The sequence below is a fragment of the Schistosoma haematobium genome, chromosome 1 (genome assembly GCF_000699445.3).
Source record: "Schistosoma haematobium chromosome 1, whole genome shotgun sequence".
In the NCBI taxonomy this organism is placed as follows: domain Eukaryota; kingdom Metazoa; phylum Platyhelminthes; class Trematoda; order Strigeidida; family Schistosomatidae; genus Schistosoma; species Schistosoma haematobium.
In genome coordinates, this window is record NC_067196.1 from 18,032,028 (window position 1) to 18,163,198 (window position 131,171).

Consider the following 131,171-nt stretch of genomic DNA (forward strand, 5'->3'; position numbering starts at 1 on the left):
ACAAATCACAAGCAGTCTTCAGCTTCCTTTTTGTTGCTTGCAAAATAATATTGAACTACCGGGAACTCAATGGATAGAAATGCTAACTGAGAGATTGCTTTCATAACGAAATTAAAAATGAAATATTTGGATGCTAACAGCACAGTATCACATGAATGAAGCGTCTGAAACATGAAGAAAAATACATTACTGCTACTAAAGCTTAGAAAGACAACTACGCCGAACGTACCGACGGCAGATGCAGCTAGTGGAAATAGAGGCCTGTTAGTAATCATATACGTGACTAAGATTCTGGCCTAGCTGCCGATACTAGAGTGAAAATTAGACCACTTGCCGCAACTTGAAATGACCGTCAAAAGATGTCTTCAGTTACTGGGTAACTAAACATTGTGCATGATGACCTGTGGGCCATTCCATGGCAACTTTACGTAGAGCGACACACTGGATTTTCGTCAGGCGGTACATCGCTTCATTCATCCTAGAAAAGGATATACTCAGATAAAGACTAATTAAGAATCTGAAAATTAGTATGGTAAATAGTCTTCACTGCTCAATGTATCAAATGTCAAAAAAGTTCGAACATTTTTGTACACTTAGAGAGTACTGAATATAGAATCATCATTCTCACTGAAGGTATCGTTTTAAGCTTAAAATCTGGTCTTGTTTGATTTCTTAATACGGTTAAAGGGGATCACCTAAAGGGTCATATTTGCAGATAATTGTAGATATCTACATATAACTGAGGGAAATCCCCAAAAATGCCCATTAGCCAAGTGAAAGGAAGAGGCGCAAAAACGCCGGATAATGTACATTAGTTGAGAAACAAAAATGGATGTTTAGACACACACCTGGGACATCACAACCTACTTGGGGAAATTTTCATTCTGGTTGCAATATACGTTCAATCGAGCTTAAACATACAGTTGAATAATACGTTTGTGCGAAACTTAACAAATATTGTGAGATCAGCTAGTCATTATCCAAGATGTTATTTATGAGAATTCAGAAATTTAACACATCACACTGCACCAAGATGTCAGTCTATGTTTACTAAATGTAGCTAACTACCGTTTGAAAAACTATGAGTAGTAAAAAAATTAAAGCGGTTAGTAAACTTCCGAAGTAAACAGTATTGTAGGTCATCCACTCTGAACCTGACCTCACTAGTTTTGCTAAACTTACCCCTAGGTGAGGGCGTTCGGTCAAGCGTACTTATCAAGTCGCGTATATGTACACTGGGCAGTGCACCTCTTATGATGACTGGTAAACTTAGATTCCATAGATATAGAGAGTTAACCATTTCCGACTGATCCACCCAATGATGCAGAAGTCCGCAAGGAACTCCAACTCTTGAAGCGTTACAAGTCACCTGGCCCAGATGACTTACCTCCGGCCCTGTTTAAAGATGGTGGCGACTTTTTGACTAAGGAACTGACGACGTCGTTTACAAAAACCTGGGAACTAGAGAGTGTACCAACGTCATGGAATGAGTCGATAGTTGTCCCTATCTTTAAAAAGGGTTCACGTCGTTCCTGTAACAACTATCGGGGGATAAGTCTACTTCCGATTGCGTACAAAATATTGCCTTCCATCATGCTTCGTAGGTTGTTCAAAACCAGAGAAAGATTGACTCGCGAGCAGCTGGTTGGTTTTCGTTCTGGTCGAGGATGTATTGATCATATCTTCACCCTCCGCCAAATGTTAGAACACCGCCATACTTATCAAAGGCCAACAATCGTAGTGTTTCTGGACATCAGGGCTGCCTTCGATTCGTTGGACAGGACTGTTCTCTGGGATTGTCTATTGAAGAAGGGTGTGCCTGAGAAGTTTGTTAACATCCTAAAAGCCCTATATACAAACACCTCAGGCAGAGTGAGGGCATACAACCACCTCTCTCCATTGTTCCATCCAAGCAGTCGGGTTAGACAGGGTTGCCCAATCTCACCATTCCTCTTCAACTTTGCCATCGATGACATTCTGGAAACAGCTCTGATTGATGTAAGTAATGGCGGTGTGGATCTGTTGCCTGGAGAAAGACTTCTCGACCTTGAGTATGCGGATGATATCGTCTTACTGTGCGATAATGCCCAAGGCATCCAATCCGCACTTAGTCAGTTGGCAATCAGTGTCCGTAGGTATGGTATGTGCTTTGCACCTTCGAAGTGCAAAGTACTTCTACAAGACTGGCAGGATTCCAATCCTGTACTCACCCTGGATGGTAAGCAGATAAAAGCAGTCGAGAAGTTCGTGTATCTGGGTAGCTGCATAAGTGCTGGTGGGGGTGTGAGTGATGAGATCAATGCACGAATAGTGAAAGCCAGAGCGGCTTATGCCAATCTGGGCCATCTTTGGCGCCTTCGTGATGTCAGTCTGGCTGTAAAAGGTCGGATCTACAACGCGTCGGTCGGAGCAGTTCTGCTCTATGTTTGTGAAGCCTGGCCTTTCGGAGTTCAGGACGTTAGACAACTCCCTGTGTTCGATCATCGTTGTCTCCGGAGGATTGCTGACATCCAGTGGCAACACCATGTCAGTAATGCAGAGGTTCGGCATCGTGTGTTCGGGCACAGAGACGATAATCCAATTGGTGTCACCATCTTGAAACACCAACTTCGGTGGCTTGGACATGTTCTACGAATGTTGTCCCAGGGAATTCCACATCGTGCATTATTCGCCAACTCTGGGACTGGTTGGAGAAAGCGAAGAGGTGGTCAGTGTATGGCATGGTGTCGTGGTACGAAAGGAAGTTGCAAAGTACTGGCTTTTGTTGTTTCTTCACGACTTCCTGGTTGGGGTCCGAGAGATGGTGCGACACAGTGGGTAGAGACATTATAAGATATGGCTCAGAATAAAAGCCAGTGGCGATCCTGCTGTAACCTTCTTTTGCTTTCTTCATAAAAAATGGTTGTGTCTTCCTTAACTGAAAGATTTCTTCTGACTGTGCCTTTCCGTTCCTCCATTTTTACCATTATTACTACACCACCTTACATCAATCTCTTCCTTATTATTCTCTTTTTTCCTTAAGCCGACCGGGGACTTTAGACACGCGCCCCTTCCCGTCGAAATCAAAACAAGTAATCGGGTAAATAGCGCGTGTCTAAAGTCCCCGGTCGGCTATTCTTCTATCCAAACCGTAGTTTGGATTCTACAGTTCTAAACAAATATTACCACCCGGCTATTCAACCAATAATTGTTCAATCAATCGAATCAGTCACAACAGATGAACGTTATTCTATCCTGACTGGATAGAACGCACACAAAAGGAGGAGCAAATCAATATGGCTACCGCCAAGAACAAGTGTCAAGTAAAACAACACAGATGCAGTTCAGGAAGAAACACAAACTTAGTGAGGGCGTAAAAAAAACAAAAACCATAATAAAAAATACAAGTATTAACAATTCAAATGTAATCAAAAGACAACAGTGTACAACTAAGGGGATCAATAGGAACAAAGTACAAGTATATACATGGAGGGATTTTCACCAACACACAAAACATTCAAAATGGATCTTACAGTATCAAACGACTGCAATTCTTTTCATTACGAAGTCACTAATATGGAGCTCCGAAGAGCACCTGGATTATTTATAACCACAGGAATCATAATAGTGAAGTTAGTTTATAGTGGGTTAAAGGCATAGACCATATAGCTAGTTACCATTGCATCCCCTAATTTTAAATTGAAAATATGCTAAACGGTATCCCACAAAGAGACAGCAAATCTGACAACACACTATGTTCAGCCTTTTATGGAACCCACAGTTAAGCTGCAATTAGGATGGGTTGCTTAACATTAAGATAAATGTTTTGCCTTTGTTAGTGAATTATTTATTAGTGAAAAGCGATTTTACGAAACTTAAAGAATGAAACGGTTTGTTAGAATTGATATGCAAACGGAAATGTTAAATGCTGAAACTGCCTTCGTCTTACAAATTGTATAAATACGTGTGTAGGATCATCGTTTCAGGTTACAAATAAAGATCGCAAGCAGAAACAGCATATAGAAACAAAAGCTTTCAAATACGTTTCAAACGTATGTATTTACATACAATCAAAATCTCATAATGTGAGCAAACACATAACTAAATCTGGGTTTCGTCAATTAGTACATATTGATCGCATTATTGGAACGAGGCATTTTTATACGATCCAGATTTTTTATTATTATATCATGCAAGGTGGCCTGCAAATTTTAAAACAGTAGAAAAAATAGGCTATTATATATTGATGCATGATATATTAAAATAAATCTACGTCATCACTCTTGAATGAAAAACTTTCTCATGTCGTAAGCAACCTTCAATTGATAATCATTAATTTGGTTATAAATCTCTAATAAATTAAATAATATTAAGCAATTATTGAATTTACTATCAACTCTCGAGTTTAACACATTTTACAAGTCCGGTTTATACCTGAATACATATGTTAATAAAAGAAGATTCTACCTTGATTTTGTAACTTTTGAATTCACAATAAACATATTCGTCAATCTTAGCTACAGGGTGTTTAGATGTTTTCTAATTGAAAAAAATTAGATGAAGGTATATGTTTTTCATACTTTACAAAAACATCTAATCACTGGATAATACTGAAAGTTAGACACTGAATAAAAGGTACATCTTCGACAAAGTATTTTACAAAAATGAATCGACCGAATGACAAATACATGTTATATACGAAACAACTATTCACTTAGAAATATATTGGAAGAACAATTAATTGTCAATGTTAGACATTTACTTTGTGATTAGTTAACTTGTACCTTTAAGAAACCAGATTAAAACTCCGTTTTTTTTGGAGGCACTGACAAATAACTGTAAACAAGTTCTTAGACGCAAACAAATTAAATTAGATAGACGGAACACAGTCTAACAACATTTATACAGAGTGACAACATTGAAGTCTGAAATAAAAACAGATTTTACTCCACAGTAAGAAAATAGCCGTACTATTCACCCATATCTAACGAATGATATTTTTCTTTGGTACAAACCACTAGCACGACGCAAATTTAGTCCTTTTTAATGAATAACCAGAAGAGACATTTATGAGACTGACGTGAAAAGAAAGTTCCACTAAAGTTAGAGATAATCAATATGTAAATCGATTTAGTCGTCCTTGAAAATTGCGTGAACTGTTATTGCCGATTTGATTTGAAGTCTATCCAGTTCTACGGGATTATTAGGTGGTTTGTCCAGACCTATCTTTTGATTGATCGCACATAAAATTCTCGTGTTGTTCCTTTGTACTGTTTAAACTTGGATTAACTTCGACTTGGTTATTTATTCTCTGAAGAAGTGGCTTACACTGAGTCACGAAACGTCACAAAATATAGTTTTTCTACTTATTGGGATATTACAAATATATTAATTTATTTATAACAATCTAACCAATGTTCAGTTTATTCAAAATTATCAAATCAAACCTTGGTAATGATACCCATAATCATTATGTATTAAATAAATCGCAAGTAGTTTGCAATAATGAATCTTGATATCTTCTAAATTATTTGAAGTAATAGTATTAATGAGTAAAAATGAAAATGATTTTAGTTGCATGATGAATAAATAGACATTAACGCTTACATAGTGATTACGAATTTCCATGATAATATATCGCATTGTTATTGCTTGTTTCTCATCCATATCACGGATACATTCACGATAGTCTTCAATATGAGGATATTTTGCTACTTTACCCACTAATTTCCCTCTTGAGGCATAATATCTGTGTATAAGGAATAAAACAGAGGAAATAAAATTCAAGTATCAATAAGCACAGAAGTAAATACAATTTGAAAAAAAACTACCTGAATAAGAAAACAATTCTGTATCCTGTGTTAGAATGATATGATTGAAACAAAGCATAAATATCAACTGAATACTGTTATGGCTTGAGTACGTTGATTGGTACCCTATGTCAAAATCACTGATCACAATTCTAACAATAGTTTTTACTATCCTGTATCCAATACTTATTCTATAGCCTGCACCGTTAACCTTAGCTCCCATTGGTTCATTGTTCTCAGGCCATTTTCCAGCACATAGTAACAGTTTATGCATTAGCAGAAAGCTTACAAGCAGAAAAACATAAAAATGCAATAATTTAAGCATTTAATAACTAAAGAGCAAAAATAAAAGCAATAGCTTCAGATGAGACATCTCCGAAAGTTCAGATTTTCTAATAATCACCCCGTTATATAAAGGATTATTATTCATAAGAAAGTTAACTAATGCCTGATAAATGTAATAAACTCATTAATCAGGTATATATTTATATATAACACGAGGCTTTGAGTCGCACCTTTAATATATGAGAGTAAATAAAACTACTCCGTCATCCAGTTATCAACATATAAATATGCTTTAAAACTAGATCATAGAAGAAGCGTCAATTTTCATGAGATATTAAACGCTTATTTCGAACAAGGCAAGGATAAAATGGAATTTCTAAAGGAAAACAATGATTTTAAAGAAGAGACTTTTCTAAGATTTTTAATGAGTGGGTTAGTTTGTTATTGCCTCTTATATCAGCATCATTAAAATATTTCCAACAACCAAAAGCAAAAAGTCTATAAACGAGGAAGGAAACCCAATTTCATATTCTCAACCTGTAATGAATAAATATAATCTATAAATCGAGTGTATAAATATACAGCCTGATCAGCTGAGGAGATTTGCTTTATCACGGAGTGAAGGGTTGGATCGCAAGTGTGCACTACTGTGGGGTACTAGTAATCAGGATGAAACAGCTATTCACCACTACCTTGTTTAGAATACCTTTACTGCCGAAACCACTCCATGACAATCACTCACACTACATATATGTATATATTTGCAGATAGCAATGATAACAAACCGATCTAGACAATGCTAATCTGAGGATTGATCTTTTGTGTAGTCATGAGTGAGCACTACCTCAAACCGGGACGAAAATTTTGTTCAATCCTCCCTAGCCTTCAGAAGTACCCAAAATCAGATCAATCTGTGACCAATACTACCTACAAATTTAACTGATCTCCACAAATCCACTTTGAACAAACTATAACAGTCAGCTCACCAGTGACTTACTTCAAAACATTCCCGGAGTTTAATGAGAATTTGTGAGTAGTGGGGTTCAAACATATCTGGAATGACGGTGTTACCAACAGCATTAGACAATCGTCATGCTATATGATATATTGACCGAGGCTAGAAATGTACCACTGGATGTTGACCCAGTGGTCCTAATGGTTGAACGTTCGCCACAAAGCCTGAAGGTCCTGAGTTTGATTCTCGGGGGGTTGTGAGTGCACACGGCTGAGGGGCCCATACTAGGACGAAACAGCTGTCTTGTATCCCAACTGTACTCAATCTGTAACAAATACTACCTACAAATTAAACCAATCTCCAGAAAACCCCTTTACATATATATGGGAGGATTGAAAAAGTAGAGAATATAAACAAACCTTGTGACTTGATCCAAGAAAGTACATGCATCCCTCTCGATACCCGATGCTTCACCTAAAATCTCTTCTTGTATTCCTACACCAAAATTATTTCCATCTTCAATTCGTGGTATATTAAATTGAACCCATAAACGAACAAGTTGAGCTTCAATCATAAGTTGAGTTAAACATGGTTTGGTTTTCTTAGAAAGTAGAAGTATGATAAAAACTGGTTAGTTAGATTAAATATTAAATTCATTTCATGAGCTTTGAATCTCTGATGTTAGCCTAAAGCATAAGTGTTTTACAGACTTATTAGTTGAAAGATATATTGATCATTAAATTAACTTTTTCTTCCTACATACTTAAAAAAACAAAAAAATATCTAACAAATCTGAGTATGAAACCATTGGCATAAAACTCTTACGTCACTCATGACTAAAGGTCTTACTTGTAGGTAGAAAAATAAGAACTAAGAACGATACAATCACTGAAATGTGAAGGAATTAAATAAAGAATTATAGTGGGATGCCATAAAAGTTTCATGTCACTATAAATCACAGTCCACAGTTGAACCGCTAGAAACTTACGATTTTTTAAAAATCAAAACGTAAATGTCTCAATTGTGTAAAGAATAATATCCATGACACTGTTGGGTAATGATGGATCTCCGAAATAACTTGTAAACTTTACCCTCCTGTAGTTTAGTTAATGTGAATTTGAATTCATCGCCTTTCTCGTTTGTCTCACTTAAAAGGAAGATGTTACCCTAGTTGGTTTGTTTATGATGTAGGATGCAATTTTGTTACACTAGCTCTATAGGGTTGCAGATAAATATATACACTCAAGTTGTCTGCTATATAATCTTTCTTTTAGTTGATAGAATAAATTTTCTGAACAAAACTTGGATTTTGTCACTACCTAGCAGATAAGAAGTCTCACTCATTGACAATTAAGTTGAAGTTGAGCTTTTTTAGCTTAGTAAATAAATGTATATAGAATTAGAAGTAACTACTGAAAATGGGGGTAAGTTTACCCGTCATTATCGTTCAGGTGAACAATTTGAAAACATACAGATACAAAACACGTGCTTTAATCTGCTCTTGAGTCATTTGAATGCATGCAGTAATAGATATTTTTTAATGAACTTGTATCTTACATTTTACAGAGTAGCTGGTATTTTCCATTGAAATAAACAACTGGCAAAGTAGTTTAAAATCCGTAATGGATAGGTGCAGATTGATAAAATACGGTTTTTTTTAAAACTGAATACAATGTTTATTTACTGATAAAGCGATCAAATGCCCTGACACTAGGTCCTGTACAAGGAAATGAAGTTCAAATATGAATTATAAGCCAACTTTTTCAAGTTATAAAATACAGTTCTACCGGTATCGATTTCAGATGGAAAATTAACTTTTAAATTAACAATATTTGTTTAGCATCCTTGTGACAGAAGTCCTTTTCAAAAAACCAAACCATTCCATATTTACTTTTATTCCGGCGGTAGTATTTCTCATAAGATGATTATTAATATTAAATAGTTTTATACACCTTTATCCATTATTAGTTTCAAAATGAAATTTTCCCTTTATATTGGAAATCATGTAAATTTATTGTCAGTGTAAAAGAAATTAAAAATGTGTTGAAAAAGAGTAGGACCCCATTATGGGTTGATAAATTTAATTGAACGTCTAAAATTTTGGAAAGTTGACCTAGAAAACCAAATGAACTTTAAATAAAAATATTATTTTAATAAACGCTGACAATGGAAAAATGATATTGTCGATATTCTTACAGCTTCTACTACTTTATTCATCAATTTTAATGATGATAATATGTAATTAAATTCTTCACAAAATAAATTAATTAATCATTTGTCAAAGTCCATAAATTAATGTAATGAAAATGTATTGAAATTTAACCTTGAATTCACCTCCAAACGATATTGAATTGGTTTCTCATAAGTTTTGTTTAGAGATCCCATTCATATTTAACACAACGAGATAAATGTAATCTGTAGCAAAGGATTTTTGCCGATATTCAGCGAAATCGGACATATTGATGAAAATTTAACCACGTTTCATTTCTTCGAATCTTCAGATCGATGTATTTTATCACTTAGTTTTTGTGTTTTTAAACTTTAACGGCTACTGACCCCATGATTCTTTTTACGTCATTGTTTTCATTTACTATTACGGTGATGATGTAAAGTGATATTCAACTTAACTAAACCCTATATGCGTACCTGATGATATTGACTAGGTTTATCTCCTTCTTAATTATATCAAGCAGATATACATGAGATATAACAAATAGCGACAGAGTGTAGTTTGTCAAAAAGAAACAACTGTCTGAAATATTACCAGGGAGTATCATATTTTAAACGTTAAATTCATCAAAATAGACACTGACCTCTATCATAGCTTTGATATGTTTATTATATGACACAGAGCCATTTGGTAAGGCGTAGACAAAAGAACCTTTACTAGGAAACTGTTGTTTATCATTGGTCAGTTTATCTGTAGCATTGGTTAAACCAGAATCCATATCATCACCAGGAGGCAACGAATTATGTGGATTAATAGGATAAGGTATATTCACATCAGAATGGACATACTTTCCCTCTAAACAAATGATGAATAATTTAATAATGACAAAAAATCTAAATAAAAAACTAATGACACTTGAGATTAAAAATACAATAAAACTATGGTCATATGCACTGCTGAGCATCCCCATACTAGAACGAAACGGCCATCTAGTGCTTTCAGGCTTTTAATAGTCTAAATTGGAATCGGTTTGTGATTTCAGTGAAATCCAACAATCTCCACAAACCCATACCGAATATAATCATCACGCTCAAGTAAAATTTGTAACGTCACCTATGCATATTTGTGTCAGATTGTAGCATTGCTTATAACAGGCTATCTTCATACGTTATGTTAACATGAAGTAATGTGTAATGGCTATTGAAACTACCCGGTCGTTCAAACTAAAGTTAGTTGAAGCGGGATCTAAACCCTCTATATGTTGCTTGGAACTGGAGTGCTTTAACCACTAATTCACTGCTTCCGTACTTTAATGTAAAAATTCAGTATATCAAACTGACTATCAGACTGATCGATCTCTCACAACATATAAAGCACATATTTCAGGTAGAAAACAAAAGCATACATTGTAATTGTGCAATCGATAGAACAAACTGATAATTATTTAGTGACAACAGTAGAAATTAAGATGAATCCAAAAATAGGTACAATCGTTGAAATAAACTAAAAGGAAGTACTCTTATGTGTCCACAAGTAATTAAACGACGTTTACTAAACTCCATCAACATCGATCATAATAATGTGTCATTTAGAATCGTGAATATTATGAGTTAATGAATAGAGTTACTAAGTATTGTCGTTGATAACAGATAATTAGTTAATCAATCTAATATTGTAGCTAATCACGAAACGTGACATAAAAGTCACTATTCTGAGGGAAAATATTGACATTAAGAGGTCAATATACAATCAGAATGATAAAAAGTCAGTGACTATGGAACTAATCTGCATTACCTAAAATGGTACATGGAGCGTTTACCTTCAAGGTTTCAGTCAGTCAGTCACAATGTAGAACCCAGTTCGTATGTACACCGGTTCAAGTTGCAACAAACCGTTAGCTCAAACATGAAATTGTCAGGTCAGAATAACGGAGTTAGTAACAACAGTACGAGTGGTGATTGTAAAGACTAGGCTTTAAAGATAAGATTTAGAGTCTCAGAAGAAATTATTTAAAGCCCAACACACACAAAAGCAATACGCACAAGTAAATTAAGAATATCTCTTCACATCTGGGGATAAGTGTTTATGAATATCTTTAAGAGATCTTATGTCTAAACATTGCTGATTTATCTGAGGAAAAATTATTCACAAGACTTACCTAGAAAAAACATATCCGACGCTAATATGTCTTCCATTTCAAATACACGTTTTGGAAAGACATTGAGTACTAGCTCTTCACCATCAACTTTAGTTTTTTCTTTGTACGCATTTAATCTACCCACTTCCGTGTTCATAACGTATATCAAGTAATTCAGTAAAGTTGCTGAAGTGAAAGCAAATTTAACAAGTTAACAGTATTAATGAATATATTGAACATAAAAAGAATGAAGAACAGTACAAATACGTACCGCTTCCTTAGGTTTCATACACAAATAGAGTAACCGGAGTTTAATTTTTACATCAAAAATCAACTGAATGATAGAAGTCTTCAAACATAAAAGGACGCTTATATCTACAGCATAAATATGTAATTAAATGGTAGAGACTTACGATCAGTGTTTTGGAAAATATAATAAGCTTACATGGATTTATATTCTAAATAAACAAAGATTATTTATGATGAATACTTGGAAATCACAGAAGGGTTAAAGTCAACATTTTTAGTTATATAACATTAAAATTTTAATGTGAATATTCCTATCATGATAATTCGAAAACAAAAAATTGTCCCATATACGTATTTCTGGGTAATTACACATCAGATTTTACAAGTAGAACCGTTTGTTTTGAACAATAAGACCGCTTCGGTTGGTAGGATTACAATAAACGTAAATGAACAAGAGTGAAATAATTGCATGAAATCTACCCAGGTGGTCAAGCACTTTGTTAGAAATTTGTGGGTATGGAGAAGAGGTGTTTAGAAAATAAGTTTTAAAAAATGCATGAATAATGTATAAAAAAGGACTGAAAATAATAGGAAAGAGAATAAAATAACGAGCGTATACATGGATATAAAGAAATATAAAATAAACACTAAAACCTAGCAACATATATGACCTATGTAAACTACTCAGATATTAATTAAGAACAAGTCAGCTGATAAACGTTCAATGGACCAAAAATATCATGTGTTACCCTAAATGAAAAAAATTATCTTATGTGGTATGCATCTTTCCAAGTCAATTTAAAGTTCAGAACTGGGCTTTCCATCAACCAGGTGGATAATCAGTAAGTCAACCGGGCATTCCACAAATATCTTTCAGTTGTTTGAAATAGATAAAATTATCCTAGTTCTAACAATAAAATAAATGGATGAGCACCCGCAAAGTAAAATCGGCACTGACAAAGAGATTTACAAAACAGTAATAGTTTAGAAACTGAAAGCACTATCGACACTGAGAAAATGGGTTATCTGTATTCTGAATAGTACATGTTTTGCAATGAGAAAAAAGTTGTACTATCTACAAACATTAGGTCCACGGAATATTTTGATTCTACTTATAAATGACTGAATGGCTTAAATACTTTAATATTAACTGTTTTCCAAAACGGTCAGATTTATCTAGGTTATATCTCTAAGTTGATTATGACTGGCTACAACTCATTTTTAACAGCACATATGACGCTATTGTCTTGTCATTTTCGTAATGCCTATGGTATCGAGCAAATTTAAAGTAAGGGTTATCATAGAGGCAACATATTAAAGCTGAAAGGAATGGACTAGTTAGTATGGTTTTGAACAGGGAAAACACGAAGTAGCCAATAATAGTTTAAAATTTGTCAGGTGTGAATAAGTAACCTGGTTAGAGGAAAATGACTTTAGGACAACGTAGTAATTTATTCAGATACCTCACTGGTTGTGAAATTTGGGGTTTATGCAGAAAATATTAAATTTCATGTGCTGGACTAATAGATAACCAATCAACAACGGCAGTAATATGATTTCCATTGTTAAAGCTTTCAAAAGACCACAGAACTGTCGCGCGTCTGATATAACTGAATTAATTTTTGAGGAAGTCAATATACAATGTTTTTGAAGGTAAATAGTGATTGCCATCACAAATGAATACACCTATATCTAGGATATACAGTAGGTTCTGTGATCTTAAGCTTACGTTAACTAACGTTACCCTGTCACTTAATACAACACAGTTTCGTCAATCCTATTCGGTATCTTATGGCATAAGTTTGGCATAAATTATTGGAAACGCTAGCTAGTTTCGTACATTGCTTTAAGCGTCGGTTAAAACCAATTACATATGCATTAAATAACAGGCAAACACGAGACGTATAATATAACAGGTATCGGATTTCGGCGCGAAATTCACCCAACCATTTGGCCAAATAGACTCTTGGCATTGTAGCTTATGTGAATTTGTGGTGAAAACCCTAAATCTAATTCCTAACATTAACCACCAACTGTAAATCATAAGTTGAATTCCTCACACACACATAACACTTTGTTTCTAATCTCAGCCACTGAATCAAGATTTCAGATTATGATCGTTCAACACTACATTCTGAGTTAAACCCTGGGAAGGTAAAAGACCAACTAACCAAAAATTTACGACTAGTCACATCTCCAAATCTCTATATTTTAGTGAAAATTGGCACAAAAACCCAAAGATTTCCCAAGGTCTGGAAAATTCCCCGAGATGGGGGACTGAGCTGTACCCACGCTGTCACACAAAACCCTTACCCTATATCTTACTAAAAAGATAAAGTCATGTCGCTGAATACACACGTTGTTGCTAAAGCTGAAATATCACTCAAATTGGGCGTAGCTATATTGTAGATCAAATTTAAAAAATAATTACTTCATCGAAATATAAACGTGGCGGGAATCGCAAAATAATCATACGTCGTTAACAAGTGAGTTGTGAACACTTTGCTAAAGATATCTTTTATATTCGACTGGCTGAAAGGATTGCAACCTATATCTGAAACCCACCACGTGTAGCACAGTCCTCAAATAAACCGCTTCAAAATTTCCTCAGTCTTAAGTAATAAGAGTAGTACGTTGGCAAACCTATGTTAATGTTAACAGGTTGTTTTTCACAAAAGGTCCAGCTTCTACTTGAAAATGTTCACTGATGCGGCTGATAACACTTGTTTAGGCAAGGCGTTCCAGTTTTATCCACTCGAAAAAACGGAACCCCGCTCATGGAAGATTTTCTGTCTATATCATATTGGTAACTAGTACTGTGTCCGATGTGTCTGAGCACACTCCTTCTAGAGTTAATTTCTAAGCCTCGACCTCGAGACCATCCAACTACTTCGTTTAGGTCAGCTTGAAGATCAAAATTATCAGCCTTAATTCTTAGTGTTCTCCAGATTTTGACATCATCCAGAAACAGTAATGACGACAACTTAAGCAATAATGGTAATTCGCTGGTGAAGAGAAGGATTCAGGCATCTAAGATGTTACCTTTGGGTATACCAGACTTCTATTTAAATAGAGTTCTATTAGCCGTCACTCTCTGTATATATAACGTTCAAGTTTTAGTGCTCGTTCCCGTTACTGAAGTACAGTATATTGATCTATTTGCAATTTACCAACCCAAATTAACAAGCTCCAATTTAGGTGCCAAAGTTTATTGACAATTTATAAATAGTCTATCCAAATGTCGTTCTTCAATTTTTTGTGTTCCCGGGGCAAAGACTCCCGAATACCAAACCAAAGACAGAGAAACCAAAAAGTCCAAAAATAATGATATAAACAAATATGTTCAGAACTCGAACAAAACCAATACATCCCAAAACAGTGAAATTATTAATATCCAATATAAAGTTTTTAATCAGCCAAATGTCTTCAGTTCTCCCGTAACACTTTCTGTGGTCACATAAGATGTTTCCTATTCATTCCTGTACAGCACCTGTTATTCCGAAGCTCGAGGATTTCTGCATAAGACATAAGTGTGAAATCTTGTCAAAAGCTTTCATTGAGCCTATGAATACTACATAAATACACAGGGCCGCTGTCCATCCCCTCTTGCAATAAGTAAGTTGGTCATGCATGGATTTTTGTTTCAAAACCCGTATTGCTCAGGAGTTAACAGATTGCACGATTCTATGTGACTTAGTAACTTAACGATTATGCTGGTTAGACTGACAGGTCGGTAGTTAGGTACGATATATCTCTGATCGTCTCGAATTATTAGGCGGACTATAGCATCTTTTCAATCTCTAGGGAGTTAAGTGTGGGGAAGGGACATGTTGAGAAGCATCTCGAGTAGTCTTGAAATAATGTCCTCGAGGAATGACAGCAATCGTGGATGTAGTCGATCAAGGCATGGTGTCTCACAAGGTTTAAGGTTAGCGATCAATTGAAGAAAAGTTTCCTCATTCATATATACAGGTCCTATAGCTGGTATATCAGTGGTATGAGTTGGACAAATATTTTAAACAATACACATAGAGCAGACTTCGCTGAAATAGATCGTAAATTGCATGGCATCTTGCTATAGCCTTTTTACATATATCCTGTCGTGTCCCGTTGACACGAATAAGTCCCAAAAGTGTTGCCTACGCTTCAAAAGATTTTAGGTTACTTTATTAATCCATGGAGGACAATGTGGCAGTTTACTTGTTGATTGTGGGATAAACGGTGATGTTACGGACTCTAATGTAGCCTTAAATGTATTCCATTCATCTTCGATTAATCCATCCGCATCGACGGACCACTCAGTCGAGATAGCACGGTCTCTGATTGCCAGAACATTAGCCCTCCAAATATTGGAACGAGGTGGAGTGGATACACATTGTATACCATATGTCCGAAACGTAAAGTAAAGTACGACGTGATCACTATTCGCTAGTGAGGGGAATTGCTGAACGTCGATGATATTCTCATAGTGGTGTGTCAGGACAAGGTCTAACAATAACAGATCATGTTCCAAATCAATATATGTCGGTTTCGCAATACATTGTGCAAGTGCACACCTAATAATGGTTAATAAAAAGTCGCTATCGAAACCCTCACCAAAGCTGCGAGCTTTATCCGACTGATATATATATATATATACAATTATGAAACAACACTCGGCCTTACTCCAAGAACAGATGTATATTAATATAAAGTCGTAACCAAAACGGCACGAACTACGTTATGCTCGTCGTACAGTCACTAACCCGTGTCTAGACTTATTTGTACAAAATTCAGCCTCGCATGTAACTAACTTGCGCCTCCGTTACGATCGATTGTACACGAAATTGATCCCTGACATAAGGCATCACGCATTCTCCCTTGCGATTCATAACTCTATCACTTTTAATATTGATGCAGCCTGCGATGATGGGAGAACAGTCTATATCTACGGTGAGACGAAGTGCCATGACAACAGTTATATCGGGACTTTATCCGTCCAACATCAAACATAGCCCGGACGTTTTATTCCGAAGTCTATGAGTATTCGTGTAGGTGACGGAAAACTCCATCATTCGAAAGGGATGGTAGGTTGAATAGAATAACAATTTATACGAGGCTCAGAAGACATTTAGAAACTAAGGCCATGGGCAACGAACCTTCTGCTAGTCCGACGCAGTTAGACGAACTACTAAACTCAGAAAGTACCGGTCAGTGTTTCAGTCCGTAACTTTCATGAGGCGTTAAAACCCACACTACATGAAGACGTAACTGAAACATGCATAACTGTTGCGATTATTTCATACATAACAAGTTCATACGAGTGTATAATCTATTGAACTACATGAGATCAGATCAGTCACATGATTGTTAATAAACAGGAATACATATATACCTTTACATATGCCACCGCATGTTCATCTCATAAAGAGATTTTTCTGGGCCCTATTAACTTGAGATTCACTTTCACAGTGATCCACACCACGGTTCAATTAATTTTATTTTAATTGAATTCAGATAGTACACGTCCGTGGCAATCGAGGTTCAATCCAATTCGATCCAATTAATTGTTATTATGAGAACAAGATTTCTACAACTAAAATACAATTACTGGCAGATCTAGTGGTGAAATTTTCTCACTATTACCTTAGCTACAGCCTCATAGATCAGACTTTCAGATAAATGTTGCACGATTATACATCTCAATTCCCTTAAACGACCAATAAATCTATACTTCCTTGTTTCCTAAATCATGCCATTCTCTTTGCGCGATAAACTAAGCCTCATCCCGGTGAAGCACCAACTGTTGAACCTGTCAATCCTGCTGTGTAGTGAAAGTAAGCGAAAAAGAGAATCGAAAATGAAATAGCGAGAGATGAGAACACTAAAACCTTGGGGGAATCTGGCGAGACGTTCTTTCACGTAAGAAACATCATCGTGCAAGATGTCCTAGAAAACACGGGCCTAGGTTATGCAGATTATGACGCCCTAAATTAGAAGATCATATACCAAACCCTAAAGCTTAAGATCATGTTCACCAAACAAGTAGTACAATAAGCTAAGATGAAAAGGGATTCCGGACCTCGGCTAATGAACATATCTTTCACATAATCTCAAATGGTGGCTTCCACTTTCGAAGCACTCCGAGCCAACAGACGTTAGCAACCAACTGGATTTTATATGCAACCGGATGAGCTACATAATAGAAGGATTAAGCGCAAAAACAATTTAGAGCTGGGCGTTCCACATAAGGACTGTTAAGATCAAAGAAAATCGTAGAAGGGACAGGAACTACACACTAAGAAAGCCCTGTATGGGTACCTTGTCTATCCATTCACAACAGGATTATTTGGACAAACAAGAAGAGATGGCTCACGCATTTCAAATCAAAAACACTATCTGCCTAAATACAAATGGTGCGAGTTTACCGAACAAAACGGACGAGCTGCATGAATGAAGCACCACTAATAATACTCATCTACTAGGAATATCTGGAACGTAGGCTTCTTCTCAAATTACGGATCAGTAACGGATGAAACCATCAATGTCTTAGTTCCGTGGTACAAGAAAGCCGGAAGGAGGACGGTAACGTAAAGAGAACGATGAAAATCCCTTCGCAGCTTTTTTGTTGGACAGTAATGTCATTTATCTGTTTCTTCTCCTTGTCGTGTATCTTAACCTTTGTTCACATCTCGTTAAACCACACCTTTTGTTCCTCAGTCTTCCTCGTCTGAGCCTTCATTATATGATTTTGATTAAAGACTTATCTTTTGTCACCTAATTTCCTATTTCATGTTGCCGGACTATTGACATTAAGGTCATGTTTGACTAAGCTCAAGGTCACGGCGTGATTCATTGTGTGGCTGTTAACCTTCTGACCGTCTGTTTGGGAGGATTGCTGGAATCCCTGAATATAGATATTTGACCCCATCTTGTTGAAAATCTTTTATTAATTCTCATGTATCGTACCCTTTAGTATTAACTGTTTCCGTTATCGCTTAGCATGCTACTTTGCGTTAGAGAAACTTCCTACAGTATAGCACAGGCTGTACCGTTCGAGGTATTTTGTATTTCTGATCTTATTTGTTCTGCTTCCAAAATTAGTACCGTTTAGATTGAGCACGGAGTTTGTGTTTTGATATAATTTAATACGAGTGTCTCAAAACACTTTGTAAGCTAAAGAGAAGAACGTAGTCTGGCCTAGTCGAATAAATTTTGGTTCGTCAGTCCTGCGTTCAAACCGAATACTGGCAGTTCGGTCGTTACAGAGATATTGCAGTCTTGTACATACGATACTGATTGCTATCATATTAAGTGTACACACATGAGTTTGTCAACCTCGATTAATCTGTATGGTGCTCAGTGAGATTATCTAACTTCTCCAGATGTCTCGTTGAAGTCATTTACTGAAAGACCTTTTTTGACACCGAATGCAACAGTCGTATGCTGGTGGGATTATACAGCTACATTTATCTCGAATACTCTCGTATGCTGTTCTGGTAGACTTCCTAATGTCAATTTCGCTGAACTTACGGACATTAGAGGTGATAACTCCACTGAACCTCAGTTCTTAAACCTCATCGTGTGTTTGAGTTTATTCGAAAATGTGAAATAAACAACTCATGGGAGGAGCAGTTAGACACCATCATGCTTAGACTACATATTTGCACACGAAAAATTTTGAATTGACAACCTCTCAATACTGACCCTTATTGGAAAAAGTGATCATGCCACAATAGCCTTCAATCTTACCAGCAAAGCTGAACGGAAACATCCTACCGACAACAGACTTTGAAATTTCAAACGTTTGGGTGTGTCAGCTTTACAGTACACCCGTAACGTGACGTAGACGTTTAATGGAATTTCATACGGCACACAATCTTACATTCTACTCACAACCACAGACAACATACAGTCATGAAGTGTCACACTCTTAAAATGATAGGACACGAAAGCCACTAATAAACGAACATAGACAAACTAGTGGCGGCAGCACATATGGAGAGTTGTAACATGCAATGACCTGGTGAATAGATGTCATAAGAGAAGATAGGGTTCAGTATAAAATGATGCTCTTAGACTACATTTCTCCTATCCGAAAATTTCGCCACGTTATGCATCTTCTCTTCGACAAGACAAAAACCGGAGTTCCCCAGCTGTTTGGTCTGATTGTCCAAACAACAACGACAGTATGTCGCCGAGCCTCGGAAAGAATGTCATTTCCAAACATTTCAACCGTCCCATTCAAACTGCATCGATAAGAGCTTCACTCGCAAATTAACAGGAGTCTCAGAAGTGAGTCTATATGCTTAGTGTATTAGAAACTGCAATAACTAAACACGGACACCCAGCTCGGATGTGGTTCACTATGATATACTGCTAGTAGAGACATAAACCTTAGAAACACCTCTTAGTGTTCCCACATCCGCTAAGCCGAGGCACAGTCCATCATAATTAGGAGCTTACACCAATTACACCAATCTTTAAAGTAGCTTGACGCAGGGATCTTTAGGCCACTGACCATTAGCACTTCTCTCAAAACACTCGAATGTTATGTGGTCCTTGTTATATGACGGTTTATTTGATTACGTATTATCCATAACCTTCTTTTCACCCCAACAACACGGTCTAAGTAGTCAGCCTTGAACAACCAATCTACTAAGTGTGGTGGATAGATGAACAAACAGCCCTGGTCACATGAAAAATGTTAAAGTTATACATCTTGAATTCTCAAGGACTTTAAATAAGGCCAGTCACATATGTCTCATCAATAACCTCAAACTGTTAGGTATCAAGTCACTGTTAGTTAATCGGCTTAATTCATATTTAAGTGATAGAATCTCTAGAGCCATTGTAAAATTCACTTCTTCTCAGGCTGCAGAACGTCCTATTGGGTCCCCCAAAGTTCAGCACTGGGACCTTCATCTTTAGTTCATATGAAAGACCTTCCCAAGCGAATCTCATCTGATTTACAACTCTTCACTGATGATGTGAAACTTCAGAGAGACATTTGCAGCCAAGATGACAAACTAGCACTTCAGGAGAATTCAACTCGATTTCAAAGGTAGGCATATAACAACGAACTTACTTTTACCCTTCCAAGGTATAAACTAGTCCATCCGAGACAAGTTGCAGACTACGCATGCAACTTAGGTAACTGCCATTTAGAGGCATTTCTGGTCAGTTTGACGATATTAAATTCAATTTAATTTCTAACAGTTCTATTCGATCCTAATTGGGGTATGAGAATATACTGTTTACTCTCTCATTCCAAAGGGATAACAATACACTGGAATGTACCGAACGGTGAGCAACGAAATCATTTCGGGGACTCAAAGTCAAACCATATAAAGAGGGCCCCAAGTCGTTGAAATTTTGCCCATTAGAGTGTATGCTTCTGAATGAAGACCTTCTAATGACCTATAACATCCTGAACACTCCTGAGCACCCCCTTAAACACCTACCTGAGGGTAACACCCAGAAATTATAGACACAACATGAATTGCCAACTTTTGGGATGTTCGTCCGCCTGAGGTGCTTTAAGCGACTATCCAGGTGTTCCACAAGGGGAAACTTGACATTTGCCTAAGGATTCAGGACAAAGTCTTACGATGATTTGCTAATATTTTCTTTATAATCACTAAATATACATATGTTCCTACCTTGAGGCATCGCTGGTCCACTGCTGCTAGATATGGAAGCCCGTTAAGCAAACGATTCTCTTACTTCATCATGAAAAAAGCGAACCACTTCAGTAAATAGGAAAATTTAAAAAAAACAATGGTAAATAAATTCATTATCGAGGTACTTTTCGCTACAAATGCTATATTCGAGCGGATAGAAAAACTTAACCAGAGGCTCGAAAAATGAGAGCATTACTTAGGAGTCAAAAGTGAGCAACGAGAAGTCAGCCGGGTTATTCTAGATAGTCACGAAGATATTGCATATTATTGAGGCTCTGTATAATGGAGGGCACTACAAGTTCCACATTTTCGGCGGAAATTTGAAGGGTTTCGTGAACAACTCTGTTGTTTGTAACATGCTCGTTTAGCTAACTTTCTTTAAGATTCGACCACATGAAAATGATCTTTATCGGGTTTTAAAACCCCAGTAAAACAATTCACTTATATGGGTGTCATTAAAAACCCAGAATTATCTTGGAAACCATCTTATCGGTCATAGCATGTTTTACAACTCTTTTCGGTCATTACTAAGTGTACTTATCTTTAAAAAATGTGACCAGAAAAACAGAAGCTAGATTTGTTGGCTCAGTTTGGGGTTGCGTTCTTTTTTACTTTTGTACGTTTATTCATGAGTATTGGACGCATCGAATATATATATATATATATATATATATATATATATATGATGAAGAGCGAAAGAAAATCATATCTAGGGTAACCAAAAGTATAGGGACCAACCGTGAGCATTTGTGGGGAACGAAATCAAAAGAGATGAAAAAGGCAGCGGCTGTAGGCAAAACAAGACAGCTCTTCAGACTAATAAACAAAAAAAATGGAACCAAGAAGTCAAGTGTTATTGAGACGACACTCTTATCTGTTCTTAGTCCAAACGTTTAGAACGATGGGCGGAACAGTTTATCTGGACTACAGCTAATCTACAACTACCCTCAATTCCCAAACAGCCTGAATGGAGTATTGAGGTTGGTCCTCCGACTCGAGTTGAGTTTCAAAAGCTATAGCTAATCTGAAACCAGGAATAGCAGCTGGTCCAGATGGATTAGCTTCAGAGGTCTTAAGTACAGTAGTCGAATTTTAACGATTAGGTTAGTGTAGGCCAAACCGAAACGTGGATTCAGTGCTTGAAGTCGCTAACTTCTAGTCTGGACCATGTTGGTAGATGCAAACTATTTGGTTGTGGTCCGCGTGACTATCGTAACCAATGATTGGAGACTGTGTGACATGGCTCAGAATCTATCACATTGGCGTAGGTGTATGCACTCTCTATCTTCCCTTAATCTATGAGATTTACATTGCTTTATATCTTTATTTCTACCAACTAATTCTTTCTTTTTGTACTATATCCTTATATGTTATCTTTTTCTTATATATGACCACCATTGAAGTAACTACCTCTGAATTTAATGTCCATCTTGTGCTAATGAGGTATGGCAACTTGGACCGATGCATATGTGTGCCTGGTCCTACGTTGTAGCTGAGTGACTGATCCAGTACATCATAGTAATTAATGTACTTGGATTGAATATTAAAGTACGGCCATGGTCAATGTCAATCTTGGGCCTAGAAAACAAGCAACTTTTAGATATCTTCATGTATGGCGTTGTCTGTCGTCAGATTTGTTGAGCTTATTCACGCTATGTTCCTTTGATTCTCATTACACCATGTCTTCAGCCTCATAATACGTGAAATAAGTCATATGTTCTCGTCTATATAATGTACATAAGTTACTTGATGCGTCAGCTGGCTTTTATTAACGGTAACAAGTATTGTTTAATTCCCAGATTCATTTTCCACTTATCAATCTATTTAAACTTCACTGATCTGGACATTTCGCTAACTGCCGGTTACCAGAGAAAAATACACTACCCCATCGTGGTATATGACCAAGAATTCCACATTTCAGTCGGCTTCCCTATGTACGAAATTCTTAATTGTATATTTTATTCCTTCCTGTTCATATCCGGTCTATATTTCGCCGGTGGAAAGTTTCCAAGGTAGGTACGCTTGAATAAATTCACTGGTCAATTTTAGAGACCATCCGGAAACAATCAAGAGAAGAGTTGTCTCCGTGTTCGTGACAGGAACTATTTCCATGATTCATATACTGACGTACATACGTTCCTATGATCGTCCTCCGGTTAGTGCGATCTTATTAATAACTTCTTCTAGTTTCAGTTATCTTCATATGAATTTGGGAAACTGTTTATTAGGCTGGATGGCTTATTAGAAGCAGTTATTATATCTGTCATACTTACTTTGGTTTGTTGTTATTGTCTCTGATATTCATACAAAATCAGGTCATGTACTTTGGCGTTGTATTGGATGATATATGTAGTGGAGATATGTTAGTCATATTTGGTAATGACCACTATCATTGCTTTTGTGTTTTAGGTTTTCTATATTTTTTCTATATTCTAACTCGGTGAACACAATATTTCGTACAACGAAATTAGTATATAAACCAAACTCAGATTGATGTAAAAATGCGGTTTAAAATTAAACCGATCCAATAACGGCGAAATGTATATATATATTGAACTCATTGGTTGGCATATATGTGTTTGGATGTAAATGTTTTTTTCATCACGATTTCGCCCAAACATTTTGCGTTGTTTCATACAAAATTACCAGTTTTGTTTTCATATTATCCTTGCCCAAAGATTAGGCCAAACAGCCAGATGTTAATTGGTTGAAAAGTGAGTGGCGTACAAGCCAATTTCCTCCGATCACCTGTGACAATTTATGTTTATTTTGTGTCCTCAAGTGCCCTGGTACGGCCGAGAGTGGGGAGAGTCAGCTCTCCCTCTCGAAATGCTCTCAAATGGCCACGCGTATATAGCCTCTGCTATTGTGTTGTCTACGAAATTGAGAGGACAAAAAGCAAATGTCCGGCTCTTTAACCGAATTAGTGGACACGGAGAGTCCACCTAGGAGAGTTGTAAAACCCTGATTCCAAATCAATGGTGCACCTGGGCTCCAGTATCCTGAAAGAACAAATGTCGTATGAACCAATCGTTGGCCACGGGCTACCATGGGACTGCATCTCCTTATATTGTTCCAGTGCCTTGTGGATCAGACCTTTAGGTCGAAGGCTCGAGGTGTGGCCTCTTAAGAAAACGACCTGCTTCGGTTTGGGCACCCGGTCAGTATCACAGCCCTCACATATATCAAATGAGATTTGTGTGGCGCATATGTATCTGGTGCCTGCCTGTACCAATATCTATGTGTTAAAATAAATAAATAAAATCATATTTTGTATAGACATGCTACTTTACTACATGAAAAATCGTTCATCTGGCTAGTTATAATGTCTCTGATTTCCAATCATTCGGGGGCCTAAGTCAATTATACGGTCTTATGAGTCGCCATCACTCGGTCAAATTATATCATTACGTTTATCTATCGATTCTAACCGAAATTTCGTCTCACGTCATAACAATAATATGAGAGTACATCCACATATTTTTAAATAATGTAAATTTGTTCAAATCTCCATATACAAAATTGCATACACAATTTTGACAACACTAAGAGCTCTAAATAAGTTTGTCCTCGTATATGTCTCAATTCGGTGAAAACTTTCAAAACTGTCTCAATGTATTATCTGTAATGATACCGCATTTCAGTTTATACATGTCCCAGTTTTAAACTGTTTGATCAATAAGTTAGAATTAGTGAAACATAGACAGTGGGATTAATAACTAAGAAATGTGGATTTCAAGTCCACTAAAGCATTAGCCTTCCCTTAATACTAACAATCATACCTAAAACAACAAACTTCATGATCAAAAACTTGTGTAACCTTTAAATTGTAAAAACAGACTGAATCTACGGTTTCGATATTTTCCTGTTGATTTATCTGTTTACTTCGTGTATATATCGAATAAAACAGATCGATTTACTTTGGATTTATTACTTATAGATGTTCAATACTGGAAAGATCGTATATTTAACTGGATAAGTTTAAGAAATTTTGTAATAGCTCCTTTGGCTGAAGAACTCATCTTCCGTGCATGTGTTACATTTCATCTACTTCCTTTGTTCTCATCATGTGTTATGCTTTGTTTCGTTAGTTCATTATTTTTCTCTTTAGGTAAGTATTGTTTTGAAACTCGTACATAACTAGGACTTTTTCTGATTTTACTTATTACTTGATAATATTCATTAGTTATTGGTTTACTTTGATGCGGATTTTATAACTGTTTCTTCTTTATACTCCTGACCACCTCTCTACCTATTGAGTTAGAATTTTCACTGGAGTAATTTTTTGAAAGTTATTTCAACCAAAGTTTATTCAATTCGCCTGCTAAAAGCGTGATGACTTAGTGACTGAAGCGGTTAACTTTCATCCATTTATTCACAGGCTGTAATCCTGCTATATCTATTTTAGATTAGTAAGCTACTTAGTTTCATTCGTTTTATCACATAGAGTGGGATGTACTTCAATGATAACCGCATAAAAATGTACCAGTTTAAATTCAAAGTCTGCTTGCTTTCAACAAAATCGTTATAAGTGGCATCTTATTCCCCCAAAAACGCAAACAAAGCAACACCGGATCACTTTATGGAGAACCAGATCGATCACATTTTCATCAATAAAGAGTTCGTAAGGTCAATGAGATACGTGAGAACACAGAGAGGAACTAATATAGATTCACATAACCGCCTTATGGTGGCCAAGATGAAACTGAAGCTAAAGAAGCACTGGGAAACAGAGAAACGGGATTACTAAGTTTAGTATAGCCCTCCTTCAAGATACTGACAAACTCAACGAATTCAAGATAACTCTTGAGAACAGGTCCCAAGCCTTACAAGACCTTTTCAGAGAAGCGGAAACTACTCTGAATGAAAACTTGAAAGGTATTAAAAAGGCAGTAACTTTGACATACCAGGAGGTCCTGGGCCACAAGAAGCACTATCGCAGAGAAGGGATCTCCATAGATACCTGAACAAGATTCAATAAAGGAAAAACAAGATGACAATCACTAACAGACAAACAAGACTAGAGAAAGCACAAAGCAAATACACAGAAGCAAACAGGCGAGTGAAGAGGATCATTAGAGTTGGTGAGCGGAAATATGTGGAAGACCCGGCAATGACAATGTAAAAAGCTGCGAGAAAAAGAAATAAGAGACAACTGTAAGACAGCAAAAGAGCTCGCTGGAAAATATTGTAAATCCGAGCGACCAGTCAAGAACAAAAAAATCAAACCAATCACCAGAATTCAAAAACAGAGGAACAGGTAGTTAGAACACTTAAAACCTATTTGTCGAAGGCATATTGATTTGCAAAACTCTCTCCATTTTCGTTCCTTTCGCCTAGTCCGTATCTCCATATGGAATCATTATTCTCGGTGTTGTTCATTCCGACCCTCGCGTTTAGGTCTCATATTAAGTTGGTCTTTCTTCTGGTCAGTCTTTTTCTTATCAGGGTTGTTTTCTATGGGATCCGGTTGCTGACTCCATGCCAAACCCTCCTGCTTTATCCTCCAAACGCTCTGGTACGGCCGAGCGAGGGAAAATTCAGCTGTCCCTCTCGAAATCGAATAATTTATGTGGTGCATATTTGTTGCCTCCTTGTACCAATGTTTATGTGTTTAAATAAATAATCCGGGCTTGGGACTAGCAGTAATCCTAGAAGTGCTCATGATGGTTTACCGTACTTAAACTCTACAAAGTTTTAGAAAATTTGTTTTGTACCAAATCTCTTAGTAAAATTGCGCAATTCATGAAAGTGAAAAATAACTTAAAATATTATAAATCTTATAGGTTTAATTAAAATAATTACTTTGCTCCCATTTTTTACAATGGTTGCCTTGTACTTTGGTATCCCAAGCTGAATCATCCGTCCAGCTGCCTTAGTCATTTGTTCATTATTAGTTCCAGCTGAATGTGTATACAACTACATGTAGTTCCACTGATAAATAGCTAAATGCATGCACCTATGTGTGCTTATAAACTGTTTACAATATTAAATAGAAATTCCTCTTTCATTAAATCAAGTACTTTGTAGGTTTATACCAATTATTTTTTTGTTGTTATTGTCGTTACATGTAGCCCATTTTCATCATGTTTTTGAATCAGTGAAAAGTGGTCAAGATCTGCAATCTGCATTTAAAACTTCACGTGAGTCCATTTATATTTCACTAACTTTTTTTCATGAACTTGTATAATATATTGAATAAAGTAGCTATATTAAATCAACAAATCTCATAGTTATACACGTCGTTTATGCTGTGTTTTACTGTTCATGTTAAACAATAACTAAAGACATATGAAGGAATTTGTTAAAGACAGTAAAAAGATTGTCATCTTACGAATAAAAGTGCCTAAATCAAGAAATATCGTTTTTTTCGTTTCTCTCGCATATAGCAGAGCTAACGTGTGATTAATGCTAACGTCAAGGATAAGTAAAAATTATTTCATTTGATCAATCTGTGAACCGTTATCGACTGAGGTAGCCGAAACATGTGGTACACATGTCTCGTAGATGAAATGCTTGTTATCGCAAGTTGAAGAAGGAGAGAGTCGGCCAAAGTAATTCACAACATCATTTCATTACAGTATTCGGCTGTTTTTCTAAGCCATATAAGAAAACACATACCCCATAAGTGTTTAAATTCGTTCATTTAAGTGCCTGTTTGTTGAAAATGATGACTATATGTATTCTTTTATTCGTCTTAAACAATAATGCAAATGTGTCTGGGCTACGTTCTTCTCCCTCTGAATGTAAAACGTTACTTTAGGACTCACTGTTCTACGTTCCTGACAAGATTGTTTGCATTTATTCATTCATTTCTTTAAACATGTAAACATTGGTACAAGGAGACAACAAATATGTATGCGTCACACTTCATTATTCGATTTGTATGATGGATGCGGGGCCGCTCGGACGCCCAAACCGAGGAAGGCTCAGAGAAAAAACCACCAAGAAATGGAATTAGTTTTCATTCTATTTCATGCATACTAGACCATTTGACTTCAAATGTCATTCAATTTTTATTGACATTGTTAACACACTTCTGAACACTTGAATAGCTTGCTTTTTGTATTCATTTTAAAACTTTACAATCTATATATAACACTCAATAATCTTTTAGTTACTGTTTTGAAAGTTTGGTTATCTTTAAAATTTAACATCCTTTACTAATTTCCGAATATATACACAGTCAGACAGGAAAGTTTCTTCTAAACTATTCGCTCTGATATTCCCATTCTTAGTAGATGATTTCGAAGTATACTGAGAATTCCTCCGTAAATAGACGTTTCGCACTATTATTACCAGTTGGAGCTGCAATAATCATTTCAGATTTTTTTCTGACTCCTTGCGATGTGGTGAAGAGCTTCCAGGATCATCTAGGGTATTGTAGAATTGCATTATTGGTTTTTTATTTCTTTTCACAGACTGTCCGAATAACCCAACAATACAAACATGCTTAATAATCTTATTTCTTTTAATCACAAATGTATTTTCATACACAAGAAAATTATCTTACCACGAAACGCATTTGATAACTCGATGTTTTAATCGAAACAAATGACAACTATTTCAAGTCTTATTGCATAAATAATAGTCTCATGCAATAAGTGTGGCTCACAAATCAAATTTACCTGTGTGTAGTCACAGACCCTCGTCTCTTTATATGTGTGTTAGATACAAGATGGATAATTGTCATAATCACCAAACCATTTCTTTTACTATGTTCTTATAGTGACCTGCATTTTATTACAAATAAATTGTAAAGCCTTATTTTTTTACCTAGTTTATTCAGATTGATAAATAGTATAGTAAATTAGGATCTACCTGCAAACACTCCCATTGTAAATCATAACTTCTTCACAAATGCAAAACTTGAATCCTTGTTTATAATAGTTAGTAGGTACTAAGACTGACATTCCTTCAGGCCCCAATTATCAAAGAATTAACATAAAAATTGTCACAAATCTATATATGTATGTTAATTTTGTTCAGTGTATCAACGCCATTATTCTGTATGAGTTCTTTTATTTTTCGTGCTTATTATGGCTCGCATAATTTATTAAGTCGTATGTTTTCTACTATAAGGTCACTATTAAATAAAGTAAATACACAATAGATTATATTAAATTAACACACTACTTTTTATGCATATATTGTTTATCAAGTTAGTGTACACAACTTCTCTGTTTACATATTTCATTGCCTTGTAATTTGAATATTCTGCATAAATTCGTTTAAATGTAAACGCCTTCTTTCGAAGAAAATTCATTTGCATACATTTATTATTAGCCCCCAAATGCCCTGGTATGGCCGAGAGTGGGGAGAGTCCGCTCCTTCTCTCGAAGTGCTCTCAAATGGTCACGCGTATATAGCCTCTGCTATTGTGTTGTCTACGAAATTGAGAGGACAAAAAGCAAATGTCCGGCTCTTTAACCGAATTAGTGGACACGGAGAGTCCACCTAGGAGAGTTGTAAAACCCTGATTCCAAATCAATGGTGCACCTGGGCTCCAGTATCCTGAAAGAACAAATGTCGTATGAACCAATCGTTGGCCACGGGCTACCATGGGACTGCATCTCCTTATATTGTTCCAGTGCCTTGTGGATCAGACCTTTAGGTCGAAGGCTCGAGGTGTGGCCTCTTAAGAAAACGACCTGCTTCGGTTTGGGCACCCGGTCAGTATCACAGCCCTCACATAAATCGAATAATTCATTTGGCGTATATTTGTTGCCTCATTGTACCAATGTTTGTGTGTTTAAATAAATAATAAATAAACAAATAACTCTAAAATATAAAAATACACTATGAGTTTATGTGGCAAACTTATTTAATAATCCAATCGCTTGAAAATTATATGTTAGATCGCTTTAAAAATATTCAGACAATTCGACTATTATGTGTCTTTTAATATAACTGACAAAGGATGATTATATCCGTAATCAACTATAAATGGGATTATCCAACTCACTGCCTTCTCGTGGCGGGGGTGTTGTTTACGAAAATGAGAGGACGAAAAGCGAATGTCCGGCGCTTTAACCGGATTCCAAACCAATGGTGCACATGGGCACCAGTATCCTGAAAGAACAAATGTCGTATGAACCAATCGTTGGCCACGGGCTACCATGGGACTGCATCTCCTTATATTGTTCCAGTGCCTTGTGGATCAGACCTTTAGGTCGAAGGCTCGAGGTGTGGCCTCTTAAGAAAACGACCTGCTTCGGTTTGGGCACCCGGTCAGTATCACAGCCCTCACATAAATCGAATAATTCATTTGGCGTATATTTGTTGCCTCATTGTACCAATGTTTGTGTGTTTAAATAAATAATAAATAAACAAATAACTCTAAAATATAAAAATACACTATGAGTTTATGTGGCAAACTTATTTAATAATCCAATCGCTTGAAAATTATATGTTAGATCGCTTTAAAAATATTCAGACAATTCGACTATTATGTGTCTTTTAATATAACTGACAAAGGATGATTATATCCGTAATCAACTATAAATGGGATTATCCAACTCACTGCCTTCTCGTGGCGGGGGTGTTGTTTACGAAAATGAGAGGACGAAAAGCGAATGTCCGGCGCTTTAACCGGATTCCAAACCAATGGTGCACATGGGCACCAGTATCCTGCGGGAACAAATGGCGTATGAACCAATTTTCGGTCACCGGCTACCATGGGACTGCATCTCCTTACGATGCTCCACTGCCTTGTGGGTTAGACCTTTAGGTCAAAGGCTCGGGGTGTGGCCCCTAAGAAAACCACCTGCTTCGGTCTGGGCACTCGGGCAGTATCGCAGCCCACACGCAATTAATGAACTGGAATTGTGTGGCGCATATATATTTGGCGCACTCCTGTACCAATAAATATGTGTTCAAATAAAATAAAATAAAATATCCAACAGAAATAAACTAATTTAAGCAAAATAAAATATTAAAAGTAATGACGCCAACGTGAGTACAATACTGAATAAAGAACGTATCAAAATGGAGGACGATGGGGATAGGGTTACGATTTATTGAACTCTCTAAGGAGTATAAAAAACAGACACATTTACATAAACATGGCATATCACCGTTAGTTTTCAACCAACTACAACGCCTACCTCTCCAAAGTGACTCAAATCGACAGTTTTTAATTTGATAGACTAATACCACAAATAGATCTACTGTTGTCTTTTCCTAACCTACTTCTGCTACTGGCCAGCAAAATATTTCACTGTAGGTTTCGATTAGACATTCTGACACATGTGCCAAGTAATGAGTGTTCATTATCTCGTCAACCGGTTTTCCAATATCCCTATACTCTAGGTACGATAACATTTGTCACTTCGTAACTCACGCTCGACTTGTGCTTAAAAACTTTTGTAATTAAACACTTCTGAAAAATGTTTGTGTTTTTTATAGAGTACGTTTCATACTCATCTATGAATATTAAGCGGATATCTCGGTTAATTCAATGTTTGGATAAGTTGGCAATACAAAATGAAGCTTCTTATAATTATTCATCTAAACTAGTAAGACTATTATGATAAGCAAGATGATCACTGTAACCATTTCCATATTTTCCTCATACTGAGCTACAAAGATTTAGGTAAAGATACCAAATACCTTAATACTTGGCTGCTGTTTATAGTCTACACTTTACTTACTTTCTCTTTGTCAGTTATATAGTATTAGTAGGCCTCATATCAAATGTGTTTCAAGCGTATTGCGTGACATTAGCACAGTAGATCATGTCTAATATTGTTTATTTTTGTTCACTAATAAACCATAAACATCATTGTGATGATATTTGTCACCTTGTTATTTGTGACTTTATTTTAAGTTAGCTGGTGGCTTTTAGTTAATTGGAATTTACTTCTCACAAGTAATTTGTAATTTTGGTTATTAGAATTATAACCATGGAATCTAAACACATTCTAATTATTATATTTATCTTCTGAGTTTCCATAAAGTTTCTGTCGTTTCTTATTACTGACTTCATTGTGATCATTTAAAACGTTATTTATTTTTAAAGTTTTCCAAGTGTTTTACACAACTCTATTTGGAACGTATTCTGGATTTTTAATGCTAAGAACTGGTAAGTTTATGTATTTCTAGTTGTACAGCATACACTTTTTATATTCGTGAAGTTATTTTTAAAATTGAAAACTGCAATATCAATAGTAGGCCTAGATATTACGTCACTGTAGGCAATCTGTAATTAACGAAAAATACAGTCGATGATAAAGCTGAGATGTATATTGGTAAAATATAATCCCTTAATAACTTTGCTTTTCTATGCAATAGGATGGTATTTCATTGTTTGTACGTTATTGCGTGATTTCACCATTCAGTAACGTTACTAACGTATGTTTGCGGCTCTTGGAACAGTTTTTTAAAGCTGCGCTACATGTCAAGGTTATGGTAGTGTGTATTAAGGAAGATAAGTGTGAAAATTGTGTTTAGTAGACGCTTGGTTAATCCGTTTCCTATGTTAAAATTCGAAATCACAATGAAATAACAAAATTGTAAAAATTAACCAGTAAGCATCGTCAGTTTTTGAAGAATCCTCTCATACAGTTTATTAGTCTCACTGAAGTTATAGTGATCTAGCATTGTGAGTGACATTTGGAAGCTTAATAATAAATATACACAAAACATCCTTCCATTTGTTTCAATAGATTAATTCAACGTAAAATTTGAGCTAAAAACTATTAATATTTTCTTCTCATGGTCATTTCTATGTCTATTAGAATTTTATGATATTTGAAATAAATCTAGATCTATTCAGTTTTACGAAATTTTTTAATGAAGCGTTATGGTACTTTAAGCAATTATTGTAAGTTATACAATACATTTTTACACATTCTGTATCTGAATTGGTTAAAAAAATTATTCAGTCAAGTGCAAAACTTATATAAAGCTGACAAGACTGAACTGGTATTAATCGTTGCTCAAGGTTGTCTGTCGGATAATGGTTATTAAATAAAGTTTGAATGGAATTTGTTGTGTTTACAAAAATCTGTCTTTGTACTACATGATTTTAAAAGTAGTGAGACGGTTGATAAGGTTGATTCCGGTCTGTGCGCTGCATTAAGAAGGATTTATCCAGTCTCTGAACTGGTATCATTGAGACATTCGAAAATTGTGAAATACTCACTTAACGTTACTTCCGATTTCTCTTACCAGTTTAAAGTGCGTGGCGAATCCCATATATTAGATGAACAGAAATGAGAGTTCTCGATGTCATCTTCAGTCATGTTCTTCACAAATTAGGACTAAGAGGTCAACATTACTTTCAACTGTGTAATCACCCGTCATCTACTTGATAGCGAACATGACTTTGGAACTTTACGATCGTTCTGAAATGTTAGTAACCTTATGACTTCGGACTTATTACGTTTTAATCAAGCCATCACTTTCAAACGACTCAACTCGGATTTATGCTTTCAAAAATTTACTGTTCTCAGTCTTACAATATCCTAGTGTATTCAGTTCCCAATACTTAGTTGCGTGACGTAACCCTTTATGTTTGCAATTATAAATTAATTTTCTTTACCCCTTCTTGTATCTTACACGAGCTTTACTCATTGTAATCCCATAATCAATTCATGTTTGTAGTTTTTATTATGTAACTTTGAAATTTTCAGTAGCTTGTCTTCAGGAGTTTTAAAATTTTCGCTTTGATTTCACACTTTATCTAACATAGAAATTTTCAACCACATGAACGTCTCTTATAATTTTTTCATACTTATTGCTACTTTCACTAATTACTGTTGATGGAAACTTTACTAAAATCATGATATAAAGTATATACAACGTTTTCTAAATACTTAATACTATCTTTTCTAGGTTCTAAGCAATAGAAGAGAATTCTCGAAATAAATCAGTTCATGTTATTCCACTATGATCTTTGTTCTGGCTTTATTCAAATTTAGAAATAGGAAATATTTTATGAAATAGCACTTTTACTACCAACTGTGCTGACATCGGCTCTAAATCCAGATTCATTCTGAATATGTCTTGAGCATTTCCAGTCTTAGTAACAATTGTATGTTTAGTCACCTCGCGATCTATTATTTAGTGTAATTATTGTTGACATAAATACGATGTACGACAATCCGTTTGGGTTTGAACTAGTGACTTAGGCACTCAACATTTGACTAATAGATTTCAAGACTCCAACCACAATTCATCTAGTTGTGTTTGATCAACTGATTAGTCCACATTAAATGCGGTTTGCAGTAAAAGGCATAGAATTATGTTTGTTATTTGAATTGTATTAGGATCAAATTTAATCGGAAACTTCAGTCAAATATTTTATCACGCTACAGAACAAGGGTTATGTTGAGTAATAAGATCACTATCATTATTAGGATTTGTGTATTAACAGTTGAATTCACAAGTCAATCTATGACAGACCGCCATTGAAAACCTGGATGCGTGCGGGACTGTGAATGTGCACTACTGAGGAGTCACATACTAGGACGAAACGGACATCGAGTACTTCCAAGTTTTAAATGGTGTTCTAGCTTAGATTGATCCGTGAATTTAACTGCTAAAATTAGATCGCTGTGTTATGAATGCAGAATAATATACTAATCATCATCATGTTAAGTCTAATGATGTCCTTGGACCTTAGATGGACATTCCCTATTGGCCATTATTTCTTTCACTCGTTAAATATTGTACAGATGTTGTTTTCTATTTTTATGGTACGATGTGGTCTGTTTGGTTAGTATATAAACAGAGTATGTTTGAAATATAACGATTCATAACTCAGAGGCTGTGACTTGCGTTCTAGACTCAACTGGCTGGGCTAGACAGGGGAGCGGAACCAATCGGGACTCTAGGTCGTCCTTACGTGTTTTACGTGTCACTGGATCGATCGATAATACGCTACGCATTTAACCTGCAGTCCACCCGTAACAACAGCTGTTTGTTTTTATGGTTACACACACCATATGATCTGACTTACGTTGAAAATTGATCTAATCACACATATGTGTATCGGATTTGAAATTCTAAATGGTTTACACTAAACAGCATTTGGTTTCATAATTCTTCAACTGTGATTCTTACAGAAATATTTAACATGGTTACTGTTTAAATACAGCTTACAAATTTCGATTTCGTTTTGTTATATAAATGTATGATTGAATTGTGCATCCAATAAATTTCTAACTGCATAAGATAGTATAACATCGTAAAAATTGACTATTTTATGTCTAGTGGAGATCAGTCGCGAACTAAATTAGTAGTGTAACTACGGGTGACTTATTTTGTTCATAATTGGTCTGTAGATATAGCGCTATTGATTTTGTTTATGTTATGTTATTTTGTCCTGTAATACCGATTTCAACAACAATATTGGTCAACTCTAAGCAGATGGTAAGACATCTATATTCAAAAAACCAACAAATTGGTCATAACATTGTATATGAATCTTTTCTTGCTGATATCTGTTTTTGTACACTGTTCTATAAAATATTTGTTTTCGTTTAAGCACTTAATTCCTGTGTACTTTGTATACATTGTAAAGATTATTACAAAATAAGCCAAATATGTAACCTTTTTAAATCAGTTATAAATGTGTTTTGAACTTAACCACATTACGTGAATATTATTTGATGAAAGGAATTAGAATAATTTTATTTTATTTATTTGGGTACGTCTTTAGAGTCTTATAAATGGTATGTTTTTTTTCTTCTGATATTGTTACCTGCATCTGTCTACTGGGTCATTTAACTCCAAAACTTTAACTAGTGTTCTGTACCTTAGGAACATTTGCACCATCAGAAGCGTCCGACTGAACAACAAATCTTTCTCATGAATTCAGTATTTCCTTTAGTAATTTTTCCATCTATTTTATTAAGAAAAATGAATTGCGATATACGTTGTACTTTCCAAATAATGAGGTTTCTTTTGTTGATTAATTCATTATAATTTGTCATTCGACCTGATAGTAGATCGTTACATGTAGTTTTGCTACTTCCTTTCTGTTGATTTTTTTAAAAGATGCATTCTACAATAATTCATCATTTAGGACGTTGGTATAAATCTTAATATGATTCGCATAAGAACTACACTGTTTTTTAAGCAGTCAGGAATTGTCGAGTATGTATCTTATGTAGCAGTTTACTTACCAGCTTGTTTTTCCATAGTAACACTATTAAAATGAACAGAAATGTTTTAATAAATGTATTCTCTGGAAACTTGTAGATCATTACTTGACATATTCTAGTGTATACATATAATGCGCTCAGTTGTAAAAGATAATATACTCTAGTGAAAACTCAGATGTAACTGATAAGTTTGTTACAATGTTCTGAATGAGTGTTAGTTTTGTATATGTTATGTCTATATTTAAATATAAAATTGTTTGTTCCACTTGTAGAAAAATTTCCTTAATGTCTTGTAGCTATGTCGCAAGTATATGTGATAGCATAAAATACCTACCTATCTATGTTTTGTCAATCTTAGTAAAAATTTAATTTACTAGCAACTTTTTCAATACACATTTCATCATATTTTGCTTACTGTATAGGTAATATTGCTTCAAGTATTGTTACACACTCCTTGTGCAACTTCTTCGGCTTACCAGATTTAATAGGTGCCATCGAAAGAGCTAAGTATCGTTGGGGTGTCTCTGGTCAAATTTTCGCTATTGGATCTCATCTTTTGGGGTTACTTTTATGGGCATATTTGTTATATCAAATAACTGAAACAAAATGGTCCTCATCAAACAACTGTCATTGTGATTGGTATTGAGAGTTTTCATGCCCATATGAATTATAGATTTTTGGTGTTAATAGGACTGTTAAAATGTTTAGATCTTCGTTTCAATTAGACTGAAAATTCTTATCTGATATACAAATATTAAACATTTCTATAATCCCGGTAAACAGCAAATTTCAGTTCATCGAAGGTACAAAAGTGGTAGGAATTAAAACAGATTTCACACGAATTTCAAGGCTTCACCTCATATTCGGAATTGTAATTAGATTTTGTGCTGTTAAGTATGTACTTGTACGTCATTAGTTTGTCTGTTTTTTTTACATTGTAAATGTGTACCCTTCTAAAATCTGTCATAATTATCAAAGTTTTCTGGTTTTCCTGTTTTTCGGTAGACGATCTATTACGTATATTTTAACAATATGTAGATTAATTACTCGTATATTAATTACTGTTTGTGTCTTATCGACCACTTAGCTGGATTCTTCAGGTGCTACATAGACATATGCTCAGCGGAGTGAATTTCAGTAATTTCATGCTGTCATTGAGATACCACCTTACTAATTAAGTCCTCCGTTGTTCGACCGCATGCAATGGAGAGCTGGGAGGCTTTCGTATCATACGACTTTCATGTATGTGGAAAATGAGTACTTATTTATGCTCGTATATCCTGGGACCATCGAGTAAGTAATACAGTTGTTAGGAAATGGGTACTACGTAAGGATGGCAAATCAATTGATGACGTAGTGAAATTTCATCAGTTGAGATGGCTGGGACATGTGTTACGTATGCCCAACTACCGACTGCCTCGATGCGCGATGCTTTGTTGTATAGGAGTAGATTGGAAGAAAGCTAGGGGCGGCTAGATCAAAATATGGCACAAAACCATGGAGTCCCTGACAAGTAGACTGAATCATATTGGTAGGTGTAGACTACCCGGTTGGTGGGGACCGCGAGATGATAGCAACCGATGGTTAGAGACCCTGAATGACATGGCTCAAAATCGTTTGCAATGGCGCAGGTGCATCCACTCTGTGTCCTTCCAAATTCGAACCTGAATTCTTCATGTCCCTTTCTTTTTTCTCTCCAAATTTATTTCACTGGATTATACTCCTTGAATAACATCTTCAAACCCCAATTTTTCTGATTACAGCTTATAGTTTTACTACATCTAGCACTACGGGATTTGAATCGACCACTGCATCTCTGTGCTAATGTGGTGTGGCAACTCGAACTGATGTACGTACGTACGAAGTTCTACGTTGTTACTGACTGACTGACTTTATGGACACATTCAGTTCAATTCATTTTTCATAAACATCAGGTTCCTTTAGTTTTTACGCTTATTCGAGGGTTCCTTTTAGTTTGGTCTCTCTGTTTCTGGAAAAATCATGTGGTTGGAACAAGTAAGGATGCTTGAACACTTCATTCCTCTGATCAATAATCTGAACCCACAATTTTGTATTTTAACGGTTTTGTTGTCACCAAATGCTACTGCTAGTTTCGCTGTTGAATTTCAGATAATTCTGGGTGTTTACATCAGATTTGATGCAGGTGTATGTATTTCTAGAGTCTCCATAACCAATCTTGATCTTTATGTTATACTTTCTGCATTTTCTCCGCAAAATGTTTCCGTACATGATGTGCATCATGTGAGTTAGTAATAATCCACTTGATCTGAAGTGACTACAAACGTTTGTGGCTGTATATAATTTAAAATTATTAGTTAATGATTAATTTCGGAAACCCGCATACTGGTTTTTCCACAAATGCAACTCAGATTAATCAGCTTACTTGTAAGTTAGAGAGCTCTGCATCACAATTGCGTCTATCTACTTACAGAAACTATTAAGAACGAGTTCCTATCAGGTTTGCTAGGTTCATATTGAGAGTCGTGACAATGTGAGTTTTGACCATTTATATTCTCCGCTCTTATAAAACTACTAGGTTGAATGTATCTGTTATGCTCGTTAAGATTGAGTGGTACTACTGATTCATCTTACTCGGAGCGGAACGAAGAATCAAGCAACTAGAGACTCGATAGGCTATACTGGTCAGTTGTTCCCGACTCCGCTTACTCGGTCCAGAAGTCTTGGTAAGATGTAGAAAGTGTATTCTACAGGCAACCACAAAATACTGGGTCCATCAAGCACACAAATCAAGCGTATTTAAACAAAATATATATAATCGGTATTGCCATGGAAGTTTTTAAACATTTGATCGATAAGTTCGTCGATCGACTATGTTCATGGGTGGTAAGAAATACCCAAGCATACTCCTGCGTACATGCTCCACAAAGATAAAACTACAAAGTATGAGTTTTTGGGGTCTAACGTCCCCAACAGTACTGCAGTCCCTTGATGCATCAACGTTTTTGCTTTTGTAATCTTCATATTGTTAGCCGAAACTGCATATTTTGAATAAGTTTTCGAACATAACAGCGGGTAAATTTACATTTAGTATAGTCGGATTTCAACGCTTTGAGATGTCGCACCAGATTCCAAATCGATCCTTTCAAAGCCGTGTGATCACGTCATCTAACAAGGTGGGCTTGTGTGTAACTGCGACTGTTGTAATCCACATAGTTAAGATGTCTAGAAGCAGTATGTTTTCCGGTATCAAAAAGCCAATTGTAAGGTTTGAAATGACCATGTCTTAGAATCCTTGATCTGTTCAATGTGTTGAGACTCACGAGGTGTCTAGGTTCACTTAAACTACTTCTGGGAGTGAATGTATACTAATACAGGCTACATACAGACCGATTGTACGACAGGACTTTAACTGACTGATAAAGCTTGAGTAGATCTCCAAACGGTCACGGTGTAAAAAGTCCTCTTTCCTGTTCATCTAGGGACTGGGCACTAGTTCTTCTCATTGGCAATTACCAAACTATTTTGACCATCCTCTATGAATGAGAACCCAGATATCTCTGTGTGCCCCGACTATGAAGTTTCTGAGTTCTAACTGGTCCTGTTCCAGTACTAGTATTACTACATGCTTGACAGACTAGAGTGTTAACTATACTATCAAGCTATATATGTGTATCTACACCTCTTAGAAAATCAACCCATTTCTTTAACCACAGGTAAACAGAAATATATGTGTTGCGTCTAAATGTTATATTAGTATGTAAGTGTGACAGATATCGAAGCCTAAACAGCACTCCTACCCAGAGGCTACTTGTTAGTTTTCCTTTTTAGATCTTTAATTTTTTCGTAGTATTAACGTTATATTTGGATTTTATTAGACACCACAATGGATTTTATACCAGTTCCGGAGTTACTTAGGAATATATGACACATAGTACAGTAAAAAGTGCAACATAAACAACCCCTTGAACGCGATAAAATGAGCTGCCTTGGTAATTAAAATACATCAACATTCACAGTCTAAGTGAATTGGTCAAACTATTAGGTTCTTCTGTGCATGGTATGAGATGTTTAGTCACCTACAGTCAACCGCCATGTCCCAAGATCGGCAACCCATTAGTTGGTAAACTAATCTTGATGGTAGTATACTATAGTCCTAAGTCATATCGGGAACTACAATACATTTCATCAGTAACTATAAAAAAGGATGCAAACTTAGAGACGTTATATGACAACATTATTATCGTATGATGATGACAATTGAGTACATATATCAAATATTATTTCGTACATAATCACAAACTTGGTTTGTGTTTTTGTATCATGGACTAAAATAATTTAATACAATGTAGTGGTTTTGCTTCGTTAACCGACCACCCTTCGTAACCGATATTATATAAACATCAACGGTGTTTGAAATCAGAAGGCAAAGAGAAGCGGAAACTACAGTTTATTAGCGGATAGCGCAGATCGCAAAGCTATAAGCACATCAAGCGAATCTATAGCAGATAGGTGAATATGTATATGCGAGCAACTACATATGCAAATTTATAGTCAAATTTCATAAGAGCACAGCAAGGCGAAGCACGTGCTAGTAATGTGATCCGCGGACATATTTTCTTGGGGGAGTACAACGAATCACCGAGGGATATTTTTGCGATCGAAATTTCAGCTACAGATTGTCACATTCTCTAGCGATCGTAGCAGCGCAAAGAATTATTCGAATTGTTACTGTCTAAATAAAATTGTCTGTTGAGTCAATAAAAGGTCTTGAACAAAATTAACCATGACAGTTATTGTTTATATGATAGTTGATATAACCAGAATGATTATTCGATATGGGTTTTATTTGGAATCATTAACCGACCAGTGTTATAGCAACGTTGAAAAGCTTGGAGCACTGGATGTCCGTCTCACTATAGGATAATACTCTATAGAAGTATGTAGTTATAAACCTGGACACGAAACTCGAACTCAGGAAGTCCCGTCTCACGCGAGCGACTAACATATGGACCACTGAGGTGGTTTCCTATAGCGTTGGTGTGTGACTTCAATCAATTTACAATATCGCGCGGTTATGTTCTCTTGTATTCATTGGGTAACTACATCACAAATTATGCGCTTTGAATCCTTGTTTATGTACATATAATTTACACATCCGTAACACGAACAGCAGCGATCGAAGATGACATATGTGCAACGGATTTTGATAAAGTGTTACGCAGTATGTATTTTATGAGGGAAAATTACGTGACATTTGTTGAAGAGAGTAAATGATAAGCCAGTATAAATACATAAGTCCATAAATAATAAGTGCGAACATAATACTGGATAATGATTCGAAAAAAGTGACTTACTAAAATGTACAAAATACTACAAGTTACGCAGCAAGAATTATCACTGAATACAAACATTCTGTACTTGAGTATTTAGTGGAATATTCCCAACCGATTGAGGTCAAAGTCCAGTTACCATGAAGAGATTCCATTAACAATGATTTTCAGCTAAATAGCAAAAAAGAAGAATTAAAATATGCTCTTGACTTTAGTAAATTCAGAGTTCCGATTACTAACAGTCTACCACTATACGTCATAATCAACCTAATCATATACCCAAAGTATTACCTGGACTGAGTCAAAAAATTTTCTTTGGACAATGATGACTGGAAAAATTTGAATATGGCAACATCAGTCCAGGACACCTTATAGATTAATTATTATCAGCACTATCAAATGAGACACTTTGGATCGTTTTTCTCCGCACTTACTGTCACGAACAACCGATATCCACCCATAAACCTGAATTCTTCCCTGTTTCATAATTTTCAAAACATTCTGCTGTATGTAGAGTGTTTTAAGGCTAGATAATGACAACCACAGTTGAATGGATGTGTTTTGTTTTGTCTGTGCTTCACCTGAAGAAACTGTTAACTTCATGTTCCCCATCCAGTAACATCTGATTTGCGACAAACAGTTGATTAACATCCTCATAACAGGTACCCTGATTACTGTAACGTAGATTGAGTCAGTATTGATAATGATATGATTTCAACGTAGTCTTATAAGTTAAGTGGTTATATTATGGCCGTTTTGCAATGTCACATTTGGTATATCATTTTAGTAGCGTAAGTAAGTGTCATAATTTATACACAGATCAAATCCTTCAACTCATCGATAACTTGTTGTCTTTGCTTAGATAAGCACCGTAATTCATCTTTTGAACAACAAAAGGGTCGAATTTTTCATTGGAAACGAAAAAACACACTAGATATTGAATTTTTGAATGTTTTTGGAATTTTAAGGCATACACGGATAACCTGATGTTTAGAACACCAGAAATCAATATAAGTCTCTTACTCATGAGATGACTTAATATAAAACACACCTGTCGTTTAATTCCCTTATTTTCATTCTTTCAATCATCCGTACATATATATATATATATATATATATATATATAGTATGTTCCAAATTTCACTGTGCTTCCTGCATTGTAACGATTTCAAAATCTCATCCCATCAATTACGTTTATGATAGTTATCAATTTCGCTTATTAACAAGTGTAAGTTTATTACATGTATTTCTTGAGATTGACCTCAATTACTTTAAACACAAAATATCCGCGGTGAACACGATTGTTAAAGGTCGTCGGTTTAAAGGAGGTAATTTTGAACCCATCCCGAGCACCTCGTGCTATAGTCGCGGTAAATTAGAAGTTTTTATCAAAGTTTTTGGTTTAGAACTATTTGATTGTCATTTGCTTGTTCCTAGCTTCAATTTTGCGGTTGACTTATGTGACATGCTTTGAGGTTTGTTATTTGATACTACAAAGGTGGTAAAATAGATAGTAAAATAGTATATACTAATGAGATAGGAAGGTAAAAGTTAGTTCCAAATAAATAGGTTCAGAACATTTTTAAGTTCAAGTTTTCCACAAGTTTATCACTGGGATCCGTTGTTTTACGTAATATTTTGTTGGTATTTGGATTCTGTACATGTTTATTGTGGAACGTGTTTGCTGATTATTGTTAACGTTTAGTGCTAATCTTTCTAGAGGGCTTCTGTGCATCGGAGTATTTACTAAAGCATTTGAACGATGTCCTGAGCTACCAATTTCGGGGGAATTTTGGGGAAGACGCTATAGTAAACTTTGGGGAAATGGCATAAAAACCTCAAAATTCCCCTTTAAACTTGGTCAACGTCATTCGAGTTTGGGGATTTCCCCAAAATTCCCCAAGATTCATCCAAACCTAGGAGCTCGGGGTGGTATATAAAGATGACATCAAAACTACGACAGCAAATGTAATTCAGGATGTTCTCACTTTTAGGTCACGACTAACAATTATATTAAAGTCATTTTATCCTAGCTGTTGCAACGGTGGTTTTCAATGCTGTAATCATTGTAAATTATTTCATTCAACGTGATTATCTTCCAACCATGTATTTTCGACAATTGTGTGGAGATGAATGTCCCAGATTTGATGAATAATAAACGTTTTGGAATATTTAAAATCGCTAAACAGAGTCTCGTCCATTAGAATGTGTCTTATGATGCACGGTGGTTGAATGCTTATTTATTTATTAAAAAAAATATTGGCACAAGTAAGCACCAATAGATATTCGCCACATAGATCATTCGAGTTTTGTGAAGGCTGGGATGCTGTCCTGGTGCCCGAATCGAAACAGGTAGTTTTCTTAGGAGACCACACCTGAAGCCTTTGACCCAAAGGTCTAATCCACAAGGCAGTGGAGCAATATAAAGAGATTCAGTTCTGTGGTAGCCGGTGACCAATAACTGGTTCATACGCCATTTGTTTCCTCAGGACCCTGGAGTTCATGTGCACGATTGGTTTGGAATCAGGGTTTTTACAACTCCCTCAGGTGAATTCATGTTTATAGATGGATTTTCGGTGGATACATTTTCACGAGATCGATCTATTGACAAAAACCACTTTTCAAATTGGTTTCAATAGGCAACACAGTCGATCCGTGGAATTAAATTATTCTACTCTAAAGTCGCATGCTTCAATGCAAAGTATTACAGAGGAAAGCAAACATGGTTGGATATCATTCAGAAAATAACGATTCGGATGATGCAAATACTGGAGGTCACACTGTCTTCAATAGAATTGAGACCTGGCTGTCAGACTAAATCTTTACTTCGTCATTTCAGTAACAGCTAATTCATCACACTCACTTTCAAGTTCAACCTTGTCGATATCGCCACAAAAATCCACCCAAAATACCATTATCTTTCCCTTGCCGACTAGAAGCGTTAACCCTTCAAAAGTATTATGAAAGTCATTTCGATTGTTAACTTAAGATGGGGCTTTCCATTTAGCGATTAATAAAGGTGTTAATAAGGTGAAAAGTATTGCACATGTACTGTTACGTCGATTGAAAAGTTACATCACCAGAATTAGCAACCCTGTTTAGCCCTATTCCTTATCAAAAATGGTCGGGAATGTTAATTGCAATATTCATACCTCCTTATATTTCTGGTCACCAGTAGTAATAACCTCAGTTAGGTCATTTTTTACGACATTTCTGTACTTGGTTTATATGTGCCAATTCACGTCTATTATCGCAATTTTTCTTCTCGAACAGGTAATGGGGCTGTGCGATGCGTTAAGAGGAAACGTGATTTACGAGACGATAAGAGTAAGATGATTTTACATAGGATTTTGTAAATGTATTGTTTTTCATTTATTACAGAATATTGCGTTTATTAGTTTTTTTTGTGAACCGTTAGTTTATCATTTATTCGCAGTCCCACAAAACCAAGCAGCTTCAGTTCTTTTTACAAGTTAATGCTGATCAGCATCTATTTTGTTGTATGAATGTATAAAAACTGAATTTCCTTTGCTAAAAAATTTATTGCCCATAAATAAACTCTTTGTTCATTAGATAATAAAGTGCTTAATCATATAATCTCTATGATTTCAGTGTTTTTTTTTTTCATGTAAAATGACTAAAATGCTTACGTTTCACTTTAAAGCCAAAAATCACTTGACGGTTGTAAGATATAGTATAGTTCAAATACTAGTGTATTAAGAAACCATTTTTTCTGAAATGCGCTCATTCATAAAAAAGTTTATGGAAGATCTCAAATTATATTAGAAATACGCAATAATAAATAGCCATAACCCTTAATGTCACAGAATGCACCTAAGTATATTTGCTGTTCAGCTAATCGCAATTTTGACTGGAAGTGCTAAAATCCCACATGTATCAAATACACACCTTCCATGACATTCATTTTTTCTCTGGTTTAGCTTAAATTTCTTTAAATCAGATGATTATACCAGGAGAAAACGTACAAATACTTCGGTTCATGTTCCTTTTGTTATAAGTTGTATTTGGGCACAGCACATCTCCAACCGTCATTGTATCCTATTTAAAATCGAGGTACATAAAATAAAAACAACACTACTTTATATTGTTCTCCAGGTCATACTCAATAATTTCACAACTCAAACTTACGACCCAAATACCATAATACGAAGCCATGTTTTTTAATGACTACTTTGAGGATTTTACTTCCTGACTTCCATCCTAACTAGCATCCATAGGTTTTGCAGTGGTAAGGTGATCTGCTCTTTTCGTCATCAGATACATTTCCCCTACCTTTCATTTATACTTTCATTACTAATTCTCATTATAAATCAAAAGATAAGTAAATTTGTATATTAATATACTAAAAGTCCTGGCAAGGATTGGCAAAGCAAGGACAGCATTCTTACATTTAAAGAACATGTAAAACTCAAAACAACTGTCAGCCAACATCAAAGTCAGAATTTCCAATACAAACGTCCAGACAGTTGTATTCTACGGAGCTGAAACGCGGAGTACTACTATAACCATAATAACGATAAAGGTATTTATAAACGGTTGTTTAGGCTAGATACTCCATATCCGTTGGTCAGATACCATCAGCAACAACTTACTATGGCAGAGAACAAACCAGCTTCCATTCGAACTCAAAATTAGGAAAAGACGATGGAGATGGATAAGATGTACATTGCTGAAATCATCAGACTGCATCACAAGGCAAGCACTTGGAATCCTGAAGGGAAAGGCAAAGAAGAAGACCAAGGAACACATTGATTCAGGACTTGGAAGCAGACATGAAAAGAATGAATAGCAACTGCAAAGGATTACCCAGGACAGAGTTCGATGGAGAATCGTGGTTGGCAGCCTATGCTCCTCTGAGAGGGGTAACAGGTGTAACGTCAACTTCACCAGCCATAGTTAGACATTATAAACTGCATATTATCCACTTACCTAAATGAACTCTTTATCAAAAGTTACTTATTCACACAATATTGCTGTTTTTATCTTTTGATAGTCTAATTGCATTAAGGTTCATCAAATTGATTTGCAACAAACAGTCATTATTTCTTCAATAATACTAAATTGTTTATTTTTAAAATGCTTTTCTTAACTCATAAATGTTAATCATATTACTCCAATATAATTGAATCAACAGACCGATACACTTCTAATAATCGTATGTTTTATGTTTTATTGTACTTAGCCTTATGTTATGTTATGCTTGCCAAATGATTCATTGGCTTCAGAGTCGTATTTTTCTGAATTGAAGTGTGCATCTGCCTACTTGGATTGTACCTATTTTATTCTACGTGTTATCAATACTGAGTTGTTACAGATAAAGCAATCGGCTAAAATAAAGGTTAGTTTGTAAGTTAATCCATGGAATTCATGAATTAGTCTTTTTAATTAACGTTCTCGTGTGGGGTTTAAGACCAACGTACCCTATACCTGTTACACACTTCCCCACTGAGACTTAGTTACACTGAGTTTTGCTTGATGGTTCTGCTTCGGGTTTTAAGTATAATCATATCATTTCGTACATCAGTGACTGTACTTGGTAAATAATGCTTCTGAGGTAATGTGACAAGTATTTGAACAGTGTGGATTGTCATTCACTGATTTATTTATAGTGTGACGTCGAGTCGCGGTTGACTATGACCACCACTACAGGAAGACTACGTGCCAGTTAACCGATAAGATCCCCATAGGCCAAATATCAGAAGGCAGTTGATGGCTGTAGTCGAGATGTATTTGTTGGCGATCTCGTGGTATTGAAAGAATACCGAGATCGTGCCAGGTTACAAGTGTGGTCACTGAGCGTAACCGAATTCGTGCAGGGTCACAAGCAACTGAAGAATGTATGTATTTTGGTACAGTTAAACAAACAAGTACGGTAAAACAATCCCTGGTAGAATTGGTTATAATAATAACTGTTTCAATTATACCAATCTCGTTCTCTTGATAAAAGTAGATCACTACAGATTCATCTTACAACGTCAATGACTTAGGAATTTTGACGTACACTATCCCAGTGCTCTTATATGATTAGTTTCGTGTGATACATAATCATCATGCTTCATAATCTGTTTGTAAATCACAACTGTGGTTAGATGCTATACAACTTAGTAGTTTACGACACCACCAGTTCCCTCAAGAGTACAGGTATACCTTACCGATAAGTGTCAAATAAAACGAAACACAGATCTAAGGCTTCCTGCCAACTATATCCAATCCCCTAGTATCTTAACATATTACACACGATAGCTAATTACTTAAACCAGTGACCACATTATAAATTGATTTATGGAATTTAATCAACACCAAAGGACCAGACAAATATGACATTGTTCACTACCCAGTAATTAATCAAATGTAGTTTACAACACCATCAGTAATGACTGAATGATCAGGATTAATGGCCCTTCCATTATATGTTTGTCTTACTTTCCCCACGAACAGGATACCAAGCTTATAAAGTCATCCGTGATTGTGTTTAATATAAATATTACTTATAGTGTTATTATTACTATTATTGTTATACTATTTATATCACTATTCCACTCATCTCATTTCACGTTGGCAGATTTGTTTGTGTGCAAAAATCTTAATGCCTTTTTATTTTACATATTAAATAGTAAATAATAACCATGATTTAAAATTAATATATGTTTTTCTCATCTCATTTTATTGAAACAAGTCCGACAATTTTTATAGAAATGTATTATCCATATTTGATTTACTGCTTAAACCTGAGAAAAAACCATCAGAATTTCTGGGCGAACCACCAAAACGTAAGTAGTTTTGTTTTCTATCCAAAAAAGTGTTGTTGATATTCGAGTAAATGATTCTCTGTTGTGATTTTCATCAAACTAAATTCACCTTTTACCGGTGTCAATCAGTACCATACTAAATCGTATGTACATTAAAATATCGGCCATTTACTTATAAGTGTTTAAACCAATTCTTATAGTTGAACTGATTTTACAAATGAGTAGCTAAATGTATACAATTGTGAACCTATTAGATATATCTGTCATACAGCTAGTATAAATCGCCCGAAGTAAATTAGTTGCAACCTTTTATTATAATCACACTGATTTTCTTTTTATCATTATTTGGTTTATTCCTTGATGATATAACAAATATTCCATCAGGTATTATCATTTAAAACAATTCAAAGTCAGTTAATTGATAATATTAGTTTAATTCTTTGTAAAAAAAATAATGATATATATTTCTTGTTATTGTAGCAAAAAGTGATTTATTTCGGCATTCAAAACATTCCCATCTACGTCATTATTTCACTCAAGTATGGATATCGTTTCTAAACAACGAAGTTAGTTTTACTATGTTTATTTATACATTATAATTATTTCTGACAATAAAGTTGTAAATGATCATTAATTTACAAAAAATGCATAGTGAAATCGGCAGATGTATAGTTGGTTTGTCTGTATAATTAACGTACAAACAACTGATCATTTTAACTTTTTCCGTCCACTACTGAATTAGAGACAATATAATAACGAAAAGCTTCAAACAATAAATGTGACTTACACCTTCATCAAACTTTGTAAGTGAATGCTGAGATACTTCAGTATGTTGTTATTAATTACTATAATAAATTCTATAAACAAACTAGATATTGGATATACACGCAATTTCCCTAATAAATTTTAGTTCGTAAAATATGTACAGCATTAAATACCTTTCGTGTCATGACATTATTTTCGCATTTATCTACTTGAATTTAAGAAACATTATGGTTTGACATTCCTCGACTTCAGTCAGTCAGTCAGTTACAACGTAGGACCAGGCACATATGTGCATCGGTCCAAGTTGCCATACCTCATTAGCACAACAAGATGGACATTAAATTCATAGAGGTAGTTACTTCAATGGTGGTCATATATAAGAAAAAGATAACATATAAGGATACAGTACAAAAAGAAAGAATTAGTTGGTAGAAATAAAGATATAAAGCAATGTAAATCTCATAGATTAAGGGAAGATAGAGAGTGCATACACCTACGCCATTGTGATCGATTCTGAGCCATGTCACCAAGAATCTCCAACCATTGGTTACGATAGTCACGCGGACCTCAAACAAGTAGTCTGCAATTACCAACATGGCTCAGACTAGAAGCTAGTGACTTCAAGCACTAATGCCACGTTTTGGTTTGGCCGCCCCCAACTTTCTTCCTCGACTTCCCACTTTATCAACACATTTAAACATGGTGAATCTGTAATATCATTTTAACTGACTTACCGAATACAGATTTGTGTAATTGACTTTTAACTGCACTCTTTGCTAGAGCTAGAAATATGTTACGCTCTTAATAGGGTAGAGAATAAGCGTTAACTCTACGAATTTCACAAGCCTATTATGATCTAATTGTTTAGAGTAACATTATTTTAACCCACTAAATAAACAAAGAAAAACTGGTCTCACATACGAGAACCCTTACTATCCATGTAAGAAAAGAGAATGTTATTGTTAAACTTCGGGAACCAAGAAAAAATAACGTCATTGCGAAATGCCAACCAGTAGAGCTAACACATGTTGGATGTGAGGTGGCTATCCACCGAAGATAATGGGAAATGGTCGTGCAATGTCACTGATTGACTGATGTTAGACATTAACACTGTTGGACGCCAATTCAGTAGTTTGGAGATTAAGTTTTCGAGCGCCACCAAATGTCCTAGGTCCGAGTCCTACGTGTGGAATCGTGGATGCGTACTGTTAGGGAGTCCTATACTAGAACGAAACGACCGTCCAGTGTGTTGTGACGGGTGGTGTCTCAAATCCGATACAATGTACTACTCGCTAACCCTCCCCCCAACTGACTAATTGAACGAAAACACAAGATTAAGCAAGAAAGTATATTGGGCTACTGAATATAATGCACAAATACTCATTTAGCTATACACAACTCTACCCCTTAGGAAATCAATCTATTTCTTAGCCAATGAAATTCACTTCTCGAAGTCATTTTTGATCGCTGTCGATTGACCTGATTAGGCTACTTCTGATTGACGCACCATATCACACTGCTTCCAGGTTTTCTGTAGTGTAACTTAGATCGTCTTATGATTTCAACAATATTAGATATTTGTTCTCCGTTGTTGATAAACTCGGTATGGTGAAATGTCATTGGTTGAACTTCCACAACCAATCAAATTAAATTCATTTCGAGGATGTATTTTCAACTATTTTGTTAGTTATTTAAATGTAGAAAATCCGAATTATGTGGTTGCTGAACTCCTTTGTTATCTGAATCTATTTCTTAATGAAATTGGTAACTTTTATTTCTATACTCAATAGGACTAACAGTTAAGCAGAATTAATGATGAAGTAAGAATAAATATTTGAGACAAAATTCTAGAGTTCTTTTCCATCAGAATTATCCATTACAATTTCTGTCTGATTTTCTGCCTAACAAACCGATCATATTCTTTCTGCATCCTATCGCCTCATTAGATAGGCAGGTGATACTCCCCTCTTTACATTGACACTTGTGTGATAATTATTGTTTGCTACTTTATTAAATGAGGTTGTTTATCTATGTACTTGAATTCCTTAAAAATAGTTTGAATTCAGTAAACCCCCAACGTCTAGATATTCTTGTGTGATGCAGTTAATATATGACATTCTAGATTAGTTAATAAAAGTTACTGTGATAATTTCGTATTTTTCTACAATGCTCAACAGTTGATATTCAAATAACTGTAAACTGTATGTTAATGTAAATGTCCTTAATTATATCATAAACTATCCTGTTAATCTAATGAATCATCATTGTTGCAGTATTTAATTAATGTTACTGTTTGAATAATAATAATAATAATAATAATTTATGGTTCAAATTACATTTGTATCAGATACTTAGTACTGTTTTATTTTCACTCTTCATAGTGAATTTGTAATTGAATTGCTTAAGTCATTTGTATGACAAGTGATAATTTGTATATTAATCTAATTAATTGATTATTAATTCTATCCTGTGGTGTTTATTCTTCTATATATATGCAGATAGCAGTGATTACAAAAGGGGTACGAAATCGTAATTCACATGTTAAAAATCATGCAGGAAGCATTAACGCTTATTAGACTTCAAGCTACTTGCATGAATTTATACAATCCTTGTAATTTTTACACGTCGATTCATAGTATTCATCACTTTCATTATTCTTTTTTATTCGCTCACCTAGTTATCAGATGACGTACGTCTAGAATCCGTACGGTATTTGGGTAATGGAGGCATGAATCGCTTAGCTGAAATTCGCTTATTAGCTGATCACATTATACCAATTTTTGATCCTGATCCAGAGAATAAATTGTCTCAAACAGAATTGACAAAATTTCCAACTAGTTGGTCTCGTGCAGTTTGTCATGCAGTACTCGGTTTAATTCAAAAAGGTGATTTCAATTATCCACGTTTGTACATTCGACTGTATCGTTTATTGGATGAAACTTTGTTTGAATGTCCAGATGTTGAACCTTTTCTGATTGATTTAGATGTTTATTTAAGCTCCATGTAAGTGTTCATTATAGTGATCTCTTAATATGAAACGATTTTAATTCGACTAAAATACTGTTTGTTAGCTTCCTATTTATAACTTATGACTACGTAATACGTATGTGCAGTCTTGATAGAACTTTTTCTGGCCAGATGAGATTTCTGAATCTGTGCCGAGATTTTATTTATATACCAACCCATAAGAATCAGCAAAAATTCCAAGTAAAGTGGTGTTTTTGCTTAAGTTTTATAGTATTTAGCCTGCAAGCTTTGTATAATAGTCTCTGAGTATCTCATGAAGTTAAAATGTATAACTACTTCGCCAAGATAAATATCAAATAATAATACTTCTGAACTCCCAAAATAGGTGATTCATAAACTTTGGCAGACCATAAGATTATTATTAATAGTATGAATAATCTTTGCTAATGGAAACATTCAAAAATGAACTCAAGCCATCCACGTTAAAATAGTGAAAACTAATTCACGCCAGTTGTTTATCATTTCATAATTATTCATAGTATAATACATCAAACACAATAAAAGTTTACTTTATTTCAATAATTGAGATCATGAGTCAGTTGAAGCTAGACTTCCATGAAAAACCTGGAAGCAGTGGACGGCCATTTCTTCCCATTGTGGAACCCCTCAGCAGTGCACACCTCGCGAGATACGAACCCAAGATCTATCGGTCTCGCGCGCGAACGCTTAACCTCTAGACCACTGAGCCGACATCCAAAGGTGTTAATGTCTAACTTCAAACAATCCAATATGGAATTTTCTATTTTCGATAGGTGAATTTAAAAATCACACCAGAGTTATTCTCAACTGTATCATGTCAATTAATTGTATCGTACCCAGGAATTCCGGTCAAATTTTCCGTGCATTGAGTTGCCTTTTATTATACATTAAACAGTAGATTTTAATTAAAGAATGACATAGAAGCTTTAACGTTTCCGGCTGAGATATAACTAGACATATCCATTGCAGATTTTAATTATACTGAATTTTGTCCAGTGCTTACAGGTTTTCCATCATGATCTAGCTTCAATTGACTCATGATCTCCACTATTGAGTTTACTTTATTGTTGAAAATAATGTAAAAATGTCATGTTCCAACAGTTATCATTCTATTTTTTGTACGTAATCAATTTATTGTTTTTGTTTCTTTCTTTAAATGACAACTAGTTACCCGACTTTTCCCTTATTTTATACTTGTATTCTATGAAGTTTCTGTTGTTAAGATTATTCTAACTTTTATTGTTCTTTATAACATATATGTGTTGTCTATTTGTTAGTTATCAGTGTTTTTATTTTTTGATAATTCTGAAAACTTCATTTGTTGTTTCCTGGAATTCTCTATTATTGTTTCTGATTATGTTGTTGTTCTTGTTTTTTTTCTCCAGACATTTAGCTACCGCAGTTGTTGCATCATTCATAAAACGACTTTCTCAATTATCTTTATTTAGTCCAATTACAATTACACCTGCAATACTTTTAATCATCTTCAATGGTTTACAGAATCATCCTCATTGTCGTGTTTTAATTAATTCTAAACAGAAAAAATCACAAAAATTAAATAATATTCAATCGGATGATAATAGTTTACCAAATGTATTAAATGTAAGCTTTCTATTTTCTTTTTCTACAACTGTCCTGTTTATGAAAATGAAGATTTTGCCAATACATAATAGGGATATATATTCATTTGTTGTTTTGTAAAACAAGAATAATACCTACTATGAGATGATGTTATAAATTCATTACATTCTACAATATTTTTTTATTTTTGTCGTTAAACAAAATTTGTCAAATACAAGTAATTGCATATGGTGTCCTATTTTTTTTTCTCTAGGCACAATCAATTGGTGATCCTTATAATTGGGAAGCAGATAATTTTGATTCATCTAGAGCATTAGAAAGTAGTCTATGGGAAGTTTATGCATTAATTGGTCATTGTTCACCAGATATCTCATCATTAGCTTATAAAATTTGTAATCCTGATCCAACGGATACTTTTAATTCCTCTGTGGCTGACATACTTGATAAACAAAAAAACGTGAGTTGTAATTCCTTTTCTAATATTTTAACAATAGTCAATCATTTCTATGTAGTATAAATACTCCAACCTGACTGTTTTATTAACATTTATCGAATTCTGTTTCACTGAAATACAAGGTGTGGTCGTTCAAATTAGTAATTGACTTTTGGTACATTTGTATATGAACGAGCGTTCAAAATATTTTTTTCATAACATGATGAAATAGATTTTCAGTTGAAGCAATTGCTTGTATTGTCTGAGTTAGATGGTTCAATCGTGATGTGTACATTGTAGTTCTGTATGAAATCATCAACTCCTACTTCATGTAGAATGAGCAGTTGTAATCAAGATGGAAATATGGAATATCGGATTCCGGCTCAATGGTGTGTTTATGTAACATCCCACAAAATTTAAAGCTCCGTCGTTCGATTTTGAATAAGATTATAAGTGAGCAATATTTAACTGGTCCTTGTTTTCAGTAGTTATCCAATTGATTCGAATGTGTGATGAAAAACTATCTTCACGTTGACCTAATCTTCCTGAACCTTTCAACCATAAAAATGGAAAATGTTGAAGTGTAATGCAGTCAGTTATGGACGACTCAGAAACCTTGACATCAAAGTGAATAATCTAAATTGTCAGTTGGTTCTTAATAATCTATCTAAACCGGCTTGTAAAAATAGTAGCACTAATTAGAGCACCCAAGTAGCGAGCAACCTTTTTCAATATTTACAGAAGTATGAAAAACGGGTGTATCTACATTTTTTTAATTTGTCTTTAATTATGGAATTCCCGTTGTCCAAATTTCGATTTTAGCTGTCTGTGTATCCGATGTAAGAAGCCTGTACACATTCATATGTTAGATTATGAACATCTATAACATTTAATATCTCTATTATGAGACTTTTTTGTCATACTATTATAACTGTTATCACAAAGTAGAGGAAACGATGACCTACTCGTTAGATATTTTATAGTTTCCTCAATAAGTGCAATTTCTATATATTACTAACATTGACGTCATTTACTAAATTGTTTCATCCTACTGGAGAAGTGTTTAGCAATCAGTCATTATCAAACACACATTATACTTCTATTTCATCCTATAACAGCTGTTTAGTACAGCAGATATAGATGTTATATGTGTCTACATTGTTCATTATCGGATTCTGGACAACTCATCGAAAAATATACATGGAAATTCATGCTGAATCTTCTCTTGTTATTACCAATGATTTTCAGTAAATTATATCAAAACACTTTAAACAACTATCATGTTATCGCATTCTGTCGAAAGATCCCGCTTTAAGTGGTTATTTGCCATCAGGGAATTCAGTGGCATTATAAAATCATAGAATCATAATAAATGTTAACATGTTTAGTGAATGTCTTTCACAAAACTTTTTTCGAATGGAAAACTTTAGGAAAGACTGGATGTTTGTGACTCCTAGCGAAATATATATTTTAAACAGACTTCCTGGTCAGTTTCAGGGTTAAAATGAAGACGCTTATCGTCTAAACTGGGTTGCAGCCTTTCCTGGTGTAGTTGAAAACCTTTGATCTCCATCACTAGAAACATTACAAGTCGCTTTGTTCAAATAACCGACTTCCAACTCTGAAAGCGAAATCCTGTTCAGAAAATTATCTTCAAGGGTATGACCAACGGAAAATATTCCAACATACTAAAATAAGTCAGTTAGGGCAACTGTTCAGAAAAAGCCCTACATGATGTATTATCTTATCGCTCTTTACATCACCTACTATTTGTTTTAAAGTGTTGGCGCTATCACATAACACAACTCGGAAAAGTTTATAGAGGATCGATTGGCAAGAAGCAGACTAGATTTCATTCTAGTCATAAATGCTGTAAATGTACGTTCATTCACTGTCGCATATATCTTTGAGCAACGGTCATTATCACTTGACATCAAAAACATCTGTTGTTGAAGTACCCCTAAACAATGCACTGATATTTTATTAATTGCTTAAAAATGTATTCAGTATTGGATGACATGCATGCTGTTCAGGTCATACGTGCACGAATAATAATGACCAGAAGATAGTTATGCTAATATAGAACACATCGTTATCCAGACAATATGTCCCTTAAAACAAGCATATGATGTCTGAGATTCTACATTACCCGATTATGACTTTGACGTAATCTACACTCGATGGCTTCTATATCGCACGTTTTACACACACTAGAACTGGGTGGAAAATGAGTAGGGATCGTCAGTTTATGATTTCGACTTATGACATAAGGGTTAGTTGCACTGAATTCACCTTCATCGTTTTACAGCAGCTGCCTGAATTTAATCTCATCACACGAATGTATGGTCTGAAACTTTTTCATGTACTACCTAGACTACAAACTAGTAATCACCCCGTCATAATTTTTTATTAGATTGCTTGGAAACCGTCCAGAGCATCTAACTAATCAAATATATTTTATATGCAGAGTTGGATGGTGGCTGGCAGTGAAATCTAGAACGCTCGTTCCGTCGCATATGGAACTTGTCAGCTGGACGCATCGAGGAAATTGGTATAGTATGCACGTACGCCGAAAAAGGCTGACCGATTGCAGTCTTAAACATCAACGAGAACATTCAAACAACCAACATAAATGAATTAAATATATTTTACTTATGTTATCACCGTAACTGTATCTTATAATAATCCATAATATTCGTCCTCAATAACTTTTTTATTTGCATCCTTAGGATATTGTTACATTATGTGTTTTGCTTCCGGGTAACTTACTGTACCTGGCTTTTTTAAGTTAAACAATACGGTTATACGTTTTGGTTGAATAAAAGAACATTAGTTCAAAATAACCTGGCTCTAGCCCCAATCGTAATTTATCATTTCTTTCTTCTAGAATATTAAAGAAGCAACCCGCTCTGTGAAGGAAGCATTGTACCTGTTATCTCAAACTAATATTACGATGCCAGAGTTACCTCCGCTTGATGGTTGGGCGTAATTGGTTTTCCTTTTTGGTGCAGAAACGTTTAAGTTTTTATACAACTTACTATCTGTGCAAGAAACATTTTTAATGATAAATATCTGATTCTTTTGTATAATACTGAACGTTTATTAATTCTGTTCATATTTTCACCTTTCTACTGTTATATCCAGTAGCTTAATTTCGTGTAAATGATGTATATATCCTATGAGTTGTATTTACATGATAAGATAATTATTAAAATGTTTTTGTATTTATTTACTTTTATACTGTTCTCATTTTTTGTTGCGATAAATTTTCGTGCAGTACAAATATTTCAGTGAAAAATGAAGTTTACAAGACAAGCTGCGTTCTGCCGGATGCATTCACGATTAATATATTTAACCATGGTCTTTTGCAAATGTTACTCAGTGAAAGTGTCATTAATTGGCATTAACTTGACAGTTTTTGACCTTTCACTCTAATTGGTTGAGCTATTAAGTCAACTATCAACTTGCTCTTAGTTAAACCGTTTTCTGTAAAATGGTAATGAAAAATAATGGTCAAGTGTAGCCGTCATATGAGCTATCTATGCATAGGATATGGAAAAGAAAAAATCAGGTTTCTCAGTTTTACGGGCTATTAATATCGATCAACCTAAGTGTCACAATGATCCGACATACTATCATATTAACGCAACAAAAACCTCACACTTTCTCAGTGTTCATCATACCATATTTTAGTCTGGGGATATCTGTTTTGTATACTTTAGCTTGTTGCATTATGGTATAAACTACACGGTAATGTACCCATCTTATTAAATACCAGATAGTTAAAAGGATGAACTGAAGTTATAGAGTAGTTTCAAATGCACGTAAACATAACTTTTTGGGTCGTTATATAACCTATTTTAGGGTGCTTCATGTTCCTCAAGTGATTTCTTCCTGAAGTTAAATGGGTTTAGGGAACATTCCTATTCAATCTTCGTCGGCGTTAATCAAATTCCTTTTGCTCTTTGTAGTTGTGTGACTAATTTCATATGGCAATGAGCAGCTGAGTATGATGTGTTTCGCGACAACTGAGAAGTATTCAGTAGTATAGTACAGTGACAGAGGACCGACTTAAGAAGGGCTCACGAAGCCTTCTGTGTAATAACCGATTGGTTCAATAAGTAATCATATAATATTTTGTTTACCCCGCCTGTTTCTGAATATCCCTCAATGTGAAATGAGATCGGTTTGCGTAATAGACGGTAAGGAGCTTTATGAAGACCTTTACAAAATTAAATCTAAACAAGCGTTGGTTTACAAGGTAAGCCTACACACGTCCAATTTCCTGTACTGTATATGGTACTGTAGGGTCATATAACGACTGAATGTTGACTGCTGTGTGATTATTCGTATAACGAATTCTGGATTTTCATGTTTATCTGCAGTATGCATACGAATTCGAATATTTATCCATTAATTTTAGGCATTTTAACGGATTGCAATTTTTCCTGATTGGCTGATTGAATTTTTACTGACTGAAATACAGTTCAGGTTGTACTGGCCTTGTTGTTCTCACTGTATTATTACATCATAATTTGCTGATGTAGTGGTATTGAGTCCTAATCATACAATCCTCAAAGCGGAAAATGAGATAAATGGGGAAATGGATTTTCCAGATTTAGGACGGAAAAAAGGCCAACTATATGGAATGCGGCAACATTCATTCCATTGGAACGGTGCGGCTCGGACGTACAGGCGTGGTCATTCTTATGCAACCCATACCTTTCTACATTATATGTTACTCCATCCCTAGCCAAAATGTGTTCGTCCTAAGTATCATATTGTTACTTATCACGATATGATGAGTCTGTGTAGACAAGGCTGTGACTCACACGTAAGATCTTATATATTAGGCAGTCATATCATAGCATATCCACAATGACTCTTACAGTAACTAGCACATTTCAAAGTGATATGTGTCAGAAGTATATAATGTGTAACTAAGGAATAACAGGAAAATACATCAATACATCTTAATCAATATCAACGATATCTTACATATTTAGTTTATTACGTGCCAATGATCACCAGTAAATCAAAATACAGCAAGACATCTGGGCGGTTACATTTTGCATATATGTAATTGTTTGTGATCCTAACGTAATCAACGACTAAGAATCAAGAGGTATCAAATAATCACAGTCAGATGGCAAAAAACATCACTGCTGCTAGGCAAGGATCTAGTTTTATCCTCAAGTGAGAGAAAGAGCAAATTAATTAAATCAGACGTTCAAAATCAAGGATTTGACGAAGCAGTACACGTATTAACAGAAAGTTTAATATGTACTAAACGGTCGCACGAAGTATTGTGGGTAGATGGGACTGAAGAAGATGTGAATTGACGACCCAGCTGTCACCAAGATTTTATGTCCTTACTCCAGCACCAAAACTACAAGAGAATAGATCCACTTGTTTGCGCTAGTTCGTCGCAAATGATATCGAAGTTGGAACTTAGGGACTGTTTCAACTCAAAAATTTGTGAACTTATTAGACAACATCTGCAGACGGACAAAAAAATCAGCTCCAACAACGTATCTTCAAACGCATCAAGACATATGCTACATTTTTTTTGGAATGCATGTGCTTAAATATAACTTTATAATGTTATGTTCAATCCCTTCACGCTCGTTTAAAACACTAATTCATAGCTGTAAAACCATTATTAATGAGATCATCTTTGACCGATGACCTATAAAACTATTCATTTTAGGGATTTGTTTAACGCTAAAGAGTCCTTGTTTCACTTTTTGTTTACAATTTGTTTTCAAACAAGTTAGTCTCTGCATACAAATATCCACTTATACATTGTTATTGAATATGGAAGACGGTAAACCAGACGCTTTGTTTATTATACTTGCTGTTTTTTCAAACTATTGAGGTCGACCAATAGCGACGGCGACGCCACTAACTTTTTGGCTGAACAATACTCCCGGACATTTCATCCGACCCACATCAACTATACTGATGACAACTTCTGCATCTGCAACTACACAGGACTTTCCGAAGTGAACCTGAGCGCTGACTTGGTGTTCGAGAACCTGCAGCACCTAAGAAAGGACACTTCTCCTGGCACAGATATGGTTCATTCTGCTATACTAAGGGGAGCAGCTTCAGTCCTGGCAACACCGCTTAGCGTGATGTCCTCACACTCGCTAGGCCGAGGCAAACTACCGGAAAATTTGAAGCCGGCTCACATCACACCAATTTTCAAACGAGGTCGACTCAGCGAAACTTCAAGTTCCCGACCGGCAGCTCTTCTCTCTATACCTTCAAAAATCATGGAGTCCCTGGTATGCGATGGTATATATGACTATTTTCTGTCCTCAAATTTCTTCTCACCCCAAGAGCATGGTTTTAGGAAGGGTTAATCTTGTATAACCACCCTGCTGACTGCGGTGGACAGATGGACAAGCATCCTTGATCGCAGGGGGAAGGTTGATATCATGTATCTTGATTTCTCGAAAGCTTCTGATAGTGCCAACCATGTATGTCATATCAATAAGCTCAAACGAATGGGTATCATACCACCTCGAATTGATTGGTCCATTTCAAATCTGAAAACCGACAATTAAAGGTTAGGGTTAACTTCACTTCAGCTCAGGCTATGGAATGTCCTAGTGTGGTCCTCCAGGACTCAGTACTAGGACCTCTTCTGTTATTGATTTTTATAAATGATCTTCCACAACAGGTATTCCCAGACTTATTACTTTTTGCTGATGACGTGAAACTTTGGAGAGAGATACGCAACCAAGAGGATATGCAGGCACCATGCTATCTGTGACAAAAATGCCTTTCGAGCAAACCTTGCACTGGTAACATTGAAGCGCATTTTTGGCCAGTTTGACGGAAGAACCTTCCACATTATTCGTCCTCATTTAGAGCACGGAAACGTAGTATTTCTTCCCTCACTCGAAAAGGATAAGGACACTCTGGAGCGTATCCAGCTGCGAGCCACGAAATCAGTCCAAGGACTCAAACCTTCAGTCACTTAACCTTTACCCGTTAGAGTTTAGGCGTCTTAAAGATGGCTTTCTAATGGCTCACAGTATCCTTAACACTTCTGAACATCCCCTTTAACACCTACTTAAGCTTAGTCCCAATACAAACCTAAGAAGTAACACACAGAAATTGGAGATACAACACAGCAGAACGGACTGTAGACACAACTTCTACTCCTTAAGAGTTGCCAAATACTGGAATTCGTTGTCGACTAAACTAGTCCAAGCAACTTCTAAGGAGTCCTTTAAGAGGCAACATGACCTATTCTTAAGGACTAAGGATAACATCTTATTATGATTTACCAATCTATTTTTTTCCTCTTTTGTCGTCAACATACCTAGACTCCTGCCTGGAAGTATTGGTGATCCCTTGCTACCAGATATGGAAGCCCGTTTAGCGAAAACTCCTATTGCACCATTTCATTGAGAATTGAAGATAAGCACTAGCCATTGCGCTCAGTTCGTACAATTGCGGAACATAGCACCTATCTAAACTCCTAAACTATGTCTTTGAAACAGGCCGTCGCCAAAAGTAAGTCTCCTACTATGTACTGTCTATAAGTCTAGAATTGATGGATGAAATAATTATCCCTTTGAGAAAGCCTAAAGATTGGAAAGTTCTCGTTCTGGATCGATTAGCCACTAGAATTGTATCTTCGTGTTGTAAGATGCATGAGATAATGAATAACGGCATAACATGTAGTGAATATTTTCTGATAAATATTTATTTCGTAGTGGTTGAAGACATTTTTAAGAAAAGGGAAGTGCTGCCGATTGAGGCAATATACTTGATCACCCCTACAGATGAAGTAAGAAAATTACTATACTTCTAACTCCATAGTCTTTAAAACTCCTAATGGAGGATTTTCAAGGGTCCCAGAGTCAGTATCGTTATGCCCACGTCTTCTTCACCGAAGGTAGGTTAATTTTCAGATACTGTAATAAGCGTATCATATTTGCTCTCTTCTCGAGATGTTTTCCGTTTTTTAAAAATGATAAATTCACTACATCTGTGGCTTATATTATTTCCCATTGAAAATTAGACCAGAAGTTTTCAAAGCGTTCGAGGGACCTGGCTGTGATATCCCCACACAGGTCCCTATACTCATAGTCGGTGGTTGTGAAGCTTGCCACAAATGTGCGTTAGCCCAGGTTACTGTACCGCATTAACGCGATGAAATGGAATTTCCAAGACATGATGGAGTCAAATTGGCATAGTAGCGATGAGAAAAACTACTGAATCTGTTTCAAAAAACAGTAAAGATGCATGCGTCAAGAAATCCTGAGAGGAAGATTAGAGTGAATGCCTCTGCGAAATTGTGACTTATGCTGAGCTATATCGCGCATATGCAATGGTTGGTCGTTGTTGTTGTGCGTCCTCCAAATAGATAGTTTGCATCTACCGAGATGTCAGTTAGTGGCTTCCTGAACTGATACCATGTCCTGATTCATCCTCTCCTAGCTCTTTTCAAACACATTACTACTCCTGCTAACATCGCTCATCAAAGTAGGCGTGTTTAACATGTCTTAACCACCTCAGTCACTAATGATTCATAATCATTCAATCCACTTTCCGTCTTTGCTTAATGTCGCATGTCTAAGATCAACATCGCTCACTTGGTTGTCACATGAAACGTGAGCAATGGTTCGAGGAAATCTATGGTCCAAAACTTGTTTATTATTTATTTATTTATTTATTTGAACACAAATATTGGCACAAAAGGTCACCAAATATATATGTGCCACACAAAACAATGAGAATGGGAAGAGGAAAATGGTGTGGGGTGTAGAAGAAAAAGAAGAACAATAACGACCAGATTAGTGTAAGGCAGTGTAATAATAATAATAACAATAGGGGAAACGGAAAGGTACAACCAGAAGACATCTTTCAGTTAAGGAATATACAACCACTTTTTATGAAGAAAGTACAAGAAGGTTACAGCAGGATCGCCACTGACTTCTATTCTGAGCCATATCTTATAATGTCTCTAGCCACTGTGTCGCACCATCTCTCGGACCCCAACCAGGAAGTCGTGAAGAAATAACAGAAGCCAGCCGTTTGCAACTTTCCTTCATATCATGACACCATGTCATACACTGACCACCTCCGCTTTTTCCAACCAGTCCCAGAATCGGCAAATAATGCACGATGTGGAATTCCCTGGGACGACATTCGTAGAACATGTCCAAGCCACCGAAGTCGATGTTTCAAGATGGTGACACCAATTAGATTATCGTCTCTGTGCCCGAACACACGATGCCGAACCTCTGCATTACTGATATGGTGTTGTCACTGGATGTCAGCAATCCTTCGGAAACAACGATGATCGAACACAGAGTCGTCTAACGTCCTCAACTCGGAGAGGCCAGGTTTCACAAGCATAGAGCAAAACTGCTCTCACCGACGCGTTGTAGATCCGACCATTTACAGCAAGACTAACATCACGAAGGCGCTAAAGATGGCTCAGATTGGCATAAGCCGCTCTGGCTTTCACTATACGTGCATTGATCTCATCACTCACGCCACCACCAGCACTTATGCAGCTACCCAGATACACGAACTTCTCGACTGCTTTTATCTGCTTACCATCCAGGGTGAGTACAGGATTGGAATCCTGCCAGTCTTGTAGAAGTACTTTGCACTTCGAAGGTGCAAAGCACACACCGTACATATGGACACTGACTGCCAACTGATTAAGTGTGGATTGCATGCCTTGGGCATTATCGCACAGTAAGACAATATCGTCCGCATACTCAAGGTCGAGAAGTCTTTCTCCAGGCAACAGATCCACACCGCCATTACTTACATCCATCAGAGCTGTTTCCAGAATGTCATCGATGGCAAAGTTGAAGAGGAATGGTGAGATTGGGCAACCCTGTCTAACCCGACTGCTTGGATGGAACAATGGAGAGAGGTGGTTGTATGCCCTCACTCTGCCTGAGGTGTTTGTATATAGGGCTTTTAGGATGTTAATAAATTTCTCAGACACACCCTTCTTCAATAGACAATCCCAGAGAACAGTCCTATCCAACGAATCGAAGGCAGCCCTGATGTCCAGAAACACTACGATTGTTGGCCTTTGATAAGTACGACGGTGTTCTAACACTTGGCAGAGGATGAAGATATGATTAATACGCTCTCGACCAGAACGAACACCAGCCTGCTCCTCGCGAGTCAATCTTTCTCTGGTTTTGAACAACCTACGAAGTATGACTTAAGCCAATAGTTTGTACGCAATCGGAAGTAGACTTATCCCACGATAGTTGTTATGGGAACGACGTGAACCCTTTTTAAAGATAGGGACAACTATCGACTCATTCCATGACGTCGGTACACTCTCTAGTTCCCAGACCTTTGTAAACAGCACAGTCAGTTCCTTAACCAGAAAGTCACCACCATCTTTAAAAAGAGCCGGAGGTAAGTAATCTGGGCCCGGTGATTTGTAGCGCTTCAAGAGTTGGAGTTCCTTGCGGACTTCCGTCTCATTTGGTGGATCAGTCGTCACCAGCCATGGAGGGCAGGACAGTTTGACCGGTGTTGCCGGAGCAGCGGGCCAGTTGAACTGTCCTTCGAAGAATTCTGCCCATCGTCCAAGACATCGATGGATGTTAGTGATTGTCGTTCCGTCATCTTCGCAGATTGTTTCGCTCACACCAGACTTCTTGCTGCCAATGGCTCAGATGAGCTGTTAGAGCTTCCGGTAATTACCAGATGCAGCTGCTGCTTCCAGCTTATTAGCACGCTCCGACCACCAGGCTTCTCGGTCCTTACGCAAGCTTTGCCCGATTTCATTACGCAACAGCCTTCGTTCGTGGTCAATCTCACGGCCACCCAAAGTAGACGGACGGGCTTCGATGAGTTGTAAGGAGTCTGAAGAAACTCAGTGCTTATAAGCGGAACGTTTCGCGAAGCAGCAAGCGGCTTTACTCGCCATTTTCATGGCGTCATGAAGTTGCAACCAACTTTGTTGGCCACTGAAAAGTAAGGTAAGATTGGCGCAGACCAGGGTATGATCAGAGTCGAGATAGGCACTCCAAAAGGAGTGGCAGTCTTGTACACAACCACGCCAGCGGTAGCTGATCGCGATGTGATCAATCTGAATACAGGCTTGAGATGCAGAGGGAGGACGCCAGGTGGCAAATCGGCGATGACTGTGCCGAAAGTTAATGTCAGCCAGAAACAGGTTGTCGTCTTTGCACAGTTGCAGTAGACGGTCCCCGTTATCTGTCTTGCGACCAAGAAGTCCCCACCGGCCACCTAAACGATTCTCTTCTGTGCCTAGACGCCCGACCTGAGCATTTAAGTCTCCGGCTAGTACTACAATATCTGCCAAACTCACTTTCTGGAGAAGAACAGATAACTGGTGGTAAAACTCATCCTTGATTGCATCCGGGCTGCAATCTGTCGGGGCATAGGCGGAGATGACGAAAAAACAGCGCTTCTCACGCCGATTTCTTCTCACTTTGATGGAACTTTCTAATCTAACAGCACATAACCGACTGTTAATGGGGATCCAATCGATTAGTGCTGCCTCAGCTCTAGCGCTTAGTGCGATACCAACGCCAGCAAGACCAGACGAAGATACCATAGGGTCCCCGGATAAACGCACGTAAAACAAGATTTTGAAGCGACAGATGGAGAGAGAATTTGTAGTACTTCACCAGAATCTTGAGTACGGGTCTCGGATAGACAGCAGACATCGATATGAAGACTTTCCAAATACAGCAAGCCCTATCTGTTGTCCGATCTGCATAAGTGTGCGAACGTTGAAGGCAGCCAGTTTGACTGGTGCACGTGGTTTCAGAAAAACTGCTTCAGTATTCGTATTTGATGGTAGCATACAATTTTCAACCAGGCATATACTCGAGAACGTTTAGATAGAACCGAGTTTCCACCATAGGCGAGCTGGTGTATAAGTCGAAAAATAAAGATAGACAGAGTGGGAATAAAAGAGAGTGAATAAATGACATAGTAAATAATAATAATAATAATAATAATAATAATAATAACAATAGTAATAATAATAATAGTAATGTGGATCATTTGTTTGTTAATCGTATTTTCCATAATTATCGACAGTTCATATTTGTGTGTGAGCTGTGATACTGCCCGGGTGCCCAGACCGAAGCAGGTGATTTTCTTAAGGGGCCACACCCTGAGCCCTTGACCTAAAGGTCTAACCCACAAGGCAGTAGAGCATCGTGAGGAGATGCAGTCCCATGAAAGCCGGTGACCAACGATTGGCTCATACGCCACTTGTTCCCTCAGGATACTGGAGCCCATGTGCACCATCGATTTGGTTTGGAATCCGGTTAAAGCGCCGGACATTCGCTTTTCGTCCTCTCATTTTCGTAAACAACACCCCGCCACGAGAAGGCAGTGATTAGGACTTCCCTGACAGAGGTTGTATACGCGTGGTCGTGTGAGAGCATTTCGAGAGGGAGGGCGGGCCCACCCCTTTCTCGGTCATACCAGGGCATTTGGGGGCTAATGCATATCTTCTGCTTCGAATGGGCATGTTTCATGGTCATAAAGTAATGCGAAATGGACTGCTGCACAATACGCTCGCCCTTTTGTTGGTAGTCGGACATATATTTTAATCCGCAGATGATGCAATTTGGCAAAGTTTAACGGAGCTTCGTGAACCCGTGCTGAGATTCCAACAGACATCAACCCTTAAACTGTGATAAGACTTCTAAAAAGTGTTCGATGCACTTAGCTACTTCGCTCTTTATGGTCCATGTAGCAACAATTTGGATTTAAGGAGAGTGAAACGCACCCCAAACGTGCTTGGATTGTTACTTAAGATTATCATAAGATCCTGCATTATGTCAATGTCCTCACTTCATCTGCATATTGTAGGTCAATAAGTGGGCCACAATATAGGGGCGGAATCCATGAACAGTTAAATAAAGTAAGTGTGATTTCCAGGATATTCAGAGCTGAATTAAGTGAGGAGAGAAATTGTAAACAATCACGACAAGCATCACTTAGAGTTGACGATTGAAATGGCAATTTTCCATAAGCTCTGAGTAGACCAATACTGTTCGTGTAGAAATGGTTCACAAGATGTATGTACTTCTTTGGAACAACTTTCAAGACAGATATTGCAGTCAAATGCTGTCTTAAAGTCAAGAAATCCGACCATAGTATGACGTCTTTGGGTTTACCTTTCCTAAAATCTGTGTAGTGAGTATATAGTTGATACATCTACGTTTAGGTCTGAAACTAGCCTAGTTTTGCCGTGTTTAGTCCTCATGAATCCCTCAATAGTCAGACGATTATAGAGGTCATTATTTTAGATAATATTTTAGTCGAATCGATTCCTCTGTGGTTATCGCAGAAGGATTTCTGCTCTTAAAAACTGATCAAGTAAGCTATCGAAGCCAGTAAGATTTATTTGCATCTACCTTTTAAACTGTAGCTGGTATTGCAGTAATTTTAGCAGCTAAAACTTGACCACACTCTTAAAGATCTCTGGGGTTAATCCATCAGGCCTCCATCGCTTTTGATTATCCATAGTTTTTTCAACCCTGTTCCCATCCACCCTCAGTTTGATGTTGTCCTAATTCCCTTACCTAGATTACATTTTTCAGTTCAGTGTTTGGGTTTATTTCTTTTTTTCCAATGAAATAAAAAACGACCCCATATACTTTTTATGTTGCTTGTGAATCGATGGTCACCTTTGTTTAATAAAAAGAACTCTCCAGAGCATGTGAGTTGTGTTATGACATCAGCGGTCTCATTTTATGCTTCTGGCAACATAGTACCCTGAATGTATTAGTTAAGAATTTATCAAGTAGTTGTCTTCAGGTCGAAACGATTTTCCTTCACCTGTAAAGCGGGCGCTTGTAAACTTGGTGGATAATAACATGTACCATTCAGTATTTAACTTAATATATCAAACATCTTTTCTTGTTCTGTTACTTCTATTGCTTTGTAAACTGCAAACTGGTATGACTTCATCTCAAATTTCTTGTCATCAGGTCATATTTAATGTAGTCTAGTCATCTTTACTTCGCTACAAGTATTTTTATGCTTTGGGTGTATTCTTATCGAAGATATATGACATGAATGCCTCAGTCTATATACACCTATGATATTTCAGTTCTTATCGTAAACTTCATTGCTTCTAGCTTGCCCAGATGAGCTGTTCAACCGGCTTTGCCAGTCGAATTCCGCCATATTTTTAAAAACGCTTAAAGAAATCAACATAGCTTTTCTACCGGTTGAATCTCGAGTCTTTTCGTTGGATTCACCCATGAGCTTTCAATATTACTTCAATCCAGTAGCCAGACAACAGGGTTCGGGACAACAACTTGAGCGAATCGCTGAACAGATTGCGACGTTGTGTGCCACATTAGGTGAATATCCCGTTATTCGTTACCGCACGTAAGTTATTTTAAGAAATTCATCTTTCTAACCTCGGTATTGATTTTACCTGCATGACATCCAGAAGTTTATTAAATTTTCATTAACATTGGCTAAGTTATTGGTCTATGCAGCATTGGGACATTTTAAAAATTACTTACTTTAATGTAGCTGTTTTTGTGTAATTGGTATTCGAAAAATGATGCTTTTTGCTTTCATGGAAATTATTAATCTACATCGTATTCTGGTAAAAACACTAACACTCTGAATTTAAGTAATCTATAGAATAGAGGCTTCCATCATCTTATTCTTTCAAGCTGTATTGTTACCTATAGCACCACGAATTTTTCGTTTGTAGTTCTGGGACTGTGTTACTCCATTTCTCTGATCAACCTTCCTTTGATAACACGTGATTCTGATTTAAACTTTTGTAAATCCCACTGATATTTTAGTTGAGGTTAGGGAATGTAGCTTTTTAAATGATCATTGAATTATGATAGTTCCCGGCTAATATGATATTTTATTACGATGTAATTTTCCCATTTTAACATTCATATAGTGTGTCTATATAAATATATTCCATTCACTAATAGTAGGATGTATGAACTTTTATAAATTGATTCAAATAAACAATTTTGAAATTAAGATATTATTATTCACTGAAGCATTGATCGCCTTTTGTGAGTTCACCGAATATATTTGATTCGTACATAAATGTATGTATTATGAATAAGAATTTCTAGAGCTTATAGACGTTTGATGCACGATTCACATAATTTCCAGTAAATTCAGATTTAGTCATCCAGTATTCAACGAAAAAAACAGTTGTTTTAACAGTTTCAATCTTTTTTGGACCATTTTAGTCAGTTTGAAAGGAACGCCGAGTTCGCACAGTTAGTTCAACAAAAATTGGATGCATACAAAGCGGACGATCCTCAAATGGGCGAGGTTAGTCAAATGAAACTTCAGTACTCAAAGTAAAATATCGTAAATCTATTTAAATATATACTCTATCAAGTTTTTAGTATTCTAAATAGTTTTTACGAAGTTAGTTCAATCCATCGATAATGTGATTTTTTTATTATCAAAAACATGTTTTTTGTTCCAGGGTCCACAAAAAGAAAGAAGTCAATTGATTTTACTTGACCGGGGATTCGATCCTATCTCACCTATTTTACATGAACTCACTTTCCAAGCCATGGCTTACGACTTACTGGCAATTGAAAATGATGTTTACCGGTAAGCTGGGTTGCTTTTGTTCACTAGTTATTTTTTGAGTGCGTGATACTAATCCTTATAATAATAATAATAATAATAATAATAATAATAATAATAATAATAATAATAATAATGCATTGTGCACCAACCTAAGGTCTGTGCAATTTGTTTTTGTGGCCTGGTTCTTCTGTCTTAACGAATTATTATGACAAATCTGTTACGTAATCACGGTTGACAATGATTGACCATATAATCAAGTTGATTAATTTATTAGTACCAGTAAAAAACGGGCATAAAAGCATATGACAATTCATCAAACCAGTCATTTTTTAATCGATTTACGCAGTGATCAGTTTTAATCCAATAGTTTATTCAGTCACTGCTTAGAATTCAATGATGAAACAATATATTTTTTTAGCTGATCTATGATTTTTTTAGGTACTGAATGAATGTTTCCTATTTAATGGAATTCATTTAATTTACTACTAACAGTAGTGAAGTTTTAGAAAAGCATGCTTAATATGGGTAATATTTAATGAGTAATTTGTCACATAAAAGAGGTGTTTGAGGATAGAAGTCAATTTTTTTAGTGTTCGCTGTATATCAAAACTTGCGTTACATCATTTGTTAATATACTTAAATTAACAGTCTGATAAGACGTACAAATTTTACATTAGAAGTATTTATATCGATTTCATTTTCGCAATTTTCCTAATGCATGCGTTGGTCCATCGACGCGACTGTTAAATGTATATTAGTGATTTTGTTAAAAACGTCAGATACATATTTATAGTCAATAAGTTCTAATTAACCTTATTATTCTTTTCTACCATTATTCGAATCAAAAGCAAATACAAAGTTACTGGACACCTTTTGTGCTGTTTCTAGTACAACATAGTGCAAAACATTAAATATGGTTATTTTATTTGTATTCATATACCTATCTGTGAATAAAATTATTGGTTTCATATTGATAGTGGCAATCAGTGAAATCCATAGTCAGTATGCTATCATTAGTCGGAAAATAGTGGTTTAGTAGTTAAAGCATCTGAATTTCAACTGCGGAATTATACGTACCAAGCCTTCTCGATTGGAACGACCGGTTAGCCTCATTGGCCTTCATACAGCTGAATATATTAACTTAGTACTGACTATTAGTACAAAAGCAGTAAGTTGTATTGGAATGGAAATGGAATAAATTATAAAGTTTTTTCTCAAACTAATAACTTTTCTTTATTTTGAAATAATGGATATTCCAGTTACATCAACACATCAGGTCCTGAGGAACGTGTCAAAGAAATTATCTTGGATGAAACTGATGAGCTTTGGTGTGAACTTCGTCATCAACACATAGCAGTCGTTTCACAACAGGTTAATGTTTTTGGTATTTAATGAATATCTGAGTGTCTTTATATTACAAATGGCTTAGAGAATAAGAAATACCATTCAATAACTATTGTTTAGGATTCACGCTTGATGTATGGAGGTTACCAATACATTGTTTTCTATAAGCTTCATATCTGCGACCAAAATCATTCAGTTCAATGGCTTTTTAACATTCTAATTGTCTAGACCGAATATCTCAATGTCTAAATACCTAGGAGGCCATAAACCCCACTTTTTTCAGAGCTAAAAATACTACCCTGTTACTCTAATTTTAATAGGTAAAGTAGAGTTAAAATATATAACTAACTGGTTAGAAGTTGACTACTGTAATTAAAAGTAACCTAAAGATTCCTTTGCTCAATATTATTGTGTTTAGGGAGTGCCCAGATTTTCTAGTGTCATTAGGAGTGTGACAGCGAATTTATTGATGAGAGCAGCGTAAATGCTGTAGTTACAGTGAACATGATATGTAGAAACCTCGGTAATGCTACAAGTTCCAGTTTCGTAGAATTGCATATACACACTTACAGTCAGGTGGATAAAGTATACATAATTAGTTATAACGGGTTGAATTCAATAGCATGCGTAATTAAAATTATTTTTAGTGAATACAACTCAACCCGTAACAATAATCTTTGTGTGGTTGTGTGACGTTCGATGTGATTTTTACGCAACTTCTATTGAGAATTCTAAGTTCTGTAGTAGAAATTCTCGAAATGTCGAAAATCAATGGTTCAACACCATAAATATCAAGGAATTGTGTATTTTTATATGACTACGGACTCCAAACTCAGAGAAATGATTGGTATTTGGTTAGCGTTTTTATTTATTCATCTCTAACACAATGAGAACTGAGATAAAAAGCTTTAGGTAACCAGAAATTACAAAGTAGATTTTTAAAGCATTGGTCAAGCTGCCATTCATCGAAGTTTTATGTTTCTTGTATTCGAAGCAACAGAGAAAGTTTTCGAATGAACACCCTAAAAAACTACACTACTTCATAAATTTACCATCAATTTCGGTTTCGTCAAGATTTATAAGGTTGGAAAACATAGTTCATTAGTTAATCAAAACCATTAAAGTAGTCTCTTCATCTTTTTGTAAATCATAAACATGATTTTGTCATTTGTTTCCTGTTGTTTTATTCTAATAGGTTACTAGCAAATTGAAAAAGTTCGCTGAAGATAAACGTATGGTTAACGCAGGCGATAAAACTACAATGCGTGATTTAAGTCAAATGTTAAAAAAAATGCCTCAATATCAAAAAGAGTTATCCATGTATTCAACACATTTTCATTTAGCTGAGGATTGTATGCAAACTTATCAAAATCATGCTAATAAACTATGTAAAGTCGAACAAGTAAGTTTTTTTAAAAAACAACTTAATGAATCAATACGTAAGTATTTTACGACTAATTTTATACAGATCAGACTAAACAACTTCATTTATTGGAAGTTTAATTATTTAGTACCTAACATTTTGATTATGTAAGATTACCAATCTATCAGTTGGACTATTAAAAATTACCACATTGATGTACAAGAAAAAGATTATTTGCGTTATTTCGTTTTGGCTTTGTTTTTAGGTGCAAATAGCAAGTGGAATAAACTTTTCACAATTCAATCTTTAGTTTTGAAGTTGTCATAACGTTGTTCAACTTTTAAAGTAGTACGTCCGAATAATGAGCTATATCGGTCATTAATGGTTAATTTGAGTCGTTGGTGTTTGTTTGTTTATTTACTCATCCTTTTTGCTCATCTTCATCTTAAACAGTGTCATCATGTAATTTTATTTTCTGTCTTCTTCCCCTCACGTTGTTGATAGGAAATGTAACGCTTTGAGCTATTATACATTTTTCAGTCTGTCTACTTTTAGATAATATGGCGATTTAAATTTTCGAGTATTACTTTTAAAAGGAATAATTCAACCGGAATCATAATCATTTTAAACTACTTTTCAGGATTTAGCCATGGGTACTGATGCAGAAGGTGAACGAGTCAAAGATCATATGCGTACAATGGTTCCTATTTTAATTGATCAGTCAGTTTCAGCATATGATAAACTTCGTGTGATTCTTTTGTATGTTATACAACGGGGCGGTATAAATGAAGAAAATTTAGCTAAATTAGTTCAACATGCTCAAATCCCCTCATCACAGGCGTGTATTGTGCGTAATTTGATGCATTTAGGAGTTCCTGCTATCCAGGATGCTTCAGGAGCTGTAAGCAGTTTTTTCTCTAAAAATAAAGCCTCTACTAAACTTCCGAATTACTACTTATAAATAGTGTATTAACATTTTTGTTTATGCACTTTTTTAATTACTTGTTTAAGAGATAGATTGATTTAGATTTTCAACTTGATAGATTGGGTAATGTAGAAATGTTTAGTAAACTTTGTTCGAAACCAGGAAATGGATGTCAGCTGCGAAGACTTATAATCTCTCGGAATAATCACTTCTACCCAGTTTATATTTCAGTCGGTTCTGCACACTGGAGCACATGAAATTAATTACTTTCCATGCTGTGAGTGCTCACCGTATTATGTACAGTATCATACATATTTTTAGGTGTTTAGTATAACCTGTCTGCCGGATTGATAATAAACTATCATAAAACAACCTTGGTTATAGTGTTAGTGTAGGCTTTGGTATGTTTGGTGCTGCAAATATTATGAGGATAGGTAGCAACCAGAAAATTCACATTCTCGTCATATTATTTATATGGTGTATTTATCAGTGGTCTATTTTTTATGCTAAAAATAGTGTAAAAAGTTACCATTCTTTTTAAACCGCACTTATACTGTCTCCAGCTCTTATTATTTATCTAGATAGTTAACCTCTCTTTACTTTCACATGAAATGCCGTGATAAAAAAATATGTAGTTAGATTGTCCGAAATGTATCGCGCGATTAAACCATATTTTTGGATCAACTTGACCTTTTCATCACATCGTGCGAGTTTATTTAAAAGAGGACTGACTAATATCAAATTCCCCTAAATAAACGACTATCATTGTTAAACTTTAAATATAAGTGACACGAAAACAGTTTTTTTCGAAGCTTGATAACTGAATTATTCATTTGTAAAAGTAAATCTTTTTCAAAAGAATATCATATATATCTCCTTGTTTTTGGGGTAAACTTTTCAGGTCGCTTATGTCAAGGTAAGGTTGCATACCGTCTCTTAAAGCTGATTTAAACACAAATGACTAAACCTACTTGAAATCCTCTGAAATTATGTAACATTCTAACGGTCTAATCCCTGCGTTTCTCATTACGTTTACATTAGAAACCAATCATTTATTCAATATTATGTCTTTACGAAGGAAAAACTGTTATGTGTGCAAACGAAATATGGTGAAATATGAATGTCGGGGCGATAGTAACCATACTTTTTCAATGTTAAATAAAAGTGCAATATCCAGCGTTTTCGAGCATAACAGATGAATGCTGTAACTAAGAACATAATTTTCACTGAGGATCTCATTCCAAGCTCTAACTCACGATTTTTGCCTTTTTTTCATCCAACAATTCAGGACACTACAGCAGATATATTTTGATGGTTTTGGATGACTAAATTGAAGTCATCAGTGAAAATTACACTCATATTTTCAGCACTGACATACTGAATAAACTAAAAAACGCAAAATTTATTGAACATCGAAAAAGCATGATTATCTTCGCCCAAATGACGTAGCTGAATAACCTTATTTTACAATCGTTCAGTCTTTTTTTTAACCCGTTAACAGTATATTCAAGTTATTTGACGAAATTTATTTGTTATTTTTAAACAGTTATTGTAAGTTCACAATAAACTTTGAAAAGGTTTAGCCCAACATTAATTCACGTTATATCATATTCCAATTTACTGGGTATATATATTTGCCCCCAAATGCACTGGTATGACCGAGAGTGGGGAGTTCGCTCTCCCTCTCGAAATGCTCTCACATGGCCACGCGTATACAACCTCTGTCAGGGAAGTCCTAATCACTGCCTTCTCGTGGCGGGGTGTTGTTTACGAAAATGAGAGGACGAAAAGCGAATGTCCGGCGCTTTAACCGGATTCCAAACCAAATCGATGGTGCACATGGGCTCCAGTATCCTGAGGGAACAAATGGCGTATGAGCCAATCGTTGGTCACCGTCTACCATGGGACTGCATCTCCTCACGATGCTCTACTGCCTTGTGGGTTAGACCTTTAGGTCAAAGGCTCGGGGTGTGGCCTCTTAAGAAAACCACCTGCTTCAGTCTGGGTACCCAGGTAGTATCGCAGCCCTCACACATATCGAATGTGATTTGTGTGGCGCATATGTATTTAGTGCCTTCTTGTACCAATATCTCTGTATATATATTTACAATACAAAAGGACATTAAAATATGCATCAAACTATAAGAAAATGAGATTGTTAAGACATAGATAATATAAACTGAGTATGGCAAAAAAAACAATATATGAATGAATGTGATTAAAAAATAATAGGAAAAAGAGTTCATCTAAATAGAATATAACCAAAAAAGAATTTTCTCAGTGAAGTTAGTTCTCCTCACTTTTATAAAGTAAAACAAAATTACATTAGAATAACCAATCGCTTCTCATTTTAAACCATATCTTATAACGTCTCAAACTATTGAGTTACATCTTCTGTTAGATCTTAATCAACGAAGTTGTACAGGACCGACAGATTTCAATCCTATACAACTTTCTTTCATCATTATATAATAACTAACTAATTAAAAATCAAATTCTTTATGAAACTTTCTTTAATAAAATGTTCTATTCATCGTTTTTTTAATAAAAAAATAATTGGTGTTACAACTTCTTTTGCTTATTTTAATTTTAACAGCTAAGTAGTTATGTATCATTAATTTTCACACTGAAAGATAGTGCTCTAAACCAATGTTTATATAAACTTTTACTTGATTGATCGTTTATTTTATCATTCTATGGGTTATTTTTTTCCAAAAATACTTTAATAATCTAGTACCTAGTTATTATTTATTTATTTATTTGAACACATAAATATTGGTACAAAATGGCACCAAATATGTATGCGCCATACCATATTTGTGTGTGTGGGCTGCGATACTACCTGGGTACCCAGACTGAAGCAGGTGGTTTTCTTAAGAGGCCACACCCCGAGCCTTTGACCTAAAGGTTTAACCCACAAGGCAGTAGAGCATCGTGAGGAGATGCAGTCCCATGGTAGACGGTGACCAACGATTGGCTCATACGCCATTTGTTCCCTCAGGATACTGGAGCCCATGTGCACCATCGATTTGGTTTGGAATCCGGTTAAAGCGCCGGACATTCGCTTTTCGTCCTCTCATTTTCGTAAACAACACCCCGCCACGAGAAGGCAGTGATTAGGACTTCCCTGACAGAGGTTGTATACGCGTGGCCATGTGAGAGCATTTCGAGAGGGAGAGCGAACTCCCACTCTCGGTCATACCAGGGCATTTGGGGGCAGTATTTAGTTACCATTCTTCTTAATTCTAGTTTAATTACTCCTTTCAATAATAAACTATAGTATCTGTACGTAATATTCATTTTATTATATAATACAATTTATTGTTATTAATTTATATAACTATAAATAGATGATTATATTTAAAACAAAATTATGAACAGTAAAGATAAAATGTATTTTAAGGATTAAATTAATAATAACTATGAAATAATATGAGTATTATAATAATATAGTATTTTGTTTTTGTTCTTTTTATTGATTATCCAAATTATAATGCTTGTTCCTGTTAATTATAATTAATGAATTGAATACAATTCCGGTTAACAATGATTATGTTCTCATTCATCCATATTTTTCATAAGCTTTAAGTTAGTGATAAATAATGTAGATAGAAGAAAGTAACCGATATTTTTCTTTGTATGGTGTTTTTTTTAACAATGGTAACCGTAAAATCTATCTCTATGTTAATGATGTGTAAAGTTTGAATATCTTTGACTTGAACATTCAATTATTGAACTGAAACATTATTATCTTCATAAATGTTCTTTTTTCTTTGAAGTGTTGTAGAATATTTATTACTCCTTTAAAATGAGTTGTAATATGCGTTTATATGTCGTGTTAACATTTTAAGTCAATTATCTCGTTAAAAGTTTTTTGTTTACTTCATATCATGTGTCAAGTTGAATATTTAGTCAATAATACATTCGAATCACCACTATTATGCACTACAACTCCCGGGTGGGTAATGTTAGGATTTGGCTGAGTGATTTGAAGTTGAGGTAATAGATCAACCGATGAGCTTATGAGTGAATCTTAGTCTAAAATAAGTAACACACTGTAGTTGTTGTTATCCTTGACCTTGATTTAATGATTGGTCAATTAACTCAAAATTGATCGCTATTTAATAAAAATAGTAATAATATCTGTCCATTCAAACACTACGCTCAACTATCAATGACCCTATCGATTTATATAGAAATAATGAGGAGAAAGCTCAAGTGTCAATAAAAGCTAAAACAGTATTTTATTCCATCAAGCTACCACTAATGTTGCGGTGTAACTTTCTGGTTTATTTTTACTAAAATGTTATTGTTTTTCTTCAAATCGGAACATATATGATTCCACTTTTTCCCCTTTCCACTTGTTCATTAGCTTTCACTGTAAACCTTTAGTTTTCCTTACCTCATGTTACTAAAAAAGGTATATAACAGTGTAATGAAATGTTCATGATGATAATAACATCATGTCAATTATCAGAAACATTTATATTATAACTATTGTTGTCCATATTTTTCAGTCTTCTTTTTTGTTAAAATAGGGTATAGGGAGGCGTAAACTTCCTCAGCCTTATTTGCCTGCTAATCGACGTCAACGGGAGGATGGTCCACGATATCAAATGTCTCGATGGACACCTTATATCAAAGATCTTATGGAGGTAAGTAATCTGACTAATAATTCAAATACTGTTTTGCTTCATTAACGATTAATGTGATATGCTAAAACGATTCGTTGTTGAGCAAGGGCTGTACACACACTTCTTATAATGCTGATATGGGAAAAAGATAAGTGGAATCATGAAAATGTTAATTAAGGAAAAGGAATTTTAATGAGTATCATAGGTGAATGTTTTATGTTATTCAATGTACTTAGGATAGTGGTATAATACATAAATTTTGTCGATTTAATATTTTCGATGTGGCAAAAATAGTTCAAGAGGATGTTCAATAGTGATTAAATTATCTGAATGAATAATAAAATTATTACCCTTAGCGTTAACACAATGTACAATACCATTGAGAAACAATTACAAAAATACCTATGTGCTGTACAACATTGATCAACTATGTTATTGTTCGTCTAACATCTGACTGTTTGATTCAAAGAAAAATGTTTTACAATTTTATTGTTGCTTTAATTATAAATTGTTTGTTCTATTTTACAATGAGAATGAGAATCGTTTGAGATGAGTGTGTCGAGAATAAAAGTCAGTTATATATTACTTGTTTAAATCTGATTGGAGGTTAGTCAGCTTTTATTATCTCAGCTGATTAACTAAGTATCAATGCAATAACTCAAAGGCTATTCGTTAACTCGGAAATCGATTGATTTTTTTCGTTCCATCCATAGATGGAAATTTTTGGAGATATTTAGTCAAGAGAGAGAGAAGTTTTGGAAACTAAGATGTATTTTCGAATTGTTTGTTACTTTTATCCTATTCTTTTTCAGTTAGAAATTATGAACATGGTAACAGTGTAGATTATTTCATGTATGTTATATTTCATCTTTTACCTCTTATTTTGTTGTAATCTCTCAGTGACATAATATAAGTGTACTAATCACTTCGACGTTTTTTAACTTAAGGATGCTGCTGAAGATAAATTGGATCCGAAATTATTTCAGTACTTTGGTGGTGGCCCTGTTCGTGGTCCTGGAACGCGTACAGGAAATGCACCAATGTCTGCAAGATATGGAATGTGGCATCGGGATAAAAGTCAACAACCACGTTCTGGACCTAGATTAATATTCTTTGTAATCGGTGGAATATCCTATTCAGAAATCCGTTGTGCATATGAATTAATGAATACTGCGCTAGGTAAACAATGGGATATTATCGTTGGTGGTACCCATATACTCGTGCCGGAAGCATTCTTAAAGGATTTGGAGAAACTGTCTTATCCACCAGGGACAGCGCCTCCATCGGTTAGCAGTGGGACATCAGTTATTGTAGGTGCTGGTGGGGAACCAGTGTGAAATCAGTATACCCCATGAATGATTTATATTTCAATATGTAATTCACAAGAGATTGCAAGAGATTTCCTTATGATTTCCACTGAATAACAACTTTATTTACTTATATTGATTTATCTTTCGCCGCACACTTCTTCGTTAGTCAATATCATTTCATTGATGCTGATGATTATAATTGTTACTATTAATATTACTATTATTGCCAACAAGAACTTCATTTGTGTTTAACACTTCACCTAATCACTCACAACATTCCTCATAATTGAAGCTGTTGTCTTTTTTCCAACGAAAGACGTACTGTGTTAAAGTATACGTGCTCAATGCATATATCTGATACAGAACTATCCGTTTATTTACAATATTTTTTCAACGGTGCATTACACTTTATAATATAATTATTAAGTCTTTATTCAATTACTATTTGTGTTTATTAATTGTTGTTGTGTTCTGTGCATTTTTTCATTAACGGTGTCTGATTCACTAATTATTTTAGTTTCATGCTTTCATTATATTTAGTAATTTGTGTTGTGTAATATCTCAATTTCATCTATCCTATTTCTTTGTTCACTAAGATCCTTGTTATTTCTTTGCCTTTGTTTGTCAGTCTTCTGTGAACTCACTATTGAAATCATTTCTGTTTGGTTGTTCTATCAGGGAATTATTGTATTATCTTATTATTTCACTATAAGTTTTCATTATCTTTATTCAGTTAATCTTTGTAATGGAATGTGAGAATTGACAATATTTCAATATGATACGCATAATCCATGTTTTCATCAACACCATTTCTGCAAATACTAAAATACATTTAATTGACATTCAATTGAAATGATGAACTAAAGTAAGTTTATGTTCTGATTCGGATAAAATGTATTTTGTATGTGTGTGTGTGTCTGCTTATAATCTGTTCGTTTACCTATCTAGTCGTCGTGTTTCACTTCTCTCTTACTTGTTCTACAATCTTTTTCTTCTGTGATCATCAATGTTTATTTTCGTTTACTGTTTTGTGCTTAGTGTATTTCTTCTTCCAGTTACAATATTCCTTGGTATTATTTTTATCACTAATGATCATTACATTAATTACTTGCTCCTTTTATTTTGGCTATTAATTCATCTTATTATACTGGTAATTCATTTCGTTCTATATCTTTTCCAATTTTTATTCATTATTACAATCGGTTAAGTCTTGTTGCAACATCATTACCTTGCCTTTCTACAACTATATTCATGCGAGCATAGTTGTGTACGTGCTTGTTTGTAACTCTTGAGCGTATTTTCTTGTTCTCTCAAGAGTTACAAACAAGCACGTACACAACTATGCTCGCATGAATATAGTTGTAGAAAGGCAAGGTAATGATGTTGCAACAAGACTTAACCGATTGTAATAATGAATAAAAATTGGAAAAGATATAGAACGAAATGAATTACCAGTATAATAAGATGAATTAATAGCCAAAATAAAAGGAGCAAGTAATTAATGTAATGATCATTAGTGATAAAAATAATACCAAGGAATATTGTAACTGGAAGAAGAAATACACTAAGCACAAAACAGTAAACGAAAATAAACATTGATGATCACAGAAGAAAAAGATTGTAGAACAAGTAAGAGAGAAGTGAAACACGACGACTAGATAGGTAAACGAACAGATTATAAGCAGACACACACACACATACAAAATACATTTTATCCGAATCAGAACATAAACTTACTTTAGTTCATCATTTCAATTGAATGTCAATTAAATGTATTTTAGTATTTGCAGAAATGGTGTTGATGAAAACATGGATTATGCGTATCATATTGAAATATTGTCAATTCTCACATTCCATTACAAAGATTAACTGAATAAAGATAATGAAAACTTATAGTGAAATAATAAGATAATACAATAATTCCCTGATAGAACAACCAAACAGAAATGATTTCAATAGTGAGTTCACAGAAGACTGACAAACAAAGGCAAAGAAATAACAAGGATCTTAGTGAACAAAGAAATAGGATAGATGAAATTGAGATATTACACAACACAAATTACTAAATATAATGAAAGCATGAAACTAAAATAATTAGTGAATCAGACACCGTTAATGAAAAAATGCACAGAACACAACAACAATTAATAAACACAAATAGTAATTGAATAAAGACTTAATAATTATATTATAAAGTGTAATGCACCGTTGAAAAAATATTGTAAATAAACGGATAGTTCTGTATCAGATATATGCATTGAGCACGTATACTTTAACACAGTACGTCTTTCGTTGGAAAAAAGAAAATGCGCTCAACTCTTGAGCGTATTTTCTTGTTCTCTATCGACGTTTTTCCTCATTTCCTTCCTCATACACACATACGCAATCCCTTACAGATTATTGGATTAATGTCAGCAGAAAACATGACCAGCTTTCTTTATCTACGTTTATTTAATTATTTATTGGTTTGTTCATGTTGTTTTTGATATTTGCTTATTTATTACTTCCTCCAATTTTCTATATCATATATATACATAGTTATTAAATTAGTATTGTTCATAGAATTTTTGTGTCAATACTACATGCATTTGTCAATGATTATGCCTTCTCCCTTTCCGTCTTCAGTCACACTGTTTCTGAGGCTTACGTGACATTCGATAATTAGTGTGGATCACACTCGATGCAACTCCGCCTGTAGCTCTTATAGGGTTGCTGCCGGTCCCAAGCCCGGGTAAAGGAGGAGGGTTGGACATGGGGTTAGCGTCCCCATCCCGTAGAAAACTAACTCGCTAAAAAAACGCTTACCAGAAAAAATAATCCAAACCATTTTAACTCTGCCCTGGGAGTTAGAAGGTCTTCGTTTAGAAGAATTATGACGCTTCATGGTGAAACCCGAGTTCCTTCGGAAGCCACGAGGCCGATGCCCCTTCTAACAACCAGAGCAAAATTTTTATAGGTACATGGAACGTTCGAACAATGTGGGAAACTGGGAAGACCAGTCAAATAGCAATGGAAATGAGGAGATACAGCTTAGCAGTACTGGGAATCAGCGAAACCCACTGGACCCAAGCTGGACAGAAAAGGTTAGCTACGGGAGAGATGCTGCTATACTCCGGTCACGAAGAGGACAATGCTCCACACACTCAGGGAGTCGCTCTTATGCTGTCCAAAGTAGCACGAAATGCACTTGTAGGATGGGAATCTCACGGATCCAGAATCATCAAAGCATCATTGAAAACAAAGAAGGAGGGGATCTTAATGAATATTATCCAATGTTATGCACCCACCAATGATAGCAACGACGACATTAAAGATCAGTTCTACGAGCGGCTACAGTCAATCATTGAGAAATGCCCAAGGAAGGACTTAACTATTCTGATGGGAGATCTAAATGCCAAAGTCAGAATAGACAACACTGGATATGAAGATATTATGGGACGACATGGACTGGGAGAGAGAAACGAAAATGGAGAAAGATTTGCAAATCTATGTGCATTCAACAAATTGGTCATAGGAGGCACAATATTTCCACACAAGCGTATACACAAGGCTACGTGGATCTCACCGGACCACACTACAAAGAACCAGATAGACCATATTTGCATCAACAAAAAATTCCGAAGGACAATGGAAGATGTGAGAACCAGGAGAGGTGCTGACATAGCTTCAGATCACCACCTAGTTGTAGCCAATTTGAAACTGAAGCTAAAAAAGAACTGGACAAGTGGACAAACAGAACTACAAAGGTTCAATACAGCCTTCCTTCGAGATACTGACAAACTCAATGAATTCAAGATAGCACTCAACAACAGGTTCCAAGCCTTACAAGATCTACTGAAAGAAGAAGAAACTACTATGGAGGACAACTGGAAAGGCATCAAAGAAACATTGACTTCAACGTGTCAAGAGGTTCTGGGCCTAAAGAAATACCATCATAAGGAATGGATCTCTACAGAAACACTGGACAAGATCAAAGAAAGGAAGAACAAGAAGGCAGCAATAAACAACAGCCGAACACGAGAAGAGAAAGTCCAAGCACAAACTGAATACATAGAAGCAAACAAACAAGTGAAGAGGAGCATTAGAGCCGACAAGAAGAAGTACGTGAAAGAACTAGCAACGACGGCAGAAAAAGCTGCTAGAGAAGGAAATATGAAACAGCTTCACGATACAACGAAGAAACTATCAGGGAAATACAGTAAACCAGAGAGGCCGGTCAAAGATAAAGAAGGCAGGAAAATCACCGAAATTCAACAACAGCGTAACAGATGGGTAGAATACTTCGAGGAACTCCTGAATAGGCCGGCTCCAATGAATCCAGTGGACATCGAAGCAGCACACATAGATCTTCCTATAGATGTCAATCCACCAACTACGGAAGAAATTGGAATGGCCGTCAGACAAATCAAGAACGGGAAAGCAGCAGGACCCGACAACATACCAGCTGAAGCACTGAAATCAGACATCGAAGCAACCACAAGCATGCTTTATCTTCTATTCAAAAAGATTTGGGAGGAGGAACAATTGCCGATGGACTAGAAGGAGGGACACCTCGTCAAGATTCCAAAGAAAGAAGATCTGAGCAAATGTGAAAACTACAGAGGCATTACACTACTGTCAATACCAGGGAAAGTCTTCAACAGATTGTTGCTGAACCGGATGAAGGATGCAGTAGACGCCCAACTTCGAGATCAACAATCTGGATTCCGAAAGGATCGGTCGTGCACAGACCAAATTGCAACACTACGGATCGTCGTCGAACAATCAGTTGAGTGGAACTCATCACTATACATCAACTTCATTGATTATGAAAAGGCATTCGACAGTGTAGATAGGAGGACATAATGGAAACCTCTTCGACACTACGAAGTTCCTGAGAAGTGTGTCAGTATTATCCGGAAGTCATACGACGGACTACAGTGCAAGGTCATGCATGGAGGACAGCTGACAGACGCATTCTAAGTAAGGACCGGAGTCAGACAAGGCTGTTTACTCTCCCCCTTCCTCTTTCTTCTGGTGGTCGACTGGATTATGAAGACCTCAACATCTGAAGGAAAACACGGAATACAATGGACAGCTCAGAACCAATTAGACGATTTGGACTTCGCAGATGACCTAGCCCTCCTATCACGTACACACGAACAGATGCAGATGAAGACAGCCAGTGTAGCAGCAGTCTCTGCATCAGTAGGCCTCAGCATACACAAAGGGAAAACCAAGGTCCTCCAATTCAAAGCGAAAAACAGCAATCCAATCACTCTTGATGACGAAACTCTGGAAGATGTGGAATCCTTCACATACTTGGGAAGCATCATCGATGAACAAGGAGGTTCAGATGCAGACGTAAAGGCGAGGATCGGCAAAGCAAGGGTCGCATTCCTACAATTGAAGAACATATGGAACTCAAAACAACTTTCAACCAATATCAAAGTGAGAATCTTCAATACGAACGTCAAGGCAATTCTACTGTATGGAGCTGAAACTTGGAGAACTACAACAACCACAATCAAGAAAGTACAAGTATTTATAAATAACTGTCTACGCAAGATACTCAACATCCATTGGCCGGATACCATCAGCAATAGCCTTGTGTGGGAGAGAACAAACCAACTTCCAGCTGAAGAAGAAATTAGGAAAAGACGATGGAAATGGATAGGACATACATTACGCAAATCGTCAAACTGCATCACGAGGCAAGCCCTAACTTGGAATCCTGAAGGGAAGCGAAAAAGAGGAAGGCCAAAGAACACATTGCGTCGGATAATAGAAGCAGATATGAAAACGATGAATTACAACTGGACGGAGCTAGAAAGGATTGCCCAGGACAGGGTTGGATGGAGAATGCTGGTGAGCGGCCTATGCTCCTTCACGAGGAGTAACAGGCGTAAGTAAGTAAGTACACTCGATGCGTTATATATATGTATATCCAATAATGAAAAATGTTAATTTTATGTTTCTCTTGGTAATCACATGTAACACATTACCAACCACCTCAGTCGATGGATATTTAACCTAATCAACAAACTTTCTATCTTCTCTGCTGTACCTCAGCTTTGCTTATTGGGTGACCTCAACATACACCAGCAAAGCTCAGAAGGCATCTGTAGTCGAATATTAGTCTCTTACTAATGTTTTCTATCCCTGAAAGCTGTTTTTCATAGTCATAAAATAGAGAAAAAACAACTGCGCAGTGTACTCCTGGCTTCGCTTGCAGATAAACCTCTCACCTTAGCCACAAAGACGTAATTTGGCAAAACTCAAGAGAACTCTCTAATTTCAGCACCGAGATTCTTTCAAATATCAGCTCACCAGTGCTAATGAAGCTCCAATCATTAACGAATTGATCAACTTACTCAACTACTTCACTCAAAAATAATCAATGTAGGCAATGGTGTGGATCAGCGTGAAGCAGCATTTTAGATTAAGAGGAAGAGAAACACTTCAGACATGCTGGGATTGTTACTCAAGGCTACCAAAGGACTCCATGGTCAGTGTCTTCATTGAATATAACTATGTCATCTGCGTACTTTAAGTTCATAAGTGGACCTTTTGGTAAGTGATCAATCCCTGAAAGTTAGATGAAGAAAGTGTGATTTCTAGGGAGAAATGTATGAGATGAAAAAGAAGATAGTGAACAATTCTGACGAAGACTACTTGGAGTTGAGAATTCCGGCGACAAATCGTGTTTGAGTGGGAGGTTTCGATTTTTTGTGTATTTAGTAGGTAATTTATACTCCCAAACTCCAACATAATCTCTCGGATACCGGAGTTGAGTCCCACCTTAAGGCCAAGAAATACAGCTACATTCGGTCGTTGGTATGCTTATATTCTAAAATCTGACGGAGAATGAATAATGTAGTCAGTATGTTTGCGTGCAGATTCGAAGTCAGCCTGACTTAGTTTCGCTTTTCACAAGTTCTCTTAGGCGTTAAATGATGATAGAAGCTAATATTTGAAGAATGTACTCCTCTCCTATAAAGTGAGACGACCAGTGATCGAGGCCAACTCCCAAACTCTACCTATTATATCAATCAGATTCACTGTTAAGACTAGATCGTCATCGGTAAAGACCTCCGAAGTTAACCTACCAAGTTCTGCCGCTGTCCCTTGATCCAACTGACCGTAAGTGATTAGAATAACTACTTTGGAATTTGTGAAAAGTAGATTATCATTTACTAATGAAAATATCCAGTAAACTAAATTTAGTTAATTCGACAGTTATTAGATCAGCATCCGTTTTTAAACAAAAATAAAATTATGCTCTCTAATGTTATTGTAGTTTCGATTGGCTCTTTAATTATACTCTAAAGAGAACTGTCATCAGAAATTGGTTAGTTACAGATAAAAAAATATTTATTTAGAGAAGATTGAATCCAAATAGTGTCTAAATAATTAACAGATGAAATGATAGTTTATTGATTAGCAACAAACATTTACTACTGAATTAAATCACTTTTACAATAGTATAAAAAAAATTTTTTTTCTATACATGTAATTGTCAAATATAATTTAAATAGCTATAAGATTCGACTAGCTCTATCTCCTTATTTAATAAAGCATAGATTACCATAACATTAAGCAGAAAATTTACTGTCATCATTTTTCCTAACTAGTAATCTTCATTTATATCCAAATAAAAGAAAGGGATTCTTACTGTTTATTTGGATTAATAATAAATAAAAATCGAATAATAATAATAATCGAATAGTGAAACGTTGAACTTATAATGAAAACAAACCACTATTATTCAGTAGTACTATATCTAATTCTAATATAATATGGCTTATTATTTTAAAGAGATTCCTGAGTATTTTTATGTTACTAATTGACGACGAAATGTAAGATAATAAGACTACCTGATCAATACAGTCAGTATCCAGTGATATTTGTGAGTTTTTGTATTCTAAGTTTTTCAATTATACAGAATATAGCTTACCATTGTATAGTCTACCTCGAAGTTAGTCACTGATGAGAATGGGACTTTAATTCTGTGAAGTTTTCAAGACTATTATTATCATGAAATTACGTCACGGTGTTATATCCGGACGAGAATAAATGAGTGATAACCGTTAGGAATTATGTATGGACTAATATCATACAAATATTCTTATTGTATGACTATTAGGTAAATATAAGTTTAGGTGTTGTGGAGATTGTTAAGTTTTTGATTGAAATCATGAGTCAATTGAAGCTAGACCACCATGGAAAACCTGGAAGCAGTGGACGGCCGTTTCGTCCCAGTATGGGACTCCTCAGCAGTGCACATCCGCGATCCCGCACCCCGCGAGATTCGAACCCAGGACCTATCAGTCTCGCGCCAGGCGCTCAACCAACTAGACCACTGAGCCGGCATCCAATGGTGACTAGCTTCGTGAGAAAATTCTCGGAGTTCTGGTGAGAAGCCGTGACTAGTGGAGCTAATCCGTGTCGGTTAGAAACAGGTGTCTACCTCAGTACAATGGATTGGTTGATGTTAGACATTAACACCACCGGATGCTGGCTCACTGGTCTAGTTGGTTAAGCGCCTAGCACGAGACTGACAGGTCCTGGGTCCGAGTCTCGTGATGTGCAGGATAGTGGATGCACACTGCCGAGGAGTCCCATACTAGGACGAAACAGCCGTCCAGTGCTTCCAGGTTTTCCATGGTGATCTAGCTTCAATTGACTCATGATTTCAATCGAAAATATATTATATGTATATTCATATTCCTTTCATCACAAGTTTTTATTTGACCTATTGACTGTTATCATACGATTTACTATTCTTGAGATATTCCCAATTTATTAGTGGCAATCGCAGCCACTTTTGGCTTGATCTTGTACAAATATTTTCTATTTTATGGTGTAATGTGGTCTTATTTGTTTGGATATTAACTCAGTGTGTTTGAAATATATGATTCGTATCGCGGAGGCTGATATTGGCATTCTGGACTTAACAGATAGGGCTAGGCGGGAAAAGGGCCAATCGGAACTCTAAGCTGTCCGTACTGGTGTATACGTCATTAGTTTGGTCATATAAGTCAGTGTGTCTAAATTTGGAAATCGTATTTTGAGATATCGTATAGTTAAGGACATAACAGTAGGATTGTTGATGAGTAAGCAGTTCCAAACTATGACAAAAACGCTACTTATTTCTCTATGGATTTTATTCTCTATCTGACCTCCATATACAGCGTACACAAATTTTCACCAATCATCCACACATACCCATAATACTAAATACAAAAAATATTAAACTATAATGTATGGTCTAATGTTATGTATTGTATACTAAATAATTCATAGGAATATATCTGATAAGTATTGAATTTAGTTACTTAATTGTTATGTAATATATATTTACAAATGTTGCCAGTGAAACTGGTTTGTTTTTTTAGAATGACATTTATTTGAGATAAGATAATGCGCTAATCGTTTGAATTATTATAACATTGGAATTGGTTCCATTTGACATTCTTCTTTCATTTGTGGTCCTGTTATCCACTCATTCAACTAATTAAAATAGAAATGACAAATATGAAAAAGATTATTCAACAAAAATATCTATCATACATGTATTTTCAACAGAGTAATAACCATTTTACAGCATATTCATACGTACATATATATTTCAAAATCTGACTGGTTTCGTGACAGTTTGAATTGCTTTTTACATTGGCATTTTTAGTCAAATCTTACAATCAATTACTTTTAATTGAGATCATGAACCGATAGATGTTGGACCACCGTTGGAAACCTGGAAGCACTGAACGGCCGTTTCGTCCTATTGTGGGACTACACAGCAGTGTGCATCTACAATCCTGCTGGCGGGATTCGAATCCAGGGCCTTCGGTCTTGTGCGCGAACGCTTAACCTCTAGACCACTGAGCTGGCATCCAACAGTGTTAATGTTTAAGTTCAGCCAATCCACGAAATTCCACGACTATCTTCCATTGTACTGAGGTAGATACCTGTCTCTACCCGATACTGATTATCTCCATTGGTCACGGTTTCTCACTAGAATTCCGAGAATTCTCTCACGAAGCTAGTCACTAGTGAGCATATGGTAATCATCAATATAGGGTTGTGGAGATTATTAATTTTTTGATTGAGATGATAAATCTAACTGAAAATTAATTTATGAAGTAGATAAATTCAATGAATAGGAATCATCGCATTATATCAACTCATAATATTGTATCAAGATAAAAGTTTATTTGTTAAAATAATTCATAGCTCAAAAGTGGATTCTCAATATGAGTTCAATAGTAAATTTGTGAATAGTTTACCAATGTTTAGCTAATCAATAAAATGTATAACTATTATACATTGTCTTCATCTTATCTAAACTAGATCAATTTTAGTTAATCCAATGGAGTGAATACAATTCTTCCATAATTTATTGACAAGTTTTAGTTTAAATAAAGAATTATTCTAATCATTAGGTCACAGCGATAATTATTAGTGTAGATATAAAGCCTTCAGTAATAGGTTAATTCATAAATTGACTGTACTTGGGAATCGAAACTAGAATGCACGTTTTTTTCTATTCTTGACTCGTAGTATCCTTTAGGTCAATAAAATAGCCAAAGTCATCCATAAATATTAGTAACAATAAAAAATATCAGCCGTTAGGGCTACTTAAACAAATTATAGCAACTCAACAAGTTGGTGATCATACAAATCCCAATAGCTTAGTCTGTAACACTGACATTTGAAGTGGTGAGTACTGGGTCAAGTCTGACGTTGAGACTATATTGATAGATAACAAAGTTTATTATAAATAAAAACTAACTTTTTAGAATCATTCAAGTAAAAAATCGATCCTTCTTTATTAACTTGTCTGCGATTGGAAATCATTCAAATACTCTCTGCAGCTCATTCCTATACTAATTCAACAATTATACTGCTATACAGAAGGATAATGAGTTTTACAATCAAACAATCTACTTCACTGAACGTACGAAATACATAGAGACTGTCAAGAATAATCCTAATAAATAAAATCCTTTACTGCTGACAAAAGTTAAAGCAAACCTTTTAATCAGCAAATAAAACGAACAGTCGAATTCACAAGTCCATCTAAGCTAGACGACCACTGAAAATTTGGAAGCACTGGACGGTCGTTTCGTCATAGTCTGAGACTCCTCAGTAGTGCGCATCCACGATCATTCATCAAATGGAATCGAACCCAAAACATTTGATATGGGGTGAGAACGCTTCAACTCTGAACCGGCATCCAACGGTGCTAATGTCTAACTTCAGTCAATCCACAATCTTGCTCAACCCTTTATCAACACTGTTGGATGCCAAACCAGTGGTCTAGAGTTAAAGTGTTTGCACTCCAGGCCAAATATCCTGGGTTCTAGTCCCTATAGAGTGAGACCGTCGATGCGCACTGATGAGGAGTCCCATACTAGAACGAAGTACCCATTCAATGCTCCCAGATTTTTAATAGTTGTCTAGCTTTGGCTATTGAATTCAACTGTTAAAATACTGCAATCTCCGTAAATCCCCATAATGGTAATAAAAATAAATTGATAGGAGCTGATTCAACATGAACTGATCTTATTTTGAAAGGATCTAAACCAGGCATTCGGTAGTACTAACCGTCTTGCATGCCATGAAATCTTCCTCATTTCTATTCTATATGTGGGTTGGTAGGTGCGAAGTTGAGCAAAAAAAGTTGTCAAGTTCCACTTGATTTTAAATGGCTTTCTAAATGATGTTAGTTTGTCAGAAAATTTATTTATTTATTTGTTTAAACACATAAAAATTGATAGAAGGAGGAACCAAGTAGATAAGCGCCACACAAATCATTCGATTTGTGTGTGGGCTGTGATACTGCCCGGGTGCCCAGATCGAAACAGGTGGTTTTCTTAAGGGATCACACCCCGAGCCTTTGACCTAAAGGTCTAACCCACAAGGCAGTAGAGCATCGTGAGGAGATGCAGTCCCATGGTAGACGGTGACCAACGATTGGTTCATACGCCACTTGTTCCCTCATGATACTGGAGCCCATGTGCAACATTGATTTGGTTTGGAATCCGGTTAAAGCGCCGAACATTCGCTTTTCGTCCTCTCATTTTTGTAAACAACACCCCCGCCATGAGAAGGCAGTGATTAGGACTTCCCTGACAGAGGCTGTATACGCGTGGCCGTGTGAGAGCATTTGGAGACGGAGGGCGGGTTCATCCCACTCTCGGTCATACCAGGGCATTTGGGGTAAAGATAAGGAACATATTTTTACTCAATATCCTATCTATTGCTAATGTTGTCTGCATACAAAGTAAAAGAAACATAATTATTTCTAAAAATGGATTAATTAATCAACAACTTACCGATTCAGTATAAAATCGATTACAACCGAAAGCATCTGGACTATAAGTGAATAAATTGTGTGGCATTATAAATATGGATAATGGTCCACCACTAGTAGCTGTATTTGGTAGGTCTTCATGTCTTGGCAAATGATAATTACCAACAGTTAACCACAAAACAAGATCCTGTCAATACAAACATGATCAAATATGAAAAATCCATATTCGTTTAAAATGTGTGCCTAACTAAATATACTACTGAAATTGACGGTAAGTAAAATGAGTAGTGTGCTAAAACATTTTCATGTTATATAAACAGAATATCTGATACTTCCATCGCGATGATTTGCTACCCAAACTCATATATGAGTAAATTGAAGATTGATCATACAGTTTAAGCGAACAGTTTAAGAGTTTAACGCTAACTATAAAATGTTCTGGAAGTCAAACTTCATCCTATCCTCAGTATTGTTGGAATCATGGATAATTTGTCCCAGTATGTTGATTATTGAATCAACATTAACTTAAAAGATATATTGAAGGCCTACTTTCTAAATCACTCACTTCATAAAAGTGGAATTTAGTAAATGTCTGGTGACTGTCACTCACGTTATCTTCGAAAGAAATGAACAAGTTTTTTGAAAGCAATCTTACCTTCAAGAGTCACTAACAATTATTGTGTATATTTAGTATGAAAATTCAACAACCCTAACGGAGATTTAACTTTACTGCAGTTTTATCATTCTTATGTTCTCCACGAGTAAACAGTTCAATCTTATGAACTCCATCCGTAGCTCTTCTAGGGCTACTACCGGTCCAAAGCCTGGGTAAAGGAGAAGGGTTGAGTATAGGGTCGGCAATCCCATTCCATAGAAAACAACCTTGCTAAAAAAACGCTAATCAGAATAAGCAATTTATCCATGTAAACTCTGCCCTCCGAGTTGAAGGAAGAATTATTACACCCCATGATAAAAGCCGAGACCGATGCCTCTTCTAGTAAACAGAGCAAACATTTTTATAGGTACATGGAACATCTGGACAATGTGAAAGATAGGGAGGATCAGTTAAATAGTAACGAAAATGAAGAGATACAAATTGGCAGCACTCGCAGTCAGTGAAACCTATTGAACCAAAGCTGGAAAGCAAAGGTTAGGTATGGGAGAGATGTTGATGTACTCTGTTCACAAGGAGGAAAATGCTCCACACACTCAAGGAGTTGATCTAATGCTGTCCAAAGAATCACTAAATGCACTTATAGGCATGGAATGTCATGGATGGAGTATCATCAAAGCATCCTCCAAAACAAAAAAATGAGGGAATTAGAATGAATGTCATCCAATTTTATGCACGCACCAAGTAAAGCAATGAAGACGATAATGATCAATTTAATGAGAGGCTGCGATCGATCATAGAGAAGTAACCAGGAAAGGACCTGACAATCAAAATAAGAGATCTAGATGCCAAAGTCGGAATGGACAACATCGAGTATGAAGATATCACGGGACGACATGGACTGACTGGAAGAAAGGAGCGAAAATGAAGAGAGATTCGCAAATCTGTGTACATCCAACAAATTAGTTATAGGCGGTACAATATTTCCACACAAACGCATACTCAAAGTTATGTGGGTCTCACCGGGCTACACCACGGAGAACCAGATAGATTGTATTTGTATCAGTAAAAGGCTCATACGGACAATGGAGGACGTGAGAACCAGGAGAGTAGATGACATAGCTTCAGGTCACCACCTGGTAGATTCCAAGATGAAACTAAAGTGAAAGAAACACTGAAAAGCTGAGAAAACAGCAGTAAAAATGTCCAGTACAGCCCTCCTCCGAGATACTGACAAACTCAACGAATTCAAGATTACTCCAGACAACAGGTTCCATGCCTTACAAGATCTACTGAAAGAAGAAGGAACTACTATGGAGGACAGCTGGAAAGGGGTCAAAGAAGCACTAACGTCAACGTGTCAGGAGGTTCTAGGCCACAAGATGCATCATCATAAGGAATGAATCTCTATGGATCACTGGACAGGATTCAGGAAAGAAAGGTTAAACAGACAGCAACTAACAACAAACAAGCGATAGCAGATAAATTCAAGGCACAAGCTGAATATACACAAGCAAACAAGCAAGTGAAGAGGATCATTAGGGATGACAGGCAAAAATACATGTAAGAACTAGCGACGACAGTGGAAAAAGCTGCAAGAGAAGGAAATATGAAACAGCTATATGACACAACGAATAAACTAGCACGGAGATATAATAAACCAGAGAGACCGGTCAAGGACAAAGAAGGAACGACAATCACGGCGATTCAAGAACAGAGGAACAGATGGGTATCAGGAAAGGTATTCAGTAGTGTTGCTAAACCGGATGGAATATTCAGACCGGATTCCATAAGGATCGGTCGTGAACAGACGAAATCGTGGCACTACGGATCGTCGTTGAACGATCAGTTGAATGGAACTCGTCAATATACATCAACTTCCTTGATTATGAGAGAGCATTTGGCAGTGTGGATAGAACATTATGGAAACCTCTTCGACAGTATGGTGTGAGTAGCTGAGGAGATCGTAAATATCACCCAGAATCCGTGCGACGGACTACAGTGCAAAATGGTGCATGGAAGACAGCTAACAGACACTTCCCAAAAACGGACCGTTATCAGACAAGGCTGCTTACTCTTCTCCTTCCTCTTCCTTCTGGTGGCCGCCTAGATTATGAAGACCTCGACATATGAGGTGAAGCACAGAATAAAATCGGCAGCTCAGAATCAATTAGAAGCTTCAGACCTTGCTGATGAACCAGCCTTTCTATTTCATGAACACAAGCAAATGAAGGTCAAGACAACCAGTGTAGCAGCAGCCTCTGCACCAGTAGGCCTCAACATACACAAGGGTAAAAGCAAGATCCTCAAATACAACACAGATAGCACCAATTCAACCACACATGATGCATAAACTTTGGAAGGGTTGGAAAGTTTAACTTATCTGGGTAGCATCATCAATCAACAAGAAGGATCTGATGCAGACGTAAAGGCGAGGACTGGCAAAGCAAAAACAGCATTCCTACAGTTGAACAACATATGGAACTCAAAACAACTGTCAACCAATATCAAAGTGAGAATCTACAATACAAATGTCAAGACAGTTCTACTGTATGAAGCTGAAACTTGGAGAACTACTAAAGCTATCATAAAAAAGGTAAAAGCATTTTTTAACAATCGTCTACACAAAATGCAGAATTTCCGTTTGTCGGAACTCATCAGCGACAGCCTACTGTGGGTGAGAACAAACCAGCTTCCAGATGAGGAGAAAATCAAGAAAAGATGTTGGAAGTAGATGGACCACATATTATTGAAATCATCAGACTGCATAACGAGGAAAACACTGACTTGGAATCCTGAAGAGAAGAAAAGAGTAAGATCAAGGAATACATTGAGTCGGAATTAAGAGGCAGACATGAAAAAGATGAATAGCAACTGGAAAAAACTGGAAAGGATTATCCGGGACAGAGTTGAATGGAGAACCCTGGTGGTTGGTTCATGCTCCTCCATGAAGGATAACAGGGGTAAGTAATTAAGTAAGTATCATGCATTCTAACATCAGTGAGTCAAAAGTTCCCACTTTTCCCACCAAATTTCCGACTAGTTGTATCATTTAAGTAAAAATCAAACAACCTAAAAAGTATTTATCCAGAAATAAAAATTTGAATCACAAGAAATTATTTAAAAATATTATCTGTCCACTTTATCTGCTAGCCTTAAATACAGTTAAACTAATCTGATCTTTACCAACGTACACAATGAATGAGGGATATATATATATATATATATATATATATATATATATATATATATATATATATATATATATATATATATAGGAGAGTTTAGCTTATTCTGTTATCTCTCAAGAGTTAACTTATTTGTGTAATAAACTATAATTTTTAAGTTTCAATTTTTATCAGAAATTTTTATTACCACATATATTGATATTATTGACTACTGAAATTCATAGTCATAACAATTCACTAATCGCCTCTGTCTAATTCTCCTATTATTAACATGAATATTAAGTCTTAACTTTGAATGTAAAAAAAATTCGACGAGACTATAATTTACGGACGAAACAATCACGTATAAGATAACAAATCTCGAATTTTGGCGCGAAATTTGCTCATCTATTTGGATAAATGAAGTTTTGGCATTATAGCTTATGTTGGTTTGTGATAAAAACCCTAAATCTAATTCCTAAGCTTAATCGTCAACTGTAAATCGTCATTATAATTCTTCACACTGGTTTATAACCCTCATTTAGCGTCGCTCAAAGGTCGTCCGTAAATTATAGTCTCACCGTTTTTTTTAGAATACATCATATATATATACACAATATTTTGTATTTCACAATTCCTAATCAACTATTCAGATGATTGTTGATCAAGAGAGAATTTAGAAAAAATTGTACGAATACGCTGGAATTGAGGAAACTGTGTGTGAATACCATTTCAATGTTACTGATATCTGATTGAAAGATGAAAACAGTTGAGCTATGATTATACAAATATATCATTAAGCTAGAATTATAAATAGGGAATCAATGGTAAAATTTGAATCAACTTAATAGATGGAAAGCCTAACTTCTGATGACCTTCAGAGATATTTTGAATAAAGCTAAGAAAGCTATATTGTCAAAAAGGGAATTATTATGTAATTATAGGATGGATATACCTTAAAATTTCATAAAATAAGATTTATCTGACCTCAGTCTGTGTATTTATTGAACGGAATAAGTATATTAAAAAAAAGATGAAGGCGTTAAAAGATAGTTCATCTAACCAGAATTAATAACTACTTTTTCTTAGCCATTCGATCCATATAATTTTTGTTGTAACTTGAATCTATTAGAAATAGTTTACAATCACTACTACTTTTATTATAACATCCTCATTGTCTAGATAGTGTTTCAAATAATTGATCACACAACAACTTGATCATATAGACATTTTGTGTTTATTTACATATTTTCAGAAAGTGTAAAATCTCATTTTGGTTTGTCATTCAGTTAAAAGTAACTATTTCTACAGATAATGATAAACAAACATATGAAATAAAGATCTGTAGTATTGAATCCCCTGATAAAGAACTTGCGTTCCTCAGAATGACGTTAGTTAAAAATAGATATCCAATTCACTTTATACAGTATAACATGAAAGGCAGTTAGAGCGAAAAATTCGGTCACTCCGTTTCAATGAAATAACTTTACATGAATCTGGAATTTAAAGGTGACTAAACTTCTGATGTATTTAAAAGCAGATTAACGACAGCTATAAAAAGTTTGTTTTACATAGAAATGCTGTGACTAACGTTCGTTTTTAAAAACTTGTTTTCCGTATCCGTAAAAAATAAGTTCTATTGTTTGATCACCACTATGTACTGCTACCAGCTCATCTGCTGTTATGGAGCAAATTATATGAACCGTAGCCAGTGCCTGCTTGCAACTAGAATAAGGGAAGATGTCCCAAAGGATGAGAGGAACACGGTTAAGGTTTATATTCTTAAACATCTAATCGATTCAAATAATTCAACCGATCACCCCCTCTCTGCAATTATTTCTCATCTCCTCATGATTTTATTCATGAATGTTTCTGTTATCACCTCATTTAATTTTACCACCCTATTATCTTTGATTATTGTAACAAAAACATTTTAATCATCTTACTTCATTCACATTATAATCCGTTGTCAACCTATTAATTTTCGAGGCTTTCTATTTGGACATACACAATTTATTGTTGTTATTACTTACAGTACATAATCTAGTGTTATAACTTTTCTGTTACATCATTACATTTATTATCAGTATAGGGTTGTGAAGATTATCAACTTTTTGATTGAGATCATGAACCGATTGATGTTAGACCACCAGGTTTTCAGTGGTGGTCTAACATCAATCGGTTCATGATCTCAATCAAAAAATTACATGTCCTCACAGAATTATTACTTAAATTTCATATTACATATATATTTGACTGTACAGTTTGATACTAAATTCGTTGAAAAGAGATCCTTTCGCTGAACATGGTGTTTTTACATTTCGATAATATAACTTTACCATTTTTGATATTTCCATTCCTCTTATTATATCTTAAGTAATTCAGTTGATTTCATCGGAAACTAAGAGTGGCTAAACAATAACTTAATCTCATTTCATGAAGATATTTATTACTGATTTAAACAATATCGTTGAAGTTAGACTACATGGTTGTAGTCTATACCATAATTCTGAATAATAATGAAAAACGTTAAATGGTATGATGCAGAATCGATCAAAATAACTCGTAGACACTCAATTTAGCTTTATTATTGTCTCATGCATATATTTTTAAAACTGTAAATGTTCAGTTTTTTCGCAATATTGTTACTAAGTTATTTCGACTTATTTTCTATTCATCTTATCATTCTGTTATGTTATGACTCTACATTAGTTATAACTGTATGTAAATTTTATTGAATACATCTCTCTCTACTACACAAAGAATTTCTATAGGATAAACTTCAGTTTTGAAGTGCAAATGATACATTATCAATATATTTAATAAACTATTCATGTTATAGTTTAAACTAACTTCATTGAATATTGATTCATTATTTGAACTGAATTTTGTAAAATCAACAACTGGTGAACTTAAATCAACTCCATTGAATATTGATGATGCAAATGATTCATTATCATGTTGTTGAGTAACATAAAGTTGATGTCTAGGTATTTAAAAAAAATGTAGAAATTTGTTCCATTACAAATAAGCATGAATACTTTAGAATTCAAACTAATTTCACTAAAAGTATAATAAAATATGAGATCAAGTGACTTTAAAGGAATAGATTATACATGATTTACAATATTGAATGGCTTCAGATAGACAATGAATAAAAAGTATTTCTCTTTTGACAATTTTCTTTGTTCTAGTTTGAGATTCCACAGCAATATGTACACATGTTCCCAATAGAAAACGAATTCGGGAACTTGTGACCTTGTTACAAATTTGTTACTTTAATACATCTGAGTTAGGACTTAATGATCCAATTGTCTTGAAACAACATTTAAGAGTTCTGTGGTTGTTTAATCGAGTCCAGTCCATGATGTATAATATCGTTAAATTTAACAATCTTGACAAGTATCTTATCTTAATAATCAACAATAGTTAAACAAAGAATGTATCAACACATAGGAGCAATGTTAACTAATACAGAAGAACAATAAGAAAAGAACTGTGCAAAGACTTTTGCATTATGAATATGTACACGGATTTAAGATGAGATTTTAAATCATATTATCATGATATAGTTATGCAATGAAATCTATCTAGTATAATTAATCTTTTTCAAATAACTAGAAAATGGTTTTTAGTCATTTTGAATTTACACAAATAAAATAATTAAAATATAGAATTATAACTCTGTGATAACGGCCCGAATAGCTCAGTGACTGGAAGTATATGACATGCCGAAAACGATGTTACAGAGTAGAATAAGAAAATTGTCAGGATTGTTTGTTTGTTTCGGGGTTCCAGAGATCTTGCTAACTAACAATGGTACTCGGTTTATGTCATCTACTTTTAAACGGTTTTGCAGCGAAAATGGTATAACGCATCTACAGTGGAATAGCCAGGCAGAAAGATTCGCGAATACGATAAAAAGAGCTCTGATTAAAGGGGGAGGAGAGGATATTTCAAAACAAGTGGTCATTAAATGCTTAATGTCCTACAGAGTTACCCCTAATCTGGTAGTGCCAGAAGGAAAGTCACCAGCTAATTGTATGTTCGGAATGAGAATTCCAACTGCCTTTCACAGTATGTTTCCGCCCAGTTAGACAACTAAATGCACGAACAAGTATTGGACGATAACTTGCAGCTCCCAGGAGGGTGAAAGGGTGCTTGTGAAGTCGTATCAAGGTGATACGAAGTGGGAACCAGGGGTTATAGAAGGTCGGGTTGGAAATGTACTGTACTTAGATCGGAGAAATGTCGAGACATACATTAGACATATAAATCAAATTCAAAGGGATGGCAGAATATTGGTCACACAAAGCTGACTCCCGTTTCAAATGCCCGTGGAACCCAGTCAAAGAAACCCTAAGGAGAACGAATGTATAAGATATAAAAGATTATAGGGCAAAGTGGCACGAGCTTAAAGAGTGATAGATCTCAAGAGGAATGCGTTAACCAAGTTTCAAGTGGACTGGAGGAAAAAGCCTTACAGAGCAAACTTTAAAGAGGAGAGGTGTGAGGGCAGTACGGATGGCCCAGTGGTGACATCATTGAAGCTAGGTGACATCAGATCGAATCCGTTAGGGACCATCAATTCCCCCAAACTCAACCAACGTTTTTTATACCTAAGAACATGTTAAACTAACATATGTTAATAAATCTTTAAAAACATAGATGTTTATACGTTTTCTGGCACAATAAATCATCTAATTTGTGACAAAATAATCCGCATACGCGTCCTATAAATTTTTATGTTTACATGACGACTCAAAATTTGCCTCTTAATCAAGTTGGTTCTTGAGGTACTAGTGTTTTTTTTTTAATTAGTAAGTCGAAAGCTATGAATATCAGTTCCGAGTCAACGAAAACGTCTTGTCAATCCTTTTATACTACCTCCGATAAGTTAGAGTATTACATTACTTTTGGTAACAGTGAAGAATTATGCCCCTGACACAGTCAAAGAGTTATTCACCAACTGTTTACTTCAATTATGCAATAATAAACGTTTGTATGATTGTACTCAATTCCTTTGTTTCATTGTAAAATAATAATATTAATTTATCAATATAAAAAAAATAATCACCTGGACCAAGCAAATGATTTTGTATATTTATCACTGAAAATTGTTTTAACTTGACCCTTATTGATAATTGATAAACATTTATCATTTTTATAATATTGACTTGTTTTATTTAAATCATTGATATTTGAATTTGTTGAACAGATTAAATATTGTTTAGGAAATTCAAATTTTGTTGAAAATCTTGCTTCCATTTCAGTTTTAGGAATATCTATAGATAACCATAATAGTTCAGAATGATTTAATTGATTATTTGTTTGTTGTAAACTATCGGTATTCACTTGATTCTCTGTTAATGGTCCATGTATTTTGACTACTTTAATAAAATTCTCCTTATTCACAATATCTACATCAATTTTATAATGAAATAAATGATGATGTATAACCATATAGATTGGATTGATTAAAGCTGGAAAACCATATTTTGAATTATATTGATAAGGATTTAATTCTACATCAACATGTATGTAACCAGTTGGTGTTACTGAAAATTCAATAACACCAGATGAATAGAAAATTATATCGAATATATAATCATAATTGAATAATGTTGATATTGTACGTACAACTAATGAATAACTTGTTATACCAAGACCGAAATTTGTATATTTTGCTTCACCTTTTTCACCAAAATGATCACTAATATGAAATTCAAAATGTCGTCTAACTGGACCATTATGAGGATTAGTTTTCCATTCAAATAAACAAATACCATTTTTTATAAATTTAGGACCAGTTTCACCTGAATCAATCAATCTCACTGGTAAGTAGATAGCATCTTTTGGACAGTCCAAACCTGGACTTAGTTCTGAAGTCATACCGCCTATTCCAAACATTGATTCCAACGATGTCATTGCTTGCATAAATGGGGATTTACCCCAGTATGACGTTACTGTTTCCTCTAAACCAGCTTCAGATATCAAGCTAACATTTGCAAAGTATACATTAAACACTCTAAGTCCTGTATCTCTTCTAACAGTTACATGAAAATCCCATCTATCATATTGTATTCGACGTTTCCTTACGTGAATTAAATTGTCTTTACGATTAGTTGTTTGAGAATTACTTTCCATGAATCGATTGTTATGTGTTTTGGATTGTTGACTAGGACCCGGCTTTAATTGGTTATGATACATATCTACAAACTGATGTTTGATCACTTTAAGTTCACCAGAATGATATTTACTTAAAAGTTCTTCAATCGATGTGAACATCTGACCTTGAAACCAAATACTCAATAAATCCCACTCATCTGGGTCCAATGATGTTTGATCAATCTGTAAATAAAAGTATTTAAAGGGAAAGATATCCCTATGTTTATTATACAGATTACAGAATTTTATTATTCTAAATTATATACATATAATTGATATATGTACTTGAAACCATATTCCTACGAAGAATTGCTATTCAACAAACTGTATTCCAGGTCTTTCAGTTCAAAACGTTATTGACCCTCGAAGAATTTAATTAAAGGTCTTTAAAAAAAATTCAGTTTTCCGGCTATATATATACGAGCTACCGTCTAATTACAGTACAATTCTATCACTGAAGATTATATTCGTCTATTAACTGTATTCATCATAAGTTCAGAGAGGCGATAAACTAATTGTATCAATATGAACTAGAAGATTTGTTAAACATGGAATACTTTGGTTAGCATAAATAAATCAAAACTTCATGTCTGCAGCAAAAGTGTTGATATACTATTAGTAATCCATTTTGGAAATTGTTAGCTTTCCTTGAAATCATGAATGGATCTAGGCCAGACCACCACTGAAAAACTGGGAACTTTGAATGGTCGTCTTGTCTTGGTGTGAGACCCCTCAGCAGTGCGCACCTAAGGACTGAGGAATTAACGCTTTAAAAGGCGACTTGCTCGAAACTATTACTGAACTATACTATAACTTATTAAACTGAAGAATTAAAAGTTAAGATACATTGATCATCGGTTCTGTTTTTTTGGAAACATTTAACCATAATAACAAAGGTGTTATTTAATTACTGAAAACGACTGTATAGTATACGCAAATCAAATTGAAAGTGTGATCCGTTGAAGTATGATCACCGCTAGTAAAAACATAAGAAAAACATGACTGATATGTTTTTGGGAGACTTACGGACTCTCACTTTATATTCTGCTAGCTCGATTTTTTCCTTGTTCTTCAACAAGTTTACAGGGCACTGTTTAACCGTCAGATAAACACTAGTATCAATAAGAAAGGCGATTTCTAGTAAGTAAATATGATTCTATTTATATGTGTGAACTTGCAAAAGAATTTGACGAAAACAAACAGAATTATTTCTCAAAAAACGAAATATTCTTTCACATGGTTGGATCATCGAAAATCTGAAAGTTCTGTACAGTTGTTTTCTATTAGTTTTAAGCTACTCAATAAGTTTTATTTATATGCATATTAAATTTGAAGCCAGAAACTTCTGATTTAATGGTGATCAACTTACTTTTAGACCACTTATTCGGAATCCGGTGGCTAAAATTTCAAACTTCTCATAATATCGTCTATTACTCATATTGAAGTTAGTCAGCAATAAGAACACAATTTGTTTAGCTTTACTAGTTAACTTCCTTACTGCAAGTAATGAAGGTCCTGAGTTCATTTTTGTTTAGAATCGTACGTGCTTATTTCTAAACTCTGTTCAACCAAAATGAAATAAATTGATATTCTTATGTGTTTGATATTTCTTCAAATGATGACAAACTTAACTTGACAAATCCCGCCAACATTTTAAACGTTCATAATATAAGAAATGAGTCAACACTTTATTTCATGATTATTGTTAAATATGTTTATTTATTTATCCTACTGTAAGAATAGTTCATTGAATCTTCATGTGGTAATTGTGAATAGATGACTCCAATGAGAAAAAGGTTAAAGTCATAAATTACTAATAACTACTTATTTTTTGATTGAAATCATGAGTCAATTGAAGCTAGACCATCATGGAAAACCTGGAAGCACTGGACGGCCGTTTCGTACTAGTATGGGACTCCTCAGCAGTGCGCATCCACTATCCCTCACCCCGCGAGACTCGGACCGAGGACCTATCAGTTTCGCGCCAGGCGCTTAACCAACTAGACCACTGAGCCAGCATCCAACGGTGTTAATGTCTGACGTCAACCAATCCATGAAATCGCGCGACCATCCTCCATTGTACCGAGGTAGACACCTATCTCTACCCGACACGGATTAGCTCCACTGTTCATGGCTTCTCACCAGAACTCCGAGAATTTTCTCACGAAGCCAGTCACTAGCGAGCACATGGAAATCATCAGTTTGAGGATTGTGAAGGTAACCAAGTTTTTGATTGAGATCATGAACCGATTGATGTTAGACCAGTAGGAGTCCCATACTAGGACGAAACGGCCGTCCAGTGCTCCCAGGTTTTCCATGATGGTCTAGCTTCAATTGACTCATGATTTCAATCAAAAACTTAACAGTCTTCACAACCCCTAAACTGATAACTACTTATTTATTTGGCAGTAGCATCAATAAATACTTTATTATGCTAATTTTAGAGTTGGCATACTGATTATAACTTATAATCTAAGGAGCAATTAGCACCATGTGCTGCTAACATTATATATATATATATATATATATATATATATATATATATAAGTAGTGTGAATAAAACTTACATGAAATTGAATATCTACAGGATAATGTATAAATGGAATAACTTCTCTGCATAATCTTATCCATATACGACGTCTTTCTGGTGCTTCAAGTGTAATCAATGGTGAAGCAAATATTGGTATTAAACAATTTGGTCTTCCTTTAATATTATTATTATTATTATAAATTAATTGTTGGCATAATGAATTTGTATTATTTAATTGTTTATATTTATATAACCAATAAGGATTCAATGGTTTATTCATAAAATAACTTGCTGAATAGGTTTCTTCAATAATCATATTTAGACGATTTATTTGTATCGTTAAATAATCTAATAAAATTTTATATTCAATATTCAATAATGGTCTTTTATAATATGGATATATATTTAAAAGTTTAATTATTTTTGGTTTATTTAATGGACCAATATAATATTCTTTAATTTTAGGAATTTTTAATGAACCAAATAAGATAATTACAATGCCATATCTTTCTAATGGAGTTAATTCACCATTATTATTATTACTATTACTATTATTACTGTTATTACTATTGTTATATAATGTATGGAAATAATTGAAACGTTCTGTTTTATTAGGAATATATAAATTTAAACTTAATAAATAATTCATTTTAAGTTGTTCAAACCATGTTTTATTATTGAATAACTGATTATCAGTAGTATATTTATTAAATGCATAAAACAAATTAAATTTTAATTTTAAAAAATTGACAACATTTTCATATTCTTCTTCATTTGGTTCATCAAATAGACCAAAATCTAAATTTATATTATTATTATTACCATAATTTTGTTTTAATGTATGACTTTCAATTTGATTTATTGTTTTAATGAATATATTCATATGTGAATCATTTGTATTTGTATAATTATTGAACAATGAATTGATTGTATATGATGAGTATAAAGTTGAATGAGATGAATTTGAGCAATGATTTGATTTTGATGAGATTATATTATTTTGTATATAAGTAGTATTTTTATTTATTAGATGATTTGTATTGCAATGAATTAAATTATAACATAGAAAATATATTGCTGGAAATATAATACAAATAACAATCAATAATAGTAAGATTATCCTGTAAAAGAAATGAAACATGTTGTTTATAATTTAGAGAAATATATTCTTATTAGAAGTATTAAATTCATGTAAAAATAATATTTACTCAATTAAGAAAGAGTATAAACTAAATGAAGAAATAATAAGGAAAGATGGATAGTGGCTAGCAGTGGGATCTAAGAATCGTGTTTCGTTCTATTTGGGACTCGTCAGCCGGATGTACTTGCATCTCAGAGTTGATGTCTATTCTAGGACTCAAACTCGATAACATTCGTTTCAAATGCTATTGCATTATCTAATTGGCTATTGTGTCCTAAAAGCCACTTACTTATGCAATGGGGTGAGTTAAGGCAATATCGAGGGAATTCATACAGTATGCACGTATGTTAATAAGAGACTGATCAATTGCAGTCCTAAACATCATTGGAAAGATTCGAGTAAACAATACCAAATGAATTTAAACGAAGAAACATTTCAATTCTAATTATCTTTATTCTTTGATTTTACATATAAATGAATGAATAGTCATACTGATATATGAAAGTGATGAAGTGGAATAGATTACTAAAAATTAGCCATTTGATGGTATCTCAATACAAAAATGGTAAATAACGTACATTGGATATTAAAACTAGAAATATTGTTTTCATGATATAGGATTAAAAGATTATTGATACAACTTGCTGATGAATGCCAACTAAGAAAAAATATTGGTTTCCTACCACTTACCTTCAACTAAACAACATGAAAACCTAATGCATGATAATTAAAAGTAACTTACACTAGTGGCTAAATTACAACCTGATCAACTGAATTCAGTCCGTGCTAACTACCAGACCACATGATATTCATTACTACTATGTGATTAGTTACCCTGAATTCCTGTCATATGGATATATATATAACAGATATTCTGTTGTGATTCTCGAAAATGTGTCTGAAACCAATAATGATACGAATAATCAATTAATTAACTCTTACATATTTAGTGATCACAAATCTTAAATGAATGAACACATGGAAGATGTTTTTTTTAAATAAATCCTTAATGTTATAAATCATTGATGAATAAAAACTTTGAAACATAGTTAATTGTTTCGAGCTGTCATAGAAACTTTAGTACCTAACACTAGAATAAGTTTGTAAATATTCCAAACCAAATCAATGAAAATCAAATGAATAGTTATCTATCAGTTTAGGGGTTGTGGAGATTGCTAAGTTTTTTTATTGAGATCATGAACCGGTTGATGTTAGACCACCATTGAAAACCTGGAGGCTCTGGATGGCCGTTTCGTCCTATTGCAGGACTCTTGAACAGTGCGCATCCACGATCCTGCTCGTGGGATTCGAACCCAGAGCTTTCAGACCGAATCAGTGAAAATCAAATGAATATTTATCTGGTAGATTATGTCGAATTGAGGGATCTCTCACGAAGCGAATATTCTAACAAATTAAAACTTATGAAGAATTTTCTTTTCATACACTTTTTGCATTAAACCTATTCAAATGTTTATTTGATAAAGATATCCTTAATTGAAGAAGGATCGTACATTAGATGCACTAACATAGATAAACTGACTCAGATAATTTCTTACGTAATTTTCTATCTTACTAATACAAATCTAAACCATACAATTCGTTAAACAAATAAAATTATTCTCAGGATTACTTTGTCTTCTATTATAAGATGAAGTGTTTATTTTAAGTAATGAATAACTTTATCAAATTGCAAAAAAGGTGGTCTTGATATATCATATAAATATTTTGATCATTATTTCTTAAGAATGAAAAATGTACGTTTTGCTAAGTTTTCACATCGTATAAATAAATACAGTTCATTTCTGATAAGATATGTCTACTGAAGTTAATGTTTCCATAATTTAAAATATATAAAGTTTTACTGAGGTTATGATTGATTAGTAGTAGTTCAGATACGTAAATTATTAGGAAGACTAAAATATATGTAAAACATAGATGGATAGTGGCTAGTAGTGGAATCCAGGACGCGCGTTTTGTCCTGTTTGGGACTCATCAGCTGGATCTCGAACTCAGTGCCGTCCGCTTCAAACGCCATCGCGTTATCCACTTAGCTACTGAGTCCTGACAGCCACTTGCTTGTGCAATGTGGTGATGTTTAATTTACTTGGTATTGTTTTACTTGCACATATGCCAATAAGGGACTGATCAATTTCAGTCCTAAAACATCAATAGGAAGATTCAAGTAAAACAATACCAAGTGAATATATGTAAAACGTTTGTACGGGATCTAAGTGTTTGTTTTTAAACAGGTATTTGATGATAATGAATTAAAACTTAAAGGTACGTGTTCTTTTTATAGAAATTTCCGCAGTTATTTTAACTACTATAACTGAATTAGTTACTTCTAAGCATTTAGTCCTAGACAGGACTCGCTAACTGAATATACTTACACTTAAGTGTTTGATGTTTATGTCGAGACACATCCATTTCAAATAATCCATTAAGTTATCGAATCCAGACAACCACTGCTTTGTGTAGTGGAGATAAATTTTATTGCATTTGTACATATGAAACGGATTACTTATGATTATTTAAAAGAAAGTAGTAGAATAACTTATATAAGCGAACAATATTGTTTTTAATTACATATTTATCTGACTCTACCCCAATATACAACAATATGTAAGTATTTTGACATACCAATATGAAAAATATTAAACCAATCAGGATAATCTACAACCCAATGATAACAAGGAAAACGGATTATGTAACTATATGTGAAAATTATATTTGAAATAATCTCAGCGATTGAAATTTAAATAATTCCAACGTTTCGTCCAGCTAACTTATCTGGACTTCTTCAGGGTAATGATCAAAATCATCAAAGAAATATATATATATATACCCTGAAGAAGTCCAGACAAGTTAGCTAGACGAAACGTTGGAATTATTTAAATTTCAATTGCTGAGATTATTTCAAATATATGTTTCACATATAATGACTTCTTTGTACTCGGCGCCCAAGTTCTGACAAACTATTCGTTTTAATCTTGACAAATATTCGTATAGATTATGTAACTGTTTATAATTCACTAAAAGTACAAATTGACAATGAGGTGATATGTATCGTAGTAAATATATGAATAATAAACACCATGATAACATGAACAAATATACTGATATAGGTTAAAGCTTTAAAAAGAATAAATTTATCAATAGAATAATCACTAAAATTACGCAATGAAAATTTCTATATGAATAATCAAATTAAACAATGTAAGGAGTAAAGAGGTGATACGTAAAGTTGGGTGGGGGACTATAGATAAATATATCTGTAATCGACTAGTAGATTTAATTGTGAAAACTCTGTAGAATAATTTATCAACTATTATTCAATCAAGGAAGAGTTAACGAGATGTTACTAATTTGACCTACTTTCTATACCAGTACGTTTATTTATATTATCATGTTGTTTATTATTCATTTATTTGCTATTGAACCTATCACCTCATTATCGATTTGTACTTTTCGTTTATTATAACTAGCGATAGAATCCATTTGGTATTGTTTATTTGAATCTTTCATTTGATGTTCAGGACTGCAATTGATCAGTCTCTTATTGGCATATGTGTATCCTGTCCGGATAACCTTGATATTTCCTTAATTCACATCCATTGTAAGTAAAGATGGATGGTGGCTAGCAGTGGAATACAGGACTCACGTTTTTTCTTATTTGGGACTTGTCAGTTGAATGTACCGGAGTGAACATCAACTCTGGAATGAAGGTACATCCGGCTGACAAGTCCTAAATAGAATGAAACGCGCATTCTCGATTCCACTGCTAGCCGCCATCCATTTTAACCATAGAATCCGTTATCATTGAGCTGCAAATTATCCCGATCGGTCTAATATTTTCCATACATGTGTATACATAAGTATTGCTGTATATTACGGTAAAGCATGATCGCTATCTCGTTGCAAAAAATATTGTTCACTTGTATATATTATTCTGATTTACACTATCGGAATTTCTAATATACCTGCCATATATCAACACACTATTCGGTGAATAATCCTTTATGATTTCTGATATTCCAATTCATTATATTATATATATTCATTAATCATATTGCCATATTTTATGAATCATAAATAAACTAATATATTAATCTGCTATTTGATAATAACCGGTGTTACAGTTTATAACCGATATCGACTCATTTCATTCAGAGGTTACATTGGATTTTCGATTGATAAATCTCAGCTATCATGGAAAGGACATGTTACATGTGAATTTATGTTTCTAAACTATTCACCTAATTACAATCCTTAATGGTTTCATAATAAACTAAAAATAAATGAAGTAGTGGAAAAAAATAATAATAAGTTAATAGAAAAATCTTAAGATTGACATTTACATTCTATGTCTCCAAGGTATTTACAAAATACTTTCTTTTTTTCACGTAAATATTCTTTACTTTAAGAAAAAGCAACGACAAAAAAAATAATCAATAAAATAGTTCTTCGCTTTCGAATATTTTCATAAGAATTTAGATTTAGTTTTTGTTATAGTTAAAAGAAGATTTCGGAAGCCTCAACTATTTCATTTAGTCTTAAAGATCATCTAAGAATGTCAATGAAATTGCTTTACAATAGCACTAATTACATACGATTTAAACCAAGATATTTCATTTGTAACAGAATGTATTTATATATATATATACTTCAACATAGATACTAAATTTCCTGTTTTGTTTACCATTTGTTTATTTGTTTATTTATGTTTTGAATTTTTATCAACAACCTTAATCTTTGGTCATGTTAACCTGTAAATACCAAGTATAAACATCTAAATAGTTATAATAGATTTTACTGAGTGATCATCATCCAATTTATTTATTTAGTTGTCAGGTGGAATTTAAAGTTTATTTGTTTTTAATAAATGTTGACTAATAATGTTTAAGATTATGAACTTTAAAATTGTTAATGTATTTATGAATTAAAAATTTTATCTGAATTATTTTTCATTGAAATTTTGTAATTATTAAAGTTCACTCCGCCTGGAGTCCCTCCAGGGGCTACTGCCGGTACCAAGCCCGGATAAAGGAGGAGGGTTGGGCATGAGGTTAACAACCCCATCCCGTAGAAAATTAACTCGCTAAAAAAACGCTAACCAGAAAAAAATTATTCAAAATCATTCAAATTATTCAATAATCAATAAATTCATTCAATAAATTGATTGAATGTATCTTCTTCCAGTTGATAAGAAGAAAAGATCTAGATACCCCACCCCTCAATCATTCACCTTATAATTAAACAAAGAGATACATTATACAAAACTATACATGCATACATAGAAGGTTTTTCTTAACTTATTTGATTCAGTAACCCTTTTAATATATATGATATTTTCAAAGCTAAGCATCACGATCATACAACATATATCTATCTTATTCAATTTATTTCACTAAGACTACGAAGCATAGTTCTGAAAAAGGGTAGGAAGATTGACTTTAGCAGAATAGCACAAATTGGTTTTATTTTGTTTAGTTCTCATCAGGTGCTTACAAAATGTAATATTTAAAAACCGTAATTAATTAGTCTATGAAATTTATCTACCCTCTTGCTATACTATTGTGGTGTGAGCTACTTATATCCACATAAGTAGTATATGACGATAGTTAGGAATATAATGTAGTTCAGTAGAAGATCGAGAAGAAAAGAATGGAAACGGAAAGCATTTGGTATGAAAATGCAGAAGCAATGAAATCTGAGACGATGAACTGATATTTGCAAAACAAACAGTCAGGTTTGAGATAATAGATTAATATTTAGTAGATTAAGTATTACTGTATGATTCTCAGATTTTACTAAGAGATTCTGTAAGTTTGTGTATTAGGTACATTCGATTATCCAGGCCCGTATTCTTTTTCACAACACTATTACTAATATATAGCCATGTCAATTTTCAATCCAACCCCTTCATGTGAGCAACATGAAGCCATTTCGTAATTATGGTTCACACATGAATACACATATTTCCGAGAATCAGTAAAACAAAGTGAATTATAAATCTGACCTTCGGTGGAAATTTTCATGACAATATGTTGCACAATTTAAATAAAATCAATAAAACTCTTAACTTCGTATCAGTAATTCTTTTTAATTTAAGGAGTCCCACAATAGGACGAAACGGCTGTTCAGTGCTTCCAGGTTTTCTATGGTGGTCTAGCTTCAATTGACTCACGATCTCAACTATTTTATTAATATAAATAGATATCGTTTGAACAAAGATAACAGATTGCGGAGTACTATTAACCTAAAGTTAACTACCATCACAAATCCAGTAACAATCAGATAGACAATAAATATAAAATAGTTCTCAATAATTGTTACGTTGCCTTATACTTTTCTTAAAATGTAAATCAAATTTTCATTTGAATCGATTCAGTTTTACAGTCAAGTATCATCGCTGGCCGTTACATCAAGGCCTACGTATCCCTCTTTTAAAGTTTATATATAAGCTATATTAAATCATCTTTCCAGAAATATGGTCACATTTACTTGCCAAATGTTTTTGTAAGGCTCTACAGTATATACAAAACAACTACAATCCTTATTATAGTATACTGGTTAGCTCAGTATGGATAAAAATTAACATGAAAGTATTTAACGATTAACTTTAAAATTAGAAAAAAACTCCCTTAAGTTTCTGTCTTTTTCCTTCTTATATGTTATTAATCAATTATTACTCGATTGTTACAAGCAAATATATTGATGGACGACTAAAAAAATACTTACTTTAACCAATTCTTTTGAAGAAAACGTTTACTATTATTGTTGTTACCATTATTTGGCACAATATCTGTTTTGTCACTGAATGGCGATAATTCTTGTGAATTTGAATTTTCTGGCAATTCTCTTTCAACATTTAACAGTTGATGATATTGATCATAATGCATTTCACTTGGTGATTTCAATCTGAATTCTGTTCCAGGCTAAAAAGGAATGGCAAACATATTCAATATAATCATAGTTTAAACCATGAACAAATTTTAGTTGGACAAACATTGAACGGTCATTTTGTATAGGACTTTTCAGTAGTATGCACCCACAACTGTGAACGCGAGAATAAAACCCAAAACCTTCACTCTCGTATGAGAACTCCCAAATTCTAGACCACTGACATTTTATATCAATCAATCCGTGGGATTACAGAACCAATTTCCACATATCCGACACAGTTTAGCTCTGTTATTCACGGCTTCCCTCTGGAACTCCATGAGTTGTTTCCTGAATCTATCCACTGATGAAGTTGAAATACTACATAAAAATATTATGGTCTAGTAAACATGTATATACATATATATCAGTATGAGGGTTGTGGAGTTCGTTGAATTCTATTTTGATCGTGAACCGTCCTTTCAGTGGTTATCTGACTTAGTTCATTTCGTGACCTCAGTAATATATATATTACAGGTCATAATGAAATCATCTTCTTTATAAGATTTTACTAGTAATAATTAGTGTAATTGTACTGTGCCAATAGGGATAATTATGTATTTAATATAAATAATAAATGTATGTTGACCAGTTACAGTATAAAATACAATTACAAAGTCAAATTATAGATTCTATAGATAATTATTTACAGAAAGAAAACGTTTTATTTGGTATGATATAACTAAATAGTTGAATAGATTGATAGGTATCTACTTAACTTTAAGTCATTAAACAGTTTAGACCAACTTCTAAAATATGAATAATGAATTGTAGCTTAAATTTAAAATTTCATGGTTGAAGTTGAATGATATAACCATTAAATTGATGTGCAAATTTTTCTCCATAAAAATATATTCTTGTATATGGTTAATTGAAGAAGAAATTACCATGACTGAACCAGCTAAGTATAAGTATAATTATAAGTATCAGTATACTTTATTTATATAACACTGGAATGAGTTATTTCCGATTGTATAATATAATATTGTATAGTACAAATAAATTAAATTGATTGATTGAAGAAAGCCAACTCAATATTATGTAATGTAGGATATAATAACAATAAATTCTTAATAGTGAATTTTTTCACAGATTAACATCGAGAGGACAACCAGAAACCTCTAGACAATAGTTTTATATTCGCACAGTTGAATTTACGAGTCAATCTAGGCTAATCCATCATTCAAAACCTGGGAGCACTAGACGAACGTTCAGTTTTAGTATGATATTCCTGTGAAGTATACATCCATGATTCTGGACCAGAGGGACTCTAACCCATGACATTTGATCTCAAGTGCAAACGCTTAACCTCTAAACCACTGGTTCGGTATCCAGCAGTGTTATTGTCTTACTTGAGTCAACTCATGATCTTGTGTAATCCTTCATTCGTTGTCGGAGGTGGATGACTGTCTCCATTTTACTTGTGAATTCAGATGTTGACATACCACAACCTTTACATTAACACTGCTGGATACCGAACCAGTGGTCTAGAGGTTAAGCGTTCACACTTGAGATCAAATGCTTTCGGTTCGTGTCCACTTGGTGCGGGATCGTGGATGAACACTTCTGAGGAGTCTCACACTACAACATAATGGCCATCCAAAGCCTTCAGGTTTTCAATGGTTATTTGGCTTAGATTAACTCGTGAATTCAACTGTGAAAATACTAGAATCTCGACAAATCCCTATACTATTTTATATTAGCTTAAGATTTAGTAACAATTCACAATTGTAGCCTTGCACACAAAATCAAACGTATTAAGCAATTTAAATGGATTACATGTCTCTAAGTTCAGTATAATCAACAAAAAGAAATCAAAATTCAGAACTAACGAACTGTAATCTGCAAAATAAAAATTGCAGTAATTACCAGAAAATCAGAACTAACCAGTAAAAAATCATTTATGACTTTCTAATATTCATTAACGGTTACTTTTTTCTTTAGTCACTATTGTTGTTATAGCGAAAATTGTTCTGAAAAATGCTTAAATATGCATACTACTTTATATTATGTAACATTGTTTTAATAAAGTTTAAAATCAATTTTGTACTGTTAAAATCTCATTGATGAATTCCGTTTGAATTTATGTTCATTTTCCTATACACATTAAGAATTCATCTTTAAATTCATCGTTTCGTTAGTTAATTGAAGTTTGAAATACAGATACATAAATTATGATTCATTTGTCTAAAACCGAAAAAAAACATATAGCTCTAAAGGTCCCATATCTATAGAGCCACATTTTTTAATTGATTTCTTAATTTCAATAGTTGAAATCATGAGTCAATTGAAGCTAGACCACCATGGAAAACTTCGAAGCACTGGACGGTTAGTCTGTCCTAGTAAGGGACTCCTCAGCAATGCGCATCCACGATGCCCCCCCCGAGATTGAAAATTTCGTGGATTGGTTGAAGTTAGACATTAACACCGTTGGATGCTGGCTCAGTGGTCTAATCGTTAAAAGCTCTCGCGCGAGACTGATAGGTCCTGGGTTCGAATCTTGAGAGGCGGGATTATGGATGCACATTACGAGTCACATACTAGGACGAAACTGCAGGCCAGTGCTTCCAGGTTTTCCATGGTGGTCTAGCTTCAACAGACTCATTTTGGTGGAGTTTTTCTCTGAGCTGGATGGTTTGGTCGTGGAGCTTTCATCGTCCTTCTGAACGACATCATCAGCACAAACTTCCAGCTCAGAGAACAAAACTCCACCAAAATCATCCACCTGAGCTACAAATCTTCTCCACCATCTCAACAGACTCATGATTTCAACTATTAAAATTACTAAAATCACCACAAAACCCCTTCTGATTTCTTAATTAACAATAAATCATAAAAAAGAAGTAAATAATAATAATCACCCTTTAAAAACAAACGATGTACTAATATCACTATAGAATTAATTAACTTTGTAATTATTTTGTAAATTACTAATTAAATTATTACTTACCATGTTTTAATTATTCATTCATAAAGTTCATTAACGACAATAAAATTCAATTTTCATTATTTAATATTCAATTTTAAATGTTTATTGACTTGTTTATTTATTTATTTGTCTATCCAATTGGAAGAAAATAAAAATAGATCTCTTTTTTTTCTCTTTTTTTTTCTTCTTACATAACAATTTATAGTTGTGTTGATTTTTCTTCACCATTAGTGTATTTCACTTTTTAACTAAATATGTAACCCATTCAAGAATTCTATTCATTGGTTCAATACAATTTATGATATCCAATCATTCCATCATATGCATATATATATATATATATATATATATATATATATATATATATATATATATATATATATATATATATATATATATATATATAGTTTCTTAGCCACTGTTTAATAAAAAGTTTTTAAAAAGAAAATAGTATGTTTATTCCAATAGTACAAACCAGACAAAGCATCTATTATCTAGATGTATATATCTAACTCCATTAGTAACTATGTATATACTAAACAGTTTAATGATGAATATGAATAGTATACATATATTATGTATATCTAACTGATATGTAAATGACATGCTACAACATTTTATTACATAAAAATTCTTTATGTGTAATGATATATGTAAATTTCTTTTAAAGTATTTCTCTTCTTCTGAAAATAAAGAAAAAAAAAGAAAGGTTATTTCTGCTTACTTATAACTATACATGAATGATTCTCTTAGATACATAATGATAATGTAAAAATTTTACCAAAAAAAAGAAAAGAAAAGAAAAAAATGACTCAGATTATCCTATTCACTTTAGTTATAGACAATAAGAAGAATGAACTAGACTATGTAAGTAGTTATTCATTAATATTTAAGTATGTATGGATATATAAATGTTTGTGTAATCAGAACCATTCAATAAGGGTAAAGCATATCTAAATTAAAAATTCTTTTCTTTCTCTTTTTTTTAAAAAAAAGAAAATCACGTCAAACTGTTAGTAAATTATTTCAGTCCATTGAAGACAATAATGAAATTAAAATGAAAAAATTGAAATGAATAAATATGACAGGGAATTTTTTCTTTATTTAAATAGATGATAATGATATCGTGGGACTCCTTGACAGTGTGCATCCATGATCCCATCCCGCGAGATTCGAACCCAGGACCTATCGATCTAGCGTGCGAGCGCTTAAACTTTAGACCACTGGGCCAGCATCCAACGGTGTCAATGTCTAACTTCAACCAATCCACGAAATTGAACCACTGTCCAACACTGTCTTAGGCCTGAACCCCGTGGGGCGGGATCGTGGATGTGCACTGCTGAGGAATTCCACAGTAGAACGAAACGGCCGTTCAGTGCTTCGAGGTTTTCCCTTGTGGTTTAGCTTCAATTGATTCATGAACTCAACTACTAAAAATTACTATAATATCCACAAAAACTCTTTTGATAATGATGTTGTTTATAATTCTGTAATAAATAAATGTTAATAAAAATAAGTATACCTTTCTATATTATGACAAGGTAACTTAAATATAATTATTCTACATAATTGTACAGTTTGAAGTTGTTTTTTCTGAATTACTTATGTAACTAGATAGTTAAGATGAGAATTATATGCTTATACTTCATTCACAATTGATTGATCACTAGTTGGTGATCAGTGTCATACATGTCAGGTCCTTCTTGGTGTAGATCGAATCCTATCGATCATGTTGCAATGTGGCCACTAGTCTAGGTAACTCGACATTGCGTGCACTATGTTAAGATAGAATGGTGGTTGGAGGTAGTCAGCAGGAAACCCTGGACCCGGGTTTCATGCTCTTTGGCACTCGTCAGCAAGGTATGTTTGTAATCTTGAGGGAACTGGTGCTCCCTGAAATAGTGCACGTAATGTGCAGTCACCTAGACTAGTGACCACATTGCAAATTGGTTGATATCATTCGATCTTCACTAAGAAGGACTTGACACACATGACATTGATCACCATTCAGTGATTAATCAATTGTGAATACATCTCAATCCTACAGGGGATCGGTCGCGGCTCGGATAACCCAGTGGTAACGTCCCTGACTGTGAAGCTGGGTGACACGGAGTCGAATCTGTCAGGGAGCACCAGTTCCCTCAAGATTTTAGGTACACCTTGTTGACGAGTGCCAAAGAGCACGAAACCAGGGTCCAGGGTTTCCTGTTGACTACCTCCAACCACCATTCTAGCTCATGCTTCATTGTCTAGTAGGTGTAGTTGTGTTTTGAAGTAGGTATATATTCTTTTTATTATTATTCAATCAATAATTGGACAAACGTTCGTTAGTAATTGAAATGAAATTAAACTATGATTCTTGAAAATAAAGTAATCTTGAGAGTAGGGAGTGTTTTTTTTAGTGATAATCTCCTTAATTGCAATGTGAATGATCGGTTAGGTGAATAACAACGCAATGATAATATGCAGCTGTATTATCAAATAAAATGGAGCTTACACTGAATAGATTTGTTACTGAATAGTAAATTTGTCAGTTCAAATACTACTTAGATCTATATGATGTATCCAATAAATAAATAAACTGAAACATTGGAAAAACTCATAAAATTCATGGAATATTACAGGTTATTCATAAGTATAAAATGATAAAGAAAATAAAGCTTTATTAACAAGATTGAGCTTCTCAGTAAACTCTAAAGACTGTAAAGATTATCTAACACTAGAATTATGAACTATATTTTGTGTTGATAAAAAATCAATATTTTGTAATCTCTTTTTTGTGCCTATCATTAATCCACAGTCGAGACAATTGCCGGTGACCTTAATCTACTAAAAATTATCTGCTTTTACTATTGTCGGATAATATTTTTGGTTGAAAAAATTGTTAAGTGATGAAGTATCTAAAATCTCCGCTCTCTAAAGATCTCGACGAATGTTGGAATTATGGATTTAACAAGTGTTTTGAAACGAATAGAAAGTATTTTGAAGGGGATAAGATTAACATACTCTATATTTTATTAAAATAAAATTTTTATGACCATAGTTCTCGAATTTACTGAACAAACTACTTATTTGTGATGTTCCGTAGTCAAATATTAGGTCTAGCTCTTTTAGGGGGATTTGTAGTTTAAATGTAATGCTCACTTTTGGAGTATCTTAACGGTTATTTTAAAGTTTACAAACATTTTGTTTATTGCTTTCCAGAACTCCTTAATCATTTATTTACAACAACTGACAGCTTCAATTAAAAACATGTTACTAGATACTTGAACCTCAGTGCTTCAGCATTTTTAATTGAGATCATTAATCGACCAAGTTTAGACCACTGTTCAAAACCTGGAAGCCACGGACGGCCGTTCCGTCCTAGTATGGGGCTCCTTAGCAGTGCGCATACACGACCCTGCACACGGGGTCCGGAATCAGAACCTTTGGTCTCGGGTGAGAATGTTTAACCTCTAGACCACTGAGCCGACATCCAGCAGCGTTAATGTCTAACTTCAACCAATCCAATACAGTAGTTGTTTGTCAAAATCTGTCTGGGGTAGGTTTTGTTAAAACAACTAGTTACAGATTCAAAACAACGTCACAATATTATAAATGCTTGGTCATAAGATCTGAAAATTAGTTAGGAGTTATTTTTACATAGTTAAGTTGTATTTTTCTCTGGTCGTCCATCAATCAGTAATCAAGTTAATTGTCTGTAAATTTCACTCGTCATTTCCAGTAATTCATATGGCCACTTAGTTCTAAATAATCTAGTTACAAATCAATCGATCTTCCACTCAAACATTCTATGATACATCTCAGGATACTAAACTATAGTGACACACTTGATGTGATCTACTCTGTAAACAGAGTAGTAATTAGTCATTAAAATTTGTTTAATATATTAATACACTTTCCTATCCACAGTTACGACTATTTAAATGTAATTCTTACTCCTCTGAATTAAACTTTTACGCAAGTACAATTTTCAAGTCTTGTCATCATTTAGAACTGTCTTTTCCTTCATGAAAGTTTGTTAATATTCTGTAAATACTTTTATAGATAACATCTACTTGTAGGTATCATTACCAAGGTTTGATTTGATAATTTCGAATAAATTGAGCATTGGGTTGATTGTTATAAATAAAAATAACATATTTGTAATATCCTAATGAGTAGAAAATTGGATTAATTTTAATTTGGTTATTTATTCTCTGAAGAAGTGACTTACACTAAGTCACGAAACGTCAGAAAATCTAATTTTCTACTCATTGGGATATTACAAACATATTATTTTTATTTATAACATCTACTTGTGTTTATTTGACTATAAACCAAGTAGAGGTAGACAGTTCTATGTTTTTTTTATTTTAATAATAAGTCCGTTTACCAAGATTTGGTTATTGAATCATTTTATTCGAATGGAAAAATAGGGTCTTAAAAGAAAAGGAATGAATTTCAAACTATAATACATTGTTTTACGGATCAAGCTAGTCTGAATATATCAAACAATTTAATAACTCTATGTTACAAAATACATTAAAACGATATCAAAAAGCTTCAATACGAAATCATTTCTTACATTACATCCTATTAAGTGCAAAATTTGTAGTGTATCAAGCTTTTTTTTTGCGTAGCATAACTCACTCAAGTCAAATAATCACTAGATTTCAAATATTACCATTAAATTTATCGATAATAAGCTCATTACAGAAATTTGTAACTTCTGAATATATTCAACAAATGGTTTAAAAAAATCCTTTGAGAAGTAAAATTAACAAACTTTTCATGAACTGTGAACATTTTCATTATCATAAAATTCAGATGATCCATTTCAATAAAAAGACAAAACAACAACAGGGCGTTTCACCGTTAGAATGAATAGCAGAAATTGAAATGTCTTGTATTTGATATTTAAAAGTTATATGAATATTAAATACAAATAGACAATAAAATAGAACAAGAAAATGGTTTTTAATGATGAACTCAAAAGTTGACTCAAAGAAGAAGAAGAAGAAGAAGAAGAAGAAGAAGAAGATGATGATGATGATGATGATGATGATGATGATGATGATGATGAAGAAGAAGAAGAAGAAGGAATAGAGGTAGAAGCAGAAGAAGAAGAAGAATAAGGATAAGAGGAAGAAGCAGAAGAAAAAGAAGAAGAATAGGAAGAAGAAGATTGGTGAAAATTTCAAGTCACATGAACAGAATTAACATACATCATTTCTCCAAAATGTTTCATAGATGATATTCTATAAAAACTTATAGAATGAATAAGTGTAATATTTTAAAATTAAGAAAGTATTATGTATATGTATATGCATAAAAACGTTAAGATTTGTGTTCTAAATCTCTTACAGACTTGATGTTCATAGATTCTTTACAAATTGAGTGTATTTTTGTTTAATATTAGTGTAATAAACATAGTTACAGAACAATTTATGAGAAATTCAAATGTTTATTTTAAAATGTAAAACAATAAAAAATCGTTTAGCTTAGTAACTACTTTAAATACTGAGTTATTATAAATGTACTTACACTAAGAAACTGGTCATTTTCAAACGAGTGATTAAAGAACTCAATAAAGTTATACAAAAGGTTAGTTGATATAGGAATATAACCATCCAAACTTTGTTGACCGTACTGTTAAGATCTCTGAGATAGTATACATTAACCGGACATTCCATTTAGATACACAATCTCGGTTATCTTTGAACTCTCATAATCTTACTCTGTAGCCTTTGGATGATTACAGGTGACTAATAAATACAAGCTTTAATTGATACATTATATATATGATCAGAATGGGGTTTTGGAGATTGTATTAATTTTAATAGTTGGGTTCATGAGTCAACGTAAGCTAGACCACCATTGAAAACCTGGAAGCACTAAACGACCGTTTCTCCCTAGTATGGGACTACACAGCAGTGCGCGTTCACGATTCCGTATGCAGAATTCGAATCCAGAACCTTCGTTCTCATGAGCGAACGCTTAACCTTTAGATTACTGAACCGGCATCCAACTATGTTAGTGTTTAACTTCCATTGATCCACGAAATGTCGCGCAACCATTCATCCATTGACTGAGGTAGATAGTTGTCTCTACCCGACACAGATTGGGCCCCAATGGTCGCGGCTTCTCATTAGAACTCCACGAAATCATCTTGAAGCCAGTTACTATTGAGCACATGATGATTATGATCAGAATGGGGTTTGTGGATCGATGAACGTTAGACACTAACACCGTTGGATGCTGGCTCAGTGGTTTAGAGGTTAAGCGTTCGCGCACGAGAACGAAGGTCCTTAGTTCAGATCCCGCTTGGATGCGCGCTGCTAAAGAGGTCCATACTGGGAAGAAACGGCCATCCAGTGCTCCTAGGTTTTCAATGGTGGTTTAGCTTACATCGACTTATGAATCTAACTATTAAAAGAACAATAAATACAACCAAATAAGCATCACTATGATTCAAACATATACACTTGATAACCGTATCATACGATGATTAAATAAACTTCTGTATTTCATTAGCAGGTAAGTTTTTCGTCACTGTACTAAACTCAATACTATTGGTGGATTTCATTGTAAAGTTTCATAATCATTGAATTGAAACAGTATGTAACATTGAATATGACCTGTGGTCTAATTTATTAACTCATGTCTTCACTCTGTTGTCAATCAATCCATCATTACTGAACAAAAAACGTATTTCACGGAACTGTATATGCTGAATAATATATCTGAAGATTCTAGTTTTTAGCAGATACAAAAATGAGTCCTGCAATATCAAACCTGACGTTCATCGTTCGGTTATTGGCACAACCGTTTGACTGCTATACTTAATTGATACACCTAGATGTACATTTTCTCGCCATACGACCTTCATGACAATGTTGAACTTTGTTTGACTTGCCTCAGAACGAAGGTACTTAGATGTTGATGATACAGATATACTTTGGTAATTTCATTTAAACATTACGAAGCAGTATTTGAATAAATAGTAATGGGTTTACTAGATGTCTTCATGTTGTCAAGCCTGATTAAAAAGGTTTTGGATGAATATGAATTGCAGCTAATCATAGTTTGAAGACTATATATATATGATGGATATTCTTAAGTTATAGATGTATATTGCGGTATTCGATATTTCCTTCTCACAATGTTTTTACTGTAATTTACAGATGGTACTGAATGAAGCAATTATAATTCTTAATCAGCCACTCAATTTCATTCATACAAAAATTATCGGCATATCTTTACATATGTACTGTAAATCATCCAACATTTGGTATGGATACTATCTAAGTTACATTGCATTACTTACTAAATATCCACACGGAGAGCTCTAATTTATCATAATACTCGCTTAATTTTATTGAAAATGTTAAGGTATATAAAAAAACATTAAAAGTATAAACATTCTTTCTTAATTTGCATTCTTCATTCTTCATATTTTAGTTGACATTCACCGTGTAAACCGAACTCTTCTAATCAATTACGCTTTACTTCATACACTGAACAGCTGCTCTTTGAGCCGACTGGAACTTTTGTATTGAAGCAAAAATTCAATCAAGAGCTGTTCATTAAAAACGGAATATGCGGTACACAAACCGACCAAAGTAATCTTCACCTTTTTTATGTCAAATAAAATACAAATTATGAACAAATCTTTGTACGGTGATTGTAGATGGTGTGTTCTTCACTAGGTTTTCCCTATACGCACCGCCTTGAAATCATTTTATTTGTTTTATGATAAAAGTTCAGTTAATTTTTATTACTTTTTTTGTTTTTCACTTTAGGCTACTTATAAGTAAGCGGACTTTTAAGGAAACTATTTTTAGATATGTCTGAACGTTTGTCTTAAAATTTATGTTTGTGTATCTACCGAAAAGTCATTTCTTTTCAAATTCAATTTTTAATAGTTTGTAAATCTAGATGTAAATAACTGTTGCACAGCAGCTGCTTCACAATGAAATTCTGTATATGAATCTATCTGGTGAGGTTTTTCATCTTTCGGCAAATTCTTTGGCTATCTATACCCTGACAGTAATTTTTTGGAATTTTTTATGGATATCAGCCCCTCACTTCGTAAAATGATAAATCACACTCAGATGTGCTTTATTGTGCATACATGTACAAATTCGGATAACTAACATGCTTTATAGACATATGTAAATGAGCAGTTACTGAATGTATTGAAGGCAATTGTAAGAGTTAATCCGTCACTGATACTATTAATGACCTTAGACGTCTGGTTAATTGTGGGTCTTTACGTACAACCGCGGTTGTTCATTTACGAAGAAGCTATTATATCATAAGAATTAATGTAGATTGTCTTTCATGTGTGAATAAATATTACTGAGAAATAAACTGAACCTTTCTGTCCCGCATTTTTGTTCTGACACAGTCAACATGACATTGTATTTTACCAGTGTTTGTTGGCATTGTTGAGACAAATCCATTTAGGTACGCAATATAACCTGTTCTCATGCTAAATATTTACGTTGGAGTTAGACGAATTCTAGTGTTCTGATTCTGCTACTCATAGTATATTAAATCAGTCGCTTCAAGTGTAGATCTAACATTATATAGTAACTTGATCTAACTACTATTACGCACTAGTCTAGGATTTTTTTCTAACGCTTAAAAGTTCTTACCATTCTGATCGGTCGTTTAACATAAACGATAACAGCGTTCACAGAAACGAAGCACTTATTAACCTTTTTATAACTCACTGTATGACTCGCTAGAACAAGTTTTGAGACGTCGATTCTCTTTGATGTATCAAGCTATCATGAGAGGATGAATTGGTGACGGGTCCATCTGACCTAAACGTATAGCTGGTAACATCCAGGGACTCTACCATAAAGAAGTATATGTAGTGGCAAATAAACCCCTTAAATTACAAACTGCAAGCATTTTACATTGGCGTCGAAGTTGTAAATTTTGACGGACACCACAACCTAAAGGCACACAATTATTCATCACCTCCAGATCACAACAAGAAATTATATTAGCTACTTTGGAAGTCAGATGTACTCTTATTTGTGTCTACAATTTAATGGAGTAAACAGGTGAGTCTATAGTTTGTGGACGAACCAATCACATTTAGGATAACAAATCTTTGATCTTGGCACGAAATTCATTTATCCATTTGGCATTTTAGCTGATATCAGTTGGTGATAAAAACCCTAACCACCAACTGTAAATCATAATCCTGATTTCTCACACTGGTTTATAACCATTATTTAATGAGGAGACAAAGTTTACCAGAATTATGTGATATATTTGCGCGATAAATTTTGAACAATCTGATCACACATATACTTGTTAAGACATTTTTATGTGAAAATTAAAGGTCAACTAGACAGGTTAAATGTAAGACATAACAAAAAAAATAATAAAGTACACAAAAACAAAGCGATTACCACTCTGGATAATAAATCAGTATTACCAGGGTAGGTTAAGTGTAAGGACAAATTGTTTTTGAACGCATAAAGGGGCTTCAATAAACCTTGGTATACTTCCTTGAGGGCTTTTGTATAACACTATGTAGCAGTAAATAAATCCCCAAAATAAATAGCTCTGTAAGTTTTCAACATTGGATGCTGACCACATTAGTTTTAACGGACTCACCTAGCTGAAGGCGCTCGGTCATACATCACACCATATCACGAGTGGGAACGCCATGCTCAACATACACTGCAATCGCTAGCCAGATTAGATCAGACGATCCTCGATATATTGATAGCTTACCAAATATATCTTCGAACCTCCTTGCTTCTGTCTTTTGATTTCACTTGGTGGGTATGCTTCATATGAGGAGGTGTTACTGGTTAGAGCGTTGTCAAACTCCGAATACGCTTGATGGAACCATCATCTCTCCTACTAATCAGGATGTCTAGAAAAGGAAGTTCGTTGTTCTTCTCTTCTTCACATGTAAGCGAAATATGCTTTTGACATGTATTGAGTTCTTTCAGCAAACTGTTTATATCTTCACCTTTATTCCCGATGATTATGATATCATCAACGTACCGTTTATACGGACCCATCTTTCGAATTGAGTCTTCAGCTAAATTTTCAACATATCCCATAAACACATCAGCCAGCAATAGTCCTAAAGGGCTACCCATAGCTACACCATCGGTTTATCAAAAGTGCTCACCTTTAAAAGTGAGTTTCACATTATCAGTACACAATAATAAATCTTTAAGTGTTAGCAGGAAATGGCAGTGGAAGGTTATTCAAAATGTATTCGAAATGTATTGCGCAAATACATCACATAATTCTGATAAACTTCGACTTCTCATTGCATTATCGAAATTGTCAAAAGGACTAATTGTTTCAAACCATTATTTAGACCAAATAAGTGGACACGCAAGGTCATCACGAGGTCGCTCAAAGGTCATCTATAGATTAAAGTCTAACCACTTGACATCCTAGTTACAGTCACTTTCATTGGTCTCCAGAGTGATCACTAAAAATCACTTAGAACCCAGATTCTTATTCTATCTTATTGTGTCGTTTTTTGTCGACTAAGCTAGTTGTTTAATGTTTTATCGTCGAGATACGCACAAGGTCGTTGGGAAATTTATGAGTTTTTGAGGTCCTGAGTAAAACCAAACTATAGTGCTGGATGATCCAGAGGTACTTTATCCTTTTAGCCATCTAAGATAGAAGAAATAGGAATTACTGAGCTATAATATGGACATCTAAGCAGTTGATAAAATGACTGAAATATAGAAAAGAATTGAAGGAAACATACTGACTATTTTAACCCAGTTTTATCTGTGCCTTGCAAGACAAATTGTGCCGTAACAGAGATTTGGGAGATTAAAAAAGGTGGCTTCAAAGGTATTTGAAGTAGTTGAAGATAATGACCAACAGATAAGGTACGACATACGAGATGCAGTTGGCTTTATTGATAGTCATGTAATGTATGGAGATACTGTGATACATATGGAATTCAGTCGTACACTAAACACTATGTCCATTATACAAACTGGTGCAACGATGAGAAAAGGATCAATGACTCGATATTTTGGACATTTAGAAGTAAGTTCGAAACTTAGTTAATTGTTAACCGAGTAGATCTGTGAGTGTAGTTCAACATACTACAGATCGTGACCAACCAGCTACTAATGTGTGGATGCTTACAAGGTTTACTTAATCTAGAACCGAAACAACTTGAAGTAACAGATGCAGCAAACCAATTTTGTCGCGAAAAGCCGCAAAGTGTTATTTCAGCTTGCTGTCGGAAAAACGTGAATTATAAGACTTACCTCACGACCATTATTATTCATAAACAACTTTTATGCGGGAACCATTTTGGACTTCATCAAAAATGCTGAAACTTTATTAGTTTATGGAAAAACTAGCATTCTTTTGATTAAGTGTGTAACGGGAAAAGCATGAAGTAACTGAATTATCATCAGCTATTATTCAGAGATTTACCATTTGGTCACGACCAAACCATCCAGCCCAGAGAACAAAACTCCACCAAAATCATCCACCTGAGCTACAAATCTTCTCCACCATCTCATTACCATTTCTCACTGAGTTCTAGTGTATTTGTAACACTCAACCTCTGTGCTTTGTTTACACTTATTACTTTCAATTGCTCGTTCGTTCTCACAATTCAGTATGCCATTTAGCCACTAAACTCGGAAAGACCTAAATATTGGAGGAATCTGATGAAATTCGTATATATTGACCGTAAAGAATTATAATTGATGGGTTTGTAATGTACACAATAGATCCAACTGACTTATTCTTGGACGTATTGGTTATTTCACTATTTGGTTTGATACTGAAAATCTGTCGAGTGATAATATCTTAATCTGAGAGGGTGTGGATAATAGCTTTACGAACTCACTTCTGGAAGCCGTAAGATCAAGTAACTTAACCGCTTCTCCTCTGAATAGCTAAGAACGGGAAAAAGTATGCCTTTTTATTGATTGACCACGAGGTTTGACGCTTACCGCAACAATAAATTCAAGAACGACCTGATCATCTTAGCACAACGAATGCAATGGGACAATGAATGTTAGTTCACAATAGATTTATCATCACAATCTATCTCTTTCCGAGGAAGCACAAAAACTGCAACCAAACAATCAAAACAGCTATTTTTGCGTATCAGTTACAGAACACAAAGGTATCTGCGCATTCTGAGCTCAATTACGGGATCATTTATATAAGCCTCGTCAAAGCTTTGCTAAAATCTGTACGATGAGATTTTATTGAACCTGGAGAATTTAAGAGCCCCAGAGTGTATATTTCAGTGCATTACAGACTTTACGATAAGCCGTTGTCATAAAATAAGAACAAATTCAAGCTGCAATTGATGGAAACCAGTAATCAGGGCAATGCCACGGGACTCTGTTTATGGCTTTTTTATTCTTTGTGCCCTATATTCATCCATATATGGACACATCTATGTCCTGCTCAGACACTATAGCGTTTTTACACGTCTCAATCACATCAGATTCCGAGGTTTTTTAATTTGTTCCCTCTGCAAAGCCGTATATGCCTTTTTAATTATCACTGCAAGTGGATAGACAAATTACTGCTCAACGACACTCGGCCACAAGAAACGCACACTACTATCCTAATGAGTGGTCGCGTGGACTTCATATTCTTCTGCTCAACTACCAGCGGTTCCGCATTTCCCGGGCTTCAAACTATCACCCGGCCGGATGGTACAAACATTAAATAAAGTTAGTTCCGTCGCGACCATTTCCCACTGGATTACTTCTTTCGTTTACATTTAGTTGACCTACCACTGACTTAACCTCCTTACTTCCCTAGTTTATAACTACTATATTCATACAGTTTTCGTGTACTTGGATACACAATTTTCAGCCTTCATACCAACCTAAATGCCCATACTTTTACGAAAAACAATACTTTATACTGTTGTAATATACAATATAGCACTGTTATTCTACACACAGCCCATAAGTTAAAAACCCTGATATGCCTGTAACATGACATTTGTGTTAGCGGTGTTTTACAACGAGGTCTGAGACATAACTTCGTGTGGTTCACAATATTTAATCTAATAATCATCCTGAATGAACCTAGGATCACAAAAGAAGGCAGGGAGAAGTTTTTTACCAACAGCCATTGTTGGTGATGTGAATGAAAACAATCCACCCAAATTTGAGTGATATTATATCCCTTTCTTTTCATGCTCCTTATAATTGTGGACGAAGCAACCGGTCGATGAACTTGAGACTTTTCTTGTGTTCGCCACTACTCAGATTCAAGTTTTAAGTTAACCTTGTTATTCACAAGTCACCCCAGGCCCTCATGCTATGACTAAATGACTGGCATTTGATGAAATGGGAGGACAGTAGATAAGAATAAAAAACGATAACTGATAGCCATGAGCGTCTGTAAGCACTTTATTTTCCCCTTAAATATAACAAACGACCTTTCCATTTCCTACTCCGACTCTCCATTCATTACTCAGATCCATTCCACCTTGTTGCACGTCATGACTAATTGTTATATATCACGGTATTCCTTTGTCAAGAAACCTCAACTACAGGTCATCCTAACAATAGCGACTAGCATGAGCTTCGCCCTCCAACTTGACTCATGGATTTGAAGGTTCTTCCTACTTCTGGATCATATACCTGGCATACGCGTATATCAAGGTCATGGCTTGTGCAAACACCTTTATAGCCTGTTGACTTCGATTTCATCGAGTGATGATGTTAACATTGTACAGATGCCACTTGCCCTTGTAGCTAATTATCGACTTAATACGCGTTAGAAAATTACGGACTAAAATTAATCAAATCATGAGCTTATTGCCAGTGACAGACAATTAGAGGAACGAAGCGGAGAAAACCGGCGAAGGAACCATGACACCTCGCCATACTACTCATTACAAGCGTCAATATAAAGCAAAATAGATAGGGTGTAGTGTGGTAAAGAGAGTGGGGTTGGATAGAATAGTTAATGACAAACAAATACAAGGCGCATGAGCATAGAAATACAAGTGAAAAAAGATGCTTATGTGCTCAAACTCACAGTTTTCTATGAAAAGAATAGAGTTATTGAGAAAGCAAGTATGACTTCAAGTAGCATGCTGTTTGATTTATTGAAATCTCTTCAAAGACTAGGATAAATCGTGTTCGTGCGTATTAGTATCAAACACTACGCCTACTCGCCGCTTGACAGCAACTACAAACCTATTAAATGATGACATGACACAAAAATCTGGCTGATATAGCTCCATAAACATTCCAACATAAGGATTTTCAGATTTATTTATGCCGCCTCTTAATAAGCCTACTAAAGTAGCGCCCTGCCTGTAAATCGTTGACGTATGTCATTTTCATGTCTGTAAAAATGTTATCCAACAAACTTGTAGAAAATAATTAGTAATTGTTAAAAATACTCCTCTAATCATGAGGTCTCCAGTGCTACTTTAAACTGAAGTCGAACTTCTACAGAATTAGCAAAGTATCTTAATCCATCTGCACTTTGGAAAGATCTGGACATACTGATAAGCTTATCTTAGTTGTCCTCGATCCGAAACAGCGTGTTCAGCTTTGTCTGCGCACATACTGATTGTGAAAACACCAGTTTACGTAATGTACGGTTAGAGTTAGTATCTATGGTCATGTCTCACAGTGATCTGCACAGTCATAGTCGCGATCCTAAGAATGCGGCTACCGCGGTAACGTTGTGTCTGAAAGGTTATGAATAGTAGTGGCGTTAAAACGACCTTCCACTTAGACTCGAATACATTCACCATGGTTTACACAGCCTTAGTGAGATCAAAACCGGAAAATTATGTACGGAGAACAAGCCTCTGTTTAGAAGGCTACTACCCATAAAGTTACGGAGCTGCTCGGTTTACCATATGCAATGCGGCTTAAAACGTTAAACCACATTTAGCGCAGAGCAGGTAACTTAATTAGGACGCGTGGGATGCCAAAAATGACGTTCAACCTGTTATACCATCTCTTTTACCTTAAACTATACTAGGGCAACACGAAGTAGACAACAGGAGCGTCGAAGGGTCGAAAGTAAACGAAATACCAGTGCAAACAAGTTGTTAAATCTGAGATTTTAAACTGATAAAAGCTTATTGAAAGACGACTGACTGGAGCTACTGATCTCTTGTTTCTCAATAGATAATCCTCGGAAAATTCCACACAAAAAAGCAAAAACTCAGCCAGGGCTTTACTTCTTCAAACTAAGAGTTGATATCACCTGAGATCCTTTTCCACTGAAAGTGATCACGGCCTTCTCAATGAATAAGTTCAAGAGGAAGTTTAACGACCACGTGCTCAATCATATATTTCACTCTCTTCTTTGGATTATTTATACCTGGTACATGTCTCGCAACTTGTTTAGCATTGACTTTATTACTATCACTTTACAACATTAGACTATTCCTAAGCATTTCACTTGCCGTCACTGACGTATATCTGTTATTATCACTTTTTTGACTCCTCATACTATCCACATGGATAATTAATCGTATTACTTGTTCGCTTCTCCTGACCATCGTCCTTTCTCAATTGTTCCACATTCAACTTTCCTCATTTGTTATTTTTCGCATTGCAGTAAACCAATATCCAACCTGTTAGCTGGTAGCTGCTGGTTCCAGAAACCCTACTACCCTCAGACAAATAGGATTACTCAGATTTGAAGACATGCGAATAGAAAATTAACAAACTTAGTAAGAATAGTTCAGTCGGGTAACTAGGCTGAACCCACCCCACTGAACTCTGCCAGAAACTTGGAACCTGACTGAAATAACAACAAATGGGCACAAAGAAATCCTCAGTTTTATACTAGCTCATTACAAGTATATTGGGTTTTGTATATTACTGATGTTGCGACTTTAAGGCCGGCTAATTATCATGTGATTTATTTGCCAATTGAAATGAGACATATACATTCTTAGTACAGTACAGCGTACAATAATAATCTTTAGATCAAAATGAAGAGTATAATAAGAATATGGATATACATAATTTAGT

At 34.8% G+C, this 131,171-nt stretch overlaps 5 protein-coding genes across 7 annotated transcripts; 3 read left to right on the plus strand and 2 right to left on the minus strand.

Moving 5' to 3' along the window:
• Positions 1-4,019: 4,019 nt before the first annotated feature.
• Positions 4,020-14,192, minus strand: PSME3 (Proteasome activator complex subunit 3). The gene is made up of 6 exons (XM_051211986.1): positions 14,151-14,192; positions 11,358-11,711; positions 9,843-10,054; positions 7,449-7,630; positions 5,587-5,728; positions 4,020-4,181 (listed from the first exon to the last, which is right to left on the minus strand). Exons 2-6 carry the CDS (start codon positions 11,491-11,493, stop codon positions 4,101-4,103), a joined length of 753 nt encoding a protein of 250 aa, XP_051073302.1. The 5' UTR covers positions 11,494-11,711; positions 14,151-14,192; the 3' UTR covers positions 4,020-4,100.
• Positions 14,193-21,552: 7,360 nt separating this feature from the next.
• On the plus strand, positions 21,553-38,053 carry RCE1 (CAAX prenyl protease). The gene is made up of 6 exons (XM_051211996.1): positions 21,553-23,259; positions 23,297-23,402; positions 23,435-23,524; positions 23,563-23,623; positions 25,188-25,358; positions 27,322-38,053. The coding sequence occupies exons 1-6, from the start codon at positions 22,979-22,981 to the stop codon at positions 27,435-27,437; spliced, it is 825 nt and encodes a 274-aa protein (XP_051073303.1). The 5' UTR covers positions 21,553-22,978; the 3' UTR covers positions 27,438-38,053.
• A 4,895-nt stretch (positions 38,054-42,948) lies between these two features.
• On the plus strand, positions 42,949-57,837 carry NOC4L_1 (Nucleolar complex protein 4). Of its 2 annotated transcripts, XM_051212005.1 has the most exons (9): positions 42,953-43,039; positions 44,943-44,996; positions 46,873-47,028; positions 48,367-48,460; positions 48,920-49,005; positions 51,882-52,207; positions 53,596-53,812; positions 54,045-54,248; positions 57,112-57,837. In XM_051212005.1, the coding sequence occupies exons 2-9, from the start codon at positions 44,946-44,948 to the stop codon at positions 57,211-57,213; spliced, it is 1,236 nt and encodes a 411-aa protein (XP_051073305.1). In that variant the 5' UTR covers positions 42,953-43,039; positions 44,943-44,945; the 3' UTR covers positions 57,214-57,837. The 2 variants fall into 2 exon arrangements, with proteins under 2 accessions (XP_051073304.1, XP_051073305.1); XM_051212006.1 differs by having other exon boundaries at positions 42,949-43,039; positions 46,873-48,460.
• A 3,604-nt stretch (positions 57,838-61,441) lies between these two features.
• Positions 61,442-82,040, plus strand: STXBP3_1 (Syntaxin-binding protein 3). 2 transcript variants are annotated; one of them, XM_051212018.1, is made up of 12 exons: positions 61,442-61,754; positions 61,790-61,921; positions 61,958-62,031; positions 62,064-62,139; positions 68,360-68,615; positions 69,458-69,542; positions 69,703-69,833; positions 71,072-71,183; positions 72,352-72,558; positions 73,160-73,420; positions 77,983-78,099; positions 79,026-82,040. In XM_051212018.1, exons 1-12 carry the CDS (start codon positions 61,727-61,729, stop codon positions 79,413-79,415), a joined length of 1,869 nt encoding a protein of 622 aa, XP_051073306.1. In that variant the 5' UTR covers positions 61,442-61,726; the 3' UTR covers positions 79,416-82,040. The 2 variants fall into 2 exon arrangements, with proteins under 2 accessions (XP_051073306.1, XP_051073307.1); XM_051212019.1 differs by lacking the exons at positions 61,442-61,754; positions 61,790-61,921; positions 61,958-62,031; ... (1 more) ...; positions 77,983-78,099; positions 79,026-82,040 and having other exon boundaries at positions 66,325-69,833; positions 72,785-75,233.
• Positions 82,041-85,208: 3,168 nt separating this feature from the next.
• ABP1_1 (actin binding protein) lies at positions 85,209-115,519 on the minus strand. The gene is made up of 7 exons (XM_051212029.1): positions 115,198-115,519; positions 112,047-112,243; positions 104,202-105,285; positions 100,544-101,817; positions 98,320-98,452; positions 91,709-91,873; positions 85,209-88,880 (listed from the first exon to the last, which is right to left on the minus strand). Exons 1-7 carry the CDS (start codon positions 115,198-115,200, stop codon positions 88,812-88,814), a joined length of 2,925 nt encoding a protein of 974 aa, XP_051073308.1. The 5' UTR covers positions 115,201-115,519; the 3' UTR covers positions 85,209-88,811.
• Between the last annotated feature and the right edge of the window lie 15,652 nt (positions 115,520-131,171).

Coding starts and splice junctions, on each gene's coding strand:
- STXBP3_1 (XM_051212018.1), top strand. CDS start 61,727: ATGTCTTTGAAACAGGCCGTCGCCAAAA. Junction 61,755..61,789: donor GAAACAGGCCGTCGCCAAAA/GTAAGTCTCCTA, acceptor CTATAAGTCTAG/AATTGATGGATGAAATAATT. Junction 62,032..62,063: donor TGATCACCCCTACAGATGAA/GTAAGAAAATTA, acceptor CTAACTCCATAG/TCTTTAAAACTCCTAATGGA.
- RCE1 (XM_051211996.1), top strand. CDS start 22,979: ATGTACATAAGTTACTTGATGCGTCAGCTGGCTTTTATTAACGGTAAC. Junction 23,260..23,296: donor GCCGGTGGAAAGTTTCCAAG/GTAGGTACGCTT, acceptor GGTCAATTTTAG/AGACCATCCGGAAACAATCA. Junction 23,403..23,434: donor GTTCCTATGATCGTCCTCCG/GTTAGTGCGATC, acceptor AACTTCTTCTAG/TTTCAGTTATCTTCATATGA.
- NOC4L_1 (XM_051212005.1), top strand. CDS start 44,946: ATGGGGCTGTGCGATGCGTTAAGAGGAAACGTGATTTACGAGACGATA. Junction 49,006..51,881: donor TATCGTTTCTAAACAACGAA/GTTAGTTTTACT, acceptor TCGCTCACCTAG/TTATCAGATGACGTACGTCT. Junction 53,813..54,044: donor GTTTACCAAATGTATTAAAT/GTAAGCTTTCTA, acceptor TTTTTTCTCTAG/GCACAATCAATTGGTGATCC.
- PSME3 (XM_051211986.1), bottom strand. CDS start 11,493: ATGAACACGGAAGTGGGTAGATTAAATGCGTACAAAGAAAAAACTAAA. Junction 7,631..9,842: donor ATATCAAAGCTATGATAGAG/GTCAGTGTCTAT, acceptor CTACTTTCTAAG/AAAACCAAACCATGTTTAAC. Junction 5,729..7,448: donor TTCTTGGATCAAGTCACAAG/GTTTGTTTATAT, acceptor CCTTATACACAG/ATATTATGCCTCAAGAGGGA.
- ABP1_1 (XM_051212029.1), bottom strand. Junction 105,286..112,046: donor CTTCAAAAGAATTGGTTAAA/GTAAGTATTTTT, acceptor TTTCTTTTACAG/GATAATCTTACTATTATTGA. Junction 91,874..98,319: donor ATGAATCAATATTCAATGAA/GTTAGTTTAAAC, acceptor TTGTATTGACAG/GATCTTGTTTTGTGGTTAAC.